The sequence below is a fragment of the Martes martes genome (genome assembly GCF_963455335.1).
Source record: "Martes martes genome assembly, chromosome: X".
In the NCBI taxonomy this organism is placed as follows: domain Eukaryota; kingdom Metazoa; phylum Chordata; class Mammalia; order Carnivora; family Mustelidae; genus Martes; species Martes martes.
The window spans coordinates 101,917,455-102,047,035 of record NC_137897.1 but is presented as its reverse complement, the minus strand read 5'-3'; the positions used below and the strand labels follow the sequence as shown (position 1 = coordinate 102,047,035).

Sequence of the window (129,581 nt, the reverse complement as noted above, 5' to 3'; positions counted from 1 at the left end):
ACACAGTGGGATGTGTCCATAGAAAGACACAAACTACTGTGGACACGCCAAGAATGGAGATCAGCCAGAGCAACCGTCCTCAGTCAACTACTGATGCTAGATCACTTCCTCTTTTTTTAAGATTTTATTTATTTGACAGAGAGAGAGAGAGAGACAGCGAGAGAGGGAATACAAATAGAGGGAGTGGGAGAGGGAGAAGCAGGCTTCCCCCTGAGCAGGGAGCCCAATGCGAGACTTGATCCCAGGACCCCGGGATCATGACCCGAGGCAGCTGCTTAAGGACTGAGCCACCCAGGCACCCTGCTAGATCACTTCCTAAAGCATCACTTAGTCCATGTCCTCCCAGCTGCACCTCCAACCCCCAGGTGAAGAATGTACAGTGACTCCTTGTCACCAACCATACCGGGTCCAAAGTCTTCCACAGAGCTCCCGACCTCAGCCTTCCCTGCCCCCATCCCGCCTCCTTTCCCACAACAGACTCATGCACACATACACATCTGGTTTATTCACGCCCTTAAACTGTTCGTGCTCGCCACATCTGGAATGTCATCACTACTCCCTTTCACCTATCCCCTCCTGCTCACCTCCCAAGGCCCAAATGAAATTGCACCTTGGTAACGTGGTATCAGTTGGATTAGTGCCCGTGCATGATTTCATGTCTGAACTCCAATTGCACCTACTACCTTTGAACTTGATTGTTCATTAAGTCATTCTCCGCATCATTAAGGTTCACTCCCTGAACTGGTAGTAAGCTATCCCAGAACAGAGACTTTTTTTTTCTCAGAATGAGGATAATATGCCCCATCCCCCCAAACCCCAGCAGAGTCCTGAACAAGTCCTTCGTCGCTTGGTTGGATGATGCTAGGTAACAGGGCTTGCTGCAAAAATGACCCTCTGCCTTGTAACCTCTGTTCTCCTTAATCCAGGTTATCAGACCCCCATTACTTCACCCGCTGCTGAGACTTGCCACAGATACCCAGGACACGTTTGATCTGTCCAGGCCTCCAAGGATTGCAGGGACCTTTTTCTAACCAGACAGAAGAGGGGAAGGACCAGTGGCGTTCTGGCCCCTGAGAGCTGGCCTGGGAGCAGCTGGGCCACCGCACAGTGCAGTTCAGGGCCAGCCACGCCCTGCAGAGAAGGGTTGGGGCTCTGCCAAAACGCTGGGTGTTTGGAGCCCACCCACTTGACTTCAATTTCACTTTTTTTTAAAGATTTTTATTTATTTATTTGACAGAGAGAGATCACAAGTAGGCAGAGAGGCAGGCAGAGAGAGGGGGAGGAAGCAGTCTCCCTGCTGAGCAGAGAGCCCGATGCGGGGCTCGATTCCAGGACCCTGAGACCATGACCTGAGCTGAATGCAGAGGCTTTAACCCACTGAGCCACCCAGGCACCCTCAATTTCACTTTTCCTTGCCATTTTACGAATGCTATCTGATGGCACCTTGACACCACAACATAGTGCCTCTAAGGCACCCAGGAGACATGCTCACACTTCAGCTGGAGAGATGGACCTGAGTGAAGGAAGCATGTTTGACTGGAAAGGAGTCAGAGTAAGCCTCTTAGCGGAGGATGAGGTCAACATACGTGACTTTGTTGTTCTAATCAACAGGGCCCATTTGGGAGACAAGAGGCTTAAAGCAGAAAGGGATGGGGGTGGGGATCCATAGTGACCTACTGCAGGCTGCTTCCTTGAAGGAAAATCCACGGCTTCTCTAGAGACCCATTTATACAAAGGAACTCTCCCCTCCCTTCCACCCCTACCCCTTCCCTTTCCCGCTCCTCTAAGATTTGGCTGCTGCAATATCCCTTCTGTCCTTCCCTGACTCCACCTAAAGCAGGGCACCCTTACTTCCCTGGAGATTGCTGGGACCCAACCCCAGTGCCTTGCTCTCTCGAGCAGAGGGCAAGTCCTGCTGCGCCCAGAGGTGTAGTAGAACCCCCCTCTGGCCTCTTTCCCAACTTATCAGGGAATTTCTGGCGGGCACAGACACATGTACACAAAACCACACACATAGACACACAGCCCAAGCCAGTGATGACGTTCCCTTGCCTGGCTGGTTCTACAGATGGGTGTGACTGGGTCAGAGTACAGGGAGGGTCGAAATATTTAGATACTGGACTGCCAAGCCCTGGTTGGAAAACAGGGATCATCTCCAAATGGATAGTTTGAGAAAGAGAAATGCAGCCCCTGACATCTGGAGGTTGGCCTGGGACTGTCAGCACGCAGTGGTGTTGCTACGAAGGGCCTGGTGCTCACCGTTAGGCCAGGGTATTCTGTTGAATATAAACAGATTCACAAGATGTTAGCATTGCACACAGCCACTCTGACCATGGTTGGATGCAGACAAAAACAAGGCCACTTCATAATCATGTGTGAACACAGACAAAAACACGAACGTTGCCCAAACCACAGAGATGACCAACTCCCACCCACCCCCATACTGTCTCATGTGAGCGATTGCTGCCGCCTTACCAATTACCACTTGAGCCTCACTCTCGTCTGCCCTCCTAGGGGGTAAAATGTATCGAATAAGGCACCTACTTGTTGGATGATTCGAGCTTCTTGACAGCATCCAATCCAAAGTAAAGCCCTGCTTCCTTCAGCCCTCCCCCAAGTCACCCAGCCTGGCCCAAATCCTCTAATAAACCATTCCTGGTACCCTTTTCCCGACACACCCTGTGCTTCCCCATGGTGTGCATTCCCTGTACTGCAGTGAGCAGTAGCCCTAACTTGTCCAACCCCAGGACGGTCCTGGTGCTTTTTGGCTGGTAGGCGTTGGCAATTTGGAGGTAAAAAACCAATGTATCTGCCAGAAGCCCATTACCAGGCAGAGGCCCTCATGAATTTTGCCTCATCTTGTGCCTTCCCCAAGATGCCCCAGTGAGGCCTCTGAGGTCTGTGCGTCACTTGGGAAAAGCCCAGGAGTCTCATCTGGTGTCTGCGGACAGAGGTGCCTGGCTTGCCGGGCAGGTCCCCCCCAACTCCAACGCCTTGGCACTTGCCGCGCAGCGCAGAGATGCTTCTGGAGGAGCCCCAACCATGGGCGTTGAATTCACAAATCCACAAGTCGTGAATGCAGTTACTGGTCAGCTAGGAAACATGCGCCACGGTGCGGTAGGCCCTGGAGATAAGAAAATGAGTAATACATAGCCCCTGCCCTCACGGCCGTATAACCTAGTAGAGGCCACAGGCAGGGGCAGTGGGGTCCATCCCCACAACACCGGTGCTGGGAATCTGCTGCGAGAGTTCAGAATGGACCTTCGCGATTCCTCACAGTGCTGTACTGGTCTGCTTCTCTCTAGTCTAGGCTTTTCTTTCACTGACCAAAGCGCTCCATCCTATGGTTGTAGCCTCTCTTGTCATCTCTATGAATGAAATATGAATACGTTTACTACGCTTAAGTGAACCTGTGTACGATGCTTATCACAGAGGATGGACTGACGCTCTTCTTGCCCGAAGAGAATACAACTCTTTCTCTTCACTTTTCCTCAGCCCCTTCATTTTTTGTCCTTCCTCTCAGAATCTCTGCAGTCTCCCCTGCTTGCTTTCTTCCTCCCCGTGTGTCTTCCTCAGGTTCCAGTAAGTGCTCTTTCCCCATGTTTTTGTTTTTGTTTGTTTCTCCCAGCCGTGGAGCACAGCGGAAAGGGCACTCCTGGATGTGAGTCTCAGCCCAGCTGTTTGAGCGTGGATGGCCCGGGGCAACTACTTACCTAGGTCTCCGTAGCTTCATCTGTAAACTGAGGGGAACAAACTAGATTACCTCTCTACTCTCAGTTCGAACCTCCTGTGTATAGAAAAGTCTCTCAGGAGCGTGCACGGGACTGTGTTCACCTTGCCATGGGCTCAGCTGTCTTTCATCTCTAAGGTCTAGAGCAGACGCTAATGGGACTCAAAGCTCTTGGCAAGTGTCTCCCCACATGGCCTCTGCTGTCCCTTCGGCTCAACTAGATTTACAGGTTTGGTTTTTGGGGGTTTGTTTTTTTAATCTATGGCTTGTGATTCTTCTTTAATCCAGCAAGTTACAGCCAGAAACCCTATGACCCCTAGAAACTGCACCTTGCCTTATTTGTTCTCCATGGAGAGGCTGACAGACTAAAACTGACAGACTGGGCTCCGGGAAAGGTGGCATCCTTCCGCCCCTAAAAAATGTTGACTTCAAGCCCAGAATTACCCCCAGGAAAGCTTTATGGAAGGACTATTCTTAGCCATGATCTGAACACATACATCTCTACCCAACCATTTAATGATTCCCAATTGCCAACAAACACACCCTGCAGAGCTGGTGGCTGGAAAGCCACCATAACCCAGAGTAGCCATCACCCTGGTGCTGACGGAAGAGCTCATAACACTGTCCCTCGTGCCACATAAGGCCTGAGCCCCTAGACCAGCCTATACACCCACTTTGCTCTTGGTCCATGGCCATTTTCACATTGGTTATGGCCTTGGCAGAACCACGTCCCCAAGTGCTGACAAGAGAGCCAGGAAGCTTGCAAGCTTTACCACCTAGCTCTTAAGCATAGAGACAGCTGGAAACTGTATACAGGGAAGGTAAGAAAATCCAACACCATGATTTGCTGGGTGGACAAGAATGCTTAAGGATCACTGCCCCACCAGAGCAAAAGGGGAGTTTTAGGTGTTTCAGGGAGGCCAGCAGAGCCCCTCCAGCTTGAAGCCTTCTCTGATCAGGCCCTGAGGCCCTCGGCCACCTTGTTGAGACTAATATCCCAAACAACTGGCGTGGGATTCTGGTCTACTCCAGTGGGAGTCCTCAAACTAGCCGCACAGTGGGGGTGGGGGGAGGCGGGGAGTGCTGCGAACAGGGAATCCTTGGTCTCAAAGTCGCTCGCACCTCCACCTGGACTGGGCCAGTACCGAGTCCTAGGAGAAAGGGCCACAGTGACCTTTCAAGACATCAGCTTGACTTAATGCAGGGATGGAGGGCAGCTCACGGCTCAGAACACTCTACACTTTTCCCTTTGGTGGCGCAAGCCCTTGTGGTTCCGTTCATCCCAACAGGAGGCTCCAAAGAGACCTCAGCTACCAGGTGAACTCCCGGCCCAGAGGAGGGACCCCAGAGGAGGGAAGGAGGTCCCGGGGCGCCCGACCCTCAGCAGGCACGCACTATGTGAGGTGGATAATTACAAAAGAATAACTTGGTGGGAGTTCTGCGGGAGGCTGCAAACATGCAGCTCCCCCAGGACATTCCCTGTGCGCCCAGAAGAGCGCGGAGTGGCCGAGCAGGGACAGAAACACGGATGTCTCCGTGGGGACTCTCGCCCGCCACTTCTCTCCCAGCTGCCTCACTGAGTCCTCCCCGGGAGTCCTCCCAGAGCCGCCCCTGCTCGCCTGATGGGACGGGAGGAAGGGGGGGCGGGAGCAGGAAAGAAGGGATTGAGGGGGAAGTTTCAAGGGGTGTGCCGGGGAGGGGGGAGGATTCTCATGAGTCAGCGGAGCGGGCTCAGTGTGACTTCATTGCTTCCCGAGAAGAGGCGCCCGGGGCAGGAGGCCGCTCAGAGTGCAGCAGCAGGAGTGGAAGGTCGGAGCCCTGGCCGTCGGCGCCGGGCAGGGCGCGGGACAGAGCTCAGGGCTGGCCAGGTCGCTCGGGGCTGGGATGGCGAGGGGACGCCGAGCGCGGGCCAGGAAAGCTCCGGGCAGAGGAGCCGACCTCTCTCCTCTCCTCCTCCTCCACCCTCACCGCCGCCAGTTCCCGCCTCGGCCCGAGACACTGCGCTTCGCGCGTTCCGCCTGCAGGTGGCGCTGCAGAGGCGCCCTGGGCGAACTGCTGGGGTTCGGGGGTGGAGCCCAGCCCCAGAGCGGATCGGGGCTGGGAGGCGCGCGAGCCCAGAAAGGGGCCGGGCGGGGCGGTGGGGGAGGCGAGGGAAAGGCAGGAGGGTCCGCCAGAACCTCCACTGGCCCTCGGACCTCGCGCTCCCACCGAAGTGGTGGGAGAGTCCGGAGATCCGACCTGCTGCGCTAGCGCCGCGGCGTGGGGCTGGCTCCTGCGTGCTTCTTAATAGTCCCTTGGGCCACCTCCCCGGCCCCGCAGAGCTTGGGGCGGCTCACCTTCAGCAAAGGGATTGTGGTTTAGGGGCCGTCTTTCCTCTCCCGGGATGGCTCTCTTGACCCGCGGGCAGTAGAATGGAAACTTTGAGTCGCGTCTCGGGGCGTTGGGGGTGGGTTTCCCTGAACAGCCCCTCTCTAGCCTGGCTCCCCTGAGACCCAGAATGCATCTCCTGCACTGGGATAGACTGGGGCTGGGGCTGGGGTGCAGTCTGGAACCAGGGCTCAGCCTAGGTGAGGGGCAGGGGTTCAGCTTTGGGCTGGATGTAAGCTTGTAAACCGATGGTTAGGGATTCTGCGCATCTCAATTCAGTCTTTGGCAGCTGTAGAAGAAAAAAAGCTAAGAGGCCCATTTGGGGCTCAAACTTACAACCTTGTTCTCAGTAGATAGAGCTTTGTGTTCTACCTCCTTGCAGGCCCTGAGCTCTAAAAGTCATGATGCTGCTGACCTTCCCGTGTTGGTTCATGGTTATGTGGTGGCTCTTTAGTTAACATATTAAAAGTATCAAGGCACAAAAATAACCTGTGGCCAGACACATTTAAGCTGGAAAAAAAAGAGTTATTGGGGGCTGCAGCCTCAACCTTTCCAGAGGCTCCAGTGGCTATTCCCATGATACCCACTTAACATAGAAATATATGGGTAGGGTGTATCTCCCATTTCTGTGCCAAGACTTCAAAGCCATGCACTGTGCTAGTGTTCTGGGTGCCTCTTCTACTCTGTCAGTCAGTCCAGCTCCCCTGCTTTCAGGATGTCCAAAGCCATCTGAGAAAGTTATCCTTAGGATTTTCCATAAAGAAGAGGAAAGGGGTTAAAAAAAAAACCCAAAGGATCCTAAACGTTTCACTGTGTTTCACTGTGTGCCAGGAGAAATACCGTCTGTCTCCTGCCCAGACCTCAGAGCCCGGGCCTCCTTCCTACAGGGCGGTGCCCAGCTATTCCTGGAAACCCCCTCCTTTCGACTAACCCCCTCCCCAAGGTGTCTCCTCCCAGAGCACGACCTAGGAAAAGGATCATATTGTCAAACTTGATATCTCTCTCCCCTCTTTCGGTCCCTAACCGGGCCTGCGGCGGTCCTCAGCCTGTCCACTCCCCTGATGCCCTCATGCTGGCTTCTCCTCCACGGAGCAGGGCCCGAGCTGTGGCCTCTCCCTCCAGCCTGGCCCTGTGCCCCACTAGGTGACTGGGAGAGGATCTGATATACTAATTTGTGTTAATGTGATAATGGGCGCTAATGGGGTCACGTGCTAACCACAGGCCAATTTCTAGCCCAGCCTTACAGCCTCAGCCCCCAAGTCCAGGCTGTAGGAATGGGAATTTCAGGCTGACTAATCTCCACAGCCTGCTGGAGGGGGCGGGGGAGTGGGAGGAACCGAAGCCCCAGGACGATCCCAGAGTGCTGGTGCCTCGGTTTCAGTTTCATCCTTGGCTGACACTTTCCTCAACGAGTGGAATTGCTTTGGTTTTCCTCCAGTCCCTCTTCCCTCCCCAGCTGCCCCCCTTTTGGATCACTAGCTTCCCTCGGCCAGCCCTTCACTTCGGAGGGGAGAGATGGGAAGATAATTTGGCAGTGATGAGGAAAAAAATGTACACGTAGACACCCTCAGACACACAGGCTCACATACCACGCTGCCTTGCAGACACACACACACACACACACGCCCACAAACACACACACACACACACACACACACACGAGGGGACTTGCCACTCATATCCAAGAGTCAAGCTCACACACATGCATGTGTGCACACGCGCGCGCGCACACACACACACACCCCACCCTCCTGCCATGATTGCACCCTCATTCACATCTGAGAGACCCACACGGACACCCACATAGGCAAGCAAGACCCTACGGAGACCCACCCCACACAAAGACCCACACACGCACACACTCTCTCACACACAAACCAGCAGCAGCAGCCGAGTTGGATGGCTTCCTCAAAAGAGGGCTGGAAAGTTTGTTTGCTGCCAATGAAGGGGCCTAGACATTCCGTGAAATGACTCATACTGCACCTTTATAGACATTAAATGTATTTTTTCTGGATGAGACAACAACAACAACCCTCGACCCCGACCCCCGTTGGGACAGCAGGGTGGGGAAGCTGCGTGGCTGCTCCTATTGGGTCTCTGTCTGGTGCACGTCTCTCTGGCTTGTCCTCGCCTCCCTGTGGGATAGGGCAATCCCCAAAAAGCAGAATCCTCTACCCCTGATACAAACCTCAGCCCAGAACCGCCCCTTGGCAGGATGTGAAGTAGGTGGAATTCAGGCCCTCCAGGCCCCCCTCACATCCTCTCCCCACTCCTCTACTTCATCCCCAGACCCGAGGATCTGGAGTCTGGCCTGGTGCCCCCACTCTGGTGTCTCAGAGATCAGGAGCCCTTCCCGATCTCTCCTTCCATCCAAGCACCCCATCCCCACCTCTCCTGGGTCTGTCCGTACTGCCACCTCTGAGCACAACTCCAGGGGTCGCTATTCACCATGTACATAACATGTAGCGCCACATGCGATGTGACTGGTGCCTCACCCACTCCCCTGAGCCTCCTCTCCATCTGAGAAGGGAACACCCAGCTTATGGCTGCCTGTTCCCTGTCCCCCAGCACACTCAAGGGGCCACAGAAATCATGTGGTGCCCTCCTCCAGGAAAGCCTTTATTTGTTGGCATCCCTCCGTGCCTCCTTCCCCGTCTCTGCCCCCCCTAGCAGCAGTCCGCCCGGGCCAAGGTCCCGCGTTTTTTCTTGCAGGCCGTGAAGGGAGGCGCCTTTGGAGTGTCATTTGGAATCTCCACAAGGGCTACAGAGCGCAGGGAGGCTGCCAGCCACACGAGGTGGGGGTTGGCCTGGCAGATGGCAGAGGTTGAGGAGATAACCCCGACTCCACTGGACAGTGCCCCAAAACTCTGGATGTCGCACTGCCTCTGATAGGTGCCCCAGAGTAAGTGCCTGCCCTTGGCTCTGGTCCTGGGGACTTTTCCAAGCTGAACCCTGGCTCCAGGATAGGGGCTAGAGGCCAGTAGACTCCAGGGGACTTGCCCTCATTTGCTGAGCATTGCTCGAAGCCACTTCTTCCTCATTTTTGGCAAATGAATCAAATGACTGGGTCCCTCCTCCTCCCCCCACCTCAAAAATCTCCCACCAACCCAAGAGGGCTGGCCTGAAGGGCACTGAATCTATTTCCCCAACACTTGGCCCACTCCCAGCAGTGCATGTGGTGGGAACAGCTCCTCCCAGCAGTCACCAAAGCCAGGATGGACATAGGGAGCACTGACTCAAGGACCGCAGCACCTGCTAGGTAACGTTGTCATCTCACTCCAGGCAGACCCCTGAACTGCCATCCAGGCTTCCAAGAAGTGAAACCCGGTGGACCTCTGAAGTTTTGTAGGGGATCTTATGGTGTTGGAGCCTGTCCCAGCCAAGGCCTGGAGGGGAAATGTGTAACTCTCCATTTTAATGAGAGCAGCGTTGCGGGGCGGGGTGGGGGGTGTGGAGCGGTGGAACCAAGTGACTTCCCATGAGCCTCAGCCAAAGAAGGTGGCTGACCAGATCAAAGTCATGATCTGGGAAATCGCTCCCAACTACACCTTCCCATCTGCATGCCTGTGCTTTGGCCTGGGCACACCGGCTCCCACTCTCGTCAGTTCCCAAGATGGACCTGAGCAAGAGAAGACCATCTGGGGAAGGAACACTTGGGTATGACCTATTTCAAGGAATTCTTATCTTTCACAGTTATCCAACCATCTTTTTTAAAAAAAAAGATTTTATTTATTTGTCAGAGAAAGAGAGAGAGAGAGAAAGAAAGAGCATAAGCAGGGAGATCGGCAGAGGGAGAAACAGGCTCCCTGCTGAGAGCCAGATGTGGGACTGGATCCCAGGAACATGGGATCATGACCTGAGCTGAAGGCAGATGCTTAACCAACTGAGCCATCCAGGAGCCTGCTACGCAACAACCTTTTTAGAAGAAACACTTTTTATGATGCTCAGTCACCACCTGGGATGTAGAGATTTCTATTTGCCATTTGGAGCTTTCTAGGGCCTTGTCATGTAAGACCAGTAGAGGCAAATCCAGAGTTACTGAACATTTCAACAAAGGAATGGTTGCTATTTGGACGGAAAGGATTACAAGGGGCTTCTCAGCTTCACAGGTGGGAGGATTTCTTTTAAACTATAACTTCTCTCCGGGCTTTTGAATATGCTTCTAATTCTGAAAGTCTGATTGATGGGTGACTTGTCTAGCTTGTGTCTGTAGTGGAAAGTCAGGGCCATGGCTGTAGAATCTGTGGCACTGTGGTGTTTTGTTCTAGCCACAGGTTCGAATAGAATTTGCTGAGGCCAAGGGGTTAAGGGAGGGGGGAAGCAACCAGCTACCTTGTCTCTAAAGAACCTGGGGTGATTTGCAGAGGAACATAGGCACTGTTTGAAAGAGGGGACAAAGAAGGGCTGAGAAAGCTGCCAAGGTGGAAAGGCAGGTTGAACCCAGGAGTGGCAAGTGAGCTGGCCCTGCACAGGCTATGGGCAGCCAGGAGGCCCTCTGCTCTTGGAAGGACCCAGGTTCTGAGGCTTGAGAGGACTGAATCGGAGTTGGGGCGGGGACAGGCTGGAAGGAGAGAGGCTGAGAGTGCACACTGGATGGGGCAGCGCAGCCTGGGCATCCATGGGCAACTCGAGAAGGGGAATTCCTGCCAAGTCAGGAACTGAGCCATTGGCAGAGACAGCGTGGCTGTCGTCAGGAGTAGTGATCTCAGTCGGCGGGCCCCACCTGGCTGGGGCTCACCCAATGGGCAAATGGAAGAGCGGGGAGCCGGGTGGGGAAGGGCTGGCAGGCTGGGGAGCAGCAAGGTCATCGGGAAGGGCAGCCTGGCTGACCTGGAGCCATGGAGCTGGGGACATCACTGCTGCGGCCCACGGCTCCCCAGCTCGAGGTCAGCACAAGACTTTGATCGGGGGGGGGGGTTTGCTTTGGCCACAATTCCCAGACCCTGGGGCTGTGGTTAGTTTCCAGTGGCTGGGGAAGGTGGGAACTTATGGGATTCCCACAGGTGGACTCCGGGTCCTTGGAGGGTAACAGGTAACCTTGGGCGGACACCAGTTACCTGTTAGCTGGTTGGCGCAGTGCCCTCTCCCCCTGCCCTTCCCACGAAGAAGACCTCTCCTCTGGCTTTTCCATGCCTTGAGGCTTCAGCTCTGGTTTAAACCACACTCTTAGGAGGTATCCACCATTAGCACTCAGCAGCTTCTGGCCTGGCCTTATCAGACATTCTTCTGAGAGCTGGGGTTGAGAAAAGTTGAAACATGGAGGAAGATGCTGCTGAAGGTAGCTAACATTGGTTGAGGGCTTATTAGGCACCAGGCACCACTGCTGTAGACACAGGTTATCTCATTCAATTGTCATCACAGCCTTTCTTTTCACTTTTTAAAAAAGATTTTATTTATTTATTTGACACAGAGAGAAAGATCACAAGTAGGCAGAGAGGGAGGCAGAGAAGGGGGGGGGGAAGCAGGCTCCCTGCTGAGCAAAAAGCCTGATGCAGGACTCGATCCCAGGACCCTGAGACCATGACCTGAGCCAAAGACAGAGGCTTAACCCACTGAGCCACCCAGGTGCCCTCTTTTCACTTTTTAAAAAAGCTTTATTTATTTATTTGAGTAAAAGAGAGTGAGAGAGAGAAAGCACGAGAGGGGGAGGGTCAGAGGTAGAAGCAGACTCCCCACTGAGCAGGGTGCCCAATGTAGGACTCCATCCTGGGACTCCAAGATCATGACCTGAGCGGAAGGCAGATGCTCAATGGACTGAGCCACCCAGGCGCCCCAACAGCCCACCCACCCTTCCTCCCTCCCTCTTTCTTTCTTTCTTTCTTTCTTTCTTTCTTCTGGAGAGGGATGGGGAGAAGGGGCAGAGAGAGAATCTTAAGCAGGCTCCATGCTCAGCGCTGAGCGGAGCTGGACACAGGGCTCAATCTCACGTCCCTGAGATCAGGGCCTGAACCAAAATCAAGAGTCGCATGCTTAACTAACTGAATCACCCAGGCACCCAATCATCACAGCCATTTGATGTAGGTTCTTATTATCCCCAACTTAAAAATAAGGGAAGTGAAGCTCAGAGAGTTTAAGTGACTTGCCCAAAGACACACAACTGGTAAATGGTGCAGCTGGAATAGGAAACCAGGTCTGTCTGATGTTAGGGACCACTGAACTCTTAGCAAAATGGAAAAATACGTGTGTTTGTATCTATTAGTGAGTCTCAAGGTCAAGATAAAGGGAGCTTAGGGATGGCTGGGACCTACCACGATTTCAAGAGGGGAGCCTCATGGACAAGAGACCAGCAGAGAATGGTAAGGCTCCAGGATCAGGAATCCCCTGGTGAAAGCATGGCCACTTAGAAAAGAAAAAAATGGAAATATGCTCTTGGTGCTTATTTCAGGGACTTGGCTATAGGTAGGCAAGATATCTCAAGGGCCGTGCCCCAGTCCAGCCCCTAGGTTTTTCCCCAGAAAACTATAATCTGCCCCTGCCTTCACTGCCATCATCCACCACCTTCCCTGTCCCCTAGTCCTGTGCCAGAGACCATCCTTTCCCAGGGCTGGGGAAGCAGGCAGATGCTGGTGGTTGAGCAGGTGCCTGAACTTCAGACCCTTTGGCCACCCTGCCCTTCAGAGGGCCTTCCTCCTTTGGGGCCCCTTCAGCTTTCCTGCTTTCTGCTAAGGAGCTGCCAGGGCTGAGGCTTGGATGGGCCCTTCCTCCAGACTATGTAGAACCATAAGAAGTGACGATTTCCAGCCATCTCCCTCATAGAGCCGCCTAGCTGTGGGACCAGGTGGAGTGTGGGGGCTTGTATGGATGCCCAGGCAGGTCAGAGGAGAGGGTAAGGGGGAGATAGCATGGGAGACTGGGGTTCACGGCTTCAGAGAGAAGAGGTGCACGAACTTTTCCCCAGTACCCCAACTCTGGCTACCTCTGCACCTTCTGTGGCAGTCCGGCTCCCCCCAAACCCAGCCCTTCCCCTGATTCATTTCTGTCTGGTCTCCCCCACCGGGAGCCCTAGGCTCTACTTCCTTAAGAAGTCCCCCAAACTCTCCAGTCACTCCCAAGTACGCGATTTGGCCCAGGATTCCGCAGTGTTTGGCATCTAACTCCTGAACTACATCCTCTGGGCATCTCCTGGCCTCACACCCCCTGCTTCTGCTCCGCCTGCCCTCGCCCTCCCGTCAGGTCCGAACACAGCAGGCGCTCAATAATCTGGAGTGCAATGGTTTGGGCCAAAGGCGTCAAGCCCACCGGCTTGTGTGCAGGCCAAGGGGGCTGGACATAGCCATCCAGGGTCCCCGGGGAGCAGATTTCTCTCTCAGGCCTTGTGTGGGGGCTTCCCTCCGGGAAGGGCCCCAGACAGGGAGCCGAGAGCCCGGGATCCGCCACGTGCTAGCGGACTGAGGAGTGCGGACCAAGAAAGGGGTGCGCGACGTGGGCTCTGCAGGGGCCCTGCTCTTGCGGTCCCCTGGGGCGAGCGAGCCGTGAGGGGAAGGAGAGGCCGCACGGGCCCCTGGCACGGCTCCCCCTGCCGTGCTGGCGACCGCGGCGGGCCAGGGGTGGAGGGGCGCTGTTTCCACCAAGACGCCTCGTCCCTCCCTCGCTCCCTCACCCACCCCGCCCGCCCGCGGTCCCTCCCGTCGGTCCCTCCCTCTGGCTCTTCCCTCCCTCCCGCCCTGCCTCCTTCGCGCCCGCCCCAGCCGCCGCCTGCGGGGACGTGTGTGTCTCTAGTGCAATTTCCCCTTTCGCTCGGGTGTCTCAGTGCAGGTCTCCGCCGGCTCGCGCCCCCTCCCCGGGCGCCCCCGCCGCCCCTTCCCTCGGCGTGGCCCTCCCTGGCGGCCACCCAGCTCCCCCCGCACTCCACCCCGCCCCCCGGAGTCGTTTTATCAGGGGCGCCGCCGTCTCACCTGGTATTTGCATCTCGCCCTCCAACTTGCCATTGGCGGCGCGACGTGTGGGAGAGCCCTGTGCCTCGCCCGCCCGGACCAGCCTGCCCCGGCGCCGAGGTGAGTCACGGGCGCGGGGCCGCGGGGGCAGGCGGGCAGGGAGGAAAGAGGGAGGGAAGGAGGAAGGGGGACGGTGGCCCCGGCGGCCGCGGGGACCGACCGGGCGCCGCGCTCAACTTCCACTTCTCCTTTCGCCGGCGCCGAGTTCCCGGCGCCACTGGCCCAGCCCGGCTTCCGAGGGGGAGAAGGCGGGCTGGGGGAGGGCGGGAGGCAGCTGGGGACCCTCGCCTGGGCCCCCGGAGCGGGGAGGGGACCGCAGCGACCGACCCCAGCCCGGCGACCGAGCCCACTCGGCCTCAGGTACGTCGATGGCGCCGCTTCTTCGAGCCTTCGGGGACCTCGAAAAGTTTGCCTCAGGGCGGGATCGGGGACGCTGGGGCCCCGGCGTGTCGGGGTTGGGGGCCCAGGGAATGGTGGGAGAGCCGCGGCGTGTTGAGTCCCGCCCTTGCCTCGCCCCACCGCGTGTGTGTGGGGGAACTCGGGCTTCTGAGCCGGGGTTAGAAACGGAATCGAATTCCCGAGCCAGGGTGGGAGGCCGGTTTTCCCGCGCCCCGGGCGCTAGGGTTCCGTGACAGGGCAGATCCTGACAGAAGGCCCCCGAAAGCTCGAGGGCCGGAGGTCAGACCGTGTGGTTGCGGGGCTGCCAGATTGATTGGGCGGCCCCTAGCGCCTCTGGGGCCAGGCGCCTTAGTGTAAAACACACACTCACTGGTGTAAAACACACGCACGCGCGCGCGCGCGCACACACACACACACACACACACACACACACACACCTATGACTTGGATAATCGGATCGCCAAAATAGAGACCTCTTGGCAGGGGCCAGAGTTTCCGTGTGAGCTAGACGCCAGCCTTCCCGCTCCCGCGTTCCCGCTCTCCCGGTTTCTCCCGCCTCTCTGTTCCCTCCTCTGCTGCAGGCGAGGGGATTGTGCAGCCTCACAGCGCGGGGTGCCATGCCGGCAGCGCCTTGTTTTGGGGAACTGCTGAGGCGGTATCCGCTTTATGAATGTCTGGTGCCTCCGCCGCACCCTCTGTTGCCCTTCCCTCAGGACTGTGTGTAGGGACAAGGCCTTCCTGACCAGAGTCACCTCCTAACCCCTTGGTACCTCGGTTCAGCCAGGTTCTCCCTGGCTGCCCCCCCCTTCCCCGACCCCGCCATGGGATTTGATGGCAGTTGGATTCCTGCCCCTCATCCCTCTGCCCGGAGATAGAGGCCTGTCTGGTCCTGCAGCTTCTTCTGGTTAATGTTTGACGGTTCATTGTGGCTAATCATTTTAATTAGCTCTTAAAGTGGGGAGGAACAGTTAACCTTGGACTTCTCGATTTTGGCCTGGTGGGGCCTCAAATGGGAGGAGTGCTAGGGAGGTGGGGAGGTAGGAGCGGAAGTGAGGTCACCACCCCAGGGCCTGAGCCACCACTGCTTGGCCCCAACAGCTGGTGGGCACGCCCATCAGGGACTCACCCCCTGCAGGCTGACCCCTGGCCTGAGTGCCAGGTTGGAGAGGGGTGAAGGGAAGAGATCTAGCTCTTCCCTTGGGGGAGACAGGACACTTTGGCACTAAAAGTGCCTAGGGAACACGTATGCCTAGTAAGAATGCAAATCCCTCTTCGCAGTTACACAGGGCTTTACCGGTTAGAAAGCACTTTCTCAACAACCATTGATTCAGTAGACCCAGAGCAGAAACAAGCTAGCGGGTGAGCTGTCCTGAGTTAAATGAAATACTTAACTATCTTGGAGGACTTGTTATCCTTGCTGGTGTGGGGAAGGGGGGCTGCCTTGCGTGTGCTTCTTTCTGGGGCTGTTCAAAGCCTGAGATGTTTGGGGGGGGGGTGAGCAGGCTCCACCTTGCCACCCTCACCCAGCCTCTAGCTGTGAGCCGAAGGAGTGGCTTGTTTGCAACTATGTCTGGCATTCCTCCCACTGCTGCACTGTTTGCTCCATGGTTGCTCAGGAACTGGCGCCCACCCCTGGACAAGCTGGGGGCCTGAAATCCACTCTCCCCCTGCCTAGTGCTAAGTGGAGGCACAGTGGCTTCTGTCTTCTCTGTCCTGTGTTGGGATCTAAAAATGAGGGTGTTGTGGTCTTTCATTCATAGGCCTGATTGATAGACTATCCAAAATGCCCCATAGCCTGCAAAATTCAGCGCTTTTGTCCCTGAAGAGGCCCAGCCAGGTGCAGGCTGAGGGGATTGGTTTCCCAGGGAAATCCCTGCTCCTAAGCTTGGCCTTGGGTCTTCCCACCCCCCCAACCCCACCCCCAACTTTCTCATTTTACCTTCCATCCCTAGAGCCAGACTGTCTGAGTCTAAAACCCAGCTTTGTTATTTACTTAGCTATGTGATTCTAGTCAGTTGTATGCCTCAGTTGCCCCATTTGTCAAGTGAGCCCTGCCTCATAAGGTTGCTCTGAAGATCAAATCCTTCAATACACATAAGCTGTTTATTAGTACAGTATATGGCACACAGTGAGCACCAACCAGTGTGATGGTATTATCTGACACAGTGCCTAAAGTTCATTCCACTCAACAAACATTTGCCAAGAGCCAGTCCCCATAGCAGGCATCCCTGAAGTGGCAGTGAGAAAACATGGAGGTGAAGGAGATGTCACATGCCTTCCAGGACTGTGTATAGCTTAGCTTCTGTTGTAGGCCAGAGTTGGGGTGAAGGGTGTGGGAGGGAGACAGGGAGAGCATCTAGGTCATCTATATAAATAACCATAATTTGAAGTCAGGCTGGAATAATTGAGCTAGTGTGGGGAGCTGGGCATCCTAGATGTGGAGGCTTCTCCTTGTCTGGGGACCCTGGCTGGGTTCCGGTCTGAATGCACCATCTGAACTGCTTTGGGAATTGGATGAATGACCGGGAAAGGGAGACCTGCTTCCTTGGTGGGCTGTAGGTGTTGCGATTTGTTGGGTGCTGGGGCAGGATAGCATTACTTAGTGCCACCCCCAGACGCCCCTCTAGCCCTCTGGCACACCCCCACCACCTCCTGGAGGTCCCCTGCAGAGCTGGGAAGGGCTTTGGGCAGCCTTCTCTTCTCAAGCTTGGGTCTGACCCCAACCTGGGCTTGGTTATCTCTCCAGGATTTCTAAGCTGCAAAGAGGTTTTTGGCTTCACTGCCAATTTATTCCCTTTGAGGTTCTCAGACTGAAAACTAGTTCTGCAGGGGAGGAAGGAAACTCATCCAAGGTACCCAGAATCCCATGGGCACTTTCCTAGAGGTCAGGGGCTTTTCTCATCAACACCAACCTGCCTGCAAATCTCTGGCCGCTGAGCCTCTCATGGCCAGTAATAGTGGCCGCATCAGTCATGCCCTCTAGCTCAGGCCCCAGTGCTGGTTGCCAAGGAACTGCTGGTCGGGGTGCTCGAGAGGGTTCTGACCTCACAGGGGCTGCTGAGTTTCAATTCAACAGCCATTTATTAACACCTACTGTGTGCCCAACCTGTGCTAGGCACTGTGGAGGAGACAAATGAAGGAGGTGGTGAGGGAAAGATGACTAAGACACTGAAACAATCAGAGGCGAGGACAGGCAGCCAGGTCAGTGGCTGGTCAGGTGCTAATTGTGCTCCTCGGAGTAGGGGCCAGAGGCGGCCAGAGCTCTGAGGTCGGCGGCTGGAGGAGGGAGGGAAGGCTTTGTGAGGCTAGAGCTAGACCTTGAAGGGGGGGGGGCGGCGCGGGGGAGATTTGGCTGGGCAAAAAAGGGAGAAAAGACGCCTTTCTCTGTCTTCCCTGTCCACAGACTGACCTTCGAAGCCTGGATAAATGGTTGGCAAATGCATGGCACATAAAAGAGCAGGTCAGCCAGTGTGGGTGGCTCAGCGCAAACTCCCGATCTCCACCCCGGGAGATAGAAAGTGACGGGCCCAGACCGGGAGCCCAGGGAGCCCTGTGTGTATGGATAAGACACAAAGGGTAGACAGGCTTCCTTGCCACCCAAGCTGAGGGGATTTCATTTTGAGTCCCCCCCCCCCACAGGCCCTGGAGGAGGTAGGTAGAGAGAGGGGAAGAGAGAGAGAGGGCATCAAAGGGACAGGAAAACTGATGCACCAGCGGTGTTCAGAGCAGGCGTGGGCTGGTTGGGTCCTACCTTTCCCTAGGATTCTGAGATTTCTTTGAGAGCCAGGAGGTTCAGGTGGAGGACAGAGATTTTCCTTTCTTCAGCCAGTTGGGAACTCAAGAGTCTACAGAGTCCCATATGTTTCTGCCCAGATCACCTGGTCAAGGGCAAGGACTAGCCATATATTTGTTCTGCTACTTCTGTGTCTCCCATGGCTGAGTGTAGAGGGGAACTTGGCTCTTGTTGCGTTTCACTGGAGAAAAACACCCGGACACACACATATCCTCCCCTCCCCCGCATCATTTTCCCTCTCTCACTGCCCTCTTTCCCTGCCCCCTCCCCAGCACGTTGCAACACCATAGGGACACACCGGGAGTGCCCTGACTTCTTGGCTGGGAACATGTCCTAAGGTGAGTTTTTTGGCAGAGACCCCAGCCTTCTATAGGAGGAGAAGGAGGCTCAGAGAAAGGTGTTTCATGCAGGAGGGTCTGCAAGGGAAAGTGCTGGAACATTTATTAAACCAACAAGAAAGAGGTTAAGCAGCTTGCCCAGGCTGAGCAAGCTTTGTCTTAGGTTCCCACTTCTCCTGATGGACCATTTTATTGTCCCAGTGCTAGTAACTTCCTGCTTGCCAGTCCATCTGGCCTTCCTGAAGCTTCCTTTCCTCTTCCAGTCTATCCCAGTATCCTTCCAGAGAAGTTGGGTTGTCTTGGGTTCGGAGGTGGGAAGCACGGGCTCTCTGTGTTCTCATTCCGGACCTACTGCTTACTGACTGTGTGGGTATGGGCTAGTCACTTAACCATGTTGGGTTCTAGTACCCACCTCACAGGGTCGCAAGAGGACTCAGTGAGATACTGCACATGAAGCGCTCAGCATGGTGCCTGGCACAGAGTTACTGCCCCACAGGTGTTAGCTGTTGTTATTCCCGTGGCTGCTGTCATTTCCCTTCACACAGCCTTGATTTGGCCAACTCTAGGGAGCAATCGCTTCTCTGGCAGCATTGGCAAGGCCTGCCATACCCATTCTGAAACTGAGAGGGAGTTTCCTTATCTTTCTGCTACCCCTTTCTTAAGTCTGTCATCACACAGGAGAAGGAGGGGACAGACGTGTGTGCGGAGATGGACGTGTGGAGAAGATGAGTTTGCGGAATAGTCTTTCTGAGTGGCAGGCAGTGGTGCCATGAAGAGCAAAAATCAAGTCCTTAATGTTTTTTATTAACATTGCCATCTTTATCTCTTCGCCACTCTCATCTTAAGTATCATTTGCTACAGGAATAAGAAGTTAGTTCCTTTGAGAGAAGGCCTCAAAGGCCTTGCATCCTGGACAAGAATTTAGCAACCATCGGCCTCTTGTTATTACCCTGCTGAGTGTAGAATTCTGGGAGCCAACTGACCAACCACTCCTCACTTTCTCCCTCCTTTTACTAGAATTTGATGATGCGTCCATTCTTGTCCAGTGCCCAGAGGCTTCGGGTTGGAGCTGGGCACTGTGTTTGCCCAGAAGAGTTCCCAAGGAGCTGTGCGCCATCCCCATTTGAGGCCTCCCAGAAAGTACTTTGGAGGTTCTATCTGCTATCAGATGGATTGTGTTTGCCCAGGAAGGACTGGACCACCCATGGACCACCTCTGAGCCACTTCACTCTGTCCGTTGGTCTCTGCCCCTCAGGTTAGAACTGCTAGGCCTTGGAGGATGGGAGAGTGGGCAATTAGTCTTAACCTCCCCAAATTCCCGATGACCTGATAGCAAGGAGGTACTTAGACATAGATTTAGTAGATAATTTGTCTTTTTCCCATAATGCCCCCAGAGGATAAAAGAGGCTAGTTCAGGTCTGCTGATTCTGCGAGAATCCGTGCACAGAAAACACCTGTCTCATTACATTAGGTGACCACTTTCTCGGTGCCCTACTGATCAAAAAAAAAAACAAAAAACAAAAAACAAAAAACCAACCAAACAAAAACCACCACAGCAGGACCAGCCTCCTGCTCTGAAGGATCTAAACCCAATTCTAGAGCTGTAATAATACACATGCACTTAGCCCCACAGTGGGCTATTTGCATATCGTAATATGGTTGCCATTGTAGTGATAATTAGCAACTCTGTCATGGTACATAATTATCCTTTCTTTTTAGTGATTAAAGAGCAATTCAAGACTGTGTGGGATTAAGAGACTCTAGTCTCTTAGCAAGTTTGATGATTATAATACAATATTGTTAGCTATATTTACTATTCTGTTTATTAGAGCTCTAGGGCTTATTTACTAATTGTAATAGTTTGCATTTTCTAGAGTTTTATATAATGGAATCATATACCATGTGTACTCTCTTTTTATATGGTTTCTTTCATTCGGCATATTTAAGATCTGTCCATGCTGTTACATCCATCCATATTTCATTCCTTTTTTATTGCTAGGTAACATTCCATTGTATGGAGATACCACACATTATTTATTCATCAGTTGATGGACATTTGGTGGCTTTCCCCCACCCCATGTTTGGCTATTACAAACAAAGCTGCTGTGCACATCTATGTACAAATCTTTCCATAGCTATATATGTCCTTTTCTTTTGGTTAAATACACCTAGGAGTGGAATGGCTGAATCATACAGTAGTTGTAGGTTCAACTTTTTAAGAAACTGTCAAATTGGGACTCCTGGGTGGCTCAATGGGTTAAGCTGATGCCTTCGGCTCAGGTCATGATCCCAGGGTCCTGGGATCGAGTCCCGCATCAGGCTCCTTGCTCAGCAGGGAGCCTGCTTCTCTCTCCACCTCTGCCTGCCTCTCTGCCTGCTTGTGTGCTCTCTCTCTCTTTCTTCCTCTCTGACAAATAAATAAATAAATAAGATCTTTTTAAAAAATTTTAAAAAAAGAAAGAAAGAAACTGTCAAACTGTTTTCCAAAGTGGTTGTACTATTTTACATTCCCACCAGTCGTGTGTGAGTTCTAGTTGCTCTGTGTCCTCCCCAACACTTGGTGAGTCTTTTTAATTTTAGCCCTTCTAATAGGTGTGCAGTGATATCTCATTGTGGTTTTAATTTGTACTTCCCTAATGATGTACTTACTTATAACCAATATATCTTTGGTAAGATATCTGTTTAAATCTTTTGCCCCTTTTTGGGGCACCTGGGTGGCTCAGTTGGTTAAGCATCTGCCTTCAGCTCAGGTCATGATCTCAGGGTCCTGAGATAGAGCCCAACATCGGGATCCCTGCTCAGTGGGGAGTCTGCTTCTCCCTCTCCTCTGCCGCTTCCCCTGCTTATGCACTCTTGCTCTCTCTCTCTCTGTGTCAAATAAATAAATAAAATATTTTTAAAAAATAAATTTTTTTGCCCATTTTTAAATTGATTTGTTTGTTTTTCTTGTTGAGTTTTGAGAGTTCTTATATATTCTGGACACAAGACCTTTACCAGATGATTCTTGCTTTGTGAAGGTTTTCTCTGAGTCTCTGGCTTGCCTTTTCATTCTCTTTATAGTGTCTTTTGTGGTGCAGAAGATTTTGATATCAATGAAGTCCAACTAATCAATTTTTACTTTTATGGATCATACTTTTGGTGAGGTCTCTAAGAAGTCTTCACCTAGCCCAAGGTCACAAATATCTTGTCTTATGTTTTCTTTTATAAGTTTTATAGTTTTAGACTTTACATTTTGGTCTTTGATCCATTTTGAGTTAATTCTTCCAGATAGCGAGAGGTGTAAATTCACATTCATTTTTTTTTTCTTTTTACATACGGATACCGATTATTCTAGCACCATTTGTTGGAAAAGCTGTTGTTAGGCTACTGCAATTGTCCTTATATATGTGGGCTTATTTCTGTCCTTATGTATGTGGGCTATATTCTGTTTTTTTAAAAAAAGATTTTATTTATTTATTTATTTATTTATTTGAGAGAAAAAGTGAGTGAGAGAGAGCACATGAGCAGGAGCAGAGGGAGAGGGAGAGAAATGGACTCCCTGCTGAGCAGAAAGGCCAGATTTCTGGCTGGATCCTAGGACTCTGGGATCATGACCTGAGCAGATGCTTAACTGACTGAGCCACCCAGGCGCCCTCTGTATTCTGTTCTGCTGATTGATCTGTTTATCTTTCCACCAATGCCAGTTTTTTTGATTACTGTAACTTTATGATCATTTTTTGAAATCAGGTGGTGCTAGCCCTCCAACTTTGTTCCTTTTCAGAGTTATTTTTGCCTATTTTAATTCTGCAATTTCATATGAATTTTAGAATGAGATTGTCAATATCATTTTCTTTTAATACTCGAATTTATCCTATTTACAGTAATTTTTAAAAATATTTTACTTATTTATTTATTTGACACAGAGAGAGAGAGAGCACAAGCAGGGGGGCTGGCAGGCAGAAGAGGAGGGAGAAGAAGACTCCCCGCTGAGCAGGGAGCCTGATGTGATCACCACCACCTGAGCCAAAGGCAGAAGCTTAACTGACTGAGCCATCCAGGTGCCCTACAGTAATTGTTACAACAGATATTTTATAATCATGGGTGGCCCTGATGTAACTGTCACTTTAGAAGATTCTTAATCAGGGCACCTGGGTGGTTCAGTCATTGGGCGTCTGCCTTTGGCTTAGGTTATGATCACGGGGTCCTGGGATCGAGCCCCAAATCAGGCTTCCTGCTTGGTGGGAAACCTGATTCTCCCTCTTCCACTCCCCCTGCTTGTGTTTCCTCTCTCACTGTGTCTCTCTCTGTCAAATAAATAAATAAAATATTTTAAAAAATAGAAAATGCTTAATCTTTTCATTGATATTCTTCAGCTAAAGAATTCCATAAGTTTCCAAACTTATGTATTCGCAAAATAGGACTTATGTATTTTGCAAATACAAAATAGGACTATTTATTATTTGCCCTTCATTTATGAACCACGTTTGGTGACTGGGCCCATGATTATCTGCTCCATACATCATTTTATAGATGCCAATCATATCCCTTTCCAACCTTTTCTGCCTAGACAACGTAATACCTCTTTTTTAAAAAGCTTGTCTTCGGGGTGCCTGGGTGGCTCATTCAGTTAAGCATCTGACTTCAGCTCTGGTCATGATCTTGGGGTTCTAGGATCAAGCCCCACCTCAGGCTCTGTGCTCAATGGGGAGTCTGCTTATCTCTCTGCCCCTCCCCCTGCTAGTGCTCTCTCTCTCTATCAAATAAATAAATAAATAAATAAAATCTTTAAATAAATAAAAATCTTTTCTTCATATAGTTACACTCACACCCCATTCTTTTTTCTTTAAAGATTTATGTTTTTAAAGATTTTTATTTATTTATTTGACGCAGAGAAGCAGACAGAGAGAGAGGGGGAAGCAGGTTCCCCGCTGAGCAGAGTGCCCAATGCGGGGCTCGATCCCAGGACCCCAGGATCATGACCTGAACCGAAGGCAGAGGCTTTAACCCACTGAGCCACCCAGGTGCCCCGGGATTTATTTATTATTATTTTTTTTTCTAGAGAGAGTGAGTGAGCATGCAAGCCAGAGGTGGGGGCAAAGGGAGAGGGATTGAGAATCCCAAGCAGACTCCCCACTGAGCATGGAGCCCGTCACGGGGCTTGATCGCAAGATGCTGAGATCATGACCCTAGCCAAAATCAAGAGTCAGACTCCTAGGGTGCCTGAGTGCCTCAGTAGATTAGTGTCTGCCTTCAGCCCAGGTCATGATCTGGAGTCCCAGGATCCAGTCCCAGGTCAGGCTCCCTGCTCACGCTTCTCCCTCTGCCCTTCACCCTGCTTGTGTTCTCTCTCGCTCGCTCTCAAATAAATAAAATCTTTAAAAAAAAAAAAAAAGAGTCAGACTCCTAACCAACTGAGCCACCCAGGCACCCCACACACCCTATTTTGCTGAATCATTTTCGGTCTTAGACCTGATCCAGAATCGTGAAATCTTTTCCAGAGAGTCCAGTGACCAGATCAGCACCTAATATTCCCAGGGTGGATACACTGTGGTTTTGTACAAAGAGAGATGACCTGATTGATCATGAACCACCTTCTCGATGCAGCTTGGAATAAATGACTCTAGCCGGTATATGTTTCCCCAAACAGAGACAGGGAGCAGGAGAGGACAAGAAATGTTTGAGGCTGGGGACATTTGTCCCCCAACTCCATCCCTATCCCCACCCTTAGATTGTAGCTCTCACATCTGTCAGGACCTGGGGTGTCTATTCTAGAGATCTCCCTTGGACAGAGACTTCATGTGAACTTAATTCATGAATGCCCAGACCTGTGCTAGAATCAGAAGAAGAGCTAGGCCTTGGTCCCATAGATTGGACTGCACATGAAATAATTAAAGAGCAGTTCAAGCCTGTGTGGTGTGAAGAGATCTCGTGGTCAAATCTGGGCTATCAGCATTTCGAAAAGGGGGTTCCATAGGTGTGCACTCTACTTATCAGGGTGTAACCAGCTCCGTCGGTCTGGGGACCTTGGTGGGGACCTTGCTGGATGGGCATTATTTGATTAACCAAAACAGAGCAGCAAGGGCATGGCTGGCCTGAGAAACTCCGTGAATGAGCCTGGAATGTTCCCTCAGGGGACCATGAGGAGACCACTGGGCTTCAAGCCCAGGCTTGAGTTGGGAAATCATGGGAAACAAGGCTGAGTAGGTAGGGTGGGGTCAGACTGTGAAGGACCTTTGGAAACCAAGCAGATGAGTTCGGACTGTAAAGCTCAGCCGAGTGCAGCTGGTATGGCCACAGCCAGATCTGAATGTGTGCCCTGGAGTAGGAGTTGGCGCCAGCTCAGAGGGAGGAGCTGGGCAGAGGCAGGGCCGTGACTGGAACTTCATCTCCCTCACATCCGGTCAGTGGGCTTTCTGCTGCACCCGGCCTAGTTGTTAGCTTTTCGAAGGCTTTCACGTCCACTCCGTACAGCTTCCTAACGGGGCCCACAGGCGGGGGGAGTAGGTGGTAAAGGCCAGATCGCTCTGTGGCTAGTGGTGTGAGGTAAGGCAGACCACTGAGAAATACCCACCTGCCTCACCGACCTGCTGGGCTGCCCCATGGTTGCCCCGGAGACACTCTCTAGACTAAGACAAGGGTAGCTCCAGATGGCCTTTTTCAGAGAAAATGTGTTAAGGAGAGAGGCAACACATTAACCTAATATCACTCACTAACACATTAACATTAAATGGTTTGTGATTTTTCAGAGTGGTGGGGAAGTCATTGCTGGGGAGAGGGGATGGTGGCCTGCTGCTAGGGTCAGTCACAGGAGCTCCGGCTAGCACGAGGTCTGTAGTGGAGAGGGGAGCAGGAGGCCCAAGACTGGGAGAGCCATGTGACTTGGCATGCCTGTGGTTACATAGCCCATTAATGGCAAAATTGCCTTAGCAGAGGTTTTCCAAACTTTCCCACCCAAGTGCCCCAAACTATTGATTTATATCCTAGAGGCCTAGAAGGACACAATCTTATAAATTTCTTTGAAGTGTGGCATTTTATCCTAAGTGCGAATGTTGCAATCTACTGCCTAAATATATTTTCATTGATTTATCAGCAAGCAACATGGAAGCTCCTGAAAGATGCCCTGAGTTGGGACTGTGGCTTCGATTACTGCTGTGTGGCTTGGTCGGCTTTAACAAGCAGGCCCTGGCCCTGTGAGACCTGCTTTTGGACAGGTCAGAATTTACACTTTCGGGATCTTGGCCCAAAGTGCAGGAAGGTGTGTCCGTCACCTGCAGCGTGTTCATTTGCCTGCTGTCCCCATCCCTGTCCCCCTCCTTGGTTCAAACTTATTTGATGGAAAAATCTAAGCCCTTGTGTCCCCGGGGGAAGTTGCTGGACTTGCTCAGTGGTTAGCTCTGGCCTTAACCCAGCCTTTGGTGTGGGGATCATGAGACTCCGAAGTAGGCATGCATTGGCCGAGGCTGTGCCCACAGATTCCCTAGCCTTCCCCCCTCTACCACAGTCAGCCTGTGGCCCCTCATTCTGTCCCACCTTGAGCTCGGAGTGTTTACAGTACTTCCAGTTAGAAAAACAGAAAACCTGCCTGTGCTCTCAGAGCCTAGCCCTGCCGCTGCTCATCTCTTGGTGGTTGAGAACAGAAGAGCCGTCAAGGCCTCCAGGCCAAAGTTATCCTTCTCAGTGACCCAAGCACCTCATTCCTGTCCCCATAGCCTGCAGACAGAGATGATGACAATGTACAAAGAATGCATGCCCTCCCCCAGCTGGGGCAAGGCGGATAAAGCGCTATGAATATTCAGGTTTCACTCTGGCAGGCAGCAAACCTTCATCCACACCCCCTGCCGGCCAGGGGTACAAGGGGGGTTCCAGACTATAGCGCCTGTAGTGATGAAACCACAGCAGGTAGGGCCCTGGGGAGGCTGTCTGGGCTGGGCGGGGCAGGGCAGCCGGCTGGGTGAGGCCCAGATTCCCCATGCTGATAAGACAGCCTGTAAACACCCAGCAAGGGGAGGGGGCAGAGGGCAGGCGACCAGATGGCAGGAGAAGGGGGGAACCGGAGCCCAGGGCTAGCGGCAGGAAGTGGGGCTTGATGTGGAAACATCCTGTCCAGCGGGGGCTAGACCAGTGGCCATTAGCGATCACTCCCTCCACCAAGGAGGCAAGTTCAACACAAGGTGGGGCTGCCTGGGCACCAGACCGAGAACCTGGTACTCCACATTGCCAAAGGACATGATAAATGGGTCTCTATTATGGGTTCTTCTATCCCTGAACACTGCTGGTGGGGGGAAATCAGGACCGAGCTCCCCACGCGCCAGACCTTGGGGAAACATAGTAGTGAAATTGTCCAAGAGAATTTGACTCTTACAGGAAAGTCCTGGTCGTCACCATCAGTGAGGAGCATCGATTGGAATCACCTAATTGTGTCTAGAACCTCCTGCAGCCCTCTGAGAAGAAGCACACATTTGACACGCCTTTCTGTTCCACCTTGTAGGACTTTCTAATTAGAACCTCAGGGGGTCTTGCGGTGCCTGAATGTCTCAGTGGGTTAAGCCTCTGCCTTCGGCTCAGGTCATGATCTCGGGGTCCTGGGATCGAGTTCTGCATTGGGCACTCTGCTCAGTGGGGAGCCTGCTTCCTCCTCTCTCTCTGCCTGCCTCTCTGCCTACTTGTGATCTCTCTCTCTGTCAAATAAATAAATAAAAATCTTAAAAAAAAAAAAGAACCTCAGGGGGTCAGAGCTCACGGAGCCTTTTGCAAGGGAGCACCAGACTCATTTGCTTGACTTTTCAGACGGGGACACTGGGATCCAGAGAGGGGCGCTTGGCAATGCTCATGGCAGACCTAAATTGAAGCCCCTGGTCTATAGCATTTTCCACTGCCTACCCTGTTGCTTTAGGCCCAACCACCAGCCTGCATGCATGCAGCTGGCCCTGCTTTGCACACTCGCTCAGCCTCAGCATTTATCCTTGCTTAGGGCCGTGGGGAGGCTGGTAGAAGAGATCCTCAAAATCAGAAATTGGACATCTGGAGTGTGGCCTGAACTGCTCTGTCAACTTGCACATGGCCTTGAGTGAGCTGCTGCCTCTCTCTGGGCCTCATTTTTGTTCGTTTGTTTTAAATAACAGTTTAGTTTGGGGCGTCTGGGCGGCTCAGTTGGTTAAGGGTCCGATTCTTGATTTCGTCTGAGGTCATGATCTCAGGGTCGTTGAGATTGAGCCCTACATCAGGCTCTGTGCTGGGTGTGGAGCCTGCTTAAGGATTCTCTCTCTCCCTCTGCCCCTGCCCCACCAAATAAAAAAATAAAAATAATAATGAATAACAGTTTAATTCAATTTAATTCATTGCCATACAATTCAGTTATATACTCAAAGTATACAATTTATTGTCTTCAGTATATTCACAGAATTTTACTTCTATCACTACAATGCATTATAGAATATTGTCATCACTCCATAAAGAGACTCTGTACCCATTAGCAAGTCACTCCCCATTTTCTGCCAGTCTCTAGGCCAAATAAGAGATATTTGGTACAGATATATTTTGGGGAGAAAAAAACCCAGCAATCGATTAGGTAGATGGGATAACCCAGCTTACCGGGAATTTAGGAAGAGAATCTACCTCAGTCTACCTGAGAAGAATAGGGTGGGCCCGGCGATAAGCCCCTGCCGTGGGCCTGCCATCTATGAGGTGCTCAGGGCTGACTTTCCATAAATATTTGAATAAACATGTGAATCAGTACCCCGAGATAAGAACCCAGACTAACATTATGTGTAAACTGAGAGCAAGTGTATATTTATGGGGCAGGGCCATGATATGGCCACTCCAGGTCTGGATCCAGGAACTCTCTGGTAATGGTAGGCCCCTTGAGGTGGAATAGAGTCAGCGTCCTTCATCAGTAGAGCTGGAAGCCTCCCATTCCACTTCCCCTTCCTTCATAGCTGGCTCAGCTTGTCACCATTTTGGTGCAGACTTGGCCCAGAACGTTAGGAATCACTTCTTCGATGGAGCTTTGATTGGGATTGAGGCCCTAGAGGAGGGGGTGGGTCACAGATGTGGGAAGCTTTTGTTGAAGGAGCATCACAGAGGTTCTGAACCTTCAAAGTTGTGTGTTGTGAGCGAGCACTGAGCTAGGGATCTGAGCAAATGGTCACCAGCGTGGGGCCGTGGGGAAGGCACAGGCTTTGATATCGAAGGCACACAGCCTGGCTTTGAGTTCTGCCTCTTTTATTTATTTATTTATTTATTTATTAACTAGGAAAATAAATTTTGTCCAGAGGTATGGGCAGATGTCTAGTCTTAGAACTTCTGGAGTTGCTTCTTGTTGCTGGCAGCCTTGCTGACCTTCAGCACGTTGAAGAGCACAGTCTTGTGCAAGGGCTGACACTCACCCGCTGTAACAGTGTCACCAGTCTGGAGGGCCCTGAAGTGGGGGACTGGTGTACAGACATGTTCTTGTGGCATCTCTCACAGCAGCTGTACTTTCGGATGTAATGGGAGTAGTCTTGGTGGATGACAGTGGTCCTCTGCATCTTCATCTTGGTCACCAGACAGAATCTGCCTTCCGGTGGAGACATTAACAGTAAAGGGTCATTTCTTACCAGCATAGTCACCCTTAGTGGCCTCCTTGGGCATCTCGAAGCCCAGACCAATGTTTTCGTAATATTGCAGGACTCGAGTTTGTTCTTGCCAGTTTCTCCAAGCAGGACCCTCTTCTTGTTTTGAAAGACGGCCAGCCGCTTTTGGTAGGCACCCCTCTGTTCGAACATCCGCCATCTTCTCCACCGCCTGAGAAAAGGTCTGCTTCCATTCTTGATGGGCGATGTGACCTTGGTCATGTTACCTAATCTTTTCTGAGCCTCACTTCTGCTGTTTTAAAAACGGAACTATTAAAACAGGATTATTACCAAAAGAGATTTCACTGAAAACAAAGTTCAGAGAGCGCAGTAGTTGGAAATAAACCTAGGTTCTGTCCCCAGCTCTGCCAGTGACTAGCTACTTTGTAAGGATGTTTTAAGAATTAAAGGAGATAGCCTAGATGAAGTGCTTGGCACACCGACCCCACAGCTTGTACCCAGCAAGTATAAATCCCAGCCACCTTCCCTGCACGCCACCCTGTATTTTTTTTAAGATTTTATTTATTTATTTGACAGACAAAGATCACAAGTAGGCAGAGACGGGGAGGGGAAGCAGGCTCTCCACTGAGCAGAGAGCCCGATGCGGGGCTCGATCCCAAGACCCTGAGATCATGACCCGAGCCGAAGGCAGAGGCTTCAACCACTGAGCCACCCAGGCGCCCCCACCCTGTAATTTTTACAGTTTGGCCCCTTTCCCCAGATGCAGAGGGAACAACTTGAAGTGCTATCAGAGGGCACAAAAGAAAATCTTACCCACATTTACACAATACCCACACCCCTCTGCTCCTCCCCCAATGGGCCCATGGTGAGGCCACAGTGGCCACACCCACCATCCCAGGCCCAGCACTAGCTCAGATCTGTGCCAGCCCCACAAGCACTTGCCCTGTGCTGGCACTGATCTCAAGTGCTTCCACCCCCTCCACCCAGGCTAGATGCTCTTTCCAAACACGTGCCACCAGCTTTGAGTCGGGCTTGTAACCAAACCCTGGCCCTGGGTTTGCACTCCAGATGTAGGGAGGGGCTGGCAGAATCCCAGGTGCATATCCAGATGTTGTCTCCAAGGCCTTCTTGGCGTCCCCCATGCCAGCTGTGAAGCAGTATTTACTCCAAATTGCGGGGCTGAAGAAGCAGGCTTGTGTGGGGCCCTATCACTGGGGCACTGGGTCCTATTTGCCCTGGGAGGGGTGTGTGGAGGGCGAGGAGACGGGGAAAAGAGAGACTCTGTTCTCGAGACAGGAGGCCTGCCTGGGCAGGGCTCTCGGCCTAAGTCACAAGAGGGTGACCTCTAGAACTGAGAGGTATCAAGACCATCTTCCCATCTATTTTTTGTTGGCTCACCCAGTACCATCATGTCTAGGGGTCCCCTTAGCTTCTCCTACTGCTGCTTGGACCTCACGGAACAATATTACCATAGGGGGACCAGAGAGATTGTGTCTTTCCACTCCTAGGCCCCCATCCCAGGCATCAGGGCTTCTAGAACTATTACCATGTAATTGTAACCTGTCCTCAGGAGGACCGGCAGCTAGGCAGAGGTCCAGGGCCTCAGGCTTCTACTGCTCCTCTGACCCTTTGCCTTGGGAAGGCCTGGCAGAGATGGTCACATGCCTGCAGGATCCCTGTCGGGCACACAGCCCCAGTGCTAGGAGCTCCAACCTTGCAAGGGCAACTGGGAGGTATTTACAAGTGCAAGTCACGACACCGAATCACTAGCAGCTATGGAATGTGATAGCTTCCTGTTCCATCACCCAGAAAATGCCGCTACCCTTGACCCACATGTACTGTAATACTTTGCTCTCCATTGTTGTCTCTGTCCATTGGTGCTGGGGACAAAATTATGCAAAATTGTCAAGTGGCCGTTGCTTTCAGTGTCACCTGCCCCTCCCAGTTAACCCTTACAGTCGGCCTGCTTTCCCCCAGGCTCTTGCCGCAGCCCATCCCTCCATCCTGAGCCACCCGGGGCTCATCCTCAGCCCAGGTGGACATTGCCCTGAGCACACAGTCCAGTCTTTTTGTCCAGTCCTAGAAGGCCAGGCTCATTCTGCACCCGCCCCTCAAGGCGATAGCTAGGTAAGGTGATAAACCCACTTCTCCTCATCCTCTAGCAGGAGAGGGTTTGGCGGAAACAGCCCCAACTCCCTCCCAGTCCCAAGTCCCCCAGCCCAGGCAGGCTGGCAGTGGAGCTGTTGGGGCCTCCCCTTGTGCAGACAGCTGTCTCCTCAGCCTTCCTGTGAGGGATCCTCCCCCGTTCCCCGCAGGGCCCCTCCCCTCTCTGCACTCTCTGACCTGTGTGGGGCAGGGGCGGGGCAGGAGGGCCTGCAGGCCCTGAAGGGGAAACTGCTGAAACCCCTGGGACAGGAAGTGGCAGAGAGGGGCTGTTTCCTCTGGCAGAGCAGGGGTGCGGTGAGAGCTGGCCCTATCCCCTACTTGACTGCTTGTCTGCTGTGGGTCCTGGGAGGTGGGGGAGAGCTGAGCACCCTTCATTCCCTTGACTCCGCCCCCACAAAAATGGATGCTCCTGGCCCACCAGGTCAGAGGGGCTGGGGAGGGGGGATGGCTCTCAGAGGAAGCCATCTCTATTTTGATGGGAGAGGACTTCAGAAAGAAGGGCAGACAGGTCAGCTAGAAGGGAAGGGTGGGGAGGGGCAGGTGAGTATGGGGTGAGGGGGGCCCACAATGGCAACGGAAAACCACAGTTGGGCAGGGGAGCCTTCTGTAAGCTCATACTCTGAGAGAAGATGATCAGGACTGTGTCTGCTCAAAACTGTGTGAGTTGGAAATGCAATAAATTGCTGACTGTGACTCATAGGGCTAGAAAGGGCCTTAGACCATCCAGTCCGACCCCCTCACTGGGCAGCGGAGGAAACTGAGGCCCACAAAGATGAAGTGACTTGCTCAAGGTCCCAGCATGGGCCGAGCCCAGCCAGGATTTTCTTTCTGATGAAAATCTGCCGAGTTTGTGTTTGGTGCTCCACACGTCCTTCCTGGTGCTCCTGAGTGCTCCATGACGTTCTTCTCAGAAATGAGCTTAATCAATCTATTCACACTGGAGGGGAGTGAAGCCTTTAGTCGGGAGCCAGTGAACTTTTCCTACAAATAGACTGTAAATATTTTAGGCTTTGTGGCCCATAGGGACTCTGTCACAACTCAACTTACAATGCAAAAGGAGCCATAGACGATAGGAAAACGAATGAGCGTAACCGCATTCCAATAAAACTTTATTTGTGGACACTGAAATTTGAACTTCGAATAATTCTCATGTGGCATGAAATATTATTCGTCTGTTTATTTTTTGCCCTGATCATTAAAAATGTAAAAGCCATTCTTAGCTCATGGACCATCCAAAACAAGACAGTGGGCTGGATTTGGCGTGCAAACCCTAGTTGGCCAACCTGTACTTCAGTAACTAAGAAGTAAATCTAAGGTGTCGGGTGGAGGGGGAGAGAATATACTTGGTGGGGAGGAAGCAGGTAAGGCTGTGAAAAGGAGGTGACATTTGCTTCAGATCTTGACCACTGTGTGGGAATTGGAGCTGCAGAAATTGGGGAAGGGCACAGCAGGCCTAGGGCATGGTGTGAACAAAGGCACAGAGGTGGGGAAGTTGCTGCAAAAGTTAAATGTGTTCTGCACATGTGTGGCTTCATTGTTATTTGCCAGCCCTGGGTCTTTGGTTGCTGTCTGTTCTCACCAGAGGAAAGGGTTGGCTGTATTGAGGACACCGAGAGATAATGAGGAGGGGAAGAAGAAAGGTCACATGGGAGTCATAGCAACTGGCTGTGTGAACTTGGGCGAGTCGTTTTTCCTCCCTCGGGATCTTGGTGTTTGCAGTTGGATGATAGGACGGATAAATGCCATGATCTTTCAGGTCCCTTTTAACTTTGATATCCTGGGACTCTGAGTCAGGAAGAGGCTTTGAGTAGTGTGGGTGAGGGGGAAGGAGGAACCCCAGGAGTCCGTGGTGACATCAGAGCTGAAGCTGCCCACACCCTGATGGGCTGTCTTTCTACCTCTGCCCTGCACGCTCTCCTGTGTGCAGGCAACACTGGATGGTCCTTTGCTTTTGTTGGCCTGGGAAGTGGCCAGTGGTGGTGGGGCGGGCGTTGGGGGGGTGGGCATTTGGAAGGGGCACTCAAGCAGGCAGCGAACCCAGCCCAGCCCCTGCCGTCTGGGGGATTCCCAAACCTGAGCAAAGAGCCTCCGCATCAGTTTCTAGGACACGGGCTGGCAGGGGCCTTGACAAAGAACACTGTCCCTTCAATAAAAGTTATCTGACTTAATATCCTGTTGGTGCCAAGTCACAGATTAGCCCAGCTTCTAAAAAACCCACTAATGAATTTAATTAGTCTCTGGTCAGTGTTTCTTTTTTTTTATTTTAAAGATTTTTATTTCTTTATTTGACAGAGAGAGAGAGATTACAAGTAGGCAGAGAGAGAGGGAAGCAGGCTCCCCGCTGAGCAGAGAGCCCGATGAGGGACTCGATCCCAGGACCCTGAGATCATGACCTGAGCCAAAGGCAGAGTCTCAACCCACTGAGCCACCCAGGTGCCCCCTGATCAGTATTTCTGTTACCCCTCTCCCCCTACCAATGGAAGCAAGCAGGCCTTCCTGGGGGCAAGGGTGGGGCGTGTACCGTTTGAGGCCACCTTTCATTCATCACATGCCACTTTCTGCCACAGTCCTGTATCTGGGATGGCAGCCTCACTGGCCAGGCCTGCTCCTTTGACCACTAAAGGCCTGTAGCGGTCCCTCCTGCTGATGGTGTGTGTGTGTGTGTGTGTGTGTGTGTGTGTGTGTGTGTGGCAAAATGACTCTCCAGGTCCTCTTTTTTTCACCTGGGTTTTTCAAGATAATCCCAAATTCAGTCCAAGGTGAGCTCATCTTCTTGCTGTATTTCCTGTTTCCATCACTTCTTATCTTTTAGCAGCCTTTACAGTAAGAGCAGGCTCCACATCTTGGGGTCCCTACAACTACTGTATTACCCTATACTCTGCCATTTTATTCCCTTGGGTGGCTCTGGGCCTCACCTCCTGGGTTCCAGCTGCCCCACTGGGTCTCCTTCCATCTACTCTACTCATACACTCAAACCAAACGGATTTGCCTAAAGAACTGCTTGCCTTAGGCCCCTCCCTTGGTCTAGAATCTCCAGGAACTCCAAGTATCTGTCTATGTTAAGTTCAAATTCCACCACCTGGTGGATCTTGGGCCTCTGCACCTACCCAGCTATTTTCCCTGACCTCCCAGCCAATCTCTCTCCCCCATAGCCAAGCTGGTTTCCTCTCTGTCCCATGAGGTTTATGGTTGCTGGTCATGTCCTCCCTCGCCTTCGTCTCACCCCATTATCTCCATGTCCCTGTCTTCCTGTCCATCCAGGTAAAGAGATGCTGAATATTTGACGAGTGAGTGTAGTCAAAAGGACACAAATCAGACCAGGAAATTGAAAAACGTGTTTGAGACATAACAGAAAGTTTTCATGTACATTAACTCACTGGCCTTGCACGACAACCCTTTGAGCTAGGGAGGATGTCCCCATTTCACAGAGGAAGAAGGTCACCTGGCCAAACCCCAAGGCAAAACTGGATCTTCTCACGGAGAGGATCATGCCCTTATGATCTGCATAACTTCTGGGGTCCCCTCCTAAGCTGTAGCTGGCGGCCCACCATACTGGGGTTCAGTAGCTGCTCTGGACTAGGCTTTGTCTTCTTTACTGTAGCGTGTTCTTGTATTGGTCTGGCTTCCTCTTCCCAGAAGAGCTTTGTGACTCTCTGGGCAGGTCCCTGGAGCGGTAGAGATGAGGATGTGGTGGCCGCAAGCACCTCCAGGGGGTGCTCTTTGGGCTTTCTCAGGCAAGGCCCTTGGGAGTCGTCTGGGGAAATAGGTTCACTTTGTCAGTAACCCTTCCCCCCACCCCCCACCCCGACCCTCCTCCCCTGCTGGGGCTTCTGTAGAGCTCTTCTTGCCACATAACCACAACCCCAAGGGCTGGGGTGGGGTGAAGGTGACGAGGACTGGGGACTGGGAGCTCCTCTCCAACCAAAGCAGCCTGCCCCTCTCTGCGGGGGGGGGGGGGGGGGCCCAACGCCTGCCAGGAGCCAGCCTCTACTACACCAGCAACTGGAAGCCTCCAGCCCCACCCCGTCTATGTTCTGGAACCAACAGGGGACTTCCGGGGGCTTCACGGGGGCCCTAGGCCCCCTTTGCTCTCTGGGAGGTCACCTGAAACTCATCTTATGGATGAGTGATTTTTAATTTCCAAAGTGCTTTCCCACCACCGTCTTCATTCACCCGAGACTCCCCAGTGAGCATCTGCTAAAGCTGGCTTAACCCTCAGCCCTCCCCCATTGTAAGGATGACAGAAACCACAGCCCAGAAAGATGGCTGACTTTTCCCAGGGTCTCACAGCTGGTTGGGATACAGCCAGGAGAGAGAGGGCTTCCTTCCTCCTCCCTGCAACATAGACAGCGCCCACCATGGGGCGAGCTTAGGGTCTCCTGGAGAAAGGGGAAGGGGGCTGCCCCCTCCTGCAGCCCTAATCGCCCCCTCCACTGGGACAGCTCAGGGCCTGGGAAGGTAAAGGCTAGACGGGAGCTGCGAAAGGACGAGGGCAGTTGGAGATGAGCTCTGGGCCTCCCTCACCATCAGAGCTGTGGCAAGCCCTACAATGGAGGCAGGCAGTGACCCAGGGCCAAGGAAGGAAACTGGGTTTCTTGTAAATAAGCAAAGAGAAACCCCAACCAACGGGGTTTGCAAAACCTTTATTTTTTTCCTCCCCCTTCCTGATTTCATCGCGAATGGAGGGGATGGTGAAAAGAAAGGAATAGAGGAGAAGGAGCTGACAAAATAGTTGTGGCTGGGGCCCCTTCACTGGGCGTCTGCTCAAGGAGGAGGGCTCTGCTCGCTGGTCAGAGTCAAGGCTGTGGGGGAGTCCCACGGGTGGATTACTTCTGCTCAGTCCGTGGCTACAGCTTGGACCCCTGGCTCTGGCCCTCTGGCTCTTAAATACAGCCCACTGGTCACGTGGGGCAGCATGCAAATTTGCTTCTGGATGACTATTAGCCAGAGGAGGGGCTGTTTTTAAGTAGAGGGTACAGCTGTTCCTGGGGTAGTTTCCATTTTGTTTGTGGTTGTGGGGGAGGGGCGTTGAGAGAGTGGGAAATGGCATGGAGGAAATTGTCACTTCCTTTCCAGAGAATTCCAGAAAGGTTTCATGGAGGACTGGGTATTTCAGGAGTGAGGGCTGGCTCTGAGAGGATGAGGAACTGGAGAAGGAGAACTCTGCTTTGTGGCCTGGCTGACCATCGGCCCCCATGTTTCCTGGCGTGCGTGGAAATGCCCCGGGTGTTACTAGCAATTCTGTGAGAGCCACTGGCTCAGCTGAACGGGTGTAGATTTAAACTCGCTCCACAGAGACTGTGGATGTGGCTTTCACATAGGGGCTGCTTCCTGTATGCAGAGGAGGCCCAGATGGGTGGGTGCTGGACACCGCCTGACGTGCTCCAGTGACAGCCCCAGAAAGGGTCTGTACATCTGAAGGGGGCCCAGCTGTGATGACGCAGGAGCAGCCCAAACCACTTCTATTTGGCTATTTTGGTTTTGAAATGCAGTCAGAACCACAGTGAGCCCGAGGTGTGCGTTTGTGTCGCTTGCTTGCTCCCTCCTGTGGCATGCATTCGCTCACACACGGTGTCAGGGGCCATCTGCTCTCCAGACGCTGTGCTTTCAGTGCAAGTAGGACAGGCCCTGGGAGCCAGGGATCCTGCTGTGGCCTCCAGGGGAGTGAAGGGAGTGGAGCTCTTGCCACCCTGGGAGCTGACTCTGACTGGAGCCAGCTGTGATCTGTACAGGGATGGGGCCGGTGGGGAACTTCCCAGGCACGTCTGTGACTTGGACCGAGTGTCTGTGTGTACCCACCTAGCACCCTGCTCACCATCAAGGCAGTGTCCGGGGCTCTAGGCCACTGAAGCGGTGTCTCAGCATGTCTGTGAGGACACTAGGGAGGAGTGCCCCTGGTGTGGGCCTCTCTGGCCTCCAGCAGGGCGGGCCTTCTGTGGTGGTGGTTTTTTTGGTTTCAGGTTCCTGGGAGAGGGAGGTTATTTTGAGGGACTTAGTGGGGGGGGGGATAGTTCACTCCTCTGCCGGGGAGAGTGAGTGAACATGCAAATGAGCCTCTCCCCACCTCTCACTTTCAAATCCTCAAACATCTGAGGGGGGGAGGGGCAAAACTTTCTGGACTGGAAGGTTCCATGGTGGGGCTGGGATGGGAGTTTTCTTAGCCTTGGCCAAAAACATAGGACAGCTACTTCCTACCCCCCTAGCTGGAGGCTGGAGGTTTGGACAGAACAGGACACCAGGCTCAGCCTTGGGTCCTGGGTGCAGCAGCCTCGCAATGCCTCCAACCCTGGGTCGGCAGAACCCGCACCAACCAGGTCCTGGATTTAGATGCTTAGATGTGTGGACACTTAAAGAATGCAGTCGGATTAGTCTCTTCTGCTATTGCAAAGCTCTCTGCACTGATGTCCAAGGATTCCACCCAGTACCGTGTGGGGCTGCCTTCTCTCCTCCACCACCTCCATATTCTGCGGCTGGCGCATTTTTCTTCCCGGGAAGCATAGGATTTTGGCTTTTCGGTGGCCCCGGTAGTGGGGAGCAGCAGTGGCAGCCCATCCCAGGCCCCCTCACCGCAGCTTGCTGGAGCCAGCACCAGCTCGGCTCTGTCTTCCTTCTTCTCACGAAGGCAGGCATGGAGGAGGAGGAGCCCACGACGGAGTTTTGTGGCGCTGCTGGCCCGACTAGGGCAGCCCTTTGACACACACAGGCCCTCGTGCACACATACCCACGCTTGGGGCACACGAGCACACCCTGCATGCAAGTAAATCTGTGGTGTGTTTGCATACCCACAGTGACAACTCCCATCGTAAATTACAGTGCAGAACTACACAGCTGTAACACACACACACAGGGCACACAACACCCACCCCACAACCCATGTATACGTGGATATACGTTTTTTAGAGAGGGAAGGAGGGGGAGAGGCAGAGGGAGAGGGAGAGAGGGAATCTTAAAGCAGACTCCCTGCTGAGCACGGAGCCTGCGGGCAGGACTCAACCTCACAGCCCTGAGATAGTGACCTGTGCTGAAATCAAGAGTCAGATGCCTAACTGACTGAGCCATGCAAGTGCCCCACGTGGATTATACTTCTTGCCCAGAAAATACACCTCACCGGTACTGACTGACCAGTAGCATTCATTCATTCGTTCGTTCGTTCGTTCATTAGTTCATTCATGTGTTTGTTCTGCAAACATAAATCGAGTGTCTGCTACAGGCGAAGCACAGTGTGGGGTGCTAACGTTTTGCTGATGACCAGCACACTTGTCCTTGCCTTCAAGGAAGCCACTGCCTCATGGGGGAGGTCAGGAAGGTGCACGGAAGGTCCGTAGGCAGAGAGCACCAGTGAACTTGCCAACGTGAAGTGCTGATCTGTGAAAACAAGCCGGAGATGAGCAAACCTGGAGGGAAGGGCTGCCTCGGAATGACGTCGTTGGGGGGAGAGGGGGCAGACACCAGGGTTTCGTGTTTAGACAAAGTGGGATTAGGTGAAAGTGATCCCTTTCATTTGATTAGTATGAGAATGCTTCCTGGGGGCAGACAGCCGGCCTGAGGGAGGGAGGGCCTGAGGGAGGGCGGGGAGCTGCGGAATGCGGGCCTAGGGGCGCTTTGGCTAGAGGAGACAGACCTTCCAAGCATAAATGGCCCTGGGAGGCTTCTCAGGCGGGCCACAGGAGACCGGGTCACAGGCAGGGCCGGGTGGGGGTAGGGTGGGGTGGGAGGGGTGGAACTCAGGCCAGACCGCGTTCTCCGCAGGGCCTCCTCTTCGTCGTAGCAGGGCTGTCTCATTCACCCAAAGGGAAACTCAGACCTGACAGGTTGAGTGGAGCTACTTGAAGTTTTGTGTTGGGGGGCCGGTGGAAAGGTGCGGGGGTGAGGGTGGGGGTGGGGAGCGGGCGGAGCCAGCCCTGTGGGCTAACGGAAAGGAAGTGGGAGAGGCCTGGGTGTCTCCTGTGGGGGAGAGCGGTCATCAGAGAGGTCACCCGTGGTCCTCCTCCCTTTCCTCCCCTTTTCCCCCTCTCTGAAGTTCCTCATTTCTTTCCGGGACAGGAGAAGACGGCTTTGCCACCCTGGCACTGCCAGACCTGGAGGCAAGGTGTGTCAAGGAGATAGGAGTCAAACGTGTCACTCCTGCTGTGGTGCGTGGACCGAGTTCTTCAGGCGCTCGTGGTTGAACTGGGCTATTCGTAGACCCACCCCATGTCCACACACACGAGGATACCATTAAAAACAACCCTAGGGGCCAAAGCTGTGGTACCCGGGGGTGGCAGGCCCAGTGATCGAGAGGAGAGGAGTGGAGCAGGCTGGCAGGAGGGCCGTGGGAGTGGGAGCTAGGCTTCGGGAGGTAGGCACGGGTCTGCCACAGCAAACAGCTGGAGGCCCCGGGCGCCCCGGCGAGTGTCTAGGGGGCATGCTGTCAATGCCTCACGGGGGACAGGGGAGATGTGTGGGCTGCAGCAGACAGGTTTCCTGGAAAAGGTGGGGGTGGCCTGAGCCAGCCCTGGAGGATGAGGAAGGCTCTGTGGGCCCCTCCCCGAGCTGAGGCTCCTCTCAAGTTCCCAGGGTGACAGTTCAGTCTTGAAACTGAAAGCAAAGCTGAGGCAAGAGCGTGAACCCACACAAGGCACAGAGGCCATCCTCTCCAGCGGGGGGCAGTGGTGGCCGGGTGGCGATAAGTGCCCAGGGCCTATGACCCACCCATCCCTCTGTCTCAGGGCTCTCTGGGGGGCGTGGCCAATTCTGAGAGTCCCCCACCCCTGGAGCAGGGTCAGACCTGCGCTGGCCCTGCAGGCATAACACCCCACAGTGAGACGCTTCTTCCTCTACAGACTCTGCCCTTCGGAGCTAAGTGGCCACCAGTTCCAAGGTAGAGGGAGCCAGGCAGAGTCTGGCAGAGCACCTGGTACCCCCATGTGTCCCTAACCCACAGCCGCCCCCACAAGATTCTTCCTGAGCCAAGGGAATTTTAAGAATTCTTCATGCTACTGTCCCATCTGTAGGGACAGATGGAGTGCCCTGATTTCCCCTGTGGCCACACCCTGGGAATTAATCTTCAGGGTGGAGAGAGCCCAGAGTCCCTCTATCTGTCACCTCCGAGGAGGCAGGAGAAAACACAGAAGGAGGCTGTGTGTCTTCACGGCCAGCTCAGGTGCAGACGATATTGAGAGACCCACAATGAGGCTCGGCCACTTCCCACCGGACGCAACTCAGTTAACTTCCTCTTTTTCCTGACCTTTTTTTTTTTTTTTAACCTGCTTCCTTTCTTCTCCCATCATCCTCCACTTTTGGCAGTCTGGCTGTTGGCTAGACGTCCAGGAAAGTGCCTTACTCATTGCCCCTGTCTCTCCCTTCTCCCTAGGTCACTCCTGTGGTTGGCCCAGCCTTAGCATGCAGCCTTGAACCTGGCATAGGCCACTGCCTACTCCAACTCTCTACACCCCTTATTTTACTGTGGCTCGGGATAGAGGCTCTAAGTTCCAAGGTACCTGAATAGCATCTCCTGGTCAAGAACACCCCCGCAGCTCCAGAGGGCCCTGTGAGTCCTGCTGTCAGCTCTCTGAGAAGACAGTATGGCCATTACTTTGCAGCCCAGTGACCTGATCTTTGAGTTTGCAAGCAACGGGATGGATGATATCCACCAGGTATGGCCCCAGAGAACACAGCCCGGTCGGCCAGGCGGACGATCAGACAGACACAGACAGGCTGGCAGAGAGCAAGCCAGGCAGCACCCCCTACTAGCCAGCCAGCAAGTACTGATCAAGCACCTACTAGGTCCAGGCCGTTGGGTCTCCGTGCCAGCCAAACCGTGCACCTGCTCGTCCCTCGTGCAGCCAGTCAGTAGTCCCTGGGCGGTCATTCCGTGTGCAGTCACGGGGCACCTGCTGTCACCAAGCCAGCCGTATGGCTGCAAAACACAGCGGCTAGGCTGTCAGCCGGTCAGCAATGCGGGCTGAACGCACAGGTGCACACGGACCCTCATGCACATGTCTACCCCCTTCCCGTCACCTGCAGTGTCACAGTGAGAAAGCTGCTGGGACAGCCACATAGCGAGCATCAGCTCTCCCAGGTGGCCCCACAGGGCAAAGACCAACCCCCGGCCCCTTCAGACTCATGTCTCTAGCCTGGTTGATGGGCCCTTCCAGAACCATCTTTTCAGCCTCGATCTGAGGATGCAGATCTGGAAATGCAGTTCTCTGGTGGGGGAAAGGTGATAAGGAGGACAGATTTGCAGCACTTGGGGCCACACCGCTCCATATCTTGCTCTGTACTGGGGCTGAGAGAGCATGTTTTCCGTGCACTTGGCTGTACCCACTGGATGGTGTCTTGGCACACCTATTGCGACCCTACACTCCTGTCCTTCCACAAACTGGAGAAGCAGCAGCCAACTACGGTAGAAGGAACAGAAGATTAAGAGTCAGGAGTCCTGGTTTCTGATCCCAGTTGGGCTGCCACAGTATCACGTGGGCAAGTCCTGTCCCCTACCCTATCTGGCTGCCGTCTTCCCATGTTCACCAAGAGGAGATCTAGTTGGATTATTTGTAAGGACAGCCAGCCTAATACTGATGCTCTCTGTGCTGAATCCTCATGAGGACAGAAAACTTTATCTGACCTCTAGCGGCCTACCCAAGGCTGCCCCCTAGTGGGCTCTGGGCACATTGTACTTTCTATGCCGCTGGGTCTTCACCTAAAGTTGCTCTTACCCAACACCTGTGGTGTGCCAAGCCTGGTGGAAGGCACCATGGGAAGAGAAGGGGAGAAGAATCTAACCACACCAGGGTTCTCGATACTACTAGTCATTTTTTTGCCTTTTCTGGTCTGCTCAGCAACTGTCACTGTTCTTCATGGAGGCTCTTCTTCCCTCCTGATCCCACACCTGCCTTTCCACCCTCCGCAGACAGCTTCTGCTCCAATTCACAGAGAAACTCAGAGCCAGGGACACCCTCTGTTTCCCTCCCTTCTCCCTTTTACTGATGACATCACTGTTCCTGTTTCCTTCCCGCTGCTGACCTGTGACAAAGAAGTGTCCCTCTTCCTTCCAGGGGTATCTCCTACCCGTACTTAATCTCTTCTCTCCTGCCTCCAAGACCTCAAACCGTTGGTCACCGCCAGTGTCTCTCTATTAAATCCTTCAGACCTTCCAGACATTTCTTCTCAACCCAGAACATCTTCAGGCCTCCCCAGCCCTAAAACACTCTCCCCTCTACCTACCTCCTTCAAAAAACCACCTTCTTAACTCCTCACTGTTCGTCAGTATGGTCTCCACCCTCTGTGCTTACATTCTCACCTCCTTCCTCTCCCTTTTTTAGGAAACCATTTATATTGAAAGATGTGTCATTAATACCAAAGAGTGTATAAATCATATGTATTTATGTATATGTATACATATATATATATGAATAATTATAAAATGAACATCCATGAACTCACCATCCAGGTTAAGAAATAAAAGCATTAGTCTCCTCGAAGTCCCTGATACCTCAAACACTCAATGACAGCCGACTCTACACTGGGCCCATTCTATACGCTTTATGTGCATTGATCTGTTTACCTGCCCCCCCCAGTTTTATAAATGAGGAAACCGATGCCCAGCACGGTTAGGTAGCTTGCCCAAGGTCCCACTGCTAAAGTAGCAGAGCTTGGTTTCAAATCCAGGTCGTCTGGCTCTAGATCAGGACAATCCAATGGAATTTCCTGAGATATTAGAAGTGTTCTGTAGTGGTCCTGTCCAGTACAGGACCACTAGTCACAAGAGGCTATGGAGCACTTGAACTATGGCCAACGCAACTGAAGAACTGGACTTTTAATCTTGAAAAAGTTTTAGATTCACATTTAAATAGTCACCCATGCCTAGTGGGCACCATATTGGACAGACAGCTCTCAACTCCATGGCCTCAGCCCTTCCTCTCTGAGATCCGTCGTACTGTGTCCCCTGAAAGGGCTCCAGCCAGGGTGACTGTTCAGTGGCCGAACCCAACGGCATTTAATCAATTTTTATTTTTCTGCATCCTTCAGGAGCATTAGGCAGAACTGAACATTCTCATTCTTCTTCATGAAAAAAGAATTAAAAGCCCCATAAAAGAAAATTTGGAAAATACAGAAAATTTGAAAGAAAGGGAAAAAAGTCACCCAAAGTCCCGCAATCAAAATAGAATTCTTATAAACATTTGTTATAATTCTTCATATACATAATTTAAAAAAAAAAAAGAGTTGCAGGGTGCCTAGGTGGTTCAGTCAGTTAAGCGTCTGCCTTTGGCTCAGGTCATGATCCTGGGGTCCTGGGATCAAACCCTGCATCGGGCTGACTGCTGAGTAGGGAGTCTGCTTCTCCCTCCCTGCCTCCCCCCACCACTCATGCTTGCTCACATGCACTCTGTCTCTTTGTCTCTCAAATAAATGAATAAATAAATCTTTTTTAAAAAGACAGTTGCAACCACAGTCCTTTTTTTAAAAAAAGATTTTATTCATTTATTTGAGAGAGAGAGCATGAGCAAGAGAGCACAAGCAGGGGGAGCAGCAGAGGGAGAGAGAGAAGCAGGCTCCCCACTGAGCAGAGAGCCCGACATGGGGACATGGGGCCCAATCCCAGGATCCTGAGATCATGAACGGAGCTGAAGGCAGCCGTTTAACCAACTGAGCCACCCAGGCACCTATAGTACTTTTTTAAAAGAAGCTTGCTTTTATTTATTTATTAATTATTTATTTAGCTTAAAAAAGAGAGCAAGAGCAGGGGGAGGAGCAGAGGGAGAGGGAGATGGAGAGGGAGATAACCTCATGAGCACAGAGCCCTACACAGGGGCCCTATCCCACAACCCTGAGGTTAGTACCCAAGCTGAAATCAAGAATCGGACACTCAACCGACTGAGCCACCCAGCCGCCCCAATCATACTCCTTTTTCATTTAGCTTTGTTTGATTTGAAAACAACTATGTCCTCCAGGGGTCAAATTCTCATCCTTCTCATTGTATCCACTCGAGGGGATTTCATGTCCACCCTTTTGAGCTCTTGGACACATATTTTTGACTCACTGATAGGTATCTCCATGTTAAATATCTCAAAGGTATCTCAAACCCACCATATGCAGACACTGTCCCCCTTCTCTTTCTCCACAACCCTGCTCCTCCTCCTCCTCCACATGAGCAGTGTCCCCGTGTACCCAGTGAATCAAGCTGGAAATTGGAACCCTCTTCCCCATCCAGACAGGGGTTGGGTCCTAACCTCCCACCTCTGTAATGCCTCTGTTCTTCCGTCTTCATTGCCAGAGACTGAACCCTCAGAGGTGCACAGTCAGAGCCCTTAACCCTGGCTACCGAACTCTGACTGTAGGCTGAGCCCTTCACCCTCACCATTGACTAATCCTTTGCCACTGGCCTGCGAAGGAGCCTAACCATTCTCATAGACTGAGCGCTAACCTTCGCCATGGATTAACCCAGAACTACAACCAATTAAAACTGTCTGGCCCTGGGGCACCTGGGTGGCTCAGTGGGTTAAAGCCTCTGCCTTCAGCTCAGGTCATGATCCCAGGGTTCTGGGATCAAGCTCCGCATGGGGCTCCCTGCCTAGCAGGGAATCTGCCTCCCCTCCCTCTCTCTGCCTGCCTCTCTGACTACTTGTGATCTCTGTCAAATAAATAAATAAAATAAAATAAAATAAAAACAAAAAACAAAACTGTCTGCCCCTGAGTACAGGTGGTGCAGAGCTGCCCCATCTCTGTTAATCAGGAAGCTACTCAAAGCCTCACCTAGTGAGGTTGGACCCAGAGCAATGTCATCCCATACAAAGGACAGCCCTGGGGGCTCCAAGAATGAGGCATTGTAAGAAGGGCCAGATTTTGGTAGGGAGGGCTTCCTGGCAGAGGCAGGTGAGCTTTAAACCAGATCCTTATCTTGTCCATAGCTGGAAGACCCCTCGGTGTTCCCAGCTGTGATCGTGGAGCAGGTGCCCTACCCCGAATTACTCCATCTGTACTCAGGACTGGAGCTGGACGATGTTCACAATGGCATCATAACGGACGGGACCTTGTGCATGGCACAGGATCAGATCCTGGAGGGCAGTATTTTGCTGACAGGTTTGTTTCCTTCCTGGGCAGGGGAGTGTGGAAGAGAAAGGGCTTCTGTCTTCAGGGACTGTAGTAGCCCACAGTGGCTTTCAGTGACCCCACGCAGCAAGGGCAGAGCCCCAAAGAGTGGGGAATTAGATAGGGTGGTTAGGACAAACAAAAGGTCGTACCACTTCATAGAGGAGGAAACCATCCAAATGGATCCATGGTCTTCCGAGATGGAGTGGGACGTGGAAGAGTGGAAGGGGGACTGGCTGGGGTGAGTGTAGAGAAAAGGTGGGGAGTTACAGTAGGCGGTGCGCTAGCCCTTCCAGGTCCCTCAGCTCGTTAGCACTGTTCTCTGGGCTGGCCTGATGAGCTCTCTGCCCCTGCGCTGAGCACTGAGGGAACTTGTTTTCTGCTCGCCCTGCACCCCACACCATGGAACGTGGAACCAGATGACAATGAAGCAGCCTCACAAACCATGTCAGCCACTGAAGTCTTGCTCAATGTTGAGGCTCCCAACGACATCCTGGATGAGAAGCAGATCTGTAAGTGTGAACCCTGGTGCCTTAACTCAAGGCAACAAAAAGTGCCCTTTGAAAATATCACCTCTGAGCCCTGGATTCGCAAGCACGTGTGCCCACAGCCACGGATGGCTGCGTAAACAGGCTCTTGAGCTGGGGCAGGAATGGTGGGGGGGTAGGGGGCACTGGAGACAGGGAAACGGTAGCCAGGGGGAGTTTCCTTTTCCAATTTTTAAATTGTGGTAAAATACACATAACATAAAATTGACTACCTTCACCATTTCTCAGTGTCCGTTTGTATTGTTGAGCAGCCATCACCATCATCCATCTCCAGAACCTTCCATCCTGCAAAACTGAAACTCTGTACCCATTAAATACTCACTCCCTATTCTCCCCTCCCCTCAGCCCCTGGCAGCCACCACTCTACTCTTTGTCGCTATGAATTGAACTACTTACTATAGGGACCTTAAAGGCGACAGGAGTGGAGTCGCACAGTAGTGGTCTTTGGGGACTGGCTTATTTCATTTAGCATGGCATCATGGTCTGTCCATGTTTTAGCATATGTCAGAAATTCCTTCCTTTTTAAGGCTGAGTACTATCTGCCAGGGTGACTTCGGTCCCCTCTGCTCTCTTGCCAGGGCCCCCAGGAAGACTGTGCAGGGCGTGGCTGATTTAGAAATGTGCCAGGCTTGGAGCTCACCCCTCCACCTCCCGAGAAGGTCCCCAGGGCAGGCTCCTGGCCCAGCTCCCCCTCAGGCCTTTGCCTGACTCGTGGACAGGAGGACTTCTGGCCCCAACTCTCCCTTCCCGAGGAGGTGCTGGGATCCCGTCGGGGAAAGAAAGCCTGAAGCTGCCAGTTAAGGGTCCCAGCACTTCTGTTCCTTTCCCTGTCACTAACGTGCACTCAGGCTTCAACAAATACTTACTGCATGCCTCCACGTGCCAGGCACCAGCTTGCTGTGTGACCTTGGACACATGCCCCGGCATCTCTGGATCTCAGTTTCCTTATCGGGAAAGTGGAGGAATTGGGCTAAATGATACCTGAGGCGCCTTCCCGTTGTAAAACAAGTGAATGACGAAATCAGGGTGGCCCTTTACCCTGGGTGTTGCCTGGAACTTCCCCACTCCCAGCAGTGGGCTGTAAATGTGGCAGCCGTGATTGGGGTCAGCTCATGCCCACAACCCCGCAGATGTTTCCTCTCCTTGTGGTGTGAGACATGTGAGGCATTTTCAGGTGTATCCTGTATCTGGGGCTGTGGGGGCCAGCTCCTCCGTCCTCCCCGGGAGCCCCCCATTCTCTGACGTGCCGGGAGACCACACTCCTGCCCCGCACTGGGCCTCAGGCACCTCAGGCCTTTCTCCTTACAGTCAGCACCTCCGAAATGCTTCCGGACTCGGACCCTGCTCCAGCTGCCACTCTGCCCAACTATCTGTTTCCTGTCTCTGAGCCTGATGCCCTGAATGGGGCAGGTGACACTGATGACCAGGAGGGGCACTGTCTAGAGGAGAAGGTCCCCAGAGAGGAAAGTGCCAAGAAGACTGGAAAATCAAAGAAGAGAAGTAAGAGAGAGAGAGAGAGTGAGAGAGAAAGTGCGTGTGTATGTATGTGTGTGTGACTGTCTGTCTGTCTGTCTTCAGGGGGGTGCAGTAGGAGGGGGCAGGTCAGTGAGACTGTCTGGGGTGAGTGGGTCAAGGTTCATAGACACATTCAGAGGACAGCTCTTTGGTGTGACAGGGATCGATGAAAAGTCCTCCCTTCTGTACAGCCTGGCCTCATTGGTTGGCCGGCCCAAACCATGACGTTTCCCACGCTGCTCCTGTCAGCCCAGCTTATGTGTAAACTCGTGCAGAAATGCCAAAGATCCCAAATGGGTTGCATCCTAGTCTGGTGTTCAGATACCGGGCTTGGCCCCTTGGCCAGTCCCTGGCCATCTGGGGCCCTCTGCCTGTAAAAGATGCCGCATGCAGTGTGCTTATCTTCCTCCTCAGACCTTGTGGAGCTTGTGCGAGAGGACTTTGGGCTTTCCCAAGCCCCCAATGTTATTGATTTACTCAGGCAAGGACTGCCTGATACTGCTTTGTCACTGTGGTGACCCAAACCCCAGTCTCACGCTTACCTGCACGACAGCTGCACCTTGAGGCTGCCTTCTCCTTTCCAAAATCAGGCCAGGCGGGTTGGGTTCGTCGAAAGGTGACTCATTCATCAGCACTACACTTATGGCCGCGCGGGCAGTAGAGTTCTGGTGCATCTCTGGGGCCCCAGCAAGAGGGCGGGATATTGGGCAGGCGTGGGAACCCGCAGGCTGTGGTTGCAGAGAGCGATCCTGGGCCTCTGGCCCCAGTGACCTGGTTCTTCGTTATCCGCCGTGGCACCCCACTCGGGAGCCTGCCCTGGAGCCCTCCGTATGGTCTCAGCCTCATCCTGCTCCCCACCTTCCCCTCACAGTCCGGAAGACAAAGGGCAACCGCAGTACCTCACCGGTCACTGACCCCAGCATCCCCATACGGAAGAAATCGAAGGATGGCAAAGGTAGGGCTGGGAGTCAGGCCAGGTGGGAAGGGGGTCGGGTTGCCTGGGTGGCTCCTCACCACCTGGCCCTCTGCAGGCAGCACCATCTACCTGTGGGAGTTCCTCCTCGCGCTTCTGCAGGACAGGAACACCTGCCCGAAGTACATCAAGTGGACCCAGCGAGAAAAGGGCATCTTTAAGCTGGTGGACTCCAAAGCTGTGTCCAAGCTGTGGGGGAAGCAGAAGAACAAGCCTGACATGAACTACGAGACGATGGGGCGGGCACTGAGGTAGGAGCTGCTGGGGCGCTGAGTCCCTGCCCTGGGGGCTTTACCAAGCTCTTCTCCTCCAAGACGTCCTTCCTGCTTTAGGGTCTGCTGATGCTCGGTTCTGCTTGCCCCTAAGCCCGTCCCCAGGCACCTTCTGGGAGGCACAATCCCCTCCCTCTTATAGCTCCGTCCTAGCTTTTTCTCTTTTTATAGAGAAGAGCCTTTTGGGGCCTCCCATCCCCACGAAGGGCGTTCTGCCGGCTAGAGACCTAGGGAGACAGACCTGAGTTACCCGTCATTGGTCTTGCAGGCTGGGAGACAGCTGAGTTCCCCACCAGCCATCCCCTCCCATCCTTCACTCCCCCCTTATCCTTTGCCCCAAAGCAGGGTGGGGCTAGCATTTGAAACCGCTTTTCATGGCCCTTCATATCCTCGGGGGGTGGGGGGGTCTCAGAAATTCCATAAAAGCCTTCCAAGTCCAAGAGTTGGCCTTACCCCTTCCCTTGACCTGAGACTCGCATCTGGCTGTCGGGCCAGCCTCCACTGCCTACTCACCCTGCCCTGGAGGGCGGTGTGTGCCTGCCTAACTCCCCACACCCTGACCCCTGTCCCCCAGATATTACTACCAAAGAGGCATCCTTGCCAAAGTGGAAGGGCAGAGGCTGGTGTACCAGTTTAAGGAGATGCCCAAGGACCTAGTGGTGATCGAAGATGACGAGGAGAGAACTGAAGTCACGGCGGCCTCCCCTCAGGCCTCCACTCCCTCCACCTCCTCCACCAGTACCACCCGACGAGCCAGCTCCAGGGTCTCGGCTAGAGCTGCTCCCCAGGGCAAGGGAGGCCCTTCCTGGGAGAAGCCAAAGGTTCAGAACGTTGGCTTACCGCCGTCTGCAAATCTGGAATTGGGACTGTCTGCGGATGAGGAGATCCCCACTACCTCCACTGTGCTGGCCTCTCTCCCAGAGAGCCAGACCAGACTCACCAAAGCCGTGAGGTAAGGGCCCCAGATTCGTTATATGTCTTCCCGGAGTACCTCGTGTCCGGGGGGGATGTTCCCAACCTCTTGCCGAGTTCTGCTGTATCTCCAGTCTCACGGGAACCTCACAGAATCCCTGGGAAGCCAGTGGAGTCCTTGTTGGTCAAGAGAGGAAAAGTGACTTGGCCACGGTTGCACACCAAAATAATGGCAAAGCCAGCCCTTGATCTGTGTGGCGTCTGTCACCAGCTGGGGGCGTTCGAGTTATCTCAGAGTGCTCCCCCAACTGTCACCACAGCCCTCCATGTCAGGGCCCATCTCCCCAAGCCCCCTCCACTGCAGAAAAGTGGCAACGGAGAACGTGACAGAGATGCCCGTTGTGCTTCCCTCGGGCCCTCCAGGCCCCCTCTTGCTGCTGCTTGTCCAGGTGAAGTGTCTCCACATTTTCCCTGAGAAGGTTGGGTTTGAGCTCTGTGTATGTGGCACTCAGTGGGCTGGCGCGGGTGAGGTGCCCTTCTGAGGGGTGGTGAGGAACAGGAGCTCTGGTGTCCGAAGGCCTAGATGTGGGTGCCTGCGACTAGCTGTGTGGTCCAGGGCATGTCACCTAACCTCTCTGTGCTCCTGTTTCCTCAAGCTGCAAAATCAGATTATTAATCTTACTCAGTGCGTGGGCTGTTCGGAAGATGGAGGGAAGTACCACATGTCGGTCCTTTGGGCTGATTCCTGACCTCTACTAAGTGCTCAGTGGACGTTCGCTGATGCAGCAACAGAGAGGACCCCTCCAGCCAGCTCCGTCCCACCTGCGCCCTCCTCCCTAGCCCGCTGGGAGATGCCTCCCGCCTTGACCGAACCTGTTTTCTGTTTCTTCTCAGTGCTTCTGCGGTGCCCGGCAACATCCACCTGGGAGTGGCCCCAGTGGGGTCGGGCTCCGCCTTGACCCTGCAGACAATCCCACTGACCACAGTGCTGACCGGCGGGCCTCCTGCCGGTGCTGCTTCCACACAGCTCGTTCTTCAGAGCGTTCCGCCGGCTTCGACCTTCAAGGACACCTTCACTTTGCAGGCCTCTTTCCCCCTGAACACCAGTTTCCAAGAAAGTCAGGTGGCGGCACCAGGGGCTCCACTGATTCTCAGTGGTCTCCCCCAACTTCTGGCTGGGGCTAACCTTCCGACCAACCCAGTGCCATCCTCTGTTGCAGGAGCTGGACCGGCCGGGCCCAGCCCTCAGCCCCCCGGGACTGTCATCGCTGCCTTCATCAGGACTTCCGGTGCCACCGCAGCCTCTGGGGTCAAGGAGGGGCCACTGAGGCCCTCCTCGTATGTGCAGGGCATGGTGACTGGGGCCCCGATGGAGGGGCTGCTGGTTCCCGAAGAGACCCTGAGGGAGCTCCTGAGGGATCGGGCTCACCTTCAGCCACTTCCCACCCAGGTGGTTTCAAGGGGTTCCCACAATCCGAGCCTTCTGGGGAACCAGACTTTCTCTTCTCCCAGCCGCCCCACTGTTGGGCTGACTCCAGTGGCTGAACTTGAGCTCTCCTCAGGCTCAGGGTCCCTGTTTATGGCTGAGCCTAGTGTGACCACCTCTGGGAGCCTACTGACCAGATCCCCAACCCCTGCCCCCTTCTCCCCATTCAATCCCACTTCTCTTATCAAGATGGAGCCCCATGACATATAAATGAACGGGCTGGGGGAAGCGTGCCTCACCAGGCCGAGTTGAGCATCATTTTCATACGGACTTCCTCTAGCAGAGACTGACTGAAGCAGGATATCTGCCCTTACTTTTCGGTGGGATCTCAGTACACCGGATCCCCTGTCCCCGACCCCTGCCCGGTGTCACCGTGGCCACACCATGCCCAGTTTGAGCGTCCCTGGCATCAGACCGTGGCCTTCAAGAGCACTAGGGGATATACTCTTGTCAGGGTAATGGGCTGACCGGGTGATGGAGGGAGGAAGAACCTCCGGAGAAGTCTGTGGCTGGAGCCGATGCGGGGGCTCTGCGGGGAGAGTCCTTTCGTGGGGCTGTTTCGCCGTCTGTGTTCCCTCCACGGGGAATTTCCTATCCCATATGTGAATATCTCTGTATGTATTTGTGTGTACTCGTGGGTCTGTATCTCTGTTTCTTTGGGGAGGATGGGGGTGTAGCTGTGAGGTCTTCAAGGGTGTGTGTCTCTGGGTCAGCTGCAGAGATGGTGGGTTTTTTTCTTAAGGGAAAGCATTCTCTAGTTCCCTTTGGACAAACCATTCAGTTGCCCTGAGGCTATGGGGTACAGGCTGGATCCCCCAGACTGGGAGAGATGTCACAGAGCTGGAGCAGATCCAGGGGAGGAGGGTTTCGGTGGACGTGTGTGCTGGGGAAGACGGAGTTCAAAGGGACAGGGTCGGACCCAGATACGATGTCCCCATGCAGGGCTGGCTTAATTGAATATTTGTGCCAAGAGCCTGGGCTGTAATACCAGCCTTTGCTGGTACACTGGCCTACCCACCCCCCACGACCCGGGGATCCTCTTCATTAGTTTTGCCCCAGTGTCTCCCTGCTGTCCGGCGTGGCTGGGGTAGTCGTGGAGCAGCGGACACTGAGGCTGCCTCCCCTCCTGCCCGTGCGTGCCCGCTGCCCAGCCTGCCTTCTACTCACCTTGTAGGTTTGCCAACCCCCCTCCCCACGATGGCTACCGCAGACCTCGAGTGGACCGTTGGCCCTCATCGCCAACTCCCACACCTAGCCCTGACTCTACACCAAGAAGACAGGAGCCAGCGGATGTGAGCCCGCATGACACTTCTATCTCTGCCTGGTCCCCTGCTTCCATCTTCCCTCTTTCTGGGGACGTTTCAACCCACCCTCTCCTAAGTGAACCCCTCGACTTCATTCCTCCTTCCCCTTCTTTGAATTAGCTTGCCTCTCTCCAGCCAAATTTGGGGGCAAGCCTAAGAGCAAAGACGCGTCAGCCTCAGAAACAATTCTATTATCTGGTGAATTTGGTTAATGTGAATCAGTGCCCAGGCCCTTGGCTATGTCCTCAGTAGGAAACCATCCACTTGAACTAACTACCTCCCCTGGTCGCTGCCAAGCCTCCTGTGTTCTCTCCCACTGTCTTCTTGTTCTTATCCCCTTCTCTCTCTGGAAAGAACCATTTGTGGGTTTGCAGGTGTGTTTATTACACATCTCCAGCACTTGGCATTAAAATGCTTTTTTCTAATATAATCCGTTTATTATGACAAATTCCTGATGGTGGAGAGTGAAACATCCCGTAAAAGAGTCACCTTAAAAAAATTTGCACAAAGGCGCTAGGTGGGTTAGGGGGTGGCCTTGCCCCCCCCCCGCCCCCGATTTCACAGAGCTCATCATCTGAAGGTCACTGATACCCTTACCTGACATCAAATGTCTTCTTCACAGTTCTCAGTCCCCGAGAGCCCTGGCGGCCCATGACACTACTTCCCACCCCCTCCTGCTGCGGCCCCACACCTGCCGCTCTAAGTGTGGGTGTGCCCCCCCCAAAGGCTCTCCTCCGTTCTTCTGGCTCTGGCTTGGCTCTTTGGGGACGGGTCTGAAGTCGAGGGCGGCAGCTCCTGCTTACATTTCTAGCAGCTGGCTGGACATTTCCATCCAGATGCCTGTCATGCCTCAAAGACAGCCCCTCTAGCAAACAGGGATTTTTAAAAACATGAATTTTAAAGTCTTCTCACACACACACACACACACACACACACACACACACACATACACACACGAAACCTTTCCCCTCAAAAAACAAACAAAAAGCTGTCATGACTTGCCTATTTCTGTTCATTATGCCACCATTTTCCTGACCTTCTAAGCTTGACATTTCAGAGCCATCTGATGGCTGCCTTCCTTTGACCCTGTCCCCTCCCCCATCTTCTGAAGTCCAGGCCGTTTGCCACGTCTCTGAAATCTAGCCTTTCTTCCACATTCCCGGGGCCTCCAGCCTAACTCAGACTTACCAGAGCTCAGTGCCCTCCCAGACACATCAACACACACCACAGTGTGACCTGTCTCATCCCCTCTGATCTGCCAGCACCCATTCTGTTCTTTCTCTGCTAAAAACCCTTCAGTGACCCTTACTGCCTGTAGGTAGGGGCGATACTCAGAATGCTGAGCCTCCGACCTGTTCTGGGCAGCTGAGCACCAACCCTGTATTTGCTGAATCTCCAGGCCAGCCAGGGGTCCTAGAGGAGGGAGGAGGGAGCACTTGGGGGGCTCAGGGTTGTAATTCCCGAGAGTGAGGTCCCAAGGCCTTGACCTGGCAAGGCCCTTCCCCAGGAGGTCCCAGCTGACTTCCCAGTTGTCTCTCACTTTGTTTCCCTGACCCCTAAAGGATGGCTCCAGTCCTAGGGATTTGCTGGCCTTTTGAGCTTGCCTCTGTTCGAAGTTTCCCACCTCCGTGGTTTTGCTTTACTTGGTTCTGCTCAGCCAGAGTGCTCCACGCCCCCTGCTAGTACCGATTAAATCGAACCCATCCCTAAGTCTTGATGTGTGGAAGCTGCTTCCCCACACCAGCCTACCCTTAGATGAGTTCATTCTAAATTCGCAGCAATTGCCACTCTTTGGGCAACTGATCGCGAACAGCCTGTGACATCTTCTCTGTTATAATCACAAACTGTTACTTAAATCTTCAATGACTTGACCTGTTGTGTCTCCCCAGTTGGTGTGTTCCCTTCTGAGGGGTGGGGGGCCAATGCACCCACAGAGCAGGGCACAATGCGAAGCATCTAGTGAGCACCAGCGAATATTACTGATTGAGCTGGTGGAGAGATGGGGACTAAAGTCTGAGGCTGGTGACCTCTGACCTCCCCTCTGCACAGGCACTCACCCCAGGTGCTTCACTGCCCAGGGCCAACCCTCCCTGGTTCAGTGCCCTCATGGTACCCCCATCCCCACTGCCCAGCCTTGCCCCTGAGACTTGTTACTACTTTGAACATTCCCTGCCCCTAAAGAAACTTCCCTGTCCAGTTTCTTTTCCTAATTCAAAGTGTTAAATTAGCTAATCTGGTCAACTCACCTGTGCTGATCTAGTTATGGGAGAGGGCTGGTGGAGACCCTCAGGAGACAGGTTCATTTTCACCAGAGTCACATGGCAGCAACATCCTTGCCTCTGCCACGGTGTAATGGAGTCAGGAGACACTCTCCTCACCACCCAGCAGCCGCTGTGTTACTCCTTCCTCTGGGCTCCCACAGCACTTCGCGTATACCTCTCATTGTAGCACTTGGCACATGGTAGCTCCTTAGCTATGTGTTTATGTATGTTGCCCCTCCAATAGACTGTGAGCTCCTCAAGGACAGGGACTGTGTGTTAGTCACTGATGTATCCCCAGCGCCTAGCACAGTGCCTGGCACACAGTAGGTGCTCAATAAATGTTTATGGAAAGAATAAGTGAGTCTTGTCTCTAATGATGGGGATTTCAGCCCTAGACTGTGGCAGGCAAAAGGGGGAGGAGAAAACGACCCATACTTGGGAGCTTTCGCAGCTTTTGGGCCCCTCATGTAACACTGCTGGCAGCTGCTGCTTTGCCCGCTTCTGCGCTCCCCCCTCCCAAAAAGGATCCACGAGGAGGAGCCCTCCCCTCCCCCAGGCGGCTTCCAGCTGTGCTGCGCTGTCGCCGGGAGCCGAGGGCCACTCCTGAACTCCCGCCCTTTGTCCCGCCCCCTTCAGCACTGTTTCCTCACCCCTGGGTGGAACCGAGTGGCAGAAATGTTAGGCCCAATGGAAGGGGCGGGGCGAGAAGTTATTTTCACCAGCATGGGTCTTTCTGACCCCATAATGTATTTTTAGAGGCGGTTTGGTTGTCGCTGGTTCCAAAGCTCCTGGACCCGAGGTGGGCGCTCATTCCCCTCCCGCCGCTCTCCCGCCTGGGAGGCCCAGAAAGTCGCAGCCTCCGAGAGCCCCGGCCCCAGGAGCGCCGGACGTGGGGACCTACGTCCAGCAGGTGGCGCCGTCGAGCTAGCGATGAGGGGCCGACGGCCCCGGAGAGCCCGGGATGGGAGAGGCGGCTCGGGTGGGGCCGGCGTCTTCCCGTCCCTCCGTTCCGGACTCTGCGTCCCCGACAGTCCCTGGGCGGCTCCGGCCCCCACCAAGGCCTCCCACGGCTCCGAAGCTTCGAACTCCACGAGCTCCCCGGACCCCACCCTCCACTTTCCAGGGAGAATTTAGCGGGGGCTGAACGTCCTCTCCCAATTGGCCAGCCGCGCCCGGCCCCGCCTCCTCACCGCCCCCTCCCCCGGCCTCCGCCAGCTGCAGGTGAGCGCCGGGCCCACCCCGCCTGGCGCGCGGGCCGCCGCTCTCCCCAGGTGCCGGGAGGGAGCCTCCGCCGAAGTCTGCCGCCGCCCGCCGGCCCCCCGCCGCAGGCCGCCCGACTCGGCCCGCCTCCCCACCGCGGCCTGCCTTTAGCTGCAGGGCCGCGAGGCGCCGCTTTCCACCTGGAAATCGGAGAGCGAGCGGGCGTTGGATGGCCAGCGGAGGGCCCCGACCACCCGCAGCGTGAGCCCGGGCTCCCCGCGGGGCTGGTGCGGAGCCGGGGAGGCGTCGGCACCCGGCGGCCCGACACTGCGGCGGGCCAGCTTCCTTCGCGGTGGAAACCCGGGGTCTAGGAGAACACGTGGAGTCCTGGCCCGCCCCGCTGCGGGGTCCAGAAGGCCCGAGCAGGGCACCTCCCCTGGGCAGCTAAGCAGGCCGCCCTTGGGGAGGACCCCATTCCCCCTAAAACACACACAAACACACCCGCACAAACACACACGTCTTAGCAGGGGCGGGATGCAATAGAACACTGAACAGCTTCACTGTTAGATTGTGGAAGGGGCAGTTTACTGCCCAATTCGCCCCCCTCCAACCCAAATGGGGATGCGCGGATAGTGGCTGGTCCTTTTGCAGGAGACACGGAGACTTGAACAGGGCCCCCCTGTAACCCTGCACCCCGAAGAGGAACATTCTGGTAAAACCATCATTAACTGTAGGCCCACGACCTTGGCACGCAGGAGGAACTAACTTCAGCTAAACAGCTGTGTTTGCCCAGTATGATTCTCTTCCTTCGTGGGTCAGTCGAGACCTATTTGGCAGATGGAGCAATGAAGACTGAGAAAGACTGGGTTCCCACCTGAGGCGAGCCTGGGCGGTAAGTGAAGCTGGCTCCTTCCCCTAGGCCCCGCGGGAAGGATGAGAAGGCCCACTTAATGAGAGGGAGGCCACCGCCCTCAGCCTAGTCTGGAGCAGGGATGCAGGTCCTGTGACGGCCCATACCTCCTGCCTTCGTCTTCCCACCCCAGCAGAGGGGCAGTGAGGGGTCTCTAGGAAAGGTGTGGGGAAAGGAGCCCAAAGGCAAGAAAAGAAGGAGCTGCGGATGGGCTTTGCTCGCAACTCGCCTCTTTTCTGCAGGGAAATAAAGGGCCACGTGTGTCCACACACCCAAACCCAGATACCCATGGCTGCCCATGGCTGCCCACGGCCCCCAGAAGTTTCCTCTCCTGTTCTTTTGGGGTCACGCTGACTCTGCCCACAGCATCTTCCCTCCTGCCTTAAGTGGAAATCCTTACAGTCAGTACTGTCACCACTTTCCCTTCGTCCTTTCTTCTGAATCTCAAGCGATTACCTCTCTTCCTCTCCGTCCTCCAACACCTCCAACACATTGTTACCAGTTTATTAAACAAACAAAACCCCTCTATCATTACCCAGTTTTCCTGTGGTTCCCTATCACCTAAGGCAAAAGTCCAAGCTGTGCTCCTTGGCATGCCTGGCAGGGCTCTGTCCCCTCCAGCTGCAGTGACACTCAGGTGGCTTGTAGTTTCCTGCACATACCACCCTCTTATTTGTCTCTAAGCCTTTGCTCCAATTGTCCCCTCAGTTCAGAGACGCTTCCCTGTCACCCCTCATTCCTGTTTTTCTACTGAAGTGTCAACGGGGTACCCTCTCCCAGAAGTCCTGCCAACCACCCCACGGCTCTCGCCCATCTCTTTGAGCTGAATCCTTGCCCTCACCACATAGCTTTCGTGACCTACTGACATATCTGATTTCTTAACTGCAAGTTCCAAATGGAGGACTGAGCTAAAATCAGTGCTGTTATGTGGTTGTTTGGGAACATGAGAAAGCAACTGTTCTGGAAGCATCAAGATCAGAAAGTGGGTAAGCGAAGGCCAATGAGGAAGATTAATGCTGTGGCTCAAAGGAATGGATGTTCCTCCATCTGGACAGAAAGACCTGGGTTGAAGTGTGCTCCTGGGGCTTGAGCAAAGGGCAGCTCACAATTCACTCCCAGGGTTGGCTAGGCTCCGGCTGGCCAGACCCACAGATCCCCTCACCTGTACACTGACAGGGTTCTGCAGAGACTTAAGCCACAGGGAGAGGTCCTAAGAGTATAGCTGAAACATCCCAGACCTATCAGACATCCCCTTCCCCTCAACCAGTAATGGGCCCATTCTGGAGCCAGCAGTCAGAAGGAATTGGAACTTCTACCACTGTTTTTCCGAAGTGGGGAGGAAAGGTGTAAAATCTAGGATGCTCATCTTGCCTCCACAGTAGCTGGGTCTTAGGAAGCCAGAACCATGGAAGGCCTGTGCTGTGCGGGTGGGCAGGGGAAGCACGGGCACAGCAGTGTGGGAGTGAAAAGACTGTGTGGTCAGACACAGATGTGGGTGGTCCAGGGCAAGGGAGCCAGCAAAGCAGGTGATTTCCTTGAATTAAAGAGGATCATTCCTTATAGCCACCTAAAAGAGGGTTCCTCCTTCCAGTTCGGCTACTCCTATGGCAGACGAGGAACACACGCACGCACGCATGCACGCACAGCTAAACGGATGCAGGGACTCCGTTCTCCCCACCACTCCCCGCCCCCTTACCCCATGACGTGCCCCTGCTTTGCCTTTTCTTTCCAGATCTTGCCCCAGTGGCTCAAATGTTCACTAGCCCCGCCGCCCTGTCCTCATTTGTGGTACCCAAACTGCAAGGCAGGATCAGGGCATTCCCATTGACTTCATCAGGATGCCCATCTGTTTTAACCATGGAAGAGCCAATACAGGGAGAAGAGTAAAGACAGGAGACAGAAGCCCTGACACAGGTTTTTCAGTATGCAAGTGTTTTTGACTCCACAGCCAGTTGCTTAAAATGAAACATAAAGGGCAGCCAGAATACACACCCAAATGCAAAAAGGTAAAGGCAAACATAAAATAAATCACACAATACCATGAACCCCCACAAAACCAAAAAATTAAAACCCAAACCCCTCAACTTTATATATACATATGTGTGTGTATATATATATATGTACATATATATATATACACACACATATGTATATATTTTTTTTTTAAAAAGGGAGAACAACTGTTCAAAACCAACTGGGCAGTATGGTGGGGGTGGGGAGCAGTCCTACAGAAGGGGGCCTAGAACTTCCCCCTGGGAACAAAGAACAAACACAATACAAAGAAAATAACCACCAATGCTCCTGCATGGGTCAGGAGTCTCCAGAGAACAGATTGTCCCATCCTCAAACTGGCTTTTTTTTTTTTTTTTGCCTTTTTTTTGTCTTTTTTTTTTTTTTTCCATTTTCTTCTTTTGTTGTTGTTGTTTTAGCACCTGTACAATAAAACTGTACCATCTCCAACCAGAGCCGGCCACAGTGAGGCCCTCCTGCCTTTGGATGGTACATACTCTCTACAAGGATTGTTTGGAAAAAATAGCAATTGGTAGAAAAATAAGAACAAGAGTAGGAAAGACAATGCCACAGAGCGGGGCAGGGACAAGGGACCACCCGAGCTCCTCCCTCTCTCTCCCAGGACGAACCCAGCACCAGAGGCCAGGAAGGAGACCTGGCAGGGCCCCACAATCAGCCCCAGGTCCCACGGTGGGAGCAGAGCCCAGCCTCCTGCCCTCACCCAGGAAACAGCTGAGGCCCGATCTCACATCCGGCAGTTCATCCCAGAACCCTCTGCAGATTCCAAAGGAGAATGGGGGACAGAGGGAGAAGCAAGGAGGAGAGAGAAGAAGCGGGTGCTGAGTCTGGCAAGGGGGAGAGGTGAGGGTCAAGGGCTAGAAGCTGAGAGACTCAGCATCCAGAAAGGGTGAAGGCGAGAAGGGGTGCGGTAGCTGGAGGAGGAGGGTGAGATGCGGGAACAAGCCCATATTGTGCACTCTGAGGGGAGCAGTGAACGAAGTGTGAGGAGGGGGCGATCTTAGCCTTCAGGCCCATTCCTGACTCTCTGCAAATAGAGTGACCTATTAACCCCTTCCCCCTACAATCCACCCCTCCCCAGAAACACTAATCTCAAGAAAGTGGAGCTGCTGCAAAGGGCAGGTAGTGAAACAAAAAAAAAAAATGGTGGGGGGGGAGCACCAAAGCCTCAGGATTACCCTCAACCCCCCAACCCCCCACCAGCACCAGCCACCTTCATTAGTCACAGGTCCTCAGCACCCCCCAGCCCCTCCTGCCCCCTCCCCAGTGGGGTGAAAACAAACCTGGGAGTCACTTTGTCGGAGGGAGGGGGCAGCTCCAGAACTGATCAAGACAGACAAAGAAAGGTGAAGAAAGTCCCTCAATACAACAAGTTGTCTCAAATCGTCACAGTGATACAGACTTATCAGAAACCAATGAAACAATACAAATTAAATACTAATAAAATAAATACTATGGAAGACTGAAGAACACAGGGGAACGGAGGAGGCGCTCAGAGATTTGGGCTTTTCTCATTTCTCCTCCAGACAGGCTGAGGCCACCCAGGGCCCAGGTGTGGTCTTGGTCACACACAAAGGAGGCCAGTCCAAGAGACCCTGGCGTCACCTCCCACCATCCCCGGGATCTCTTGTCCTCAGACGTGGAGTTCAACTCTCCACCCCCATCACCAACCACAACAACAAAGACGATGACAGGGAGATGAGAACTAATCATAACCGGAAAAAAAAATCCAGTCACTAATGCTGGCATTGATAAGGCGGCTTCTTGTTGGTCCGTATTATTGCCTCATTCTGCAGTCTGGTGCTCGGTGGGGGAAAGACATGGGAGGTGGGGAAGGGCGAACTTGGGAGGAGAAAGAAGAAAAGGGAGGGGCTGTTTCCCAGGTCAACTGTTCCAGGGCTGGAACTCCACCTCAGACCCCAGGAGCCGAAGGAGCTCTGGCTCGTACCGCACCAGCTCCACAGTCTCAGAGGAGCCTGGGGCGGATCTGTCGTCCATGCCTCCGGGCCTCTCGGCTGGGGTCAGAAGCTGACTGGAGACCACTTGCCGGTAGAACTCAGCCTTGGGCAAGGTGGCAATTTCAAAGTGCGGGAACCGAGCCTGAAAGATCCTGGAGGAAAGCTTCAGCCTCTTCAGGACGTCGGTAAAGAGGAACCAGTTGCAGGGCCTGGAAGAAGCGAGAGTAGGAGTTAGGGAAGGGGGCTGCGGGGAGGCAGTGGAGTGCCGGGAACACTCCGGAAGGCCCCGGAAGGGTGACAGTCTGACTGTCCCCCACCCCCCACGCCAGACTAAACCAGGGGCCAAACTCTCCTGTTTCCTCCAGGGGCTGAACCAGCTTTCAGCTTCATCTCCGGCACTCAGCCTGTGACTGTCCTCTTCCCACAAAGCGGGAGCAGGAGGGAAAGGGAACTTCTAGAACCTAAAACCCAGAGCAGCCGTCCCCAGACCTTCCCCCACGCCCCATGACCTGGAATTTACCATCTGCTGGGACCAGTTCTTCCCCCCAACCGACCCCTGCTACCCTGTCTGGTTTCCCTTTCCTGTTCTCACTCCTGCTTCCCCTGCCTCCTTGTTCTCTGAGACCTTCCCCAACAGACGGGGAGCCGTGGAGAAAGGCCTAAACTGCGGGTAATCTAAAAGGCATTTCTCTTTGGCTCTGGAATGCATTAGACAAGTTTTTTCTCCAGTGGCAGCACCGTCCTTTCTGCAGGGCCGGAGCTCACATTACAGCCAGTCTGACTTTGCTGAGCACACCCGACTGGGCGGCAGCCTGGGGACAGCTGGGAGGGGTGCTGGAGAGGCCGCTCAGGGGCCACGTGCTCCCCGCTTTGAGCAAACCAGGAAGACGTGCTGCATCCCCGCGTCAATGGTCCCCATTCCAAGGCGGTCCCTCCTCCTGTGGCCCTGTCCTGCCCGCCGCGGCCCCACCAGCCTCCCATGCGGCTTCCCTCTGCCAAGAGTCACTCTGCTGCACCGCCACCCGCCCTCACTGGATCCTCTGTTACTATTCGTTTTCTAAAAAGAAAACTCCACCTTCTCACTCCCTGAACTGCTTTCCATGGATCCCTGGTACCTCCAGCAAACAAACAAACAAACAGAAACAACCCAACCGTCCAAATTCTTTACCGCAATACTGCGAGGCCTTTCAAACACGACCCCCTCCAACCTCTTCAGCCCAGTGCCCCCCTGTAGTAACACACAGACACGCACACACTGTATACCTCCACCCCACCAAGTGCCAGCCGTTGGATGAAGGACAAGCCCTGCTTTCTGCACCCTCCAGCCACCTCTCAGGCCCAGCTCAGATGCCAGATCGCCTGGTCGCTCGTCCCATCTTCCGCGGTCTCGTGGCACTTGATGCACACCCCTTTTACAATACTGCAAACACAGCCCATCTCAGAAAGACTACAAAAGCAATGTTAACTGTGCTTCTCTCCGTGGCACAGGAATGGGGGACTACTATTATTCACTGGACACCTTGCTCAACGGTGTGACATTTTTATTTTGTCTCTTATTAGAGCTGATTATATACTCGTCGATCTCCTGCACTAGCCTGGAGATGCTCTGAAGGCTGTATTTTGGCCCTTGGGGTTTGCCTGCTGTGCCTGCTGAAGATACGGTTACGGGACGGAGTGTTCCGCTCAACACATACCACTCCTACTCAGACCCACACCCCTGCTCCCTAAAATGCAATGCTCTTCCCAGGGACAATAAACGTTCTTCTCACACTGTCAGGAAATGGAGTGCTCTGGGTTTCAGAGAAAGGGACTATAGATGCCATACAGTTGGACCATCACTTTCAAAGAATGAAAAAGAGCCCTCAGAACGTTAACAGTTGGTCCTCAGAATCCGGCTTTGCTTTGGGGATTCCGAAGGCAGTTCTGAAGCCTGCAGGGCCTTCGGGTCATCATTCTACACCTTCCCTACTTCTTTATTAAAGATCTTATTTCTTTGAGAGACAGCTCCAGCGTGCAGCAGGGAGCCAGTAGGGGAGGAGCAGAGGGAAGGAGAGGAAGAGGCAAAGAATCGCAGGCAGACTCAGCGCTGTGCGCAGAGCTCCCCTGGGGGCTCGATCTCATGACCCGAGCCAAAACCAAGAGTCAGGAGCTCAACCGACTGAGCCACCCAGACACCCCTACACTCTCCCTACTTCTTGGAGAATCTGTATTTCCCATTGCACTGCAGCTGTGGGGAAGGACAGATTCCAAAGAGGCAAGGGAGGAAGGGAGGCCAGAACGTCAGGAGACCCAGCTTTGCCCAGACCAAGCTTTCATGTGAAAACCTGATTGCTGCGTGGCAAGTGGCCCTCGGTTGCCCCATGTTCCATCCACACCTGGCGCACACTACCCTGGTCCTTTTGCTGCCTGGGGCCCCAGATCCTGTTTCAGAGGAGGCGGTGCTGAATACCATGGAAGAATTAATTAACTGTGCAACACTATATCCCAGAGGCCCTGCCCCGCCCTCAGGGATCAGCTGATGCCCAGAAGAATAAGGACCAAAAGCCCCTGGAACTTGATCCCTACCAGTGTCATCATATAGGCTATTTTTATTCTTATCAGGCCCTGAGCGAAGGGATGCACAGAGCCTTGTGGCTCAATGGGTAGAGTCATCAACTCAAGGGACTCACTCGAAGGGCTCCCGATCCCCCGTCCTCCCCTCTCTCTGCCGTGTGCACTTTGTGTGCTTTCACTCTTTCAACAAAAACAGGGTTGGGTATCTTAAAAATAGGTATCAAAGGAAAAGGATCCCTAAGAGTGTTTGCAAAGGTATTTGAACTATGTGAAGACACCAAGAAGAAGAAAATACTGAGCGATGGAGTTTAAGAACCAAAGGACAGGTCATCCAGCATCCCCCTAAGCAGCACGGCCATCGGTGCCATCGGTGGAAGGCGACCAGAACCGCAGCCCCGCGAACTCCCTCCTGGATCATCAAGTAAAGATTAAGCCGCGTTTGGTCTAATGGTGTCAGGTATAGTCTAGTCTCTGGAAATGGGTGACACCCGTTAATAACATACACAGTCCTCTGACATGACCGTGCCCGTGCCATCATCTTGCCAACATGAAGGCTCCGAGAAAGCAGCCTGTGGATTACTTAAGGACCCCAGCAGCCCCCTAGCTATGGCAACCATATGTCGCGGCTTTTCCAAGAATCTCAATTGCAAATATTCTGTCTGGCTGTTCCCAGAAACCACAAAAATGTTCCAGAGATTCTAATAGTTCATCAGCCCAAATATCTCCCAGATCATCTCTTACACCCAGGAACAGCAGCAGAATCCTTCGGAGAGCAAATCTAGGTTTGGGGTTTGGGAAGGACACACAGTCAATAAACCTAGAGCTTATAGCCTCTGTTCCGAAGATAACTGAGCAGGGCGGGAAAGTCAGGCTGGCCTTGGTCATGTGCCAGCTTTCCCGAGCTCTACGAGCTCTAGCGCTTGCTTGCCAGGTCTCTGCTTCCTTCTGGAGAGCTCCACCCTTCCCAGCGAGGCAAGCCAGGGGTTGCCAGGATCCTGGCACTCCGTCCCTGTAGTTCTCTTAGACACTTACCCGCGGGACACTGACACTTGGAGGTTGTAGCAAGGGAGAAGAGGCTTGTCTGAGAGCTCGAACATAAAATCATCCTCTTCCACATCATCTCCTTCTTGATCAGAGTTCCCGGGAGGATTATGTAGGAGGTCACAGGCAAAGCCATCTTTTTCCTCTGTAAGGAGAGCACATGGGATATTAGGACTAAGCTACATGCACAAAACTGAGGACAAGAAATGCTCCAACAAGGAAAGGCACCTGAAGGTGGACGATCAGGAGACAGACCCCTGGCTGGGACCCAGTTTCACTGATCCCATGGTTCCCACCCTTGGGAGGGCCCACGAAAGTTCTATCCCTGGGAGACATAATTCTGTGGCCAGAAATCATTATATTCCTCCACCTTTCGGTTGGAAAAAAGCCAGGTGATATGAAGGGTGAGCTGCTGGGCTGTTGGAGATGAAGCCTGCCAGTTCTACCAACAGTCGAAGGCAAGGTAGAAACACCTGCCTGGCCTGCTGGCCCTCAGAAGCCCAAGGGGTGGCTCAGCCAGTTCCCTTCCCAGCCCACATGTCTGGGTGTGGCTCACTTCATTCCATCCCAACCTTCTCCTGCTCCAGCTTCCCCAGGGCTTCGGGGTGGGCACCTCCCCCAATCTGCAACCCTGACCCAAGGGAGGGGTGCTGACGGCATCACAGATAAAGACTCTTCTAAGAGAGGAAAGCCTGGGTCAGAGGCTAAGGGCTCAGGAGAGGATGGCTGTCTGAGAAAGCTTGTGCCCTCGGGTCCGGGCAGGGAGGGAATGAGAGCGGCCCAGGGGAGGGCCTGGGTCTCTCCTGCGTGTGAGCAATGCCAGAGACAGGACGATGCACGGCAGGGGCTTCTGATAGGGTTAAGACAGAGCAAGGGAGGAGAACGGGGTGGGGTGGGGGGACAGAGAAGGAAAACATTACCCAGGGCAGAAGTGGGAGAGGGCTAATGCGGGGTGGCTTTGTGGCATCTGAATCTGGGGGGAGCTAGGGTTTGGGTCGAAAGGGTCCATAAGTTACTCACAGGTGGAAAAGGCTGCCTCCACAGGATCACTCCTGTCTTTGAGAACAATTCATGAAACCCAAAGCAATCCCCCATCTCTGAGCCACGGACAAGCATGGGAAGCATCCGACTCCAAGCTTACCCAACACAGAACTGCTGTAGAAGTCCCAGGACACGCCAGGGTCACCCTCTGCCCGGCCCTGAAGATCCGAGAGGTGATCTGATGAAAGAAGAGAGGGCAGTGAGACAAGGAGGTTAGGCTGGAGAAGGATCTAGAGACAAAGAACGTCCATAGAGGGCTAAGAGGATGGGAGAAGGGAAGGAAGGACCACAAGAGGGCCTGGGAGCTACCAGAGAGAGATACGTTTCCTGCTGTTAATCCAAGGTTGCCAACCAGCAGCCAGGAGCCAAATCTAGCCCACTGACCACCTGGAGTTTGGCTCAGTGTTTTTAAACCAAAAAAAAAAAAAAAAGTTAATTAACATCAAAGTTTTTAAAATTGAGAGATTTCACCTAAAAATCTGGATTTCCATCTTTTCTTGAAAAAAAAAATCAGAAAATCTGGCAACACTGTGACCCACATTCCTGCATGTCAACAGTTGGCTGGAGGGAGAGGCGACATGTGCGTTCTCTGGCTCAACAGTCCCCACCCAGCCTGCTCTGCTCTCCTACACGATCAGCCCAAAGGCATTTAGGTCTGCGATACAGGCTCTTAGTGGTGTAAGGAATGGACTCTGCCAGGAGAATCTTCGACCTATCCCAAGATTTCAATTCCCCCGCGGGTCACAATGCTCATATAGCCAATCAGGATCTCTCCAATTCAAAGTAAGATAAGGAAGCATAATTCCTTCTGTTTCATCTTTGGAAAACATGGGGGAAAGGACCAAGTTTATCCTCATAAAAACCTTTTGCTTACACTCCTAGGTATATACCCAAAAGAATTGAAAACAGGTGTTCAAACAAAAACTTATATACAAATGAATGTTCACAGCGGGTCTACTCACAATAGCCAAAAAAGGAAAAAAAAAAAAAGTGGAAACGACCCAAATGTTGTTAAGCTGATGAAGGGATAAACAAAACATGGTCTAGCCATATAATGGAATATTATTCAGTTATAAGAAAAAACAAAGTACTGACGTACACTACAACATGAATGAACCCTAAAAACATTACACTAAATGAAAGAAGCCAGACACAAAAGGCCATATACTGTACGATTCCATGCATATAAAATGTTCAGAACAGGCCAATCTAGGCAGACAGAAAGCAGACTGGTAGTTGGGAGGGAACGGGAAGTGACTGCCTAATAGGCACAAGGTTTCCTTTTGAGGTGATAAAGTTCTGAAACTCAGCGGGGATGGTTGCACAACGTTATGAATGTACTTAATGTCATTCAATTATACACTTTAAAATGGTTACAATTGTTCATGTTTTGTTCTAAGTATTTTTCCCTACCAAACACATTTTAAGCCACTTTCCACATACTTGACCTGAGGACAGACAGCAGGTCGCTGCTTTGCCTTCTTTCTTCCTGGCGAAGCAGCATCTATGCAATTGTCTCACCTCGCAACCCCACGTGGACAAAAAGCAGGCTTTCATGACAAACTCAATGGTGTCATCTGTGGGCACGTGGCCCAGTGGTTGCCAATATGTCACCTAGCACCTCTGGCAAGCTGACTTAGCTCTGTATGCTTGCTACCTGCCCTCAAGTGACGCTTGGGCAAAGGGAAGGGTTGAGAGTCCAAAGGGCACAGAGGACGAGAGGGCGCCTAGGGAAGCCAAATCCCAGGAGGAAGGTGGCGATGCCTCCTAAGGCACGAAGCTAGTTTTCCCCGGGGAAAGGCACCCCTGCACTCCAATATCCTCCCCTTTTGGGTCACACATCGTATCCACAGAAACGCCTATTAGCTGTTGTGAGCTCCTGAAAGAAATAACTTTTTAGCAACCTTCTAGGAGATGACGGCTTTCTTCTGGCAGGAAAAAGCAGCCAGAGAGAGCTTTCAAAATAATGGCTGAGCAGCTACAGTGGAAAACCTTTAGTCACGTATGTTAGATCTTTTTCTATGTACTCTGCAAAACAATGCTGAGTTCACGACTGGCCGTTTGGGCACTTCTCTGTACCCTGTGCCCTTGAGACCTGGAAAGAGTTTCTTCCAGAAGCATCAGTTAGGGAGCTGCCCATGGTGCCTGGCCTAGTGCTAGGTGTCCTGGGAGATGAAGGTGTGAGATCGTTAAGTTTCCAAAAGGCGGGCACCACGTCTGGCTTGCTCATCACTGTCTCCCCATGGCCTAAGCCCAGGTTCCTGGCACATCATAAGAGTGCAATAAATATATGGGGAAGAAAGGGAGGGAGGAATTACTACAAGGCAAGACCAAAAGTAGCGTGCCTGCTTTACCAGCAGGCTGAGACATCGGGTCCTGATCACTACTGTAATCGTCCCCCCACCTGCCCTGAGAGGTCACAGCAGCCCTCACTCACCACGTTCCTGGGGCTCCTCTCTAGGGGCTGCCTTCAGAGCTCCCAGCATGGCACAGGCCACTAGTTCTCACCGATAGCAAATCTTGGTCATCTGCAGGTGAATCTGCCTTTCTGAGGCAGCCCAATGTGAAATGGCAGGAGCCTAGATGTGGACGTTGGAGCAGGCAACGGGAGCGCACGGCCTGCCTGACGGGGCAGCTTCCCCTCCCGCTGCCTCATAGGCTCCTCGCACAAGCAGGACGAAGAGAGCCTTTCCTTTCCCTTGATTGGCCCTTGCCCCTTCCCACCACTTTCAGTCCTTTGCTCTTTGCCTGTCCCCGCAAAAGTGCCCTCAGCCCGGCAATCCTGTTCCTGGGTAAACCTCCCTGAGAACTGCAAACAGGTAGTCCCACCAGTGGCCGCACACACGCGTCCCCAGCAGCACCAGCCGCAGCAGGCAGACAGCGCCCCCACGGCCCTCGGCTGCTGAGCGGCTGATTTTACGTTCTGTGAATTACATCTCCACACACGAAAAATATGTTTTAACTACTCAGTTGTATGAGAGGTCACCCTGACAGAGTTTCTCTCTTTCTTGGGGTCCCAACATACCGCTCCCCGTGTCCTCCAACCAAGTCACCAGCTGAGGGACATGAAGGGGGAGAAAAACCAAGACCAAGCAGTCTTCGGCGCGGGGTCATATGGCAGAGGTCTCCAACAGGAAAAACAAAACCTGTGATTCCGTGACCTCAAGGGGTACACTGCTGACCCTTTCATCAGCAGAAGGAAAAGCAGTCCCAGTACTTCCTCAGATGCCCCAAACCAAACTGCAACAACTCCCCTCGGCCCCTACATTCTTTCTGACAGGGGAGGGACACGAATCTGTTTTCCCTCGACTAGCCTGGTTATTATTCTTTTCTTCAAAGGGTCAAAGGCAAATCGGTCACACGCCTGCCTGTAATTTGGCCCAAGGAGGAGGTCTTCCCAAGGCCGTGAGAGTCTGGATGGCTTGGTGCTCCAAGCCTGAGGATTAGAGAGAAAGGGCTCCGCTGCCTGACCTCCCGTGCCTGGTGCCCTGCCTGAAACCCACGGATGAACGGATGGATGGGGTTGCCGCCACACCCTTCCGGATCTCAGGAGAAAGGGGCCTCACTTTAAGCCAACTCAATACAGAAAAATCCACTTACAACCTAGATGGACTGCCAGCATCTTCTACTTTGTGAAAGGATTCACTACAGCATATTTGTAAATAGTGACATTCCTTTGTGTATTTAAAAGAGGATTCGATTCCCAGACTTTTCCAAAACAGGGGCCTCGCACAAAAAGAGGGAAGCTCTACACCACGAGCAACACCGAGGCTCGTGCTCTTCTCTACCTGCAGAAAATGGAGCCCTTCGCACCCTACAAGGATTCGCCTTCATCTTCTGCCCTGTGGGATCGCCACTGGGGAAGGAAGAAGACAATCAATCTACAGAGAGTCTGGTCGGGCAAATGCTTGGGGATGAAAAGCAAAAAGCTTTTAACATGCCTCAGCCAGACAGACATTAAAAAAAATAATAATAAGTCCAGAAATCCACCCAAATGCATCCAGGTTTAGGGGCTGGGGAGGTGGGGTAATGAGGGAAACACCTCCCAAACTTCCAAGCCCAGGGTCAGGGTGCCTCCTGCAGCCACTAGGGAGCCTTGTCCAGTGGTTCCCTGAGAGTTGCTGGGGGTGGGGGGGTGACGGGGTTCAAAAAGAGGGAAAAATACTCGGTTCAAGGAATTAAGCTCCTGATTATGCCACTGAACCATTCACTTCCAAATGGTTATATGTGGTGAATTTCACCTCAATTAAAAAAAAACCTGAGTGGGGCACCTGGGTGGCTCAGTGGGTTAAAGCCTCTGCCTTTGGCTCACTCAGGTCACGATCCCAGGGTCCCGGGATCGAGCCCCGCATCGGGCTCTCTGCAGAGCAGGGAACCTGCTTCCTCCTCTCTCTCTCTCTGCCTACCTCTCTGCCTACTTGTGATCTCTCTCTGTCAAATAAATAAATAAATAAATAAATAAAATCTTAAAAAAAAAAAAAAACCTGAGTATTATTTCCTCATCCCACCAAGGCCCAAGTCCCCTCTCCCAGGAGCCATTGACTACTGCCAGTGCCTGCCTCCCCGGGGTGCTGGGCCAAGGTCCTAGCCTGGCTTGCTAGCACTGTCCCAAAAAGCCAGCCAGAGATCTGCCTTTGAGGGCACTTGACATTTGCATGGAAAAGAGATGACCTTGTGCTAACACTCCTTCCAGCTCTGGGTCCCCATTACGATGCTGAAGCTCCAGGTCTACAAAGTTGAGACGAAATGTTAAGATTTGAATGAAGGTGTCTGGCCTGGACAGGCTACCAAATGCCAGAATTAAGAAAAGTCTTCTCTTGGGGCGCCTGGCTGGCTCCGTCGGTACCACATGTGACCCTTGATCTTGGGGTGGTGAGTTCGAGCCCCCACATTGGTTACGGAAATTACTTAAAAATAAAATCTTTAAAAATCTTGACTCTGCAATGTGAGCTGGCATCCGGGTGAGTTTACGGAGGTATCAAAAGGCTGGCTCGTAGTCGAGATTAGCTAACGGAAATGAGGAGAGGGGAAAATGTGTTGGTTTCTAAATTTTTAACTACTGAAAATGGTTTCAACATTTGGATTCCTTTGGGATTTTGGAGAAGGGGCCAGGGAAGAAAAGAGTTTGTCTGCTTACTTAGGTGGTCAGAGATAGCTTTATTTGGATCCAGAAGGCCCGGAGACCCTCGGGAGGCCAGTTTCTAGCCCCAAGAGAACCCCCTGGATTAAACCTGTTGATCAGAGACAGAGCTTCATGCAGTGTTCTTATCATGTTGAGAAATTCTGGGTGTTCATCTGTGCCAGCTTCTCCTGGGAATCAAGTCAAGTGCAGACAATGTGTGTGTGTGTGTGTGTGTGTGTGTGTGTGTGTGTGTGTGTGTGTGTGTGTGTAAGACAGTGCACGTGGCACACGGTATGGGAGAAAAGGTCACAAAGGGTGGCTTGCCCTGAGCCCCACACCCCCATGACAGTGCAGCCAAATGACCAAATGAACATCCCCAAACTTCTGTGCCCTTCAGGGACAGAGGCCCGGGACCCCAGAGCTGGGAGGAGGGAAAAGGCAGTCCTGCCCCTACGCAGAAGGGCTGAGTTCCAAAGGGAGGCCTGAGGCCTGTACACGGTGACCGGGGACTGCAGGGTTTAGTCAGCTCGACTGAGGGCTGGATGGAGGCTGGCTGGACAGGAATCAAGGTCTCCCACCATGGCCTCCCACCGTTTCCTCTTCGGCTTTTATTAGTATCAAGGTGGTGCTTCCCACCTAGCTCTCCTTCCATGGGGACTTTTAGTGCATGTTTCTTTGTTTCTCCTTCCATCATCAGCTATCTAGTTAAGCTTTGTTCGATAACTAAATGATCCCCTGGTTGGGAATCCAGAACTGTACCTTCGGGGAGGTGGGGATTTAGGACTAATGATTCCAGAATCTGGAATCTGGAGCCAGATTCCAGGTGAGAGTGAGCGGTCTTGAGCAAACCCTGGGTCTCGTGGACTCCTGGTCTGAGAGTGGTCAACCACGAACACAGAAGCCTCCACAGAGGGTCAACAAGACGACTGCCAGCTGCCTCATCTGTCCAGCACTCTGGCATCCTGCAGAAGAAACTGCTAGAGCGAGGGCCGAGCTGTGATGTCATTAAGGAGGTGGGGTTCCTTCATTCAGTCAAGTCTGAGGAGCTTCCCGGTGAATATGTTCGCACTAGACTTCCCTCCTTCCCTCTGCCCTGCTGCCCAACTCAGTAGAGCTATCTCACTGCAGGCACAAAGCGGCCAACCACTGATGAAAAAATAAATGCACGTTGCCTTGTGGCCCTTGCCATGGGCCTGAACACCAGACACTTTTCTCAAGGAGCCAGGTGAGGGAGGAAGAAAAAGGAACAGGGAGGTGCAGAGGGAACATTAGTTACCACAGGAAGAGGCTGTGAAAAATAGAGCATCAGGGGGCACCTGAGCAGCTCAGTCAGTTAAATGTCTGCTTTTGGTTCAGGTCATGATCTCGGGGTCCAGGGATTGAACCCTGCATCTAGCTCCCTACTCTGTGGAGAGCCTGTTTCTCCCTCTCCCTCTGCCCTTCCTCCCTGTTCACGTGCATGTGTGCTCTGTCCAAAATAAAGAAATAAAATCTTTTAAAAAAAAGAGAGAGAAATACAGCCTCAGAAGGGGTCCCAAGGGTTCCACTCTGATCACCAACAAGGAGAAAGTACAAGGACAAAAGCAAAATGCTTAGTGTCATTTCTTTGTAACTAACATCCCACTCAGAACAGGGGTCAACACATTTTGCCCCCAGCTCAATCTATCAGTGGGGCCGCCGTCTCCCTATGTGGGCCTACCCCACATACCTCGCTGGGAAATGGGTCCCTGTGGGCTGCCATGGCCCTGAAGAGGATGCATGCGATATGGACACTCATGGCATTGGAACAAGAGGAAGTGGACCTCTGGGCTTTTTAAAGTGCATAGAGATTTCTGAGACACTTCAAGGAAAGCCTATAAAGAGGGCTGACGCCCCTCATGGGAGCTGTTTGAGATGAAGGGAGATGAAGGATATCTCCTCAGGAGTTCAGAAATGAGAGGCCAACCCCAAGGATGATGGCTTCAAGAGTGGGCTGTGCTTACCGCTGAGAAAGCGCTTCATGGTGTCGCTGCTGGCCAGCTTCATGGCTGTCTGTCCCGAGTAGGTGGCCAGTGTGGGGTCAGCCCCATAGGACAGCAAGAGCCAGATGGTCTCCAGGTTGTCATTGACCACCGCATCATGAACTGGCCTGCGGAGGTGATACAGGGTGAGGACAATGGGGCCCAAGCAGGAACCTGGGTGTCTAGCCTCAGGCTACTTCATCAGGGGAAAGTAACTTAATATGAGCCCAGAATGATGTGGGTAAGAGTTAGGGTGAAGGAACCATCTCTGAACTGTACCCCCCCATTAGATCTCCCCACTTCCTTCTCTGCCTCTTTCCCCTCCCTCCCATCTGTCTCTTAGGTTCTCCCTACATTTGGGACAGTCCCTGAGGTACACTGTAGCTCCCCTGGTTGCTCTGGAGTTCGGGAGAGAACGGGCCCCTGACTGAGGATAACTTAAAGCGGCTGCTGGCAGTATGAACAGAAAGATCTGGATGACTGCCCTGGAGCAGGGACGAGTGGAGTGGCTCTGTATACCAGGTGGCAGCCAAGCAAAGCCTGCATCCTCTGACCAAAGTCCCTTACTTGGTAAGCAGTTCCTGTCTCGATCTGAACCAGGAAGCAGGCCCTCTGATAGAGGTGAAGGGCTGTAATTTCTTTAAGACAGAGCAGGTGTCTTTTTTTTTTTTTAATGTACAGACATCAAATCAAGAATCAAATCTGGGATATTACCCTAAGGTGGGCCTCCCCGTTCCTATAAGACCAAGACTCGGCCGGAGACAGATGAGCCAGCAGGAGGACGTGAGGGATGCCTGAGTGGCCATCCTGGTAATACTGCACTTGTCAGGATGATCCCTAGATAACCCAACCTCTCCTTGGGAACCAACGTGGGCTGGCCGGCCAGGAACTCGTCCACGCCTGCCCTAAACTGCCCCCCCCACAGCGGTCTATAGCTGTCTTCCTGAAGCACTTCCCGACAAGGCCTTGTGCACTGCGAAGGCCCAGGCTGCAGCAAGTTCTCTGGAGTGAGGGGCTGAGCTGCGGGGCCGGGGGTGGGGCGGAGGGGGGCTGGGGAGCAGCCTTCTTGCCTCGTGCCATCTTGCGCACTGCAGTTCACGTTGGCCCCATGCTCCAGCAGGATGTTCAGGATGTCGGTCCAGCCCCTGGAGCAGGCCTCATGCAGGGCCGTGTAGCCAGCATTGTCGCGGTGATTCACATCTTCGCTGTCCTTCTGGAGGCAGTAGAGAACAACGTCCTGCAGGGACAGGGATAGCTCCATGAGTGAAGAGAGGCCTAATTCTTGAAATCACCCCAGTTAGGCTCGAAGCTCTCCAAATGTCCAAAGAGAAAGTCTTAGAGCCTGCACTTTATTCTGGGGCCTAATGGGCAAGTCTCAAAATCTTCTGTCAACAAAGTCAGTCCTGAGGTGCCATGGCCAGGGCCTCAGCTCTGGGCTATTTCCTTTGCAGTGGGGAGACACGTATTATGACCAAGGATATTCACTCATCTGGGCGTGGGTTGTTGGGGTGAGGTCCTCAGAGAGGCTCACCTGCCCACCTGGAGCTCAGATTCTCAGGCCTCAACTCCCTGAGCCCTGGTTCCCTAGTCTGGGGCTTTGCAAGAGGGCCCCAGACCAGAGAAATGAGGCATGTGCTGGCAAGCACAGCCTCTGGCGGTAACTGGAGAACAAGGAAGAAAGAATGGGTTGAAGTCTTCTCCCTGGACGCTGGTTTTAATAGTTGTAAGCGCTGTCCCTGGATGTTTACCCCAGGGCAGTCTGTTCTTGCCTTCCCCTCAAACCAGGATTGCTCTGAGTATACCTCAGTGTGGTCATTCACTCAAAAAGTAAAGATGAGCCTCCCTGGGCTACACGACAGGACCAGAGGCAGGACTCCGGGACTAGAAGCACCCCAGCTGGTCTGAGAAGAAGCTGGTGAATAAGCTGAGGGGGAGGGGAGGGGTGGCCCCCTCTTCTGAGGGGAAAAGGCAGGCAGCAGGACCAGAGGCCTATTATTAGCCCTCTCTCCGGCCCTGGGGACAGGGGCGGCTCAGGCATCCTGACTGACAGTTAGCTCACAGGCTAGCCAGCGAGAAAAAGTGAGTGAGAAATGAGAAAGTGAGCGAACAAGCAAGCGAGTGCGTGCCTGTGTCGGGGGTGCTATCTCCTGGATATATAGGAACTATTCCGCTCGCTCAGGAGAGCACAAGACCCCTACCTTCCTCACCAAGGCAGACAACGTTGGCCTCCTCCCTCAGGCCTCAGACTCCTCCTCCTTCCCTCCCGTGACAGGCTGCCCAACCTGCTCCTGTCCTGTCCTGGTTGGTTCTCCCATGGTCTCCTACTTGCTGGTTTGGCCCCAGGTAGAAGAATATTAAACCTGACGGCAGGGGTTGGTCATCTTTTTTCCTTAGATCTCCCTTGGCACCTACCCTGGCCCCCAAACTAGGCACTCAGGAGAGACGGGCAGCTCGCCAGTGAGCCACTGTCAAGGCCGTTCTCCTGTGCCGACCAGCCCGGCTGGGACTGCGCCCGTATTTAAATGAGTCAGATATAGGGATCGGAAGCCTTAAATCAAGGCCTCCTCTAAAACCCACATCTCCACCCTTAAGAGCAAATCCTTAGGAAATAATTGGTGCGGTGGGCAAATATACGTGGTCAAGGAGTTCATATCAACAAAGGTACCTGACAACGTTTTATCATAGTCACAGAGCCAGGCTTCTGCCCTACCCTGGCACCTGGGAATCAAAAAGACCCTGGTGGGAATTCAGACTCATACATATATAAGAGTTGAATGGTCCTGGACACATCATTTAGCATTGCTAAGCCTTGATGTTCTCACGTGTAAAATGGGGCTAATAAAACCTACTTCCACGGGTCAGTGTTGAAGAGCTCTTAACATGACCAAAGTGGTGCTCAATACAGGCCAGCTCCCCCTCCCACTTTCTTTCCAACCCCAGGGAAGCAGTGTGGGTGCGAGGAGTGCGGCCCCGCCTGCCAACGCGCCACTGACTGCTGGCCATTGGGAGTCCCAATGAGGGGAGGCTGGACGGTGTGAAGAGTGAGCAGTGATCACCCCTACTCCTCTCTGAGTGGGGGAGCTGCCACAAAGCAAAGTTTAAGACGACATCAAAACCCCGTTTCTGGCCTACAAACGTGTCGGATTATCAGTATTTCAATTCTTTTCAATCCCAACTGATACTCCAATGAGCTTGCGTTCCCACGCTCCCCGAGAGCAGTGAGGCAGCCCCAGAGGCCATCTGGGCCGTAGAAGGAGTCCAGGGGAGGTTGAAGCCCCAGGCCCAAACGAAGTCCTGCCCAGGCCACAGAAGACACAATGGGAGAAGCTTCTCCACAGATGCTGGGCATCTCCCTACCTTATAGCCAAGACGCGCCGCGCGCTGCAGGAGGGTCTCGCCCGCGTTTTTGTTCACTATGAGCCGACGTGCCTCTGGAGGGATCTGCCGGGCTGTAGGTGACTCAGAGGCCTCCTCTGGGCCGGCACTTCGGGACTTAGAAGGTGTGCATGGTTCTGCGGGTTTCACTGGGGTGGGAGGCTTGGGAGATTTTGTCTTCTGCTGGCTCCAACGACCTTTGCCCTGGAAAGCAGAGATGGGGTCCTGGATCAGCAAAGGTTCCCATCCACTCCCACTCAGATGTTGAGGGGCTCAAATTCTCAACCACATAAGCCAATAAATGACCAAGGGATTGGAAATCAGAGACAGAGGGGACATCCCAGCTTCCCCGAAGCACTCCACATGCCTTCTTTACCTGCCTCCATTCCATTTGTTGCGGTTTTGACAAGTCCTATTTCTAAATGAGTGAAGCAAACTGATAGGAAGGAGAAGTAGAGATAGGTATCTCTGACCAAAGACGTACAGCTGCTAAGGCTTTCACTCTTGTCGCAAAAACCTGCCTCCTAACCTACCCCAGGCTCTTCCCACCTTCCTCCATACCCCAGCCCTGGATCACATCCATGCCCACCTTGTGCGGTACAAAGCACATGGGCTCAAGAGTCAGAAAGATGTCAGTTTGGAATCCTGCCTCTGCCACCTACTAGTTACAAGACCTGGATTAAGGCCCAACCTCTCTGAGCCTCACTTTCTCACTTATGGGCTCTTCACATGGGGAGGAACCTGAGAAACTGTACTGCCCTGAGAAACTGTACTCGAGGAACCAGACCGAAGGAGCCTCATTTACATCGGACCTAAGTTAGATGATGAGATTCTAAACTAGGAGCTGGGGGCAACTGGGTGGCTCAGTGGGTGAAGCGTCTGTCTTCAGTTCAGGTCATGATCCCAGGGTCCTGGGATGGAGCCCTGAGACTGGCTCTCAGCTCAGCAGGGAGTCTGCTCCTCCCTCTGCCTCTCTCCCCTCCCCCACTCATGCTCTCGCTCATTCTCTTTGTGCCTCTCAAATAAATAAATACAATTAATAAAAATTAAAATAAACTGAGAACTGAAGTCATAACTGGACAAGACTTCAGAGGACCTTGCGAGAGGTGGGTCCTCTCGTGTGTGGGAGGGACATGAATCACTGGGTGACCAGAGGGCAGACTCTAAGTTGCCCTCATCAGATTCTAAGTTGGCCCCTGATGATCCCTCCTGATATTTGTGCTCTCATGTAGCCCCCTCCTGCACTGAACAGGGCCGATCTGTATAGCCAACAGGAGTGTGCAGAGGTAACAGTGTTTGCCTTCCAAGGCCACTTCCCAAAAGACAGTGTGGCTTTAGCCTTACTCTTTTTTGGATCACTTGTTCTGGGGGAATCCAGTTGCCACGTCATGGGGACACTCAAGCAGTCCTTCGGAGAGGTCCCCAGGGCAAGGCAAGGAGGCATCTCCTGCCAATGACCAAACATGCAAGGTAGCCCCCCTGGAAGCAAACCCTCCTGCCCCAGCCAAGCCTTCAGTTTAATGGAGCCCTGGCTGACACCTTGACTGCAACCTCAAAGGAGACCCCAAGCCAGACCCAGCTAAGCTGCTCATGAATCCCTGACCGCCAGAAGCTGTGGGAGATAGTGTGTTTGTTGTTGTGTTTGAGGTAAGGTTGAGGATAATCTGTTAGAGCACAAGAGACAACTAATACATACCACTTATCCAAATCCCTCAGAGCATTACTAAAGTCTCACAGAAATCCTATGTCTTCTACAACCTTTTACAACACTCTAGACTTCCTTCTCCACATATGCAGGCCACCTAGCCTGAAACAAATAATCTGATACTTGATGCCAGACTTTTAACTTCCTTATACCATTTCATGGACAAGTCTGGCCTCCTGCTGGGTTTGAGGCTCCTTTGGGACAGGGTTCACATTGTCATCTTCTTTTTTTTTAAAGATTTTATTTATTTATTTGACAGACAGAGATCATAGGTAGGCAGAGAGGCAGGCAGAGAGAGAGGAGGAAGCAGGCTCCCCACCGAGCAGAGAGCCCGATGTGGGCTCGATCCCAGGACCCCGGGACCATGACCCCAACCGAAGGCAGAGGCTTTAACCCACTGAGCCACCCAGGTGCCCTGTCATCTTCTCTTTTGTTCCTTACAGCACTTCACTCTGGACTGGACACATCATCACAACACATATTTGTTGACTTGATTCAAGCCAGCTCTGTGCAGAGCCCTAGGCAGACTGAAAAGTTACCGAAAATCATGAAGCTTGGAAAGTGATGGCAGCAGGGAGAAGACCAGAGCCCAGGCCATTTGTCTCCTCTGGTAAATCCCAAGAGAACCGGAACTGCTGTCCATCTGCATCTCCACAGGGCAGAGAGGTCCAATCACTAGCAGGAAGGCACGGCTGATCAGTGTAGGGTGTGGCTCTACAGCCACGAGGGCAGAGGTAGATAATGGCCATACTGGAGGATGCTGGGTAAAGTGCCTGGGTTTTTGCTAAGCCAAGCCGGGAGCCAAAGGGTGACTTTCCTTCTGGGGGCAAGAGCCACCAGAGACAAGGGAGGCTGCCTGAGAGGGGGAGGAGCAAGAACAAATGGGGGCCCCGCCCCCTCCCCTCTTCCTCCCTGGCTCAGAGCCCCTGTGGGAAGAAGCCTTTGGCCGATGCCCCAGCTTTAGTGTTGCAGGCGCGTTCCCCCCCCCGCCCTCCCCCCGCCCTGCTTCCCACTACAAAGCACCATGCCATGGGGGCATCCAGAGCAGGTGGTGGGGACTGAGAGAGAAAGAAAGGCAGGAGGGAGAAAGGGAGGCCCTGTGAAGGGACAAAACCTCTCTGGGAGGAACATTTCGGCAGACACTGCCAGGCGGAGTAACCAGACACAACTATCAGCGTGTGCTGCTGAATGTCAGGCAGCCAGTCACCTTTGTGTGGGATGGGGCTGTATGAGGGAGGAATAAGGGGGAAGAAGAGGGGGATGCCCACCTTTCACCAGAGCTGCTTAGCATTGCAGTGTGTCCCTGCCTGGGTGCCCCCAACCCCAGCGTCTCCCAGATATAGACGGAAGCCACCCATTGACCAGGTGGAGGCACATGGAAAGAGCCAGGGCGGTGAGACATGCGTCATGTCCCCACGTTGTCACTCGTGACCACTGAGTAACCTCGTGCCAGTCCCTTAGCCTCCTGGAGCTTCAGTTTCCTCACCATAAAATGAGGACAACAGTGCCTACCTCTAATAGCCATTGCGGGAATTAAGAATGGCCACGTGAAGGCAGCACTCAGCACGGGCCAGGCTTCTTTATTCCCCCTGCCCTGCTCCCTCTGGCGGTCTGAGGGAGTGGTCACTGCTACCTTGCCATTCTGTGCCTCTGTCCTCTCATCCTCGCCTCAAACTGAAGCTCAAGGATGTACACCAACCTCAAAGAGCACTTTATGATTATCAAAGCCTTTTACAACCCTTGCCTCCTTTGTTCCCCCAAGCACCCTTGTGAGATGGAAAGGACATGGAGTATCATCTCCATTTTTTAAAAGATTTTATTTATTTATTTGACAGAGATCACAAGGAGGCAGAGAGGCAGGCAGAGAGACTGGGGGAAGCAGGCTCCCTGCTGAGCAGAGATAGGAATGTGGGGCTCCATCCCAGGACCCTGGGATCATAACCTGAGTGAAGGCAGAGGCTTTAACCCACTGAGCCACCCAGGTGCCCCTCATTTCCATTTTTAAAGATGAGGAAATAGGATTGAGTACCTTGTCTGAGCTAGAACCAGATTCCAGGAGGGGCAAGGGAAAAGGAGGGGGAGATAAGCACCTGGGTCTCCCGCCTTTTGCCACTGCCACTCCAAGCTGGAAAGAGCTGGAAAAATCACAACCACCAAATAAGCCCATTCTGACCTTTGGTGTTTTTTTTGTTTTTTTTTTTTGGTTTTTTTTTTTTGGTGGCCAATGACATTGGAGCCTGGACCTTTGCTTCTTTCAAATGTAAAGTTCACCCGAGGACTGAGGACCATGTTATTTTTTGCAAATGGTACAACGTGAAACCCAAAACCAATGATGTAAACATCAGACCCCCACCCCCCAAAAGATGTCAATTATTCAATTATGAACAGGGATTTTAGAATGCTAGCCTGGTTACTGACTGGTGAGTGCCTCTCTGAGAAGCAACGGAACTGGTGAGTTGGTGGTGGGAGGGCAGCTCTAACTCTCTCAGTCCTACCCTCAGGCAACCTTTGTCTGGACAGCAACATCCCTGCTTCTACAAGTTGCTTTCTACCTTGATTGACTCAGAAAACTCTGACCGGTTTCCAGGGAGTTAAGGCCAGACAAAAGCTTCCTGATTGGATGTTACAAGCTATTCAGGCTAACATCCTGCCATATTCTTCAACTCCTCCTTAACTCAAAGGAAATCCAAGGCCTGTTGAGGAAAAGCCAGGAAGAACTAAACCTGAGAGTTTTCAGGCTCTTATCGTTAACTGATAACTTTAGGTCCCATTCTTCAAATGTAACCCCAAACTCTCCTAGAACTACTTCAAAATACTTCAATAAATATGAGTTAATTTGGTCCTCCCCATCCACTTACTCACTCACTCACACAGACGACTGTTGATCAAGGAGCCTCGGCAACGCCTGCCGCCCTAGCCCGCTCCCTTCCCACCAACTCCCCTCACTGGCAACGCACCTTGGCCTCTTCTGAGACATTTGCCATGTGCTTGGTCTTGCACTTCCGTTTTCCTGATGGCTTTTCTGAATTTTCAAGGCAGGCTGGCTCCTCCAGGTTATTTGGGAGGAAACCGTTTGGTGAATCCGAGATCCCCTGGGCTTTGTTGGGCAAGAGAAGGTTCCTGTTCCTGAGGCGGTGCTCCGAACTTTGGGAGGAAGTCTTCTGCTTCCGAGCCTTTAAATCTGAAGGCAAGAAACAGGAAAGAATGGATGTCAGGGAAATGGAGCACAGAAAAGCAATGCCTTCCTCTATGATGAATCAGAAGGCTTTGGGGAGTCGAATCTCAGTGCCGAGTTGTGTAACGAGCAACTACCAGAGTCTAGTGTGGTGCCAACAATGCCACTAAATGCTTCGCAAGTGCCCACTGTACTTCAACAACAAAGTCCCTGCTCTCCGAGCTGATGACGACTCCCAGCCCTGCCAGCAGGGGGCGGCCCAGGTGGCTGTCCCCAAGATGAGGGTAATTTTAAAAGGATTTCCCCATAGCCCAGAGCAAATCAGAACTTTATTTTCAGCTTCTTCCCCATCCCCTTTGTCTCTTTCCCCATTCCAATATGAAAACAAATTTAGCAGTTCTGCTGAAGCGAAGTATGAAGTATACTGGGGTGGGATGTAAACGGAGGTCTTCCCTCACTGCCTCCACTCACCCATCTGACTGCCTGGTTGGTCACTCGCTGAAGACATGAAGATCAAAGCCACAGAAACTCCCTGAAATCAGAAGGTGCCCTGGGCCTACTTAGCTGATGGGCAGTCACAGAAACCTGCTGCCCTCCCTGGTTGGAAATCAAGTTATTGGGATGCACTGGGCAACATCTCTAATTCTAGCCAGAGCTCACTAGACAAAGCACTTTCTAGTTTCAAAAAGCATGCCTGTGATTCAAGGGGCACCTGGGTGGCTCAGCTGGTTATGCAACTGACTCTTGGTTTCAGCTCAGCTCATGATCCTGGGGTGGTGGGATGGATCCCCCATCAGGCTCCACGCTCGGCATGGAGTCTGCGTGAGATTCTTTCCCCTTCCTTATCCCTCCCCCTGACGCTCCTCCCCGCAACTCACCCTCCAATCTAAAATAAACAAACAAAACCTTTATTTTAAAAAAGTGTGTTGTGATCCTTACAGCTCTTTCTGGATGGAACCCTGAGTGGCACTGGGAATTTCATTGCCAAGGGCCTCATCCCACAGGCCAGTCCTAAACCTCAGGTACAGCGGGGATAGATTGGGTTAACCCTTATCTCTTAACTAATATTAGCGTCACATGGCTTGGCCACTAGCTGTGTAACTAGCTGGAGGCAAATCATAATCTCCCACAGTTTCTATGTCTGTAAAATGGAGAAGACCTACTCCACATCAGAGGACTGGTATGAGAATTAAATGAGGTAACATATACAAAACCCCTTTATAAGGTGTTATAAAGAGAAAGGCATCCTTACCATATTATTTTAGTAAGCGCTTTAGGGAAGGCCCTGCCCATGTGTTCTTTATTTCCCCCACACGACTGAGCACATGGCAAAAGATCGGTATGTCTATGAAAGGAATAACTGCAGCCTCGGTTTCTCCAATTTGTGAACCAAGAGGGTTGAGCAAGATCCAAGAATTCTCAGCTGGCTTCCCTCCACCGTGGCATGTGTTCTCACATGTGACATTACCAAGGCCAAGTCCAGATGTGGGAGCCATCACCAGAGTACGAAGAACTGGCTCTAGGTTACGTGCGGCACTTAGGAGGCCGGCAGCTGTCACCCCAGCGCTTTCTCCCAACTCTCTCCAACCCGCCCGTGGGTCCCCACACTCATGCAAGAACTGCCACGTTAGATGGCTTCTAATGGCAATTCCAACCAGAACATTCTCAACCGGGGCTTTTGATGCAACAAGTCTGGGCTGAGGCAAAAGAGGAAGGAACAGCACGGTGCCTTGTGAGGGAGGATGTCAGGAAACATGGGGAAGCCATGTTGCGGCATTCACTGCCCGAGGAAAAGCAGTAGCTCCCTACCCGGCTTACCCAGGGCGGGGCAGGCTCTGGAGTTTATACAGCTGCAGTGGAGCAAGAACTTCATAGTAGCTCGGAAAGAAACAGAGTAGACGTAGTAGCTGCGTGAGTGGAAGCATCTCTTCCTATCCCCTCTGCAGGTCAAGGAGGGACATACCGAAGCCCAGGACAAGAGGAAAGGTTGTGAGGGCGCCTGGGTGGCTCAGTCGGTTGACAGTCTGCCTTCGGCTCAGGTCATGATCTCGGGATCCCGGGATCGAGCCCTGTGACAGGCTCTATGCTCAGTGGGGGGTCTGCTTCTCCCTCTCCCTCTGCCCACCCCACCCCTCATCCTGACTCGTGCTAGCGCTCTCTCTCTTCCAAATAAATAAATACAATCCTCAAAAAAACCAGAAAGGTCATGAGGCTCAGACAGAAATAAGGTGACCTGGGGCGCCTGGGTGGCTCAGTGGGTTAAAGCCTCTGCCTTCGGCTCAGGTCATGATCCCAGGGTCCTGGGATCGAGCCCCGCATCGGGCTCTCTGCTCGGCAGGGAGCCTGCTTCCTCCTCCTCTCTCTCTGCCTGCCTCTCTGCCTACCTGTGATCTCTATCTGTCAAATAAATAAATAAAATCTTTAAAAAAAGAAAAGAAAAAAAAAGAAATAAGGTGACCTGTCTAGTCTGGCCTCTGCCTGACTTCCTCATGTCAACCTGAAAGACAGGTAGTAATAGGAAGGTTCAGAGCTTTCTTGAGAAGAGAGATGTTTGCCAGGCAATCCCTTCATGCAGATGTCACCACTGGATCTGGAGGAAGGCAACCAAACCATAAGCCAAAGCCAAGAGCCTTGACTCAAAACCCTTAGCCACATGCATGGAGGGAGAATGACCTACATTTCAACAACCAAAGCTGCCCCCAAATCCAACAGGATGCCTTGCCAAGCAGTGTTCTCCATGCCCTGGGAGTTGTTTATGTAAAGGCTACCTGTCCACAGTGCTACAGAGATCTCTGCTTTTCGACGGAAAATGGAACCAGGTAACCTTGAAGGTCCTTCTGATTCCAAACCAGTAAGTTCCGCGGGAAGAGTCCCAGCTCGTAGGAAACCAGCTCTCAGTAAGGAAGACTAGGTGACACCAAAGCTCCTCTTCATCCTAACACAAGCGGCTGAGACCAACGACTTGACGCCTCGTTCCTGACCAATCCCTTATGGCTCTGGCAGGAAAAAGGGAAAATTATCCTCAGTCTCCCACAGTTGTTGACGATTAGCTCCATTACCCTCTGCAGTGTGGGGATGGTATCAGCTACATCTCTGCTTAAACCGAGCTGGAAGTGAGGGTTAGCCTTCTCTGCATCAGAGCAAAACCAGAATCTACTATCCCTTCAGAAGGCAGTTCTTCCATTTTCAACAATAGGGAGACTGTGGATCTTTCCCACCGGCTCAGGATAAATACATTATCAGAGATAATCAACTGTTGCTTCAGGGGCAGAGGTCAAAGAAAGAGTGAGACACAGTTATGCTCTTATGGAACCCAGAGACATACTTTTTGTTCATCTAGAAACATGTTATAGAAATGCTGCCCCTCCATAAAAAAAAAAAAAAACAGAAACGGGCCTGACCAGTACTTAGCAGAACATACTGATACAGGCCTCGGTTATAGTCTGTGCCTCCATGATTACACATGACAGCATCTGGCAGAGCCAAATAGCCAAAGAAAGCTTGGTTTTCTCCTTGGTCTGCCTGCTCTTCCGACTCAGGTCGAACAAAACTGATGCCACCTCGGGTCACCTCAAAGCTTCACTCTGCCTCTTAATAACCTCTGTAGCTTTAATTGAGAAAGCAAAGTTGTGCCCGCTTCTACTTGAAGTTCTTCTGTTAAGTTGAAGAAACTTTGTACTTCTTTTTAGTGTAGGGGCCGGAGGCATCCCAGGAAAGGCAGCCAATGCCTCTTTCTTCTTGAACCCAGGATTCTAGGAGAGAGAACCCAGCCTCCTAAGACCCAGCTCCCTCAAGTCAACCAGAGAACTCCCTGGTATCGAGCTGTCCCATGCCAAGGAAGCCACTGTGGCCTTGCCCAGGGGTTCAGACTCTTACATGAAATTGGAGGGCTCGGGCCTTCATGTCCTCCGCTCCCCTGCAGGTCAGTCCAAACTCATTCAATCTGAACCCCAAGCCAAAACCTGGGGCCTGGAGTTGAGCGACCACCTCTGGCAGCTGGAGCTCACAGCACCAGGTTTCTACAGGTGCAGAGGCCTTCGGCTGGCGAGGAGAAGGCGGAGGCGGGAACACCCGAGATGCCCGAGGGTCCCCAGGAGCCAAAGTCACTGTGGCCTGGGGCTGAGTGCCAGCAGCTCGCTGGGGCGGCAGCCCCCAGCCAGCCTTACCTGCTCTTCCTTTCCGCCGCTGCTCTTCTTCTTGCTCCGTCAGGTACTCCCCAGTCTGATACTTCCGGCTCTTCTGTCGTCTCCGCTTCTTCCTCTTCACCAGGCCCTCCTCCTCATCTTCCTCCTCCTCCTCATTGGTGTCCCACATTTGCCGGGCAGCCTCTGTCCTCCAGGGCATTTCTCGGGCTCGCCACAGGTGCCGGCGGCCCTGGCTCAGCAGAGTCTTGTCCTGGGCATGGTGGCTGCGATACTGGGTGTCCCGTTGGGTTTTTCTCACCTTTCGACGCTTAGCTGGGGTGGGGGTCACATCTTCTTCCTCCTCTGTGGGGAAGACCTCCTGGCTTCCCATGTCACTGTCTGCCACACCAGCAAAGGGGCTACAGATGCCTCCTGTGGACGGGATGTACAGAGGACGGTCAGGGACCTCTTCAAAGGACAAAGAGTATGGTGGCGAAGCAAGTGCCCCGGATTAGAAGCTTGAAGGTCTGGGTTCAAGTTCAGGCTCTGCCAGTTATTAGCTGTGTGCTCTGGGAAGGTTCCTTCACTTCTGTTTCCTCCTCTATAAAACAGGGACACTCTTCTCTGCCTTACTGGCCTCACAGGACTGTTCTGAGGCTCAAATGAGATAACCCGCCCAGAAGCACTTTACAGAGTCCAATATGCCACACAAATACCGAGTATCCAAGCCACACGCCCTTCCTCATCCATGTTGCTGTGACTTTAAGTCATTGCACAAACTCTTACTTAGTGCATACAAGGCGCAGAGCATTATGTGAGGAGCAGGAGGGGGCCACAGGTCCCTGCCCTTTGGGAAATCAGGGTTCAGTGGCGGGGGAGGGAGGGCAGATCAGCAGCGTACCCCCGCCCCTGCTCACTGACAGAGACACCCCGGGCAAGCAGAATCATCACAGAAGAGTCGCAGGAAAAGTGAAGCAAGGAGTCCCTTTCCTGTGACACAGCCTCGGTTAGTCCCGCCCAAATGCTCATACACGGACCCCACCTCCTAGTAAGTGGCCGAGAGTCCAGGGGTGGAGCTCTGTCCCTGAATGCCCCCCTCCTCCCCACCACAGCTGCTCCTCCCAGCTGGGCAGGCACTTCCCTCCCCTCTCCCCAGCACCCCAGCACGATGGTACCTTTCCTGGTCTCCTCCACCATCTTGCCAAGAGGCCATTTTCATCCCCACTCCTTCCTTCAACTGTGCTAACCACAGAAGTACAACCCTTAACTGGCCCGGTTTAGCACAACAGCAGATCTGACAGTCTTCCTCAGAAGCAGCTCTGACACCCCACCACCTTTCTCCCAAGGACTCGCTATTAACTTGACAGTCCCCAAACACAAGCGAGGTCAGCAGAAGAAAGAAATGGTTTCGAGGCACATGAACAGTCCTTAACCAAAGTTTCAAGTCAGTCAGACCGTTTAAAGAGAGCAAATATTTAGCAAAATGTCCATATATAGATCAGGCAAGGAACGAAGTGTTCTGGTTAATCTAATATTCTGGTTAATACGGAATCACAATAGAGATCACACAGGGATCACCAATTTCCAAAGAATCAAATACAGTACAATGTGTTTAACAGTAAAACGAGACTGGGTGTAATGTAATCACTCTTTGATGATTCAGAAGACACTTCAGGATTTTGCAAGGCCTCCAGGCCGTCATTATGAGCCCCAATTACCACCGCGCTCTCCATGTGCTGAGGTGCCAGTTAATAGAATGTCAGCTAGCAGAGTTTACACTGCGCCCTGCTTCCCCATTCCATCCACTTTGCATGGAAATATGGGTGAACCAGGGCAACCACTTCTAGCGCTACATACCAACGTGGAGGCTAGCACACACTAGTGGGGACTAGAAAGAGCTCTTTTTTTTTCACACACTGAATACAAATTCAGGAGACCAAATGTGATTCTACCGGCCCTGACAACCCAGTGACCATTTCTGACTTTGTTGATGCCCGTCACCCAGGGCAGTAAGTCCAAAGGTTGTATGTCCATGCCTGACACTGGCCCCACTCATCACGAGAAGCCAAAGCTTGGAGTAGGCCAGGTTTCCTGAGTGGCATAGGCCTTGCCTCTTCCCACCATTGGCTGCCAACAAGAGACATCAAATCCCTGCTCGGAAAAGCCCCGTTTGGAAAGTCGAAGCAAGCAGTCCTAACATCGTGGGCCGTGTTCCCCCTCCCCTGGGCTCTCTGATCTCTGCAAGGAGCTGGGCATCTTAGCACAGTGAGTCAAATTCTCAGCTCTCCACCTGGGCCAAAGGCAAAATCGCTCAACCAGATTTCTATCTCTCTCTGCAGAGAAGGGCCAAGATGGCCCACGGCTTCAGACTCACTCACCAGACTGACTGCGCGTTCGCGTGCTCAGAACCACGGGGATGAAGTCACGGAAACTGCTCTTTGCTTTCTTCTCCAAGGAACCTGGAGTGATGTGTGGTTTCAGGGCAGAAGGTAGAAATATCACAATCAGGAGTCCAGGGACTGGAAGCTGCCCCCTCCCACCCACCCAAGAGGCTTGGGTGCAAAAATCAAGGGAGGGTTTGCATCTCTCCCAGGGTCTCCTTGGCTCTCCTCATGCTCTCACCTGTGTGCATCTCTTGGAGAAGGAGTACCTCCCAGTAGTTTTTGAAAACTGGGAGCTGGGTCACTTTTGGTGACACCAAATAAAGGACTGTGTACAGAATCGATTTGCCAGCGTGCCAGCAAGTTGAAGGCCTGGCTGCCTGTAGGACCAGGAGGCTGCCACACTTCCACAAAGTTAGAACTAGGCTGCAGCAGGTCCCAGACAAGGGCAACCTGAATGGATCGTAGAGGACTGGGCAAGGCAGGAAGATGGGAGCAGGGAGTAGTGGACAAAGGGAAAATGCCATATAAGAACAGACTAGAAAAAGGCAGGTCATGTCAGACGGGCAAGGCCATGAAAACAGGCTACTGTGCATAGGAACGCATGGGCATCTCCCTGTGATGAGGGCACCAAGGAACTATCAGTGGCAGAGCACACAGGTCAAGTACACACCTTCCTACTGCAGACATATTGTGTGTCCCTCGATAATAAGGGTTCAGGGTTTCCCTAAATGCTTCTGGTTAGGTATCTGGGTATCAATTTCTTAACTTTTTATAATAGGAGTTTTCAAATATACCAAAGGTAGAAAAACAGGTGTCATGAACCCCATCCTGTTTTGGTCTCAGTCCTCATGAACCCTGTTTCATCTCTGAACTTAGACCCACTGCACGATAATGGGTCGGCTACTCTGTTGGAGGACTGACTTCTGTTTGTCTGAAAACCATCTTTTCTTCGGCCTTCTGTGTATCTTATTCTAGTAATCAGGGTGAACAGAACAAGCCCCTTCTCCCTTGCCTTTGATTTCACAGGTGTCAATTTTATCTTCCTTCCATAACGAATAAGTCTCACTTTCTGGGCAGTGCAGAGCCACTCCCCACCCCGCCACTGACCTGCCTCGGGGACCCCTCTGCAGCCCAGCCCAGAGGGCGTGGACCTGTGGAGCCTACCTTCCTCGTGGCCATCGGCTCGCTTTCCTGGAGACTGGGAATCCGGCTTTGTTGGCTTCCGGTGCTTGTGCTTTACCCTGACTCCATTGTGCTCTTTTCCTGAATCTGAAGCCCCCCTGGGGCTTTTCTTGGTGGGTTCCTGGGGGTCACTAGGCGGCTTCCGGCACTGTGGAGAGGTAGAGAGAGTCAAGTCTGAGACCAGTTTCACTTTTTAAGAAAGCTTTGCCAATGGTAAGTCTGGTGCCCTGTTCTGACACACGGACAGGAGCTGCCGTGGGGTCCCGGGGCAGGGACTTTCTGAGCCTGAACCCTGTGCCCTAGCTAATCCCCGCAGACAACCACATGCCATCATTTTTACAGGTCTATGGAGTCTGCATTCACAAACCACATCAATACCCAAAGTCATTTTCAAAGGTGTAAAGTCAGGCCCGCGTTCTCTACATCCAAACAGCAAGAGAGACGGGTAGAAAACAGAAATGCCTCTTCGGCAAGTCATGTGACCATGCTGGTCAACTACCTTCGCTGTGAATGGTATGGACACCAAGAACTGAAAACAATTCTTAGCCTGGGCCAACTCAAGAAAAACGGTCTACCTCCGTGTGTAATAGATTCAGTGAAGGGGAGAAGAAAGGCACGACATGGGAGCAACTCACATCACCCAGTACTTAGGGAAGACAAGGAAAAGGCCGAGGCATTAGTAATAAGCCACTTGATACTCTTCAGTACTTTCAACATCTCAAAACATTCTCTTCTCCATTATTTGATTTGATCTTTCTGACAACCCCGAAAGCAGAAGCTAGTATCATCCCCACTGAACGGACAAGGAAACTGAGGCTCCAAGACTAGAGGTTAAATGCTTTGTCCAGAGCAACACACGGCCTCGGGCGTCCATGCACTTGGGGACGGCTGCCACTTACCAGGCAAATCTGCAAATGAGCTCATTTGTGCCTGCAGTGAGAAAGTGGTAGAGCTGGGCCTGAGACCCAGGGCTCCTGGCTCCCCACCTGGGCCTCTCTCTGCAGCAGCTCTCACTCTCTCCTTCCCTGTTCAAGTCCTCCTCTGTTTTTGCTCAGCCCTGCTCACTCGGATAGGCACGATGGCCATGCTTACACAGCCAGCCTCACAGCCACATATCCTCACAAGCTTTGAGGTCTCTCCATGCCACCAAACAAGAACTAGGGCAAGGTAGGGATTTCCAGTATTCTAGCGTCCAGGGAGTGCAGAATAAGCAAAATGTTTTAACAATGAAAGCAGGCCCTAGGAAGAAAGGAAGAGTCGTTTTCCCCCTAAGCAGACCCACATGCACCTTCTAGAAGGTTATCACTGCTTAGCTCCGGCTAAGGGGATGGCCGATGTCTTACCAACAGAACATTTTCTGGGGTGTTGCGGGGGATCTCGATTCCCCAGGAATAGGGAGTGACCATTCCCCACCAAATTCCCAGGACTCCTACTAAACTGTGAACTCCTCCTGCTTCTTACTCAGCAGAGGGCTGAGCTAAAAATTCAAGTTCAGTTGCCTCCTTTGCTTACTGCTGGTTCCTACAAATCAAAGTGTTAGGAAAAAAAAGAACTGGGAGGAAAGAGAAAGATGGGGAACTGTTGCTTAAAATCTCACCTTCAGGAATGGCCAGAGAAAGACTACTCGAAGTCAGGGGGAATAAAGTTAAATGCACCTAAGTCTGAACATGTCCTATTTATTTCTGAATATCACTTTTAGCCATCTCTTTCAAGTGCAGATCATTAACTTTTATTTCCTAAGACAGACAAAAACAAGTAAAACAGAACATCTAGAAGGGATTTCTGTCCGTATGTTCTGCAAGGGCAGCACCGAGAGTAAAAATGTATACACGTGCTCCAACTTATTAAAAAAGTTGGGTGGATGGGGAGACCATGTAAGATGAACATTCTGGTTCACAGAGTTTTTAAAGCTTTTCCAAAGAATTTTCCAAAGGATGAGAAGACAATAAAGTACACCCAGCACCAAAAGCAGCAGAACTCTTTCTTTGCTGATGATTCAGCCAGCCCTTCAGGATTCCATGAGCCCTTGGGGCAGGTGGTGTAGGGACAGGAGACTATTCTGATTCTTGGCCATACCCTGCAAGGGGCTGTTTTGAATTAAGCCCTGATCTGACTTTGCTTATCAACAGTTTCTTTCTCCGGAAAAACGGAAGATAAGAAGAGAAAGATCTAAGTTATTTACTCTCCCCCCTCCCCCAAATGGACATTTGCTAAATCACTACAGGAAGCTGTGAAGGCCCCTGATCTTGTAACTTTACTCTCTGCCCTCGGCATCTGTCAGTGGGCCCAGTGAACTGTTCATCTAATATAGTAAAGGGCAGTGCCTGCCTGTCATCAGGTCGCCTGCAAGACAGAAGCTCCATGAGAGCAGGGAGCATGTCTATTTTGTTAGTAACACTAACAATAACAACCGGCAGCCACAAGCATTTACTGAGCACTTACTACCTGCCAGGCACTGATCTAAGCATTCATATATATTTCATATATATCACCTCATTTCCTTTTTTTAATATCAGCTTTATTGACATGTAATTTTTTGAGATATACCATACAGTTCATTTGATTAAGTTTACAGTTCCATGGCTTTTAGTACAGTTGCAAAGTCATATAGCGATCATTGAGTTACAGAACGTTTTCACTGCCCCAAATGGCAACCCCATACCCATTTCCCCACCTCCTCCAGCCTTATACAACCACGATTCTACTTTCTGTCTCTATCAGTTTGCCTATTTTGGACACTTCACGGCATCATCTCATTTAATCTTTACACAGCCCTATGAAAGGGATATTATTACGGTCTCATTGTGCAGATGAGGAAACTGAGGGCCAGCGAGATTAAGTCACTTGACCGATAGCACAGTTAGGAAAAGCAGGACCAAGATTTAAACTTGGGCACTGTGCCTGGCTCTGGAAAGCACCCTCCTCACCACAGCGCTGTACTGCCCTCCTGAAGATGCAGCTCACTGCCCGGGAGGGACCAGCATGTAGTAACCACTCAGCAAACGCTTGCTAAATGGTCCGTGAAATAGTCATACATAAGGAGAGTAGAAGACAGGGTGTCTTAGCTGACGATGGTCATGAACTTCGGAGCCGATGACCAGAATCTGAGTTCCAGCTCTGCCGTTTAGTAGCTGTGTAATGTTGGGTAACTTGCCCATTCCGTTTGTTTCCTTCATTTTCTTATCAGTAAATTGGGTTTAGTATTCGCCTCACAGGGTTATTGTAAGAATTAAGTTAGATGGGGTGCCTGGGTGGCTCAGTGGGTTAAAGCCTCTGCCTTCGGCTCAGGTCACGATCCCAGGGTCCTGGGATCGAGCCCCGCGTCGGGCTCTCTCCTCCACAAGGAGCCTGCTTCCCTTCCTCTCTCTCTCTGCGTGCCTCTCGGCCTACTTGTGATCTCTATCAAATAAATAAATAAAATCTTTAAAAAAAAGAATTAAGTTAGATGACGTGTGTAGAAAGCACTTGGCATATAATATATATGCTACGTATGTCTATGTGTGTGTATAGCATACAGCACATATAACGACATGAATTATTTTTCTTATTACCACTAAGGACAAATCACAGTTACTTGAGCAAATGCTATACATATGCTCTACTATGTTATGACCTGTGTTCCTATTTGGCATGTCTCTGCCACACAGAGATGGCTGTGAGATCATTGAGAAAACTCACCCAAACTCTATCCCTGGGGTTCTTAATTTGGAACCCAGGGGCGGGCTTTGTGGAGGGGGCGGGCCCATGAACTCCTTGAAATTACTGGCAAAATTCTGAGGTCATGTTTCTGTGGACAGGGTCTTACAGTTTCCCAAAACGTTTTACGGTCCAAAAAAGACTAAGAGCTTCCACCACAAACCCAAATTCATGGTATTCTGGCTAGAAATCTGTTTATTAGTGCATATCAACATTGAATTTGAAACTGAAAAATGTTAAAAAAAAAAAAGAACATGGCTGCATTCCAATAAAACTTCATAAAATATATAAAATTAAAATAAAAAATGCAACCAACAGCCAGAAAAAAAGTGGGGTGGCTGTGTAGCACAGCTGATTAAGAATCCGCCTTCAGCTCAGGTCATGATCTCGGAGTCCTGGGACTGAGCCCTACATTGGGCTCTCTGCTCACCGGGGAGTCTGTTTCTCTCTCTTTGCTTTCCCCCACCCCCTCTCTCTCAGATAAATAAATGCAATCTTTTTCTAAAATTTTTAAAGATTTTATTTGACAGACAGAGAGAGAGAGAGAGCATGAGCACGAGACGGAGGAGGGGAGAGGGAGAAGCAGGCACTCCACCAAGCAGGGAACCCGACACAGTGTTCAATCATGAGCTGAGCAGAAGGCAGACTCCTGACCAACTGAGCCACCCAGGCTCTCATAAATAACTACAATCTCTAACAAAAAAACAAAACCAAAAAAACAAAAAAAAAATTCAATTTGAAGGCTTCTTAACTTAAGGCTTCAAATTGCTCCATATTTTTAAAAAGTTTTTTATTTACTTAAATAACCTCTACATCCAACGCAGGGCTCAAACTCATGACCCCGAGAAGAAGAGTCATATGCTCTTCTGACTGAGCCAGCCAGGTGCCCCTAAACTGCTCCACATTTTTGAGAAGTCCTATGTTCAACTGCTTCAAGAATCTCCTTGGATCACCAGTGGCTTCCGGATCCCCTCTGGAACACCAGAGGATTCAAGTGGAATCCTCTTGGCCCACCTTTGGGCCTAGATCCCTGCCACCATTAAGAACCCAGACCCAGATGTCCACCTGTCTTGCACACCAAATTCCCAATGGGCCTAAACACGAAGCTGTCACCCCAAGCACTGGGTGGATAGGAAACTGGCAGATGAGCCCAGAAGCCAAATTGGCTTCGGCCCCACTAAACTCCAAGCATATCCTGAGCAGGCTCCCCCAGTGGTGCAGAAAACGACCCTGTCAAAGGGCCCTCCCCTCCCCTTGAGAATCCCAAGTTCTCAAGGCTGGTTGTCATCTCAGAAAAGGAAAAGGAAGAATGGTTATGCGGGGAGGGGCCTGTTATTAACTGATTTTCCTCATCAATCCCCTCTTCCGCTTTCCAACCCCATCTGGGACAGTGGGTTCCCTGGCCTCAGGGACCAAATCACTTCCCTCATCCTACAAAATACAAGCCAGCCCCTCCTCGTGACAGAACACCATATATGGACAGTGTGACTTAGAAAGAGGGCAGCAGGTCAGTAAGCACGTTCCACAAGCCTTCCAATCAGTTTAGTTCCCAGAGCTACTCCAGAACACCGCAGTGGGAGGTTGACATCTGCAGGAGAAAGCAAACCTCTGGTGTCCGGGCCCTGCCCTCGACCTCAGCCCCACACTCACCTTGGGTCCATGGGAACTCCGGGCTATGACCTTGGCTTGTGGCTGCTGCTCCTCACCGTCCTTCTCTTTGCTGTACTTCATTTTCTTGGGCGGCAGAGATTCGGTCACCCCATCGGTCACCACTGAGTCTGGCTGCCACTTGTTCTTGCAAGCAAAGACACCTACGCTTTCCTGTTTCACTCGAGCCTGCCCCGCCTTATTCCGAACTTCAGCTTGGCCCCTCTGGGGAGCTGCTGGGAGGCCATCAGCCCGGAAGCAGGTGGCTAAATTGAAGACCACATCACCATCCACTTTCTCCATTTTCACCCGCCCCAGGTCCACCTGGCTTCCAAGCTGTGACAGCTCTGTGCTGGAGCCCCTCTTGCTGCTTGGGACCACGTCCAAGATGAGTTCCTTGGGGCGGTTGTCATGAGGTAGCAAAGGCAGCTCGGGCATCTTGTGCAGGTTCTGTGGGGGGGCCAGGATCAGCTCATGAGACATGTAGGTGGCCAGTACTTGGTTTTTAGGCTTTGTGTCTCCTGCCAGCTTCAGGCCACAAGCCCCCTGGGGACCTTCTATCTTAGGAGTGCTGTCAGGGCAGAGGTGGCTCTCTGATTCCTCAGGCCCCTGATTCACTTTTATGTCCCCACCGCTAGGCTGGACAGACAGCGCCAAGGTCCCTGTCTGAGGGCTGAGAGTCAGGAGGACAGGGTTGACTTGTTCTTCGTAAGGCTTGGCAGCAATCCGACAAGTTTTGTTCTTCGTGCCAGTGTCCTGCTCTGGAGCAAAGGGGCCCCCAGGCCGTGGCTGCCCCTCTGGAAGTCCGTGCACAGCTTCACTGGGGCCAAGAGACGGCACACCAGAAAACTCGGAAACAACGCTGGTGGGCCTGATGGGCACCCCCTGACTGGGGGTCAGCTGCCCGGCACTGGAAATGCCAATGGAAAGCAGAGACGCCTGGTGGTATGGTGACCAGCCAACAGGCAGGACCTGGGTGCTGGTGGGTTTCCCGTTGACTGAACACCGTGGGTAAATATTTGCTGGCCCCGTGGGCTTCCACAGAGAGAGCTCCTTGGTTTGGCACCCCGGGAGCCCAGGGGCGATGCGGGCTGGGGTGTAACGTTTGACTGTGCTTGGCTGTCCCTCAGTCCCAGCCTGGCTGCCCTTCTTGCCACAGGGGGCACTGGTGCTCTTAGGCTCTCCTTGATCGATGATGGAGATGGGCTCCTGCTTGGGGAGATGGCGGGGGTCTCGGGTGAGGCCCAGGTTAGGGTCTTTGTTCAGCAGCAGGGATGCAGGCACTGGGTTGGCCACTCCCACATAGGTGCCAGGAATGGTGCTGATCAGCGCAGTTGAGTTCTTCACCCAGGTGCTCGGGTCCCCATTCCTCACGATCTCAGGAAAGATGACAAAGGGCGAGGAAGTAGAGCCCAGGCATGAGGTGACATTGCTCCCAGCAGCCTGGGTGGTGCGCTGAGACCTAGACAAGACCGTGGAGAGGAGGGCCTTGCTGCTGGTGTGCACGGGGGTCAACACGGGCATGGGGGGCGTCTTGCGTTGGTTCGGCAACGGGAGCTTCTGGCGGTTGGACTTGGAGGAGAGGTCCAGGGGCATCTCGCTACACTCAGGTGGAGAGGCCATCTCTCGCTCCAGCTGTGGAGGTGACTTGAGGGGAGAGAAGGTGATGGAAGTCCCTTCTGTTTGCTGCTCGCCACCACCTGGCATCTTGGCGGGGTGTGGTGGGGCCGAGCTCACGCTGGGGGCTGGCAGCAAAGGCTGTGGGGTTGGAAGCACCTTGGCAGAAGCAGTAGAGAGGGAAGTATCTGCCAAAGGCCCAGGGACCCCATCGGGCGCAGGCTGGGTGCTGGTGCTGCCGGATGGGGACGCACAGGGAAGCCTGTTCACCTCCAGAGAGACCAGCTTGGAATCTGAAGTCAGAGGCCGGGCCACAGAAAACGCATATGGGTAAGACCGGAGCTCTGGGGAGGCCAGCACACCAGGGAGACACCTGTCCTGAAGGTAGGAAGGCAGGACAGGCAGTGTAAGAGTTGAGGAGACCCCCAAGGTCGTTGGCAGTGTGGCCACACTGAGTGGCTGCCCACAGCTCGGAGGCGGGATATATACCAGCGGCTGACTTGGGGTCAGTACTGTCCCTGGCTGAAAGGACAATGGGACTTTTTGCATAGCTGGTGCCTGAGCTGCAGGAAAACATACTCGACTCAAACTAAAGGAGGCCGGGATGGGTGCAGAGGTGGGAATGGCAGCTGGTGTGGCAGCCGGCATGGGCGTGGGGGCTGGAGTAAAGATCGGGGCCGGAGTGGGTGCAGGCACCGGCGTAGGAGCAAAGGCAGGGATGAGGGTAGGGGTAGAGGGTGGGCCAGAAGACGGAGTCGGGGTGGGCATCGGCACTGACGGAGGGGCGGGAGCCGCTGGAGGCGTGGACGCTGGCATGGGAGCCAGAACTGGTGTGGGGACAGGTGCGAGGACCAGGGTTGGAGCTGAAGGGGGCACAGGAGCCTGGATCAGAGCCAAGGGAGGAGCTGAAACTGGGACTGAGAGGGGGGTAGGGGCCGGAGCCGACAGAGGAACAGGACCCGAAGGGGGAGCCGAAGCTGGCACAGGCACCAAGACCGAGGCTGAAACTGAAAGGGGGTTTGAATCAGAGATGAGTGTGGGCACTGACGGCGGTGCCGGAGCCAGAGCCGGGACAGGTGCTAAAGGAGGGGAAGGCGCTGGAACCGAAGTGGCAACCTGGACGGGAACTAGCCCAGAGTGGGGCACTGGGGTGGGGACAGAGAGGGGAACTTGGAACGGATCCGGAACAGACGGGGGGACGGAGGCCGAACTGGGAGCAGGGGGGCAGATGGGGGCTGGCAGTGGACTGAAATTAGTGGTAACCAGAGGCAGGGTCCCCTCCACGGGGACTCCAGTTCCCAGAGTTGCCAAAATGAAAGTATTCTTCTCCCCCACGCCATGCCGAGAGTCCAAAGCCTTCACCCCAGCTGCTGAGCAGTCCACCTGCTTGCTCATTTGGGTGCTGAGGGGAGCCCAGGAGCAGTCGGCCCTGCTGTCGCCAGCCTCAGCGGCACCGTCAGGAGCAGGAAGCTTGAGCCCGTCCCCCGAGCCGCTCAGCGGCACCAACAGGCCCTCAGCCTCCACCACATTCCCAGCATAGTCCATTTGTGGCTGGGGGTCGTCGGGCTTGTCTTCTGACTTGTGCCCAAGTTTTTCTGCTGTACTGCCATCTGGGTCTGCCCCCCGGGCATTGCTGCCACTTCCAACTGCCGTGAGCTCCACCTGCAACGACAGAGCAGCGTGCCCGTCTTAGCTAGCTCTCTGTGGTCGGTGCAAGTGTCCCGAGGCCCGGGAGAGGTGGCAGCGGGTCCTCTTTGCAACTCGACCAACCAGGTCTCAGCAGAAGCAAAGAGCAGCTGGCCGATTTCGGTCTCACATACAGCAACTCCTGGGAAATACCCTGTTCCTTCCTGCCCCCCTTCTTGGGATGGCAGACTGGGCACATCGCCCGAACAGTTCAGTGCCACCCTTTGGTGGGTGACATGTGGCTCCACACGGCCCCTTACCTTGGAAAAACTGCTGCTGACACAAAACTCCTGAGATCCAAAGCGCTGGCAGTCACCTGTCGTGGACTCCTCATCAGAAAGGGGTGCTCTTCTAGCATGGGAGACACAACCAGAGAAGGGCCATGAGGCCTAGTCTTTGGGCCACCACCACCTTCGGCAGAACACCTCCTGCCCATCTGGTTCCCATAAAACCACTTCCCTTGGTGGCTTGGAGGAAATCACAAGGAACTGGGCTGGGGGGACAGGTCACGAGCCGGAGCCTCCACACCCAGCTTTGCACGTTCCTGCAAAGGAGCCCAATCTGACTAGACTCCCCTCCTTGGGCTGTGTATTCTGTTCTCTGGGGCTCTCACCAGGAGCGTGGAGGATGGCCTAACACCTTTGCTTTTGTCCTGAGCTTACCTGTCAATGTGACCATCCAGGAGGTACTGGGCATTGCCAAAAGGCAGAAGATCTCAAAAGGCATGCAAACCAGTTTTCTCTTAAGTGCAATCTTATTTTAAGTCTATAAGGGAAGCTGGCTGCAGGTATCGTAAGGGTAATCATTTTCTGAAACAAATAGCCACCTCCATTATGTGTCATGTTTTAAGTTTGAATCATCACCTATTCACCTGATGAGGTTGCTTGCCTAGAGCGGATACACATTTATTAGCGCATAGAATGATACTGATTTGAGGCCACCGGGTCACTGGGTGCCGAGGGGCATTTCAAGGGCACAACTTCTTTCCCTCCAGGGTACCTCTTACCCTATTCTAAAGTACCACTGAAGGTGCCTCCTTAGCGCAGTAGGCAGCACATCAGTCTCATAAAGTACCACTGAGTTCCAGCCCATGCCCTGGAAGCTCCCCACTCTCTCCTTGTTCTCCTAGCACCCCAAGTTCACTCTGATCCCAAAGGGAGGGCTTCAAGGCCACGAACCCCAAATTCAAGTTGGTATATTGCAAAGGGAAGGACTCGAGGCCAGAGAGCTGGGTTGCGAAGGAGGCAAGCCTAACTGAACCCCAACCTACCCAAAAAAGTCTTCTGCAGGTTTTCAGTAAGAACCTCAGGGGGGAAAAAAGACGAGGAGGGTGAAGTTGGAGAGAGGACAAACACTCACTTGAAGTTTAGTTTTTTAGGTACAGCAGAAACCCACCACTGTCTGCCCAAGGGAGGACGCCACTGGGGCAAGAGCCCAGGCGAGTGGCTAAGTGGAAGGTCTGGGTAGAAGAATAAAGCTCCCGCAGAAGCCCTGTGGTGCAGTTCCAAACGGGAGAAGCACAGGCATGCTCTGTGAGCCTCTGGGGAAGTGGACCACCTTGGAGTTTGCTCCTCTTCCTCACCCTCAGCTCTATAACAGCCTGGGAAGAAGCCAGCATCTGCCACACCAGCTACCCTAGCCTAGGACAGTCAGGGAGCCTACAGCCAACCCCCACAAAAAGGGGGAGGGTCCTGCTAACTCCTTCCCTCTCACAGGAACAGGGCCCCACTGATGGACTCCAAAATTGTCCCTGGGCCAAGAGAAGCAAAAAAGGCAAGGGAGATCACCACAGGCCTCTCCCTATCATTTCAGGGCTCCAGGAAGGATTAACTGGGGTGGGGGGGTGGGGGGGGTGGGGATCTGTTCCCTTTAAAAGGCAGCTAGGCTGGCAGAAGTGGGAGGTTTCCACTGCTGGCAATGACTGCTGGTGACAAACAGGAATGACTGTAAGGACAGGCAAGGGCTGGAGAGGCAGTCAGGGGTCTTGAGGAAGGGGAGAAAGGGGTACCTTGAAGGAAAGGGAAAACGTACTTGGATATCAGGTCCTGGGAGACCAGAAAAGCGGGCCTTATACCCAGCCTTGGGCTGGGGAGAACCATGTTCAAATAAGACTGGCCAGCGAGGGTTTAGGGAGGGGGGCAGTGGCAAGGGGAACGAGCGGCACTGCCAGCCCCCTTTGCCAACCCTACCTGAGGGGCTGCAGGGGAGGGATGGTAGCTATTTCCATTCTTTCCTCTCCTGACCACATGGAGGGGAGCTAGCTGCCCTTGCTGGGCTCCTATCCCCTTAAAATCACCTTGAACTGAACGCTGAAAGCCTGCCCCTGAAGGCAGCCACCTGCCCTCCAAGGCCGACCCACAGAGCCAGTGGCCCAGGGACTCTGGGGACAGCGGTGGAAGCAGCAGTCCCGGCTACTCCAGCCATGTCCGGGCCCAAGTGCCAGTCCCCGAGGCTCTGGGAAAATGTCGTGCGGCTACGTTTCAAATTCTCTGAGGAGAGGGGTGTGCAAAGCTAAGCAAACATTAAACTGCTCCGTGGAGAGAGGAGCCTGGGACGGGAACAGCTTGCAGGCAAGGGGTGCACAAAGAGAAGTGGGTCAACCAGGCAGGGTGAGGAGGGTGCAGGCGGCAGCAGGAGGGAGCAGGGGTCAAAGCAGGCTTCAATCAGGACTGAAAATCAATCCCACCACCTCTTCCGGGCAGAGATGACCCTGGGCTGTTGCGCTTCAGGCTTTGTTGAACTTAAACCAGAAATGGCGATAACGTTTCAGGGCTGTTTTCCCAATTATGAAGGGCTAGCACCACTGTCAAAGCAGAGCGTCTTTAGTGCCCACTGGGCCCTGACCACACCACACACATCAGGCACTCAGATTCCAGCCCCTGCAGACTTTCCCTGCCTGAGTCCCACCGCACCCCAAGACCAACTTCTTCCCAGCCAGGGTCTTCTCCAAACATACCTCACCTCAAACTCCTACTCGTCCCTCAAGCCCCGGCTCAGATGTCACCACCTCTGGAAAGCCTTCCCTTACTCCCCCAGGAAGTCTATCCTTTTTGCATACAGACTCACACAGGGCCAGTATGAGCCACGCTCCAGCACTCACCATCAGCGTCCCATGACTGTTGGCTTGCTCCTGCTGGATTTAGTAAATGTTGGTTGAGCGAAGGAATGAATGGATACAAGAAAGGAAGCAACCAAGTGAGACAACCAAGTGAGAGTGAGCCAGAGGTGTGACTATAGTCAGCCACCTGGGGCCCGCAGAAAGCCCCTGTCCCCATCCCTGCAACGGTGTCAGTCCTCAGCTCCATCTAATGATGCCGGCAGGTTTCTCAAACAGTTTTAAGAGTTGACCCCCACGTGCAGCTTTATACCCGAAATGTCTAAGTTCTACAAGTTGTAAAGGACTGAGAAAGATGGTTTTTAAGTAAGGTGAGATCACATTTTGGAAAGCAGCTCCAGCACAGCCTAGACTGTAGAGGAAGGCAACAATAAAGGGTAGATGAGATCAGAAGTGACAATGCTTAAAAGGTCATCTTAACCACTAGGCATATTTGGTAATTTAACATCCCAAGAAAGGTCCATAAAGAGGGAAAGGCAGGTTTGGGGCTCACTTCCTGTTTCTTTCTCAGCAACATTGAGAATGGACAGTGAACCGAGGCAGCCTGTGCACTGACTTATTAAAGGCTCTAGTCCAGATCTCTGCATGCAAGGCCCAAATGCCTCTAACGAGTTGCCGAGTTGCCGAGTTGCCAGTGAATGCGTCCACGAATCAATACCACCACCTGGCCTTCCCCCTGTCCACCTCGTGGGCATTATCTAAGGCCGCACCTCACATACAAAGGAAAATATCTTTCTTATGCAGATCTGAGAGGAATTCTGTCTTATTTTCCTTAGTCCTGACTTTTATATCCTAAAATCAAATTCCTCTTAAATCCATCTCTAACTTGTTCCTCAGGATAGAGAACGTTAAACTATGAGGCACTAATGACTTTAACAAAAAATGGTCTCTTCTCCTAACCTGAACCTCAGACAAGTACACACTTCTCCTGGTAAGAGCAGAAGAAAAAAGAAGATATTCACAAAGACACACGTTCCCTCACATGCACACACAGCCACGCACACGCTTCCAAGACTTCCCCAAGGAAACACCGGATCTGAATCCCAGGACAAGCTGGGACGGTCCGTGTTCTAGAGGACTGATCTGATGCATTGGCATTTAAACAGTGGATGGACTGAAACAACAGGTAAACAACAGCAAGCATGCCTTCTCTAAAAACGGGAGAGGCGCGCAGAGCTCTTTCTTTGGCCAAAGGTCACGAGAGGCAAATATAAAATCTGAAGGCCATTTTGAGTGTCCTTCCTACGGGGCACGATCAGTAAACGGCAGAGCTTGGTCAACCAAATATTTTGATGAACAGAACATTTAAAACACATGGATCAGGCAGGCATCACCAACTCTCAGTTCCGTATGACAACTCCAGTACGCAGTCAGATCTGCCTGAGACACTTCATAAGGATCAGATAAGAATCGTCATTAGCCTCGTGAGGCAGGAAAGCGCTGATCACCAGAATACCCACTAACAGTTCCCAGTATACAGCTGAATAATAAAACTGCCTTTCTTCCCGGCTTAGATCAAGGACCAAAAATATCTTGTGCGTATCCTTGAGCACCGAACATGGATGCAGCAAATAAAAACTGCAATTGCCTGAGCTTCCCCTTACTCCACAGGCTGACAGTTCTTAATGAGTAGACAAATGTTAGTTGGCAAAAGGTCATCTGCTGGCCTCCTCACCTTCATCTGAATGGGGACAGCGTGGGAGGACAGGCCCCTCACACGCCCCCAGCTCCAACCCATCCCAGGAAAATTAGGAACCACCGAAGCCTCTTACTCAGGGTCCCTCCCAGGGCCCTGCCGCAGCTGCCCCTCTGAGGAGCAGGGACCACTCCCTGGGAGCCAGCAACGGCCACCTTCCCAGCCTCCTCACCTCTCCTCGTTGATGCCACACATGCGAATCCGGTCAGAACTGGTCCAGTTGTGCACGCCGCTGTAGAGCGGTGCTGTCGAGATCATGACAGCCACTCACCACCAGATAGGACCTGCTGTGGCCGCTCCCCCTGAGGAAAAAGAACTCCAAACAATCAGAACTCCGAACAGGGACTGCTGCTTGAACCACCTTTAACAGAGAAACATTCAAGTAAAGGCAATTATAGTACCAACACAGTAAAGCCGTCTCTCCCGCAAGCCAGCCTGCTATGGAAAATTAAGGTCCAAACAGGGATGAGGGCACCGGCTTTCCAGGACTCCATAGGTTTCAGGATGGAGACAAGGATGCTGTTAATCACCTAGACAGAGATGCTTGAGTGTTTGAGGAAATTCAATCTGTTCCAGACAAATGAGATGACAGTATATTTTTCCACACACATTTAGCCTAACCAACTACAATTAGAGGGTTGTTCCCATATATGAACAATGCGTTGAAAGACTACTGGGGATCTTTTCTCGTCAACTCTCTAATCCATGGGTACTGAAGTATTTGAGTGACGTACCAATTTAAGTTCTCCAGAGGAAGCACACGCTTTCTTTAAAAGCCCTTCAAAAATACTCTATTCTGATTTCGACTTGAGAGTTATATAGATATAACACACATATTTAAGCTGGTTTAAAGCTCCCTCAAAATCAGATGCAATACTCCTTGTACTCAGACCACAAACAAGCAAACAAACAAAAAACAATGTTCCATCACAGACCACACATTTCTGTCCTTGTCCCTTTCTATCAGCCTAGTCATCCCCATGACCTACCACCCCCTTCAGCAGCTAATGTCCAGCTGTCGCCATTGACAACCACCGCACAGCCAATTCTAGAGAAAATGAGGCATCAAGAAAACGAGGTTTACCCAATGAGCTTGAGACCCTTAAGCTCCCAAGTTAGCTAAAAGTCTTCTCCGTCGAAGCTCAGCTGAACAGAACCCTCCAGTGATCAGAATTTTCTGCTGTTCTCCACTTTCCCAAGAAGTAAATCGGTACAATATAGTCACATCAGGGGTTTGTTTCGCTTATTCTTTATATAATTTTCAGAGATTGTCCATATTCAACACCAGAGCACTTACTCATCCAACAAATATTTATTGAGCTCCTACTATGTGCCAGCACTGTCCCAGGTACTGGGGATTCAACGACTACCAAAAAAGACCCCAAATCCCTGCCTTCATGGAACTTATACTCTCGTGGGATAAGACGGACAATACCCACAACTCCTGTTACAGGATGTTAGAAGGTGGTATAACACAAGGCTAACGGGTGTAGCGATGGCTGGGGTGGGGGGGACGCAGAATGGGCTACAGTTTTGAAAGAGGGTATTTGTCATAGGCCTTGGAGAGATTTAAACATTTAAACATCCTGAAGGGGGGCGCCTGGGTGGCTCGGTGGGTTAAAGCCTCTGCCTTCGGCTCAGGTCATGATCTCAGGGTCCTGGGATCGAGCCCCGCATCGGGCTCTCTGCTCAGCAGCGAGCCTGCTTCCTTTCCTCTCTCTCTCTCTGCCTGCCTGTCTGCCTACTTGTGATCTCTATCTGATAAATAAAATCTTTAAAAAAAATAAAAATAAAAAAAAAATAAACATCCTGAAGGAAGCGAAGGGGTGAGCCATGGGTGTATCTGAGGGAAACAATCTGTGCAAAGGTCCCGGGGCAGGAGGCTGCAAGCTAAGATCGAGAAAGAGCCAGGAGGCTGGGTGGCTGGTGCAGAGGCTCCAACAAAGGGAGGGAAGCAGTACTAGGACGGCAGCCCCCATTCTCATCCTGGTCCTCACCCACCTCCCTCTCTCTGCAGCACAGGTTACTGCTGCCCTTGCCTTTCTTTGTACTTAGCCCCTCTTGGCTTTCCTGAGCCAGTGTCTCCAGGGCCTACTCTCTCTCCACCCAGCCCAGAACCCTAGCCCTGGTCTTGCTTTGTCTCTCCTCACCTCTGCCAGCCCCCATCTCTTCGCCTCGCCTTTTTTCCTCCCTACCCCCATCTCTCTCTTGCTCTCTTTCCGTTTCACCTTCTCTCTCAATTTCTCTTTCCTATTCCCCTCTATTACTCCTCTTCACCTCCCTCTCCCCTCCATGACTCTCCCAGCTGTCTCTCTCTTCCCCTCTTCCTTGTTTCTCTTCTCCCTCTCTCCCATCTCTCTCGGCACAGTCTGCGCTCCTCCACCTTCCTCCCCTTCCCAACTTTCTTGCCCTGGTCCCTTCCCCCTTTCTTTCCTCATCCTTGGTTTCTCTCAGGCTCCCTTCTCTCTCCCCTCACCTCCCCACCTTCCCTTCTACCTTCCGCTTGTTTCTCCCTCCCCTCTACTCTGTCCTTGCCTCAGCCTTCCCTCTCCCTCTCTGGTCTTTCTGTCTCCCTCTGTCTCTCTTGCCCTCCTTCTGTCTCTTTCTTTCTCTCTAGCTCAGTCTGGCTCTCTTCGGCTCTCCCCAACCCCACCTCTCTCAACTGTGTGGGTAGCGGGGCCGTGTGAATCCTGCCCCTCCTTCTTTCCAGCTCCGGAGCTCCCCCAGTTGCAACTCTCCCCTTCCTGCACCAAAGTCTCCCAAATCTGTATCTCTAGCCCTGACCTCTCTCCTTAGACCCAGACCAGAATTTCCAGCTGCCAGCAACTCGCTGTTAATTGGACATCCACCGAGCCCCTCAAACTCAATGTGTCTCAAACCGAACTCATTATCTGTTCCCATAAACCTGCTCCCCACCCCCCACACCCAGCATGTTTCCTAACTCAGTTAATGGCACCACTCTCCCCCAGCCTGGACATTTCAGCAGCAACATTGTCTTCAACTCCTTCTCTCCCCCCCACCATCTCCACCCACAGCCAATCAGGAGTCAAGCCTTAACAATGCCATCTCCATCCTCTCCTTCTGCCCTTCTTGCCGCCACCCTGACGCAGGCCCTCATCATCTCTCACCCAGAATATTACAATAGCCTCTTAACTGGTCCCTCTGCCTCCAATTTCTTGATTTTATAATCAATTCATCTTCTAAAGCACCAATTCGATCACATCAGCCCCCTCCCTCCTCAAAAGCTTTCAGTAGCTTTTCTGTCTTCAGAATCAAGCCCAAATTTCTTAGCACAGCCTTCCGGGCCCTCCCTGACCTGGCCTCAGACCTCCTCTGGCCTCCTCTTTGGCCACATCCTGCTATTTCCCTGTGGCCTCTGCCATCCCAGCTCCTGACCCTTCCCTGAGCAGATCACCCAGTTTTAGGAGTTTGCTATTTCCTCATCCTGAAATGGCCTCTCCTGTGCCTCTCCTCCTTTCTCTGTCACCCCTCAAAGTCTGGCTTAAATGTCATCATGTCATCTCCCTAGCCTCAGCCCCCGATCAGTTAACTCTTCCCTCTCCTCAACTCTTTCGTCTCCTCAAACGTTTCATCCTTACTTCTCCCACAGCGGCCCCGATTCTTATCTTCCCTGCTGAGTGGTTAGCTGGGGGTGTGGCATGTCTGTCTCTCTGACCAGCCAAGCTACTTAAGGTAAGAAATACCATCTTTTCTGTCTCTGGTTCCTCCACAATGTCTTACAGATGGTAAGTACTCAGTAAATGAGTGTTATATGGAACTGAACCCTGGATGAGAAATTGAGGTGATGACCCTGAGAAATTACAAGAAACAAAATCAAGCCCCCCCAGAAGGGTCCACCAGGCTTAGTTACTACAGAAAAGAATGCTATACTTTCCCTGAAGGCACCACGCATGGCCCACAGCACACCCTGATTGCTGCCCCATTCCAGTATATCTCATTGTCTCTGAGCTAGTTTGCACCGCTGTAAATTGCAGGTAACTGATGGATATGCAAACTCTGTCTTGTCCCATAGAGTTTGGATTGACTTCCCTCCCCATTGTGGGAAAAACCAGTTTTGCTTCCATTTGCAATTCAATTCCTTTACTCCATATAAATTTGTGCTTTTGGACTTTTGCTTTGAACCAGCTCTAACATCTGTCTGGTTCCCTTGTGATTAACGAGTAAAATAAAATCTTTAACGCATGTTCATTTTTATAACTGTATGAGACTCATGACCTTACCTTTTTCTGAAAATTATCCTTAACATTCCTAAAACAGTTATGCGGGTTAATACATAATTTTAGAAAGATTTCAGCAAGGGGTAAGACAAATGGATTGACTGTCTGCTTCTAGTCAGTTCACCAGGATCCCATCCCGTCCCTAAACATCCTCAAGTTTTGACTTTTTCTTAGAATATCTTGGAATATCCCCGTTCAAGAAACAACAGCTCAGGGGCACCTGGGTGGCTCAGTTGGTTAAATGTCAGATTCTTGATCTTAGCTCAGGTCTTGATCATACAGTCATGAGTTCGAGCCTGCACTGGGCTCCACAAGCATGGAGCCTACTTAAAAACAAAAAACAAAAAACACAACATAACACAATACCAGCTCAGCCTGTTGACCAATACACCAGGTACTTTTAAAAAATATTTCCTCTGTACGAAGCATTGGAAGAGTCAAGCAATAAAGGGGGTCATACTTGCATAAGATGAATTTTTTTTTTGCATAAGATGATTTTAAACAAAAAGTTTAAGTGTTAGTGCCTATCTAACACTTGTAGGCAGCAGATATAAGTCAGTAACCATCAGTTTTTCACTCTTTGGCTGATTTTTGTTCTATTAGGAGGGGATTAGTTGTTTGTAGGTCCTCAGACAGAAATCAGAGGCGGGGGGAAATGAATCCTGGCATTTGAAAACAGAACATAGAAAATATCACCACCTAGATAAAGTAGTTTTTAGAAACCCCCCCCAAACCACAATAACAACAACAATGAAAAGAAAACCAAGTAAAAACCAAAATAATTACCAGACAATACCACACATTTTAGGACTACCCGGAGGTACCCCCACTTTCATAAGATCCTGAAGATAGAATATTTGCTTCACCTTGGCTTCCCATTCTTCAATTAGGAATTTCTCAGAGCAGCCCCTCTTCCTATGGAAAGCCCACTGCTGCTATTAACAGTAGCCTTTGCAGAGGAGGGAAGAGGAGAGGTAGATATCATAGACAAGAGTGCCCTGAGCTAAGCGATCTACACAGGAAGGCAAGACTGGTCCTCTTGAGCCAGAGAGTAAGCAAAGGGAACTTCCAAAGAGTCACTGATGGTGTCAGTGTCCAACCAGGACAGGAGTCAAGATGGCCAATGTACACCAATGTCTCCCAAACCAGGATCACCAACGAGCTTGTTCAAGACACAGATTCCTAAGTCCCAGCCCTAGAGATTCTGGTCCAGGAGGCCTAATGTTTTGTTTCCTCACCATCACGTCCAACCAAATTAACAACCAATCCACTGTACACTCCTTCTCAGGAGAGGTGAGCAGAAAGGAAAAACCGTCCAGACACACCACACTTGGTAGGTTCCGCTGGTGTGCACACTCTCGTGTGCCGACTTGCTTCTGCTCACAGAGCCTGCACTTACATGTGGTGTGCTTTCTTAGTCTCTCTCTTGCTCTCTCTGATGGGAACCATCACATCAAAGGCTGACGGCAAAGTTCCTAAAAGGAACTTCGAAGAAACCTGGTAATCCCGAGTGACCCAGGAAACATGGGCACAAGCGTACGAAATACCTCAAAGGATTTTCCCAGATATCACAACCATGTAATTGTTAAGAAACGAACAGCTGCATGGCCCCAGAATCAAATACTGGTCACTGCCTGGAAGGCAGCGGGACCACTGTGAGCTATCCCCACTTTGGGGGGAAAAACTTGAAAGACACGTCCAACTCAGTAAGAACAAAGGAGAGCACATGCTCCACCAGCCCAATGCAGTGATCAGCATAGGCTCAAAAAATAAAGAAATACAACGCTTCAATTTAGCAGGCACATGCACACACACTTAAGTAGAGGGACTGACCAAGATCCAAGGGGATGAATCCAGCAATCAGAGAGCAGGCAGGCAGACATAATCAGCACACTACAAACCAGGGGAAACCAACAAGAAAATGGACTAACAGGAGAGCAATAACTTTAAAATGGTGAAAATAGCAGCTAAGCTGAGGGCAAGCAGATAGCAGAAGACAAACCATAATGAAGCAGAGATCTTTCCCCCCCAAAATACAAAAGAAATAACTGCTATTAGACAAGGGCAGGTGTGAAAGGCATAAAAGAGAAGCCCACAGAATATAACAACCAAAAGAGAAAAAACGAAATAGGGGAACCTGAAATATTTCACCATCGTGGGCCAAACTGAAACACTGTGGGGAAGCACTGAGTACAGACATTTTAGAAAAGTTTTGAGAGAATATGTTATCAAAAGGGGAAGGACATCGAATTATAATCCAAGTCAGGGTTAGGGGGAGCTGGTAATAAGGGATGGGCAGCACTAAAAGCTCAAAGGAGATTTTACCGATTGGGTAGATAGTTTTTGTTTTGTTTTGAAATGAAGATGCCAAAACAAGCAGATTTCACAACAACTACAAGCAAAAGTATGGTCGTCATGCGTATGAGGAAGGGAAGGACACAAAAGGAGATAATACAGCACCTATCTGACAAAATGTCTTTGCCTGGGTAAAACGTTAACCTTGAACATGGCTGGCCAGGGTGTTTATCCTGTGAACGGGTTCCCCAGAATCACGTAGCTTCCACTGGGGCCAAAGACCCCCTACATGTAGAACAACAGGCACTGGCAACATATGAAATACAACTAGGCCCTTGAAGCGTAACATGAAACCTGTCCATTTATTCATGGTTGGACTCTTACTATCCAGCCAATAAATTAGAAATTCAAGATTAAGAAGGTCTCAGTTAAACTAAATCTGGTAGTACTCCCCCAGGCTTCTTTTGGTTCACATTGTCTGGTGACCTGGAAGCAATTATGACTTTAAAAAATGAAAGAGCCGGAAAATATTCTTCTTGAAGCCTGGCCCTGAATCTGTCCTCAAGAGAACAGGCGTGGCTAGTAGACAGTTTAAGAAGGAGGGTTGGGTCAGCGATGACTAATGTGTAAAGAAAACCAACTTTGGGACCTACTGCTCCAACAGAAATCCAGCGCTCTGGGTAAAGCTCCCATAAGACAGAGACATTCACATTCAAACATTACAGAATCAAAGGAGAGTCCAGCCCATTACCCCACTTTGGGAAAAGCAGCATTTAAGACACCCCCAAGGGGATCCAAGAGACCACTGACATTTAAATCCTGAGGCTGAAAGGAAGAGGCCAGGACTTCCACCTAGTCACTGAAGTGCCTTTAGAGAGAGGTCAAAATGTCTCAAAATCAGTGTTTTCAATAGGAAAGTGTACATGTACCCAACAAGGATGACTCTACCTGGCTTTAGATATGGAACCTTGACCACAGACCTTACCCTCCCTGCCGCTCTGCCTTCTTCCATGTATACTCAACAGGAGACTAATGGTTCTGTTTTCCCTACTTAATCATATATATCAAACCTCAACCCCTAATGAGGAAGTTCTCCCAGTGTAAATTATCCTAATTTAACAGTTTCCCATATAAAGGTATTCTAATATTCTCCTCAGGCTTCCTAGTATCTACATCCATTCACCTTCCCCTGCTATTAACCAAATATCATTCCCTGAAACTCAGGTGTCCCTATCCATGCCCCAATCACTTTACTTTGCCCCCCTTCATGCAAAAGAGTTCCTTTACCACTATACACCACCACACACACGCGCGCGCGCACACACACACACACACACACTCAACTGGAAATAATCTGCTGGGCAACTGAAAGGAGGAAGGGGCCCTCTGCACCGTTCATCCCAGCCTTCTGCCTGACTAATCTACTGTAGCACTTTCTAGTTCCCCTGGAGTTTTTTCCTACCCAAATATTTCTTTTGGTTCTACCCCAAGGGATAAGTCTTATAGGAGACACTACATCCTCTTCCCAGATACATTTAATTCCTCTGTTTACCAAGAAGACGAAGTAGTTACCCACACATGGCTATAGCATGGACACCTTCATAGACTCCTTGGTACCTCCATGTTTAAAAACCTGGCCTATAAACATTTATGAGACTGGATACAAAAGAATGTTAACTATCTGTTAAACACATGAGAGCTTACTCATTCAAATGAATGTAGTTACCTCCAAAGTAGTCAGTCACCTTGGGAGGCTAGATGTTCATCTCAACAGAGTGGCCAGGGCTTGCGATCTCCCTGGAACTAGCTCTTCACTATGACCACCCCAACCCTTTCTAATCCAAACCATACCCTTTCTCAATCTCCTCACTAGTGCTGGATTCCTACTCATTCCGAGAAAATTTGATGTTTAAAAACTGCCAAACTCAAAATCTGTCTAGTCACACAGTAGCAACACCCTTGAAGAGTGATATAGTCTACTATCCACAGCCTAAATTCGTTGTGTGTGTTGAGGGTGGGGAGACTGGGTTTGCCAGCCATCTCAGGTACCTCATTACGTCCATTTACTATGTCATCTGCAAAAGGGGCATCAATGAGTCCCTACTTAAAGTTGAGAATAGGAAGTGCCTGGCTGTCTCAGTCAGAGAGACCTCCTTAAACTGGACTTGGGGTCATAAGTTCAAATCCCATGTTGGGCATACAGCTTACTTAAAAAAAATAAAATAAAATTGAGAAGAGCACAAAAGCCATAAAAGGAACAAAGATAATCAATTCCAACAATGAAGGAGGCAAAAAGCAGACATTTGAATCTCACTCACATTTTCATACGACCAGTTTGTTTAGCTTTTCTACCCACTGCCATACATTCTCCCTATTATTTAAGTACTACTTCCATCTCCTGCTGTAAGGAAGTAATTTTACTGCATTTAAGGAAAACACCTCATCGTAGCTTTATGCTAGACCTAGGATCTAGCCATAAGATTTTATACAATTTCTAGATATCACCGATATCTAGAAAACCTAAGCAATCACCATGAAATTAATCAGTCCTTGCCAAATGCAAAGTCACCTCAAAATGGCATGCTAAGTTACTAGGGTCATTTTTGGTTTGCTTTTTAGCGCTTCTCATTTCTCCTAGATCAAAACTAAGAGTTGGCTTTCCTCAGTCTTGGTCTTCAGCACAACCATGTGAATATCTGGTGTGTCTTTCACACTCCAAAGTTGAATCATTGCAATCTGAGACCTGAATCCCTTTTGTGATGCTTGTGTGTCTTCCATGCCATGCACTGTGGCAGTGGCCCTCAGGCGTCTCCATTTCAGTACACGGCATTCGTGATAAGGATTTTTTCATCTAAAAAGGATTCCTCCTCACCGAACTTTTACCTTTTTTTTTTTAAGTCTCCTAGACCTCTCACACAAATATTTGGAAAGGCCATTATCAGACTTTTTTTCCCCACTCTCTCCAGACTACAGGCTCAACTCACTTTGTATAAATTACTCATATATATAAATACATACATATACATACATAGTATATACACACACACACACATATATATACTCATCATAGTGTACATATAATATATAGTATATATATACTATACATATATATACATATATGTATATGTATATATATACATATATTATATATATACATATATGTATATGTATTATATATATACATATATATGTATATATGTATATACATATATACACACACACATATATATACTCATCATAGTGTACATATAATATATAGTATATATAATATATAGTATATAGTACATATATAGTATATATACATATAATATATATAATAGTATATATACATATAATATATATACTATATATATAATATATATAGTATATATATTATATGTATATATACTATTATATATATTATATGTATATATACTATATATGTACTATATACTATATATTATATATATACTATATATTATATGTACACTATGATGAGTATATATATGTGTGTGTGTATATATGTATATATACTATATATATATATTATATATATATATTTTTTTTTTCAAACTTCCAGTACTGACTCAACCTCCCTACCTGTCTGTACGTTCCCCAAGGTTAGAAAGAGTATTTTCTGCTTCTTTTAATAGCCTACCTACCTACCTGTCTATACGTTCCCCAAGGTCAGAAAGAGTATTTTCTGCTTCTTTTAATAGCCACTCCCAATACTGTCTAGCATGAAACAAGGAATACAATATGTGTGCAGTAAATACTTGCTGAACTACTGGGAAAAACAAAATTCTCGCTAGGTCATATGGAAACCAAGAATCCCATGTAAAAAGCCCTGTCTGTAGATGCCTTTTACTTTCCTTGCTCTCTCCTAAACTTCCTCTTCTTTCTTTTCCTTGCTTCCACAACAAAGACAATCATAGAAATAAAACTGGGCCAGGGCAAAACAACAAAGTCAACTTCCAATTATCTGAGTGTGGTTTAGCCACAGCTAATTTTTAAACCCAGCCAACTTATGGACTGCCTTCTGCCACTTACGGTAGATGTGTACTCAGGGACGACTCGTTTTAATGTCTCCCTAAGCAGAATATAAATTGGAAGGTGAATCTGCTGGGTAGGGGGCAGGTAGAGAATAATAACGCATTTCCAAGCCAAAAAGAAATTATTAATTTGCTAACTGATCTGCTGTTTTAAATTGACCTGTTATCGCTCTCTCCCTATATTGGCATAGCTGACTGTTGGCACCAAAGTCCACTCTGGCTGCAGAAAGAATCTCTATTTTACAGCCCATCTTTTTTTCAGTGTTCAGAAGTTTGGTTTGATGATACCTGAGCTATTCAAAACATGTTTTCTCCCATCCAGTCGCTGATGAACATCCTTGTCATAGAGCCATACAAGACTCAGGCTCTATCTACCACCCTTAATAGAACTTCCAGATGTCAGAGACATCTGGAAAGCCCAACCAGTTGTAATTAAATACAGCAGCCCTTTTCAGAAAGCAATGGTTTTTTAAAATGTCACCCCAGTAAACTAGGCTTGGGTCATTTTTTAAGCATGGCCCAAAATGTCCCCTGAAGTTTCAACTGGATATACAGTCTTCAGTTCCTGTCCTAAAATACTGAGCAGTGTTACAGCACAGCTGTTAAAGAAGCTGCCACTTCCACCTCAAAGGTAGATGCAATAATGGAGTGATGAGCCAAGCTATTTCTTCCTACCACATTGTAAATGCTAAATATGTACTAATACAACAGGAATATGGAGAAAGAGCACAGAGGATCAAGATACACAGGGAGTGCTCAGGAGCCATTGATAGTTTTAGTTCTGCCACCATGTTTACCACAGAGTAATATAAAAGGTCACAGGACTCAATGGAATAAGAAAAACTAGATTATAATATAGTAACAGATGTCATTTATTGGGCTCCTGCTACGGACCTGCCACATAGCTATTATCCTGTGCAATCTTCATAGTCCTGGGAGACTGGGGTTTTCACCTCCATTTTAGAGATGAGAAAACTGAGGTTCAAGAGAGTCGAGTGAGTTGCTCCCTGTGACACAGCTAGGAAGTAGAAAAGCAAGGACTCTGACTTAAGGCAGTATGTCTCCAAAGCCTTCCAGGTAATTCTGAGACATGCAAAAGTTTAAGAACCACTGCAAGATACTAACGTCTACAAGGTGCGACCAACTTAAACTGAGTAAAGCTTCATCATCACAAGACACCTCAGCACCTCATGGATCCTGGTGGACAGTGCACTGACTCGTCCTGGGGATCAGGGTCACATATAATAAACTTCTCTACAGTCCACAGAACTTGGAAAAATGGAAGTCTGCTTGTTTTCCTTGTCCCCGGACACCAAAATTATAACAAAACTTGACTGTACCCTTACATGGCACCAACACTAAGATTTCTAGGCATACCTTAGCAATGAGGTAACCAAATTTTGTTTCTTAGCCGAAAATCAGTAAAGAAGCCTGAAACACAAAGCTCTGCTGCCCCTCAGTACTCTCAATTTTTCATGGACGCGTAACTTAAGATCTTCTTAAAATCCAAATGAAGACGTATCCTGCCTCACATACTCTCAAAGAATAAATCTGAAAATTACCACATCTTACAAATAATAAATCATCGCTCTTCAAATTCATCACAATTCACTGACCAGGGAAAATATGACCTTGACATGCAGCCTGCAGCCACTTTTTAAACAATTATCCATTTTTAAATGTTTTATGGGGAAAGGGTGGCTTCAGCTTAAAAAAGAAAAAGAGGGAAACAGAACAGCATATTTGAATTATGGGGATAGAAGCAGAGTTAAATTTTACTCTTGACCAGAATTTAACTTCAGTTCACCAAAGAAAGTTTTCATCATGAAAGACTGCTTTCAAGTTATGAACAGTAGGAAAGGGTACGATTTAGAAAGAGAACAGTTTCTACATTACTTTAAGGATAACCATTCAAAAACTGGCATTAAGAAAGCCTAGTTAGTATGTGAGATTATGTAAAATACTGTACTAGCATCCTAGTGGCTGAGAGGCAGATTACCTATTACCTCCCTCTTTGGCCATCCTGGCGCTAAACCTTCTGGCAAGCATAGACTCATACCTAACTGGAACTCCAGCATTAAGAAATTTCCTTTCCTTCTAAAACTCAAAGGTCTAGGGTCTTCCTTCCCCCCTTATGTAATCATAAGTGGCTTGTCCCCTTTCCCATCTGCTTTATCCCAACGATGCCCACTTTCCCCGGGGCTCTCTGTTCCACTCTAGTTAGTGTTCATTTTCCCACCCAGCTTAACCAGGAACTCCTCCTCTCTCCATCCCAGATGCTGGCTGATGCTGGAAAACAGCTCTCTACCCCACTGCGGCCATCCTATTCCATCTCAAATTGAGCTCAGCCTAGAATCAATGAGCCAGTCCAGATGCCCAACCCCTGATTAGCACCTCTCCTCCATGCACCCACCCCACCCTCCAATTCTGGCCCAAGGCTCTAAGGCCACTGTTCTTTTCTCCTATTTCACTCTGGAATTTCTATAACTCACCTCCCTATATCTAGGATTCCTTCCACTTGCAGACTGGAAAAACTGGTGTATTCCTACTTTCAACTTCTTTCAAGGCCATTCTACTTACATCGGTGAATTGCTTCCCCCATCCAGTATGCTTATTTTAGTCTGAATTTTCTAACTAATGCTTAGACTTGTAAGCCCTGGATCTCAGCTAACCTCTGCTACTTGGGCCCTCCCAGGACAACAGTTATCAAAGGTAACTTTTTACCCTCCCTGACACTTACTCCACATGACATGTGAGTAAACACCTTCTCCCTTTGGTTCCTTATTCCGCCCTCTTTCACATTCTGCATTTTTAGCCTATATACTATCTCTAAATTCTCTATTTCCCTATGAGTAAATATATGTATATTCCTTCCTACATGCCCGTTTCTCTACAACCCTGTTTTTACCCAAGATAGTCCTCTCTCTCACACCAACCATAATGATTCTAGCATGAAAGTGTAAAGAGCCTTAAAGGTTCTTCAAAGTTGACTTCGGAAAAACTTAGCCTGGAAATTTCAGGGTTCCACTTTTTCCTTAGTTGGCCCTGATGTGTAACCAGTGATGATCACTTTTCTTCCCCGTTCACTGCCCAAACGACCCTCTTCCTGACTTTTCTTTTTGCCTTCCTTCTTTCTAGTACTCAAGTCCTTTTCTCCCATAATTCTGTTCTCCTAAATGAAGCCCCTCTCTGAAACCCATAATCCAGACTCATCATGTGAGATTCTCTGCCACCTGTACTAAACACTTTTTTCATATGTAGTGAACTACAGCATGAATAAAGCAAACAGACCCCTGGAAGAAACCCTTTTGCTTCCCCCACCGAAAAAAAGTCTAGGCCACTGGGAGTCTATGCTCTACCAGCTCTGAGTAATCAAAACAGCCAGATCTTTGAGGGCCCTTGGTGCTGCCACCATTTCCTCTGGAACTCCCCTGCACTCTGCCCAATCCAGACTCCAACAAAAGAACTTGCCAGGGACTTAGCTTTCCTCTGCCCTATCCCAATAATTTGCTGTCTTTCCCTTATGGCCTATTCTAAAGAAACAGTCCTCCTTAACCCCTTCCTCCATCAATAACTCTCAAGAGCCAGAACAAAAAGAACCCTACCCTTGCTGTGTAGCTGGTAACAGGGTCAGCCCTCTTAAAGTCAGTTTGAGAAAGGCTCTGTACCTGATGGCCTGGGCCCCTTGTCCTCCCCATCCCAAAGGCAGCTGCCCAGTTGCCTTATCAAAAGATGAGTCCGCCTATCAATAGCCACATGGCTTACTGAAAATGACCATGTCCCTCCTAAACTCTATCAACCTTCAGATTCTCTTAACTTGAGTCACCAAGTCCCCTGCTCCTCCTAGCTCACCCAGTCCTTCTTACTAACTTTGCCTCTCCATCAAAATTTTACAGGTTCCTCTCCCAAACTTTTGCTTCTATTTGGAGGCTCTGGGTGATTTGGGGGATTGGGTTATCTCATTTAATCCCCAGTGGAATCCTCCAAATTTCTTTCTTGTGTGCTGTCCTCTTCAGTACCACATGGTGACGTTGCCGTCTAATTTGAGTACCCCTAAACCCTGCTCCCTCTCCCCCAAAATAAAGCTCCCACTATCCCAACATTCAAGGACAGGTCAGGTAAACAGAGAACAAGATGACCTTTAAAGTCCCTTCCAACCTTGCGACTTTATTATAAACCTAATTCACTTCCAACACCAAATGCTTCCCTTGTTCATTTCACCAACGTTTCAGCAGCGTGACTTTGAGAGAAACACCCTTCTAAGTTGAAAGAGCCATGCGGCCAACCAGAATAACACTAACCTACAACTGTACCCACAGAAGTCTCACCAAAGATTTTTTGCAATTATACTCCACCTCTGTGCTATAGGGACGACCTCCAAACTGCCTTGAGAGTATTCAGCTGTTGCTCTAAGTTAGGAGGCCCCCTTCCCACTTTCGCGTAAAGAGCCCCTAAACCCTGGGCTAGACGAGTCCTGGCCAAGCAACGCCTGTCCTTACTGTCTACTCTAGGAGACATCAAGAATGAATAAGTATCACCACATCGACAGCTTCCTACAGCCAACACTGAAAATTTCAAAACAATAAAACAAAAACATAGTGCTTGCACTGGGGGAGGGGGAAGGTGCGGGCGGAATAGAAGGGCACCTCCACTGGCCGGGGCTGTTGGCCTCCCGGGTTTGCAGTGTGCTTCCCTCTCGCCTTTCCCCTCGACCACATCTTTCCCTACAACAATCTCGCGTCCCTCCATAACACGAAATCCCCAGCCGAGGTGCGGTCGGCTCCTCCCAGCCCTACCCCGGACGTCCCTCGGCCCAGCCTTCCCTTCGGCGGGACCCCGGCGAGAAGGGCCCCCTCCACCGTCCAATTCACCTCCCTGTCCCTTCCCGGGCCTCTGGGCGCCCCTGCAGGGCTCTGTCCCGAAGCAGAACCTCGAGAAGCCAAGCCCACGAGGCCCGTCGCGGGACCCACCCCCCCTTCCTTCTCCCAGCACCTCGTCCTCCATGCACCCGGCCCCCGGGGCTCTTCGTCGTCGTCGTCCGGGCTCGTACCGCCCCCCGTCGGGGGCTCCACCCCCCGTCTGCCCCCGCCCCCAGGACGGCCCCCTCCCCACCACGCACCGCCTGCGCCCTCTGCCCCGGCACGGGACTCCCTTTGGCCTCCGTTCCCCGCCCAGAAGCGGCGGCGGCGGCGGCAGCAACGGCTGCGGCGGCCCCAGCAGGAGCAGCAGCGGCGGCGGCGGCAGCAGCGCCGCCCCAGCCCCGCCCCGCCGCCCGCCGGAGCCCCACGCCCCGCCCGCCCGCCCCGCCGCCGGACTGCTCCCCCCGAAGCCCACCACTAAGCCCCCCCACTCCCCAGCCGCGATCCGCTCGAATCCAGCTCCGCTGGGCCTGCTGTCTGTTCCTCACGCCCCTTAGGACCCGGGGTGGGGGAGCCCTAGGGTTCGCAGCCATCCTCTCCCTCCTTCAAGGGCTGGGGGATTGCCCCTGATTCCGAAACCCGGCCCCGTAACCGGAGCCTCCCTCCTTCCACCTCTCGGCTTCGCTCTCAGACCCCTTGCCTCCAGGCCTGGCGCGGAGCTGGTGGAGAGCTTGCATGCCGGATCTCCCCCTGGCTTGCTGGGGCTAGTATGAATTGCCCCCATCTCATCCTCCTTCAATTTAAGCCCCCTCCCCGCCGCGCCCGGCCCGGCGGCCCCCGCCCCTAGAGCGAGGGCAGCGGAGCCAGGGCGCTCCGAAGTCATCCCCCGCCTTTTTTCCAGGGACTCGGATAATTGCCCCTGCCCCCATCACAGCACTCCCACTCCCGAACCCAGGCCCCGCCGCCACCTAGGGGTACCCCTTACCCTACGGTTCCCTCACCCCAACACCGGGGAGAAAGCAGCCCTGAGGAGCAACCGTCGCACCTCCCCTCTGAGGTTGGAGGGTATTTTCTCCAGGTCTCTTCAAGACTTCATCACGGACAGCCACCCCCCCCCCCCCGCCAAAAAACAAGCCCTTTCTCGCCCTGCCCTCCTGGCCAGCCTCCCTTCGGATCACTGGATCCTTGCATGGGGGGGGCGGGGGTGTTAGGGCCAGGTAGTTAACAAGACCATAGCCTCCACCTCCCTTTCTGAGGAGTGGGGTAATTCCAATGGTTCCCCCCCAGGATCAACCAGACCCCCGTTTCCATGGAGACCCCCGCCCAGCCAGGAAGAAGACTCTCAGATCGCGGAGAACAAGTCTCACCTGGCTAAGGGAGAAGGGGATGAGGAGGGGGTAGGATAGGGCAGGGATGGGGTACGAAGGTGGGAAGTGGAGGGGAGCTGTCCCGAAGGGAGGGGCGAGGACAGAGCGAGCTCCAGGGAGCGCTACGTCCGGGGACACGAAGAGGACGGCGCCCCCGGGGGGCAAACACAGCGGCCGCGGGGCGAAGAACGGACAGGGTTGGGAAAAGGCTTAAGATAGAAAGAAGCGGGTGGGGGGATACGAGAAAGCCGGGGAGTCAAAAGGGGTGGAGGGGTTGGGGGAGAGAAAAAAAAGACGCACCTGTTCCCGGGTCGGCTCCGCGGGGAGGCTCAGGCCGCCACCCGGGCTCCCTCTTACCCACTCTGAGCCGCCACCCGCCTAATACTGCCCCGATCTGATGCCCCCCCTCCGCCCCTTATCGCCACCGACCTCCTTCTCCTCTCTCTCGGCGGCGGCGGCGGTCGGACTCTAGGAACTGAGAGGAAGAAGGGAGGGCTCGGCAAAGCGGAGGAGAGACAGAGCCACACACTGGCAGCAGCCGCGGCAAGCGAAAGAGTGAGGGGGAGAGCGGTGTGTGTGTGTGTCTGTGTGTGAGAGCGAAGCCTGGTGGAGTGGGTGCCGGTCGCAGGGCTCGACGGGAAGTGGAGTCCGGCGGGGTTCGCGGGCGGCGCCAGCCGCCGCTCCACGGGACTACAACTCCCAGAATGCCACCTGCTGGGGGGGAGGAATGGGGAGGTGGAGGCGAAGGGAGGGAGCGAGCAAGAGAGGGAGGGACGAAAGCAGGGAGCAAGCGGCGGCGAAGGGGGCAGAGCCAAGCAGCCCCGGTGACACTGGGAGGGGAGGGGAGGAGGAGGGGATCGCTGCGAGGACCAAGCGGATTCCGGAGAGGGAGGCAGCAGCAGTGGCTGCAGCAAGCCGGGCAAAAAGCTAGACTCCCAGGAGAGGCGGAGGCGTTCAATCCTAGGGGCTGCAAGAGCCCCACGCCCCCAGCCCTCAATGCCCCTCGAAAGGGAAGGCTGAGGAAGAGAAAAGATCAGGGCGCCAAGGCCAGGGGTTTCTGTCTCTTTCCCCCAAGGCTCTCCACCATATGCCCCGACCTGACTTTCTCAGGCCACTGGTGCCCGATCCAGTGTGCAAATCCAGAGACCCCAGATCTCTCCTGCCCGGCAGCACAGAACAGACACATTCAGTCCCCTTCTCCCAGGGGCCTGAGGGAAGCCCCCCCCCGTGCTGGCAGGGTGTGACTCCCCCCTTCTTCCCGCCCCCCCTCATCGTCACCAATCCCCATGTCCCTCCCCAGAACCCCTCCCCTGAAGCCTGGGCTCGCTTCTCACTACCTTACAAGAAACGGAGTCCCTCTGGGGGCGACTACCCAGCCCCCTCCTTTATACTGGGTCCCTACCCACCAGTATCTCCTTAGCGTTGCCCCCCTCACCGAAGTAATAGTGGGGGCGACCCGAGTTGGACTGGTGGCTACTTTCCCTCAGAGACTAGCCGTCCTTGGCCACGACGACCCTGTGTAGAGATAGAGAAGCAAATTAATACCGCCCCCCAAAGTTCGGGTCCCCGTGGAAATGGCTTACAAGGAAAGAGGGGTTGGTAGTGGAAGTGAGCTGGGGGTGAATTTCAATCCTAAAACCTCGTTCTAGGCGTGGAAATCCAGGGATTCCTCCCTTTCCTTAAAAGCCATCAAATCGCTTGGTGGGGGTGGGTGTGGGGGTAGGTTATCTAAACCCCAATGTCCACAAGACTCAAAGCGACGCTACATGTAGGAATAAGATACGAACTAGGCTGCTGCCGCGGGAGGGAGAGTATATCACCACCCCCACCCCCAGGCCGTCGTCCACCCCTAAACACAAACCCCTAGGAGAGTCAGATGGCCTAGGAAGGGGGGGAGGCGGTGGGAGTGCAGGAGAGTGAAAGGGTTGTGGCGGGGAGGGTCCGCGGCCCCCTGAGAGCAAAATCCAGATGCTAAGAGGTTGGTGGGGGGTGCGGCATAATTGCAGACGATGTCTTTCCTTGCTTTTCCCGGAATCGCCGCCGAACACCGTCTAACACTCGCAGTTGCTTACCAGTCAGTCCCCTAGCCCCATTTGTGCGCGTGAGGCGGCCGGAGCCCGGGAAGCCGGGGCACAAACTCCGCGGAAGCTGGCCTTCGCTGCCGCCGCGCTGCCGCGGGCCTCCCTCCCTCCGCTGGCGGCCCCGCCGATCTACCTTCGCCCCCGGCCGAGGCCAGACCCCGCTCGCAACTCCACGCCCCTACTCCACCCCCGGCTCCCCCCTTCGCCCTCTCCCCGCGGGTCCGGCCCAGCCCCTAGCGCCGCCCCGCCCTACCGCTCGGTCCCGAGCCCAGCAAGTGCCCCAAACTCGCCCCCCGCCCCCACGCCCAGGCCAGTCCGGCGGGGCCTGGTTTCCCCCTCCCGCCGCGCCCCGCCCCCGAATCCACGTCCTACTTCACCACCCAACTCGGCCCGGTCCGGGTTCGGCCCGCGCCCAGGCCACCGGAGTCTCCGGTTCGGTCCGGTGTGCGGCCACCCACCCCGCCCTTGCCTGGGTGCCGGCCTGGCCCGCTGCCTGCGCCCGCCGAGCCGGCCCAGGCGCGCGGTCCGGGTCTGGGTCCCGGTGCCGGCCTCGGTCCCAGCGGCGTTGCCGCGTCTCGCCACGAGGGCTCGGTCCACGCAAGATCCGAACCCGCGCGGGGTGGGGGCCGCGGAAAGCAAGTTTCTTTATCTTCCCTCCGCCCCAGCCGCAGGGCCGCGCCATCCCCCACCCCCCACGGCGCCCCCTTCACCTGGGCAGAGCCCCCCGGCCGCTGTCGCAACTTTGCTCTTCTCCACGCCGCCAGGGAAGCGGGCGAAGCGAGAGGAGGAGGGAGGTGGCGGGGGGTGCTGGGATCAGGCCGCTGGGCTCCGGGAGGACACGTGGGGGAGGAGGGGAAGGAGGAGGAGGAAGGGGGGGCGGGCCTGCAGTTCTCGGGGCTCCCCCTGCCAGCCCCGGGGAAGCCGGAACCTCTCCGGGCAGCCGCAGACCCCGCACTGGCCACGGGGGAAGAACGGAGCCACCTTCCCCGGCCAGCCCCCGGCTCCAGGAAGGGGGGGGGGGGCAAGCAATGCCGCTCGGGGTCGGAGAGCGAGCGTTTTCGCTCGTGCTTTATGTGTGACTCTGTATCTCTGTTTAGTCTCCGATATGGTGGGGCGTGGGGTCTAGCCTGCGGGGGGGTGCCCCCGCCGGACGCCCCGCCCCTTCCCCGGCCCCCCACTTCCCTAACCCGGGCGACCTCGGTGCAGGGCTCTGGCGCTCCGGCCCCGAGGCCGCCCGCGGGCGCAGCCCCAGCCCCGGCGCCGAAGTGGGACAGGTGCTGGGGAAGGGAAAATGCCGGGGCTCGCTGCCTTGTCTCGCGTCTCCCGGGTGGCCCACCCTTCGTGGCAACCTTCCGTGCTGCAAACTCCCTGGGCCGCCTTCAAAGGTCAGCCCCTGGCCTGGGCGTGGAGGCACCTTTGGGGGGGGGGGTTCCTGGAGCGAGAGGCCTGAGGGAGGAGGAGAGGGAACGAAAGGTCTGTAAAGGGGGAAGACTGCACGACTTGGGGCTGAAAACCTGGCTGGAGAAAAACTCGGCTTCTGCTCGCCACCGCCCCCGCCCCCCCCCCGCCCCCCCGACCCCGGGCTCCTCAGTCACCAAACCGAGCCCCCTTGACCCTTACTCTTTACCCTAACGACTCCCCGCCTGGCCAAAGGAATAAATCCTCATATGTGTTTACATCCCAGGCCATCCCGCCATCCCCAGGACTGAAGGGCTGAGAAGCCTGCGGTCCACGCTGGAACTCTGATGACTTTACATTAACTCCGAGGAGGAGAGCAGCTTGCGAAGGAGCTGAAGCTGCCGGCAGACTTGCTTTCAGTCTTAGGGTGTTTCTTAGCAGCTCCAACCCTGAGCCCGCGGTTGGGACTTCAAAGGCATCGCCTCAGCCTAGAGGGTATTAGGGGAGGTGCCCAGCAGTTCCTGGAGGGTTCAGGGCTTTGTAAACACGGAATGTGAAATGAAAAGCAGGAATTTGGGGGAAAAATCTTTATGTGCAGATATATTGATATTATTTATTATGTATTTATCTACACTAAGGAAGCGGGAGGGTCATTTGGACTAGAAGGAAGCCCTGACGGATTGCTGTTTTCCTCCTCCTCCTCCCTGCCCCCCTCCTTTGTCCCAGGCCCAGAGAGGTTTCATCTCTAAGCTAAGGGGTGTCTCCTCTCATTTGGAAGGACTTTAGAGATGGCAGCTGAGACTTGCCTGGTATGTCTCCCTCACCTGGTTTAAAGGAGGAGTATTGCAGATGAAGGCAAACCGCTAAGGTAGCAGTAGTGGCATTGTCGTTGTCTAAGGCCTGGTGTTCTGTGACCCCGCTGGCTTGCCCTCACCAGCCTCAAAATCAACCGCCAGCGATGTGGACTTAACACTTGCCATTTCACTTTACTTTGGGAACTTCTTCACTAGCTGTCTTACTTGGCCGGCCATTCCCACCCTCCTGTGCAAACCCCCACCACAAACACACACACACACACACACACACACACACTTTAAAGAATGTTTGGCCTAAGTTGCACCAAGGGAAAGTGAAAATCTGAAATGATTCCTTTAAACTAACCAACATACAAATTCTACAGGCACTATTAAGGTGTGAGGGATCACCTTTATTGGGCCTGATAATGCAGGCCCCACCAATTCAGCTTTGATTTAAATTTGCTGTCTTCACTGATTTTAATTCTTCTGGTAATTACTAAATTTCCACTTCTTTTAAGGGCCTTGGGGCCTTGGGGCTACTTTGCTCTTCGGTGTGAGGCTGAAATGGATTCTGGACACCTCTGTTCCCCACTCATCTGTATCTCATCATTTGGCTGCATCGTTTATCTGGTGAAATGAAGATTGGGGCAAGATGGTTATTTCCTGGCTGAAGCTCTAGCTTCTCTGAGCCCTTCCTGTTGGGGGCCACGCTTCCTGCCCTACAGGAGGTGATGGGAAATCAAGGAGCAGGGTGGGGAGAGCTGTGGGAAACATGGTAAAGAGTACAGATTAATGATTATTATATTTGAGGCTAGAACCACCACCACCATAATAACAACATAATAAATAATAATACCTTTGAACAATCTCAGGATGTCTACAAAGCCCTTTCACTTGTGTTCTTTCATTTGTTTTCTCACTACAATCCTCAATTTTGTAATTGAGGAAACTGAGTCTATGAGCATACATGAAAGACTTGCTCAAAGTCACATGGCTAGTGAGTTCCTGAACCCCAGTAATCCTGACCCCACATCCAGAGTTCTTTTCAACATGGTCTAGCATCTCCATTTAATGCCAAAATGTTCCTTTTCATGCAGATTTTTAAATAATTGTTTCTTAGATCAATAACAGCTACCAGCCTGGGGTTGGACTCTCAGAGAGTCGGCTTGGTGTGATGGAAAAAGGATTGTTTGGAGAGTTCTAGGAACCAGATCCTAGTTCTGTCCCATCGATGGCTAGCAGTGGAACCTCAAGCAAGCCCTAACATTCGAGTAGGGCCCACCCAGTGCCAGGCACTGTGTTTTGGGTCTTCCTCCCAATTCTAAAATATGGAAATCAATGCACCTATCCTTCCTCTCTCACAAGCACACCCCTGAGCATCAAATGAGATAGCGGATGGGAAAGAATTTTGTGCACTGTATACTACTAGACTCATGCCAGTATTACTATTATCAGCATTGGCATCACCGGCCTTCCTAACACAGAGACCTAGGGGTGACATGGGCCTGGGCTCTGTTCTCCTGGAGCTGACCAGACAAAATAGGGCATTTAAGGCTCATGGGGGTAATTTAGCCTCAAACCAACCTCCGACTTAATTCATAAGATAATTGTTCCAATTCTCTGCTTTGTTCTGAAATCAGAGGTCTTCCTTGTGTTTCTGGTAAAACAGCCCAGTCCTGTAACAGCGATGATGACAACAACAATGACAATAATTTCAGTGGCTTAGATCGTTGGAGTGTCAGAAGGAAGCGAATTTGACGCTTCTGGTCATCCCTTCATCCCTAGTCCTCCCACCCCTGGTCAGTTGAAAGTGAAGTCAGATCTGGAACTCAGAGTCTCAGGACTGTCAAAGGGCTCATTTTAAGCCACCGCAGCTGGAAGCAGACAGGGGAGAGAAGGGTACAGAAAGAGCCTTGCAAATTCAGGAAAGAAAGAGTGACGCTGGTACTAGGTCATCAGGGTTGACCATGAGTACATGTGTTATGTGCTCTATAATGCTTCCCTTTGTGCCCTGGGAGGGGCCGTGGGGGAGAATTTATCACCCTATTCGCTCTTCATGTATCTCAAATGCACTAACCTATTGCAGCAGGTTGCTGCTGGAAATGCATTCCAACAGCCCACTGCATGCTGAGGAAGGCCTATTCTCTGCCCTCTAAGAGCCCTGGGTCTAGATGGGGAGACAGCATGTCTGGTTAAACTTAACTCTGTAAACAACTAACAGCCTTTCTGGATTTGATAGCCAAAGCGGGGAAAATGAGGTAGGGAGCTAAAATCACCCCCAGAGGCCTCTCAAGGTCAAGCCTCCCCACTTACCTAAGACTCCTAGGCACTTAACAAAGTTTTTAAGCAAACAGACAGTGTTAGAGATGGAAGAAACTAAGAAATGATCTGCCCTCCTGAAAAACTGGTGATGGCTGCCCACTGCCAACAAAATCAACTCCATAAGCCTTCACCTAGCTTCCATGGCCCTCCCTGATCTTGTTCCAGCCTCCTTCCCATCCATGTCCCTCATAAAGCCTCTGTTCTCACGAAAACAACCTTCTCACCATTCCTTGACAAGACAAGCGCTTTCTTGACTGCTCCTTCAGCATTTTCTATGCCCTTCTGGGCTTGTTGAAATCCCACTCAACCATTACTCACGCCGGTTCTTTATTCCACTTTCCCGGACCCCCACTCCCTCCTCGTGGAAGTTAACTGCTCCTTTGGGGTTTCCCCCACCCTACTGAGCTTGGCTGGTCCTTTACTAAGCACTTCTACCCTCTGTCTCTCCAGCTAGATTTCCACTTCCTTGGATTTCTCAGCTGTGTATCCTAGCCTCCTTTCTCTCCCCGCAACATCCCCTACCATGACATGGAGTAGGCCTTCTACAACTATTTGTTAAATGAATGAATGAAAGGATGATCTAATCTAATCTTCTTATTTCATAGTTGAAAAACGGAGGCCCCTACCTGGCTTCCCTTCTTGCCCGAGGAAGACTCAGTTTTAAGTTTTAGCCTCCTTGAGTCTTTCTCTTCCCATTTAGTGCCTACACAGTCTCACAATTTACACAGATATGGTTTGAATCCTAACTCTGCCACTTCCTAGCGATATCACTTTAGACCCTTAATTTCTGGGGTGCCTGGGTGGCTCAGTCGTTAAGCATCTGCCTTCGGCTCAGGTCATGATCCCAGGGCCCTGGGATCGAGCCCCGCGTCACGCTCTCTGCTCTCCCACTCCCCCTGCTTCTGTTCCCTTTCTCGCTGTCTCTGTCAAATAAATAAATAAAATCTTTCCTAAAAAAGACCCTTAATTTCTGTCTGAGCCTCAGTCTTCTCTTATAAAATGGGTTCTAATAAAGTACTTCCTGAAAATGTTATAAAGATCAAATGAATTATTGGATGTTAGGCACTTAAAACAGTGCTTGGCACCTAGTAGATACCCCATAGTAGTAGTTCTTTTTTAAGCATGAGGAATTTTTATTTTTATTTATTTTTAATTTTTATTTTAAGTAGGCTCCACGCCCAATGTGGGGCTCAAACTCACCGACCTGAGATCAAGAGTCACATGCTCTACTGACTGAGCCAGCCAGGCATCCCAAGTATGAGTTTTTAGAGTTCTGAACTTGGGAGCATCTGCTTAATTCAAGCCTGGGGATCAAAGCACAGCACAAACATAAAGAAAAAGAAAGGTGGATTTTTGGCAAGGAAAATGGAATAAAATTTAGCAAGACCTTTCAGCAAAACTATTATCTCTTCCCCCAAAGAGGCTAAAGAATATTGAGACTAGTACCCAGTTCAGTGGCCCACATTCAGTGGGTGCTCACTCCATTCCACTTCCTCTGGCTGTGGTGGTGATGTTGTGCAGGCTCAGAGATGTTGGCATGGGACTAAGCTACCCTACTGAACTTACACATCTCTATGCCCACTCCTGTCCACGTGCCTACACTCAAGTTCCTTTCCACCCAGCCAATCCTTCAAGCCCCACTTCTACAGAGCTCCCTCTGAATGCTTTTGCCTCTGCATTCTTGGCCCTATCAGTAAGTACTGCTTAGTGCTTAGTGATTTTCCATGCTCTGTGACTTAGTTCTCCTTCCCCATCTGAGGGCGGGCACTTTGCCATAGAAAGCAGCATCCCCTACAATGCACTCCATGAATATTGGAGACTGATTGACAGTAGGCATTCAATGGGGCATGGGTCCCCTCAAGTACTGCCCAGGATGCAGTTTGCCAAACCCCCATTCCCCACATGCACACCAGTTCCCAAATCCACCACTCACATGATGCCTAGCCTTTTCAGTAGCCATCTTGTCTCGTAGAACTTGTCAGCACCTGGGAGGAAAGGGCCACATTTTACTGTGTCCTCCACAGAGCCCAGCATAGCACTTCCAACATTCACCGAATGGAGTAAGCATGTAGTTTTGCCGCTATAGATAACTTGGTAAATATACCATTCTTATTCCGGGTGTGTGTGTGTTTATATGTATTCTTGTCTGTCTGTTCTTGCTCATGAAGCTACAAGCAGCTCTAGAGGAAGAATTGTCCTAGGGGCTCTGCAGGGAGAATTGGGAAGAAAGTCACAAGATGATCAAAAAATAAGTCGAGACCTGGGATTTTGATTTTTTAAAAAATCCAGAGAACAGGGGCACCTGGGTGGCTTAGTCAATTGAGCGTCTGCCTCTGGCTCAGATCATGATCCCAAGGTCCTGGGACTGAGTCCCGCATTGAGTTCCGCGCTTGGCAGGGAGCCTGTTTCTCCCTCTCCCACTCTCCCTGCTCGTTCTCTCTCTCTCTCTCTCTCTCTCTCTCTCTTTCTCTGTCAAATAAGTAAATAAAATCTTTAAAAATAATCCAGAGAACAATGTTCTGCCTTCCACATACATTCAACCTAAACTCTCACACCAAATTTTCTCAAACTTTAATATACATAAAAATCACTGGGACGAGCTTGTTAAAATTCAAATTCCAAGGCACCCTCCCACCCAGGGTCTTCCTGAATAGGTCTGGGGTGGTACCTCATAACTCTGAATTTCCAATGTCTACTGGGAATTAGAAACCAGGGGTCTCTTGGGCTACACTTTCATCTTCACCAGAGATCCCCAAACTTGTTACTGCCAAGGGTCTGACTATGTCTTTCCTCTTGTAGATCCCATTAAACACAGTTATACATAACTTAGTATGTACCAGAAACTGTTCTGAGGATTTTACAAAGAGTAACTCATTTAATACTCATAACAATCTCCTAACACTCATAAGCACTCATGAGTACTTATGAGTACTCAGAAGTACTCATAAGCTAAGTACGATCGTTTGCCCCTTTTACGGATGAAGAAATGGAAGTACACAGAGTTTCAGTGACTTGCCCAAAGTTGTCCAACGACTAAGTTTTTTAAAAAATGAAGTCAGATTCACTCACGTAATATAAATTAAAAACCACCATTTTAAAGTGTAAGATTCACTATCATGTAGTACGTTCACAACTCAGTGCAACCACTGCCTCTACCTAGATCCAAAATATTTTCATGACCCCAGAATAAAACTTCATACATATTAAGCAGTTGCTCCTCTTTCCTCCCTACTCCCAGCCTCTGGCAGCCTCCTATCTGCTTTCTATTTCTATGGATTTACCTGTTTTGGATATTTCATATGAGTGAAACCGTATGAACTGTGGCTTTTTGTTTTTGGCTTCTTTCATTTAGCATATTTTTTTTAAGTAGGCTCCATGCCCAACAGAGAACTTGAACTCATGACCCTGAGAGCAAGTGTTACATGCTCTATCGACTGAGCCAGCCCGGAGTCCCAGCATAATGTTTCTGAGGTTCATCCACATGGTAACATGTATCAGCACTTCATTCCTTTTTGTGGCTGAATAAGAGTCCATTGTATGGATATACCACAGTTTGTTTGTCCATTCCTAGCTAATAAGTTTTAAAGTTAGGATCTGGGGGCGCCTGGGTGGCTCAGTGGGTTAAAGCCTCTGCCTTCAGCTCAGGTCATGATCCCAGGGTCCTGGGATCGAGCCCCACATCGGGCTCTCTGCTCAGCAGGGAGCCTGCTTCCTTCTCTCTCTCTCTCTCTGCCTGCCTCTCTGTCTGCCTGTGATCTCTGTCTGTCAAATAAATAAATAAAATCTTTAAAAAAAATAAGGTTAGGATCTGAATCCAGGCAGTCTGGTTCCAGAGTCTGGACTCTTAACCCTGTGTGTTCAAAATACTTATCTACTTAAAGGGGATGTATTTTCAAGTAATAATTTGCCTTTTAAAAGTGTATCAGATATGGGGTGCCTGGTTAGCTCAGTCAGGAGGGCGTAAGGCTCTTGATCTTGGGGTCATGAATTCAAGACCCACTTTGGGTAAAGAGATGACTTAAATAAATGAAAAACTTTTAAAAAGTAAAAAAAAAAATAACAAGTATCAGATACAAATAAAGCTATGTCAGAACCTCTGATCATCCCAAGATAGTCACACTGAGATCATTCAATTCCAGCTAAAGCCAACAACACTTGATGTTGTAGTTAACCTCTGCAGCATCATGCAGGTACGTTTCACTAGACTTTATGAAATACAAACATAAGTCAGAGACTCTCTCCCAGGCTTTTGTGGGTTGGAGATACTGATTTGGGATCCACTGATGACAAATCCCTGCAAGCTGCCCAGTCAACAATGAGAGG

General features: G+C 51.9%; 2 protein-coding genes and 1 pseudogene across 4 annotated transcripts; 1 reads left to right on the top strand and 2 right to left on the bottom strand.

Annotated features, from left to right (window-relative positions):
* Positions 1 to 28,833: 28,833 nt before the first annotated feature.
* Positions 28,834 to 29,310, bottom strand: LOC308337233 (small ribosomal subunit protein uS17-like; annotated as a pseudogene). The gene has a single exon. The product of its transcript is annotated as a small ribosomal subunit protein uS17-like (transcript).
* An 11,530-nt stretch (positions 29,311 to 40,840) lies between these two features.
* On the top strand, positions 40,841 to 54,961 carry ELF4 (E74 like ETS transcription factor 4; the record flags this gene model as incomplete). 2 transcript variants are annotated; one of them, XM_080795183.1, is made up of 8 exons in its annotated part: positions 40,841 to 40,912; positions 45,164 to 45,335; positions 45,764 to 45,856; positions 47,201 to 47,392; positions 48,279 to 48,362; positions 48,439 to 48,631; positions 49,227 to 49,604; positions 50,459 to 54,961. In XM_080795183.1, 8 exons carry the CDS (start codon positions 40,841 to 40,843, stop codon positions 51,258 to 51,260), a joined length of 1,986 nt encoding a protein of 661 aa, XP_080651309.1. In that variant the 3' UTR covers positions 51,261 to 54,961. The 2 variants fall into 2 exon arrangements, with proteins under 2 accessions (XP_080651309.1, XP_080651308.1); XM_080795182.1 differs by having other exon boundaries at positions 45,764 to 45,862.
* A 3,690-nt stretch (positions 54,962 to 58,651) lies between these two features.
* Positions 58,652 to 120,856, bottom strand: BCORL1 (BCL6 corepressor like 1). The gene is made up of 14 exons (XM_080831297.1): positions 120,733 to 120,856; positions 102,043 to 102,172; positions 97,320 to 97,410; positions 93,760 to 97,035; positions 88,396 to 88,561; positions 87,226 to 87,306; positions 84,890 to 85,279; positions 80,506 to 80,729; positions 75,826 to 76,047; positions 73,539 to 73,705; positions 72,451 to 72,596; positions 65,447 to 65,524; positions 64,297 to 64,450; positions 58,652 to 60,920 (listed from the first exon to the last, which is right to left on the bottom strand). Exons 2-14 carry the CDS (start codon positions 102,126 to 102,128, stop codon positions 60,638 to 60,640), a joined length of 5,364 nt encoding a protein of 1,787 aa, XP_080687423.1. The 5' UTR covers positions 102,129 to 102,172; positions 120,733 to 120,856; the 3' UTR covers positions 58,652 to 60,637.
* Positions 120,857 to 129,581: the final 8,725 nt, after the last annotated feature.

Bases quoted from the DNA above. Each gene is read 5' to 3' on its own strand.
- BCORL1 (XM_080831297.1), bottom strand. From the start codon at position 102,128: ATGATCTCGACAGCACCGCTCTACAGCGGCGTGCACAACTGGACCAGT. The intron at 80,730-84,889 runs GTAAGGCTGGCT...TCTTGCCTTCAG, and splicing joins GCGGCGGAAAGGAAGAGCAG to ATTTAAAGGCTCGGAAGCAG. The intron at 65,525-72,450 runs GTAAGCACAGCC...TTCTTTCATCAG, and splicing joins CATGAAGCGCTTTCTCAGCG to ATCACCTCTCGGATCTTCAG.